Source organism: Parasteatoda tepidariorum, chromosome 3 (assembly GCF_982258835.1).
Source record: "Parasteatoda tepidariorum strain Cologne lab strain chromosome 3, Ptep-v5.0, whole genome shotgun sequence".
NCBI lineage: Eukaryota > Metazoa > Arthropoda > Arachnida > Araneae > Theridiidae > Parasteatoda > Parasteatoda tepidariorum.
In genome coordinates this window covers 105230498-105374676 of record NC_141757.1, presented here as the reverse complement: position 1 = coordinate 105374676, position 144179 = coordinate 105230498, and the positions used below count along the sequence as shown (strand labels likewise).

At 28.3% G+C, this 144179-nt stretch overlaps 2 protein-coding genes across 7 annotated transcripts; one reads left to right on the top strand and one right to left on the bottom strand.

Annotated features, from left to right (window-relative positions):
- Window positions 1-48621: 48621 nt before the first annotated feature.
- On the bottom strand, window positions 48622-72421 carry LOC107441626 (serine/arginine-rich splicing factor 4). 2 transcript variants are annotated; one of them, XM_016054960.5, is made up of 8 exons: window positions 72284-72421; window positions 67315-67457; window positions 65472-65542; window positions 60832-60918; window positions 57655-57724; window positions 53403-53476; window positions 51328-51444; window positions 48622-49048 (listed from the first exon to the last, which is right to left on the bottom strand). In XM_016054960.5, the coding sequence occupies exons 2-8, from the start codon at window positions 67435-67437 to the stop codon at window positions 48817-48819; spliced, it is 774 nt and encodes a 257-aa protein (XP_015910446.1). In that variant the 5' UTR covers window positions 67438-67457; window positions 72284-72421; the 3' UTR covers window positions 48622-48816. The 2 variants fall into 2 exon arrangements, with proteins under 2 accessions (XP_015910446.1, XP_015910445.1); XM_016054959.4 differs by having other exon boundaries at window positions 72172-72310.
- Window positions 72421-129016, top strand: Ino80 (chromatin-remodeling ATPase INO80). 5 transcript variants are annotated; one of them, XM_087159871.1, is made up of 38 exons: window positions 72421-72714; window positions 76253-76400; window positions 76490-76578; window positions 79202-79269; window positions 79345-79476; window positions 83242-83362; window positions 84272-84321; window positions 85677-85853; window positions 86447-86500; window positions 86679-86882; window positions 86975-87164; window positions 89171-89238; window positions 89724-89787; window positions 91542-91642; window positions 91732-91845; window positions 92313-92408; window positions 93104-93306; window positions 94986-95070; window positions 95153-95270; window positions 95737-95822; window positions 95937-96104; window positions 99394-99493; window positions 99585-99695; window positions 101647-101743; window positions 102454-102534; window positions 102635-102830; window positions 103940-104029; window positions 105886-106114; window positions 107228-107355; window positions 113756-113850; window positions 113947-114019; window positions 118142-118300; window positions 118386-118488; window positions 121056-121141; window positions 124343-124471; window positions 125650-125764; window positions 126555-126767; window positions 128580-129016. In XM_087159871.1, the coding sequence occupies exons 2-38, from the start codon at window positions 76255-76257 to the stop codon at window positions 128750-128752; spliced, it is 4512 nt and encodes a 1503-aa protein (XP_087015997.1). In that variant the 5' UTR covers window positions 72421-72714; window positions 76253-76254; the 3' UTR covers window positions 128753-129016. The 5 variants fall into 5 exon arrangements, with proteins under 5 accessions (XP_087015997.1, XP_087015994.1, XP_087015999.1 ...); XM_087159868.1 differs by having other exon boundaries at window positions 128574-129016; XM_087159873.1 differs by having other exon boundaries at window positions 72535-72714; window positions 76493-76578.
- Window positions 129017-144179: the final 15163 nt, after the last annotated feature.

Below are 144179 nucleotides of genomic sequence, written 5' to 3'. Positions count from 1 at the left end.
AGGAGAGCGAAATCAAGCAAAGCTTTAAAAAAGTGCGTGCATTTCTATGAAGCTATTATGAGAAAAATCAAAAATATTTTATGAAAAAAAAATGCTTTTGAAAATAAAAACAGAAAACTGTTAAAAAGTGTTCTCAGATCTAACAAAGAAGCGTCGTCAAGATTAAAAGAAACCTACTCCTACTATAACATACAAACAAAAACTCATTTTTTAAAATGATAAATAAAACTAAATGTGTCACAACAGTTTTATTTTATGATAAAAAAAATATATTTATTTATATATACAATCAAATGCGATTGTTGTTTAGAAAAAACTGGATAACTCGCATCTTGTATTTGAAAAAATTTATTATTCTTTTTTAAAAAAATATATAACTGGATAATGTTTTTTCTTTAATTTGAATTAAACGTTTTTAAACAAATAAGATGACGGAAGAAAATAGATTTTTTTTTTAAGAAAAAGAATAACAATTGTGAAATCGTTCTCGTTTCTAAGATTATTTTGCTAGAGGGTGCAATTGCATTGATAAAAACATTTAATAGAATTGTAAACTTTAACAGGAAATGAAACGACAAACGTACAAAGTGTAAAAAGTACAAACTTGCAACTGAAGAAGTTTCAGTGACAATTCTTCAAATTGAGCAAAAAGTTTTCACATCATTAACAATAAAGGATAAGAAAAGCAATTACAAATTTTATTGCTCATAAAAATAATGAGCAAAGAAACTTTAAAAAAAAAAGACAGAGTTGCATTAGATGAAGCATAATATTAAAGTGAAAGAAGAATTCTGTTTTAAAAAGAAAACTGCACTAGAGAGATACTAAAAACAAAATTTTGTAATATTTTTTGTACCAATAAGACAAGGTGGGAAAAAGAAAATCTAATATATAAATATATAATAGAGTTGATTCTTTAAAAGGATTATTTAATATAAACTTCAAAATACTTGAAATTTAGGACAGTCTATATGCTGTAAAACTTCTGTGGATTAATGAGATTGAAGTAAAAACCTTTATCTTTGCAGAAATTAACAAAGTATGTTTATAGGTTTATAAATCCAGTATATAAGTTAGAAGAAACGGGTTTCGGCTATTGCATTTTAATATTTCTTTACAATAAATCTCAACAAAGGCTTTATAACAAACATTACAGTGATTTATTCTTGATATAGCGAGTGAATTAAGAAAAGAATTACTAGTGAAGAAATTATGCGAATCTGTCTATAAAAAATGCATGTAATAATATAAATTATAAATTTAAAACTTATGGCACAGCAATAAGCAACTACATATTTTTTTTAAAAAAATTCATTAAATTTTTTTCTTTAATTTATTTTAAAAACAAATTTCGACAAATCCCAGTAAAAATTTAAATATCAGCATAAAACTTACTAAAATAATTCATTTGCTTAAAATGAATGAATAAAACAATAAAGAAAAATATTCTAAGTCAATATTAAATTTAAAACTATAAATAAATGATGTTTAAACATCATAAATCATTTAATCAAACAAGTACACACTTTTCAAGTGAAACACTTCAATCACTATTGCAAACATTTAGAAAGAAGTTCTAAGTTAGTAACAGTCATAAATAATTGCTATGTTAGTTAAGTTATTAAACATTTATAAACTTAAAGTAATTACTAAAGCGAATCTCTTCAGAATTACATGTAATATTTTTTGGGGAGTTTACATCGTGTTGTTTGTGAAATTTACTCACATTTTCTTTAAAAGTAATAATTAAATTGGATCTCAAATTTACAAGCAATTACAATAAATAATAAATTCTTCAAAAAGGACTGTTATTACTGTTGTATTCTGGTGGTTTATTTTATTTCCTAGATACTAAAATTTTAAAGAAAAAATTATAAATTGTTGAGGGATGAATAGGAAATATTTGAAATTATTTTCTTACTTGCAATACTGCAACTATTGTTTCATCATAATAAAAAAATTAAACTTTCAAACGATACTTCAATCAGAGTCATGATTATTTAATAAACTACTCACTCAAAGGTGTTTTCTTCTTCAATAAAAAAAATTCACTGCCATTTCGATCAATCAATCATTGTAATGTTCTTCCAATAAACGATTCTCGAGGACCTCATGGTACCTACAGATCATTTTAGATCGATTACCGATCATTGTACCACGCAGAAAAAAGAATAATGGTAAAATTACCAAACCGTACGACAATGACATTTCTAATAAAAACAAAAAACAATAAATCTGATATTGAAAGCCAAAATATACGATATCCAAACAATTCATTTGTTCATATTTCAGTTTACATGATAACGCTTTACCAGGATTTCTGATTTTCAAAATCACAGTTCTTATTACTGCACATACAAAACTGAAAAGCAAATGTAACCGAACAAATGGCTTTTATGCCACGATCTAAGATATGAAGATAAAATTACCAAATTTTATCACATAGTATAAAACTATATTTTTATTTTTATCAAATTCATTACCAAAGTGATTCTGCAAAAAGCACCAAGCTTTTTGGCCCTCTCATAGATAAAGAAAAAAACACAGTAAATTTTACCAAATTCTAGAAGTTTTGACCACACACCCGTTGCCTGAGGAGTAGCGCTTTGTGCTCTCGTGTCACATGTTCTTGGTTCGATCCTCAGATCGGGCAAGGTTGGCTTAGCCCTTCATCCCTCCAGTAGGTTAATAAATAAAGTACCAAGCATGCTTCGGAACTAAATATTAGGGGTTCCGAGTTCGGCTGACCACCCAACCCGAACATCTGCTCTTGCACCCCAGAGCCCAAGGTCAAGAAAACTGAGATGGGCACAGTAGGTCTTAGTCCTCTATGGGCTGTCGCGCCGCTGAGTTTAGTTTAGTCTAATTTTGATTATACTTTTCTTCCCAGTGTAAAACTAAAAAAAAATATTTTAGTTTTGCATAAAATGCTATATAAAAGTATTTTTCAACTACCTAAAAGTATAAATTCACATTGAAAGAAAATAAAGAAACCCGCTTGCTAATCCGTATTCTATAAAGTGCTATAAAGTGACGAACTCTTCAATGCAATTTAAATCTATTTTACAGAAGTCGAAACTAAGCTATATTTTTTTTTTAATTTCCTTAAATTAAATTTCTAAAGTGTTCATTTTGAAGTTAAACATAATTTTGTGAAGGGTCCTTATTTACGATTAAAAAAATTTGTGAGAGGTCTGCTCAAGCTTCTCCTAAAGGTTTCATTGCCATACGTTTTACAAGCAGAATAGTATTTTTACACCAAACACTATTACTTCAAGTTTAATCTTAAATGTATTTAATTGAACAAATAAAATTATTCCGTTATATCGAATCATTATAGTGTTATGTGCAGAAAATGTGAAGAATAAATAGAAAGATAAAATTTGATCTAAAATCATCCAAAACAAATTAAATTCTGTTTTTTTATCTTGAAATATATTTTATAGTTTACAGAAATACCTTTTTACTACACGATACACTTGAACAAACTTGAAAGAGTAGCTTTTCGGACATAGAAAGTTAAAGAAATACTCAGACTTACGTCTATTATCAGAACTGATATTTAGACTTGAAGGAATCAGAAGAAATATATAAAAGGAATTTCAGTCGGATTTTGAAGTTTGCAGAGAAAAAAGTATCTCGTAATGGATTTCACATTTTGTTCGCATGATTGATGTAAGATTTGGGAAAAAGAAAAACATATATTTTTAAACTCCTAAATGTATTTTGAAAATTTTTTTCGAAACAAGATTATTTGCGAAAATGGACTCTTTCGAATATTTTAGAAACGTTGTTAGAAAAGTATGAAATACACACTTAAAAACAGAAACTAAAGTACTAAACTATAACCTGGCCTGTATAATACAAAAAAATGTGAAAAGCGTTATATTTTTATTCGTAGTTTGTTCAAAAGAAACATAGAGTCTTTATTTTTAACTTATTATTCATTCATGAATCTTCACAAAAAAACAATTTCTTTTTTTTTTTTTCACTTAGACAAATATGCCAATTTTTTTCTTAAATGAAATAACAAATTCAAAGTTATAAAATTTAAAAATAATAAAGAAAATTAAATTTCTTTGAAGAAATAATTAAAACTAAGCAATAAGTTTTTTCTCCTAATTTTTTCTCTTTAAACTATCTAAGCAAAAATCAACGAGATTTCAAATTCTAATGTTTTTTATTTTACTTTAATAAAATTTGTAAAAAGTTACTGTTAGTATAAATATTTTTATTATAATGCTTTTTGTTCAAAGTTGAAAATTTTAAATGTATAAAAAAGTATAAGTCTTGCTTAAAATTACAGTTTTGTGTAGAAATAATAATTTTTAAATCAGACTTATTTTCTTCCAAAATAATGATTATTTTGCTGGAACACTTTTCTTCCACGCTTTTTTTCCATTTAGTTTTGTGAAAGAAGGTCTTTTTTTTTTCAATGCCTACCCAATTGACACTCGTCAGATTTGTTGGCTACTTTTTCAAGCGCACTATATTAGGTATGCCAACGCTGCTCCCACAGTAAGATAAGATAGTACAGAGAATGAAAGAACATCCATGCTTTATCCGGGATACGAACCCAAGACCTTTCTGATGTGAAGTCAGCTCCCTGGCCTACACATTGGCCTGAACGAAAATCTACGATTTCTACTTCAATGAAATTTGCATGAAGTCACAGTATATATTTTTCATTTTAAATTAAAAATGAAGCTCTACGTTGACCGAACAAAAAATCCTAAATGGGAAGAACATCAAAAGCTTAGAGAAAAAATCTTTACCATCTATCTTCACTCGCCTAAATCTTTCTCCAGTGGAAAAAAATGAGATCCGCATGTGACCAGAAGTACAAGAAATAACACGACTGTATAAAATCTACAGAATAATCCTCTCCCGATGTAGATATTTAAACAGAAATAAAGAAGTATTTTCAAATCCTTTTTGGAATGTATGAAGTTTTTCACACTCTGAATCTATTCTATTTGAAAGAAAGGTATTAATGGTTTTGCAGTTCTTCAATTCCCTATTTAACCAAAATTATTATAATAGAATTTTAAAAAAATATTATTTATGAATGTGAATATATGATTTGCTTTAAACAAAAAGCTTATCGTACAACGTACCTTACTAAAATAATCATATAACTGCAACTGCAAAACAATTTTAGTTGCATAATCAGTAATTTTTTTTTTGACAAATTATATTGATTTAAATAATCAGATAATTAAAAAAGCATTAGTTTTCACGATATAATGATCAAATGGAGGAAACAATTCTAGCAAAATTACTTTTACTTGTATAGACATTTCTGGTGAAAAAAACCATAATTGTGGTAATTAAACCAAAATATACTTTATTTAAACCATTCATTTGGTAATTTTACCGTTCGTTGGTGTAATTGTTTATCGAAAAATCTGGCTTTCAAAATTATAGTTGTCATTATCATACATTCAGTAACAAATACGAAACAAAAAGTGAATTTAACCAAATAAATTATTTTAATGCCATGCTCACAATAAAGTTACCAAAATTTTCTACAAAGCTGTTACTCATTTTACTATTTATTAGGTAATTTTAACCTTTTTATGTCTATGCCTGTTACCAAATATAATAGTAATAATCTGTTTACACTTCTGTGGTTTATTTAAAATGACGATTTACTTAAATGGATGATGGAAGTTAGATGACTATTAATTATTTCTTACTTTAATATAATTTCTCAATTATAACAAGGGATAAAGGGACAATAATGATGACTTCATATGTTGGATTAAAGTGTTTTAAAGATACTAACCTCTAAAATATCAAACTATGATAACTGTTTTATTCATACTTTATGGGGATTGGGGATAGAGGGATTTATATGTTTGTTTACATATATATGTGGGTTTCAATGTTAATTCAAATAATGGCTTAAACTCCTTACAGTTTGTAATAAAGATAGCAAAATTTTGAGAAAGACAGCAAGAATATAACGGGATTTGAACCCAAGGCATTTGCGTTTTGGAGCGTTTAGACAAATAGCAATACTGCGCGGTGAGGAGTAAGTAAAACAATAGATCATTAGGGTTTTCATTGTCATGGGGTGTTGTCTTTCCGACAAATGCTCTTGAGAGTGGAGGTGACAGGTTCAATATCTTTATGCTGGTTTTCCTCCTTTTTTTTCTTTTTTTTTTTGAGCTATCTGTTCTGCAATTTGGCAAGAGACAAGCCATTCTCTATATTAAGCACCAGTTTGCATATGCATCTATACCAAATTTATTTATTTACCGTTAAACAGCATTGATTATACTTCGATTCAAACCCGATACCTCACTTTTAAATAGCGCTTGAAAGAAAGGCGAGACTGCGGTAAAAGAATAATTAAAAAGAAAACATTATTCCAAGTATTTATTTATTATTACACACACATAACGGGCTTGTATGATCATTACAAAGCATAATTTTTAATAAGACCTATTTAAGTTGAAGAAAATATTTCTCAAATTAGAGAAAGACATTTCAAAGATGGAGGTGGTAGATTTGATTTCCACCGTATCACAGGATATATGTTCGTGATGCCTTTCTCTATCTTGTGCTAGCTGTATTTTGACTTGAAAAAGGCATAAATGCAGAGATTTGTAATGAGCACACATCCATATACATAAATGGAAGCAATCCAGGGTTGCGGTGGGATCCGAGCCCGATACCTATCCGCTTCCATTTTAAGATGTTGGAACAGACCTGATGCGTAACAGTAGATATTGATTTATTTTGGTCTTATCCAAGCATTTGTTGTATATTTACAACTGCACGTTTTCTTATAATTTTAAAGGTTGACCGATGTTAGATTATAGCCTATATAAGGAAAAAACAGTTAAACTATGATCTACAAAGTTTTAAAAAAAGTAGATGAAAATAGTAGTTGTAGTTGTAGTTCATTTACATTACACTAGAGCTGCACAATTGGCTATTGGCGACAGTCTGGGAAACATCCCTGAGGATGATCAGAAGACATACCATCACAGACATACCCTCTGCAGAGGGAATGGCACCTCCGCTTCGGTAGCCCGACGTGAAGCCAAGCACTTTACGGTAGAACAGTTTAACAATGACCAATACTGCACACCCTCGGTCCCTACGCAGACTGATCCAAGTTGTCACCCACCTGCACACTAATTGCAGCCAGTGATGCTTGACTTCGGTGATCTGCTGGGAGCCATGTCTTAACAATCAGTCCACTGCGGGACATGAAAAGAATAAAAGATATCAAACTGAACATTTTTAACAAACTGAACATCTCAATCTATATCAATATTGCTGAAATTACGGACCCTGGTTGAAATTACCGAATTCAACCACATTTACTACCAAACAACATGGTAATAAAAACCATATTTAACTGCCGATTTTACTAAAAGTTCATTACCAAAGAGCTTCGGTAAAAATTACTTTTTGGTGTTCTCATAGAACCAAAAACATGGTAAAATTTCACCTAATTCTGGTAGTTTTGATCTTACTTTTTTTTAACAGGGCAGAGTTATAAATAAGTAATCTGAAGAACTGTAAATAAAAATTCTAGATAAATAGTACTGAATTTTGTAAAGTTTTATCAATAAAATGTGTTACTTATTAAGATTTTTATTTAAAAAAATTCTTAATTGTTACTATTTCATAAGTATTTACATTCAGGAAAAAATATTTTCTACAACTTAAACCATACTTGGGTATTCTGATACATTAATACTTCTATGCTACAATTCATGAAATAATTTAAATTTCAAATTTCATGAGGAAAAATAAGATGTAAAATATGACTCAACTTTAGAGTGAGCAAGAAAACTAGCCGTGAGCCTGAAAATTGACTTTGACATTTCTGTTATCAATATTTTTCTTTTGAGACTAGCAGAATGATTGAAATAACATGTCAATATTCAATGAATCCCGCATTATTCATCGACAGATAATCAAGACCGAACATGGATGAGAAATATCATCTAAAACTACTTACATAATTTCACAAAAGCGATACTGAAATTGCAAAACATTTTCTAAGGTTGATGTGCCCAACGTGTAGCGATTATGCAAATTAATGACTTTTCGAAATTTATTTCAGTCTTTATGGTTAATAAATTCAAACCCCTCCTAAAAAGGAATGTTTAATTAAAAATGTTCCTCATATTGATAAATAAGATAATAAAACTCCCTCTTACTCGTATCATATGTATTCTTTTTCTTACGAAACAAAATACTAAAAAAGAACAAATCAACAATGCAAAAGATAAAAATGCAATACAAAAAGCAAAGCAATAATATAATAAAAGATTTATTTTCGAAAATAATGATCGAAATATAATTACCCTTTATATTTTTCGGAATCGTTCTTTAACATTCATAAATGACAAATTAAACTAGTAGTGTTTTAAACTTTAAAAACTATGAAAAGTAGAAAAGTGTATTAGTGTTTTGGTTTCTTTCAATCACATATTTCTGCAGCTAATCGAAACGTATAACTTTTTTAAAAGTTATATGTTCTTTTAAGAAAATTTAAAAATATATTTGTTTTATTGTTATATATATATACGTTAAATAAGATTTTTTTTCAACATAAAACATTTTTTTTCACTTTTGTTATTTAACCTCTTAGCCAGTGTAATCAATAAGAACTGCATCGCTCTGTTCTTTATTTGAAGAAGGACTCAAAAACGACAAGAAGATTTTTGGAATCTTTTAACTGCAAATTTACGAAATCAAATATCAAAATACTTATTTCAAGTCATAGTAAACAGGATTCGAGCATATAATATTCAGTTTTAAAACAATATTTGCAAAAATTAAACAATTAAAATTGCGATTTCTAAAATTGCCTTTTTTATTATTTGAATACAAATAAATTAACAAATCTTTTATAATCATAAAAATAAATCTTTCTTTGCTCCTAAAAAATAAAAAAATAATAATAATAAAATTTTAAAGAATGCTGATGTAATGCAAAAAAAATATCTAATTCTTTAAGAATCATAAAATGTAATCTCATTTTTATCTCGACTTTAAAAAAAATGTTTGCATTTTTGAAGGTAAAGAGGGATTATACGTATAAGGTTTATTAGGAAGGTAGGAAGGAAGGTAGGAATTATATAAGGAAAGATTATTCAGAAGGTTTGCACACTAAACAAAATTTATAAAATCACATAAAAACTAAATTAAATATTTATGAAAAAATTTGTCTCATAGTATTAGTAATTTATTCATTTTACTAATGAGTAACATACTTTAATAAATTGTGCAAAATATTGTATACTGATTAACATATTTAAACTAATTTACGATAATTACAATTGATTTCAGTTTTAATTTAAACTAACATTTACTTAAATTTTGAAATTATCTTTGGCTTTTATTTTATTTAAAGAATTTCTAAAAATATGCTCAAATTTTTAAATGATTTCTCCACTTGTTTTTTATCACCTTCTATACTTTAAAAGTTGCCCAGGAAACGCCATACGAGGAGGCGAGGTTATATTATTTTGACTGCTAAAGCACTAAAAACAACAATAACAGGAAAAACATAAATTAGAATAAAGAAACAAATATTGCCATGAATTAAAAGGTGGCACTAAAAAACTATTCTGCGAAAAAATAGCTATCCTTTTAGGAATATTGAAATATTATCTACGAGCAAGAAGTATTTTTCACTATTGGATTTTATTTAAAATAAATTCTAGTATTTTATTTTAATAAAATGTAATCTAAGAAAAAGATAATACACCTTTAAAGTGTATCTACTTTATCTCGCGCATAAGAAATCCGTTTTCTTATAATCTCAATATAATTACAAACAAAAATTTCATATCAATGAAAATGAAATTCACTAAGACAAACTTTAAAGGTACCATAAACTATTGGACAATAGTATGGCCAGAATAAACGAAATAAACTTTATTTACACTTATAAATTCTAAGCATCGTTAATATTTGTATGGATTTAAATAATAACAATAATGTGTTCACTTTTAGTGTGTTAGCTGTCATAGTTCCCCAAAGGAGCTGCCACACTTTTCTTTTTCATTCCAGGTGTTGACTTTGTGGCGACCCCCCTAAGAGTAGATAGATAAAAATCGTTGAAATCATGTATCCCACTCAAACATCAGTTTCGAAGCAGATCTGAGAAATCTCCCAAAAAGAAAAATATTTAGAGTTTAGAGGAAGATATAAGAATAGAAAAAGAGATAGCAGAAATATACACATGATGTGTACCAACACACAAAATTTAGACACCCAAATAATCAAATAAATCTTAGATATTCTAATGCAATATATAACGGCTAAAAAGCCTACACACCTTAAAAACTAATAAGCCAAAATGCAAAGAATATAAATTTCGTTTAATGCTGAAATAATAAGAAGGAAAAGAAGAATAAGAATAAATAGATAAATAAGTAACTTAACTACAATATTTTGATTTTAAGACATAATTTTGAAGTCAAAGAAACCAAACGATATTTTTCTATTAGGAGAATCTCAACCCTAACTCTGAAGAGAGATGATCACGTAAGAAGAACGAAAGCAACAACTTCAACTTCTACTCCTCTGCCCTATCAAACCAGAGTGGAATTATTAGTGTTCTTTTTTTATCGAAATAGTATTGCTCAATTCTACATTATAAATAGCAAAGCTTTTTAAATTTATGATATTTTATCAAATTAAAATTTAAAGGCTTCTCATTCAGTGACCCGGCTAGTAAGTTCATGCACATCAGTAACTAATATGAAACAAAGAACTGTCATTAATAAATAGAATACTGTTTGTCCTAATTTATAATTTACAAAAGACTTTAAAATTTAGAAAATTTTCAGACTAGTTTATTTATATTTTTGGTATATTTATTTATATTTTACATATTATTTTATTGGTATTTTATATATATCGATCTCCTATTTTTGATTACGAGACAACAATTTTCTGGTTTGTCGGAAATATATGTCGACCGACGAAAACAAAAAATATAAAAATTTCCAAAATTAAAAAAACATAAAAAAATATATTGCTAAGTCTACAAAAGTTTCTGAAGTTAAAAATATTTTACATTTTTCCGTGTGAACAATATGATCCTCAAATGTCCTCAAATGATAGTAAGCTCTTGGCAAAAATAGGGATTCAAATGTTATTGTAAAATATTTAAAGTGTGGAATTTCAAATTCTTTGGATGGGAGTAAATTTTTGTAAGACTCGGCAAATAAGGGTCCATTTGCTAAGCGATTTTTATATAGGTACTGTTATTGATATCGACATTCTGGAATCTTTATTATTTGTAGCTTTAGGATAAGTTTTAAATATGTTATACTTTTTAAAATACTCTAAAAAATATTTAAACTGTTCTTATTTTGTGTCTGAACGTAATTTAAAGTATTGTTTCTGAAGAAAACATTATAAGTGAAGAAGAGAGAAAATGCAAAATTGCTTATGTAAAACTTGTTAAAAAAGCATTTAAAAGCAATAAGTTGATACAGAGTTATTTATATCCATCTCATTGATTATAATGCTTCGAAATTTCATGATCAACGACTTTATTGCCAGAGTTTAAGTCGACCCCATGGTTTTCGTAAAATTTTTGGAAATTTAAAAAAGCTTACTTTTATATCAATTGCTAAATTCTAATGTTTGCATGATGTGATAAAATTGTGTTATTGTCAATATATAATTATTTGTTAATATATAATTATTTGTTAAAATATAATTACTTGTTAATATATAATTATTTGTTAAAATATAATTACTTGTTAATATATAATTATTTGTTAAAATATAATTACTTGTTAATATATAATTATTTGTTAAAATATAATTACTTGTTAATATATAATTATTTATTCATTTATACTTTTTCTTAATAATTTATTGTTTTTGGTTTATTTATTGGTTTTACATTTTTATTTATATTTATTAATTTTTATTTGTTTCATCTTGATTGCAAATATTTTATTTGATCTAAGGAGCAAATTTTATTTATTTTTAATTTAATCATTTTAAAATTGAGATATTTATTAATAAATAAAACCAGTTGTTTCCCAAAAGTATTGCTTACTAAACATTTCTGCTGAGATAGAATCAATAGTCGATAGAATTTTGTGTCGATTTTTGCACTTGTTCTCGGATCTTCGATATATTTGATAAAATCTTAAAGGCATCTTCCTGTATCTTGAACTTTACTGATATATTTTCATTTATTTTTCGCTAATAATTTATTATTCTTATTAATTTATTATTTTTACTTTTTTAGTTTAATGTGCTTCTTTAATTTATTTATTTACATTAATATAGTTTCATTTATAAAATTTTTAATATTTACTTTTGAGTAACTAATTGTTTTTATTAATTTTTAAGAGTTTAAAAATTAAAATATAGCATAATTTCTGGTAGCTGCCCTGTTACGGTTGGGTATAGAATAAAAAAAAGGAATGAAAAGTTGCTAACAATCAAGTGATAACAATTTTTAAAAATACAAAAATTAATGGCCGGGTGAAAAAAAATATAGTGGTACATTTTTGAAGGTGTGTTGCAAATTTTACAACCCAGAGGGAATATTAATTTTTAAAGTCCCAGAAAATAACAAATATATTCTACAAAAAGACATACCTCCTCTCCATAGAAGCTATCCATACCTAGTGGGAAAACAACCACAAAAACCAGTCAAAAATGAAGTAGTCCAGTTCTTTTTACTAAATTTGTTGTTTTATTGGAGAAAACATCTTAAAATTATCACAGTGAGGCACAACATCTAAAACAATAATCATCAATGGCACAACATCTAAAACAATAATCATCAATGGCACAACATCTAAAATGTGGTTACTAGTGGTAGCTGGAGTAGAAGGCCGAACTATTTTCAAAAAGGAACAGCTGCCGATATTTTTGAGATTTTTTTTTGAAAAGTTAAAACAGCATTACAATAAAGCTAGAACTGGCTGTGAAGGAGCCCATCAATGGCGGTGTCTGGGTAGCGGATCATATTAAAAGCAGGAGATATCCCAAGCATAAAGCTAGAAATGACTGTGAAGGAGTCCATCAACGGCGGTGTCTGGGCAGCGGATCATATTAAAAGCAGGAGATTCACCATCAGGAAATTACTTAGTAGACATTAATCAGAGAAAAAGAAAAGCACAGCAGATTGACTTGCCAACATGGCGGTAGACGTGACGCCATACCAAGAGATGTTCTCTTCCTCTATAAAAAAAGGAAGGGGGAAAAAAACGTCTTGCCAGGGAGCAGCGTGACGTTGGGGGGATGAAAGATTTTCGAATGCACCGGTCATCTTTCGCGCGCTCTTTTTATAAGAGACAGAAACTTAAAAGTTGAAGTTGTAGTACATGTTGTGCAAGTTAAAGTTAAATTATCTAAAAATTACGAGTTGAGACGAAAAAATTGATTATACGTTAAAAGTTACGGTTGAGAAACACAACATACACGCAGAGATGAAAGATGCCGACAACCAGTGCGAATTCTCAGAAACGAAAAGGGTGGAATGTTCTAGAAAAAAAAGGGGTTTTGCAAGGAGCTGGTAAGGAATTTTAGGGGGAGAATGTCCAAATTGCACCTACAGCTTAAAGGGCTAAAGAAAGATGATGAAATAAAAAAATGTATTATAAAATTATAAATTAAGCCGAAACAATTAGTATTTTGATTAACAAAACATGATATTTAGAAATTAGGCTGTGACTTAATGTCACATTATACAAACACAAAACAATCTTAATTGTTTGCTAAATGAGAACAAACATTTTGACACAGAATCGTCAACACATGTAATATAAAATTAAACAACCTATGCCTTGATGCATGTGAATGTCTATAAGCGCAATGACACCCGTATAAAAAAATTCAGGCTACATGAAGTAGACTGAGAAAATCTTCTCCAAAGAAAATAACATTAAGAAGGTAAAATGGATAATTGGTTATTCAAAAAAATCTCACTTAGTAATAGTGGAAAAACAATTTTTGAGGTAAAGGACATTAACTCAAACTATTCCTTGTAAGAAGGAATTGAAAAAAATTGATTTGTTTGCTGGAATTTATTATGAAAAAAAAATTGAAAAATTGCCAACAAACGAAAAATCAGGCTACCATTGTAGACTGACAATACTCCGAGCTTAAACGAGAAAAAAAAACTTTGTACAACAACATTTTGTACACCAATCCATTAAGTGAATTTTGAGAAAAAAATTGAAACCAATCGAACAAGATTGATAAGTAGTAATCCGAGTTAAAACGACAAAAAAATTTAGTACACATCAAAATGTATACCTGAAACAAATCAAAGTCATTAGTGAGAGCAATAAGTGCACAAAAATTATTAATTTAAGATTTGAAGTTAAAAAAATTGCAAATAAACTTACTAGTTGTAACAGGAAAAGCCTAGGCAAAACATTAAACTTAACAAAAACTGCAAGGAATTTTCACACTTAAAAAAACAACAAATTGACTCACAGAACTTTGACCAAAAAAAACTGCTAAAACAAAACAAAAACAAGGCCTTGACACATTGCTTACAAAAAGCATTACCTAAAAAAATTGCTGAACAATATACACTTAACAAATTCAGCATCAACAAATTTCTACAAACAATATAACACAAAACAATAACATAAAAATCATAACAAACGTTGTGACACCTTGAGATGTACAATGAGGTGTACTTTTATACCTTACAAATGCAAAGAGAATTCACACTCTGCGAAAATCCAAAAAAATTTTGTATGTAATAATACTGACTTATGACATACTAGAAAAGGAAAAAAAAATTATACTGTACAGAACTACAGGGTCGAAAAACAAAAAAGTTGGCATTCGAATTCAGACATCATTAATTAATTACAATTATGTGTTTAAGTAATTTAAAAAAAATACAAATATTAACATGAAATATTTGTTAAAAAAATTGCAATCAGTTAGACATGAACAACCAAAATCAAACACGAACCCATAGTTATAAGTTTGTAGAGTCGCAAAAAGGAGGGCACTGCTCATCATCCACCATAAGAAACCATATCACTATTTGAATACCTCATTCAATTAAAAAATAGTTAGAACTATTGACAAAATTAGCTACAAGAACTGTATATCACAAAAAAATTAACCAAAAAAAATCACTGGTATTGCCTGACAAGTACTACAGGATCCCGATGTTCCGCGGATATGACGGCCAGCATCATATACACCGATACCCAAATAACACCCATCACACATATCAATGTTACATTCAAGCAAATTTTATTAGAAAAAAATTATTTACTTCTTAAATTGTAAGGACAAGCCTTAGGGAGAGTGATATCACTATCAATTACACTAGGGGAGGTATCCAAAGAGGGATGGAAAAGCAAATTTTGCCTCCTATGAGGACATAGACGTAAACGGTCTATATGAACAGTTAGTTTATGTGCATTTGTATTGTCCAAAAGTTGGATTACATAATCCACATCATTAAATTTTGACAAAATAGTAAACGGACCATCAAATTTAGGTTTAAACACATTAGTATGTTTTAAGTAAACAATATCACCAATATTCAGTGATCTTAATTTTGCTTTCGCACCTTGTCTCGAATTTTGTTTGACTTGAGCTCGTTCAGAATTATGGTAAGCATTTTCATATGCAATATTGAGCTCATTTAAGGTCTCCAATAAATAGTGAGATTTATCCAAATGTATTGGTTCAACACTAGTTTCAAAACAATCAAAAATTAAGGCCAAATTACGACCAAAATGAAGTAAGTTAGGGGTGAATTTGGTTGAAGAGTGAATTGAACCATTGTATATATTTTGATGAATTAATAAGCTGGTTGCAAATGACACACCTTTCTCATGTAAAGTTAAAACAGAAGACTTAATAGCTTGATTAATGCGTTCACTCATTCCATTACTTTGAGGATGAGCTGCACTGCTATGGGCTAATTTTATGCCTAACTTTTTATTGATTAATTCAAAAACCTCAGCTTTAAAGTGCCTAGATCTGTTAATAGGTATAACATTCTACCATAATGAGCAATATAATTCATTAAATGTTTAGAAACAGTCTCAGTGGTTAAGTTGACTAGTTGGTTTAAAATTAAATGTCTAGAGAAATGATCTATGAACGTTAAAATATATCCACAATTTTTAATGGGTCCTACAATGTCCATTGAGACAAATTGTCCAGGCCTCTGAGGTAGCCACATTGATTTTAAAGGAGCAGGCTTGCTCGCAGACTGTTTATGTTTAATACATAATTCACAAGACTTAACAAAATTACAGGTATCACTGTAACAACTTTTCCAAAAATATCTTTTAGACACAAGCTCATACGTCTTTTGAATACCAGAATGGGAAACATGACAAATATTTAACACTTTAGATTTTAATGAATTTGGAACTACAATTCTGTGTTTATGAGGAAAAACCTCAGTGGCATACATTAATATACCATCATTTAAAAAGAAATGTTCAGTCTTAGATTGATTAATTAACGTGGGATTGTTTAAAAGAGAAATAATTTCCTGAATATTTTGATCTTTACATTGTTCCGATTTAAATGTGTCTAAAGAAATTTCAAGAGGGGAGTCATTATTAGTTAAAGCATGAATTGCATGGTCTTCGTTTATATCAGTGAAAGGTAAAATTAGTTCAGAATCATTTCCATTTAAAGCAGGTTGACAAAAATTAGGATCAGGAGAACGACTAAACCAGTCGGCTAACACATTCTCATGACCAGGTATATGTACAAACTCAAAAGTATATTCACTTAAAGCAAGCAACCAACGTGTGATAATATCAGCAGGTGATGTAATCTTGCGATAGTGTTTTAGAGGTTTACTATCACTGAGGATTGTAAAATTTCTATTATAGAGGTAAGATTTAAATGCTGTAATACCCTTAAAAATTGCATATAGCTCCAATTTGATGGCGGGATAGTTTTTCTCAGACTTGGACAAAGCCTTACTAATAAAAGAGACAGGGCGAAGAGATCCTTCATGCTCCTGCATCAAAACTGCTGAAATGCCTAATTTGCTCGCATCAGTATTTAGGAAAAACGGTTTACTGAAGTCTGGTAACTGAACAAAAGGTTTCGAAAAAAATGCATTCTGTAATGCATCAAATGCCCGCTGTTGTTCGTCAGTCCATTTAAATTTAGATTGCTTAGTAGCAACTTTAGTCAAAACAGCAATTAATTGGGCGAAATTTGGAATTAAATGGCGATAAAAGCCACACACACCTATAAACTTCTTAACCTGTTTGGCATTACGAGGGGTAGCAAATGAAGTAATTTTGGCTATATTGGATGAAGTAGGGGTTATACACTTATGGGAAATTACAAAACCGAGATATTCAACAGAATCTTTAAAGAAAGAATATTTATTAGGAGCTAAAGTTAAGTTGTATTTAGTTAAAATTTTAAGTAACGCTGATATTCTATTAGTCATTTCCTCAAAGGAATTTGCTCCGATTAGAAAATCATCTTGATAAGCATGGATACCTTTAATACCCTCAGTATTTAATTCCTCAATAATTAGGTCTACTAAAGCCTGGAAAGTACTCGCTGCCGTTTTGAGGCCAAAAACGAGTCGTCTATTAGCGAAGGATCCAAAAGGAGTAGTAAAAGTTAGTATGTCCTGTAGGTGTTCAGGAAGCATAACCTGCCTATAGGCTTCTCGAATATCACACTTTGTGAAAAATTTATAAGAAGAAATTTCATTAATTATAGTGCTTATTTTAGGCAAAGGGTAAGTGGAGCTTTCTACCACTGCATTAAGTAATCTTAAGTCCAACGCTAAACGATACTTAGGTTTTCCTTGACTATTTTCTGAGTTTTTCTTTTTGACTAAGACTAGTGGAGCAGCCCAATGGCTAACATGCCTATGAATAATACCGGCTTCCACTAATTCATCTAATTCTTGTTTAATGTCATCCCTTAAAGCATATGGAATTTCAAATGGTAAGGTTTTTATTGCATTGTCATTTTTCAATGTTAAAGAGGGAACCACCCGATCAGTACATCCTAAAGTTTTTATGGTTTTAGAAAATGCAGCAAAATTTTCCAATAAAATGTTTTGAAGAATTAATTTTTGATCAGTGTCTAAATGTGCTAAATCAAAATCAGTAGATTTTAGTTCATCTTTTCTTAAATTTAAAATATCCTGAGAAGCAGTAATTAAATTACACTGTTCTAGATGAGTACAATCATTTAAATCTACATTATTACCATCATTACTATTTTGGACAACAAAATTACAAATAATATTACCTATATTCAAGCCTTTATTTAAATGAACAGTGTTATCAGAATTATTTTGGATTATTGTATCAAAAGACCTATTGTCAACAACATTAATAGAAGGATGAATTATAATATTTGAATTATAAGTAGGTGTGAAATACACTTCTTGATTTGTTTGTTTAACAAAAGAATTAATTCTTAAATGGGCAATGGCAGTCTCGCCTGGCTCAATTGTGAGTTTATTTTTTAAAACTACATCAATCTGTTCATTATTGGTATGATTAGAAGCTAACTTATCAAAATTATTTAAAGGAATACAAAAATTACTAAATTGCGCCGACTCATCTTTGAAGTTTATAAGAACATTATGTGTTCTTAGAAAATCAAAACCTAGAATTCCCTGAAAGGTATCACTCTTAATATCTGCAATAAAAAATTGATGACGAAAAAAATTATTATGGATTTTAAAGGAAATTTCAGCACAAGCCGAGAATTGTAGATGAGAATTAACTGTTCTTATTTGGACTTTTCTTGATAAGAATTTTACTTTATTATGAGCCCTGATTGCATTGAAAGTATCTAATGTCAATAATGAGACTGACGACCCACTATCCAGTAGAAAATTTACATTAACATTTTTAAAGTTAGATGCAATTGTAGGAAGATTAATTTCATGTGAAACAATATTTATGTGCTCAGTATTCTCTTTATAGTCACAGTTAGTCAAAAACTCCCTAATTGTTACATTTGAATTATACATAGATTTTGACATGAACTCATTTATATCAAAAATTTTGGATGGCTTGGTGGATGAGAAGACAGGGCCATCCCTTACTGCCTCCTGCGAGAGTTTAAAGGATTGTTACCTCTATAATTAGTACTATTAACCCTCGGTCTAAATTGTTCATTTTGACTAGGAATCGGTGGCGGTGGATACTGCGGTGCAGTGAACCTGGGAGAAACCGTGGGGAACTGTGGCGGAAAAGAATGCATCGCCAATGGCCCCATTGAATTTTGTCTTAAATGTCTGAGATACGTTCGACACACACTCATGATATGCCCAGACCTATTACAGAAAGCACAGTTAAGGTTTGGAGTTGGGCGAGGTTGTTCATGTCCAACCCGATCCTGGTTCTGTACAGGGTGAACTAAAAGGGGACATAATTTAGTGCTGTGGGGTTTCTGACATATATTACAATTAGACTGCATAGTCTCAATTCTTGTTGTCAGCATTTCGAGTTGTTTTGAAATTACGGTGAGCTGATCAGGTGCAGCAGAAGCACACTGAGTCACCGCACGAGCTGCGACTAAAGGAGTAGCCGAGCCAGCTAAAGATTGCTGTATTGTCACGATATGATTGGCCCTTTTGACCATCTCGCGGTAGTCTTGTATTCCCTCAATGAGAATAGTCTCCTTAAGGTGCAAAGGGATTGCAGATAAGAACTGCATGGCTTTTATCCGAGACAAAGCTGATTGGTCATTTATAAAGTTATATGCCTTATGGGCAAGAGAATCTATCCTATATTCTAGATTTTTGATAGTTTCAGAGGGCAAAAGGCTGATTGCCTGAAATTTTGCCAAGTCAGCCGAGGAAGAATCTTCTTGTTTGAAAAAATTTTGAAGCAGCTGACATGCATCCTCGAACTTTGTGACCACCCTACATTCAGGTGAATTCTGAAAAAAAGTGAGAGCAGCCCCAGACAATTTTGATTTTAACAAGTATAATGCAGCATCATTATCAAACTGATTTAATTTTACAAGATCTTTAATTTGGTTCAGAAACCACTCTACGTTCTGAGAATTTCCAGAAAATTCTGGACTATTGAAATTGAATTTAGGGGTTTGCCTATTGGCCTCTATGTTATTTACGTTGTCAGGCATAATTATTGAATTAGAATAAGTTCTATTACGGGTTTGAATTGGGGTCATCTAATGAAAATATTAAGTAATGATAGTATCAATTACACAAGTATTATTACTAATCGTAACCTTTTGATAACCTCATGAAAATGATGTAAACATTGAAACATAATAAACTTAAGTATCAAGAAAAACACAATTAAAAATTATTTTACCCTTCAAATTACTCTGAATCATATAACGATATACTTGCTTAAACAAGAAATATCAACCATTAGAAAAAAAACAATATTGCCATTAATTATTTCAAAGTGCAAATAAACACCCAAAAATTTTCAAAAACAAACGAATCAGAAATATGTAATTGTAGTATAATAGATTAGAACACTAATAATTTATCAATATAGGAGAGTAAGACATTGGCAATTCATATTAAAAAATTCAATAACCCCTCAAAAAAATTTATCATTTAAATTAACAAGCATGACCTATTTCAAAAGCATAAGAAGCAAAATTTTAGTTCACAGAAAATTTACCAAATATTAAATAATAATTATTATTTTAACCAATTGCTGTGAAAATTTGTATGCAAGCAATTTATGTAAACATCAATTTTATAGAATAAAAGGAATCTTATTTTTTTGAATTGTTATATGAAAAATTATTTACCAAATCTTATCCAATTAATATATATGATTTAATCAAAAACAGAAATATTTATCATTTTAATCACAATATCAGTAGTTATGATTAATCAGTCTCATCATTACAAAACAAGTGTAAACAATTACAGAAAATTAATACCTCACTTATTATTTACTCAACTTAAAGTATCAATTTGGTTATTATATAAAAATTTAGTAAATAACCACAACAATAAAGGATTATCCAATTAAATTTAACTTAGTAAAATTGAATACATTGTATAATCTATTATGTTTATTTGATTACTATTGAAAATTATCGAGATAAACTGTCTAATACACAATTAAAAATTATTAAAATTTTATTGTACTTAACATTACGTATCCATTAATAACTTGAATCATATTAAACATTTAGATTGAAAATAAAAAATTCGCTGGTCAAAATAAATATAATTAAAAACTATATACACCAACCGAAAAGCGGAACGGCACCACATGCCCTGTTACGGTTGGGTATAGAATAAAAAAAAGGAATGAAAAGTTGCTAACAATCAAGTGATAACAATTTTTAAAAATACAAAAATTAATGACCGGGTGAAAAAAATATAGTGGTACATTTTTGTAGGTGTGTTGCAAATTTTACAACCCAGAGGGAATATTAATTTTTAAAGTCACAGAAAATAACAAATATATTCTACAAAAAGACATACCTCCTCTCCATAGAAGCTATCCATACCTAGTGAGAAAACAACCACAAAAACCAGTCAAAAATGAAGTAGTCCAGTTCTTTTTACTAAATTTGTTGTTTTATTGGAGAAAACATCTTAAAATTATCACAGTGAGGCACAACATCTAAAACAATAATCATCAATGGCACAACATCTAAAACAATAATCATCAATGGCACAACATCTAAAATGTGGTTACTAGTGGTAGCTGGAGTAGAAGGCCGAACTATTTTCAAAAAGGAACAGCTGCCGATATTTTTGAGATTTTTTTTTGAAAAGTTAAAACAGCATTACAATAAAGCTAGAACTGGCTGTGAAGGAGCCCATCAATGGCGGTGTCTGGGTAGCGGATCATATTAAAAGCAGGAGATATCCCAAGCATAAAGCTAGAAATGACTGTGAAGGAGTCCATCAACGGCGGTGTCTGGGCAGCGGATCATATTAAAAGCAGGAGATTCACCATCAGGAAATTACTTAGTAGACATTAATCAGAGAAAAAGAAAAGCACAGCAGATTGACTTGCCAACATGGCGGTAGACGTGACGCCATACCAAGAGATGTTCTCTTCCTCTATAAAAAAAAGGAAGGGGGAAAAAAACGTCTTGCCAGGGAGCAGCGTGACGTTGGGGGGATGAAAGATTTTCGAATGCACCGGTCATCTTTCGCGCGCTCTTTTTATAAGAGACAGAAACTTAAAAGTTGAAGTTGTAGTACATGTTGTGCAAGTTAAAGTTAAATTATCTAAAAATTACGAGTTGAGACGAAAAAATTGATTATACGTTAAAAGTTACGGTTGAGAAACACAACATACACGCGGAGATGAAAGATGCCGACAACCAGTGCGAATTCTCAGAAACGAAAAGGGTGGAATGTTCTAGAAAAAAAAGGGGTTTTGCAAGGAGCTGGTAAAGAATTTTAAGGGGAGAATGTCCAAATTGCACCTACAGCTTAAAGGGCTAAAGAAAGATGATGAAATAAAAAAATGTATTATAAAATTATAAATTAAGCCGAAACAATTAGTATTTTGATTAACAAAACAGGATATTTAGAAATTAGGCTGTGACTTAATGTCACAGTAGCAATCCCTGATAAATATCACCAGAGATTCCCGTTAAATTAAGTAACATCTTTTGTAAAAGTTCCTTCATAGAGCATTGTTCTTGGAACATAGAAATGCATACAAAATTTTAAAAAACAACTGCCTGTAGCTCGATCTTTGTTCATGTATTTTTATTTATTTATTATTATTCATTATTATTTTTTATTTATTATTATTCATTATTATTATTTATTTATTATTATTCATTATTATTATTTATTTATTATTATTCATTATTTTACTTTCAAGTGTTTCTTTAATTTTTTGTTTTAGTTAGTTACCTTAATTTATTGTTATTCATATCATTGCTTTTATCTACTTTAGACTAAGTAGTTGTTTTAATTTATTATGTCATAATTATTAGTTGATATATAGAAATACGTGATGATAACTATTACCAGTGATTCCCATAAAAGTAACTAATATATATAGCAAAGGTTTCATAACACAGAAAATTTAAAAAAATTATATTGATTTAGCTTTTTAAAAATAAGAAATAAGTAAGAAGTTGTTATTTGCAGCTTAAAAAATTTGCATGTGTTTACAATCATGTTAAGGGAAAAAAAACTATTTCATTGCTCCGAAAATTAGTTTTTCTGTATATGTTTCCAAGGAAACTTTTTTTTTATTAAGTTAGAAATTATTTAATTTTATTTGATGTTTTAGAAAATGAATTAAGAGTTAATAGATTTGTTTATAGTTATAGAATTGCTTTGTATTTCAATATGTAAATAATTACTACTATTAAATATTTTTCAATATTTGTTGCAAGATGCAAAAAATATGGTGGTTCCTTTATTTCTCCTCAGGCAAACTTTCTGAATATTATTTTTTAGAAATACAAATCATAATGAGATTATTAAATCATTTGCTTGCTTAAAGTTATTAAATGTTTCTTAAATCGCCAAATAGATAATTTAATTATTTAATTTCCAAAATTGAAGAGATGAAATGTTATGTTTGAATAATACTACATCATACCCGTAACAACATGAGTGATTTTTACAAAACAAAATATGTTGAGGATAACAGTAAAAATAACCGTGTTACAACGCATGAGAAATTGTAAGCATTCCATTCACCGCTCACCAACAAGTACAGCTGTTGCAGTGCACAACAGTGGCATTATATTTTCCCGCATAATTAGGCGGAATACGTTTCGTCGCCAAGGGAACGGTGAAACTTCTCTCGATGTCGTACTATAAATATAGATATTTTAAGTTAACAAACTAGATGCATTATAGTTTACCAAATATATATATATATATATATATATATATATATATATATATATATATATATATATATATATATATATATATATATATATATATATATATATATATTGTTAATTTTTATGATTTTCCCATGTGCAAATCCATTTCAGGCCAAAATTCATTGCCAAAATTATTTACTAAATAATTTCTTTGTTAATTTATATAATTTTTCCATGTGCTAATCCATTTCGGGCAAATCCGTGGTTAGAATTATTTACTAAAAATTCCTTTACTAAATAATTTCCTTTGTTAATCTATACAGTTTTTCCATGTGCAAATCCATTTCGGGCAAATCCGTGGATAAAATTGTTTGCTAAAAATTTCTTTATTAATTTATACAATTTTCCAAGTGCTAATCCATTTCGGGCAAATCCGTGGCTAAAATTATCGACTAAAATTTTTACTTTGTTAATTTTTCCATGTGCAAATCCATTTCGGGCAAATCCGTGGTTAGAATTATTTACTAAAAATTCCTTTACTAAATAATTTCCTTTGTTAATCTATACAGTTTTTCCATGTGCGAATCCATTTCGGGCAAATCCGTGGATAAAATTGTTTGCTAAAAATTTCTTTATTAATTTATACAGTTTTTCCATGTGCGAATCCATTTCGGGCAAATCCGTGGATAAAATTGTTTGCTAAAAATTTCTTTATTAATTTATACAATTTTTCATGTGCAAATCCATTTCGGGCAAATCCGTGGTTAAAATTGTCTGCTAAAATTTTTTCTTTGTTAATTTTTCCATTTGCAAATCCATTTCGGGCAAATCCGTGTTAAAATTATCTATTAAAATTTTTTCTTTGATAATTTAAATAATTTTTCTATGTGCTAATCCATATCGTGCAAATCCGCGGCTAAAATTATTCGCAAAGCAGGCAATTTATGTTTCTCTTTTCTATTTTATATTTTTTCTTAAATAAACATCTATCTTCTAAAACTATTTATGATCAATTTTTAAAATTATCCAGTATAATATTACCTTGCGCACATCCATTTCGGGCCCATCCTTGGTAACTAACAAATCAAAACTCAGAATAACAAATCACTTCAGCAGTGCAGTAAGAACGACACTTTAAAACCCTCTTGTTACACTCAATTTGCGCTTTTGTTTTCATATTTTGTAATCTGGCAATCTTTCTGCGAAAACATTTTTAAATCATTCTTGAAAAATATCCGTCCATGTAAGTTGTTATGATTTTGCTACTCGCTTTATAGTACCCCCTTTTTAATGTTTTTTTCTTTTTATTTTATTTTATTATCTGTTTTTACATGTTATTTTTACTTTTTATGATCTATTTTATTTGTAGTTATCTTATTAAAAAAAATTTTGAGTGCTCCTCACACTATTGTATTAATATATTTTGCTTTGGCTTTATTGATACAATATCAGAAAGCACTCTGTTTTGCGGATATAATCGTGTGGGCTGAAGAAAAGATTATATCTTTTTTTTCTTTTTCGGCTTTTTTTTCCGGTTTTTTAATTAACATTTCATTTTTTTTTCTTTTTTTTTTTAATAAAATGTTGTTTGTTATTTTTTTTTTACTTATTATTTCCCACCCCCCTTTTTTCATATGTCTATAATTTTTCTTTGTTTCATTCTTCATTTTGAACATTAGAAACAGCTGGTTTATATTATCCCGATTTATAATAAATATAAGAAAGAACCATTGGAGGTGAATGATAGCGGAGATTTTATATCTTAAAATCGGTGCAAATTTTTTTCTTGAGACATGATAAACCATGAGGAAATCGGGATTACTCTTTTCCTACTAACTATCAAATAGCGTCAAAACGAAATGACAAGTATGTGACATGGCACGAAATACAGACTCCAGTTAATGAGAAAAATGCTCTTTTACCAGTTCTAAAGGAAATGGAATTATGGATAAGAAAACTTCGTGATTGCAAATTTTTTTGGAGAAAATACTTTTCAACCCATCTTCAACCACCCTCAACATCATAACACAGCAGCTTTAATATTTAATTATTCAAGACATTTCTTTGATAAATATTTAAATACCACACGAAGAAAAAAATTCAAGGAAAATCACCGTACTGTATGATAATGACATTTCTGGCAATAACAAAAGAAAATAATAATTACTTTGGTGATGAAAATCATAATATACGGTTTTTAAACCATTCAATAGTAATTTTCCCTTTCTTTTGGTAACGACATTACGGAAAATTATGGTTTTCAAACTTATACATCTTATACACATATTTAGAAAAAAATACAAAACCAAAAAGTAAGTTTAATCGAATAATAAGTATTTATACCATGATTTAAGGTATCATGATCACTTATTTCTTCACAGATTCACATTTTTGGACTTACCTCTGGTACATATTTTTTATTAATACAGAGAGTATACCTAAAATGTGTAATTAAGGTATTTTAAAATGTACAAATATGTTGTTGTTTTTTATATTCATTAGATTAGATAAGAATTTTTGTGCATAAAAGCAATATCAATGTCATTATATCTATCAATGTAAAATTTTATAATGCACGCAAAGACACTTTTTTATATGAGAAAGTTCAGAGCTATTGTAAATCATACATTTATCAAAAAAGCGATAGAGGCTCAATTATGTTTACTATTCTATCACATGTTTAATATTATCCAAGTGATAAAGCTGAATTATAGAAACACAAAAAATGCAAACCAACAAAAAGATCGGTACAACTACAAGTGGAAGTAATTTTTAATGCACTGTAGAACGTGTTGAGATTTAGTACAGTTTATTATCAGACATATTTTTTGAAAAATTCAGACACTTTTTTTGAAACAAAATCATTTTTCAAAAAATGGTCAGAATATCGTCTATACCAGGGATGGCGAACCAATGGCACCAGTGCCATTTATGGCACGTGACACAATATTTTGGGCACTCCACCGATCACTATTGTTGTTACACTATGAAGCATATGTAACATTTAAATTAAAATTCACAAAAAACAAACAAAATAGCAAACAATTATTAATAAAAAATTAAAAATTAATACTAAAAAACAATTAATAACCGTAAAAAACAAGCTAACAATAAATAACTATCAAAAAAAATTAACAGTCCTGCCTAAAGTAACATCTTACAACCTAATATAAATTATTGGTCATCTAATCTGCAACAACAGAAGTCACACTGATGTTACTTTAAGTTGAATCACGTGTATAACTGAGACATTGCAAAATGTATTTTTTTTTTCAATGTAAATAAAGAGTTTTGAGTTGATAGTATTTAGTATTATTTTCCCAATAATCACGAAGTCAAAATTATTTGACGGCACGTCTATGACCTCATTATGCAATTTTTTAGAGAAAATGGCACGTTGGTGTATAAAGGTTCGCCACCCCTGGTCTATACTGATTAATTTACATATTTTTGAGGTCACCAATTCAAACTTTTAAGATTGAGTCGAAGAACATGAAGATCCAATCATTCGATCAAAAGTTATTCAAGGTGGTCCTTTTTTTGCGTATGTGTACGTGTACTATACGTTATATTTATTGTAGAAATGCTATGTAATTTGCGTCTTAAGCCTTTCAGGGACGGTGAGGCGCAAACTATCCCTCTTATTTTCGACAATAATATAATTCACTAGTATTTTAATAGTTTTCATCTCTTAAACTACATTGTTTTTCATCAACCTCTTTTTATTTTGGAAAGTATAAAGATAAAAAAATCGAAGTGAATGCGCTTAATCTGATTACAATTCGCTTAGCTTTTCTGGCCTATATATTTTTTTATTTAAAACTTTTTGTCGCTTAAAGAGTTATATTTTTTTGTAATTTGTCTATAAAGATGCAAAAAAAAAAACAATTAAAAGATGCATACAAATCAAAAAAAGATGTAGCACACAACATCACTTAAGAACATATAAATGGAGTAAATCAAAAACACAATTTAACAGCGCTTTCTCTTGACATTATTCTTAAGTGTTTCTTTATCATACCGCTTAATTAACAAGGGGGTTCCACCTCCTGCTTGCTCCAGTCACAAAACTTCACAATGATTTCGCAAACATTTTTTTTTTCTTGATGATAAACATATTGTTAGATTGAAACTGAAAATTATTCAGTTAAAAGAATTTTTTTTTTTGTAAAATGACATAAGGTTCCAAAAATTTAGTTCAATATTCGATTTGTACAAAATTTAAACCTAATCATTTTACTCATTTACCATCACAACTTCATAAACAAACTTTTTTTAAAAATCATTATTTAATTTTTGTTTGGTATAAAAAGCCTTTCAGTATGATCAAAGAAGAGATTATTTGGCAAAAGGGCAAAAACTTAACTTTTAATATAGCTTTAAAGTTTCTGATAATTATCTTTTATTCATCATTATTGCATATGATAACTAAACATAGTTTTACATACAATAAATATGTAATAAAAGTAAATATAATTTTTCCGTTTAAAAATTTTGAAACTTTAACTAAATATATCGATTAAAAATGCTGTCTGATATAATAATACTGCATAAAAATGTTCCATAATGCAGTAAAACGTAAAAATATTGGAGAATACATTAAAAAGGGATGATAAATAAACATTGCTGGTAAATATTGTTAAGTGAGGAATTAGAAATAAGGATAATAAGCTGTTATTCTTTAAAAGAAATTAGTATGCTTGTCAAATTTGCCTGAATCTATTAATTACTTTAATTTACATGTAGGAGATTTTTACTGTAATTTTTGATCCATTAAATCAACTTCTCGAGTAAGAAACACATTTCAGTTTCCTGAAATATGTGTATAAAAATATTTTTTAAACAATTTAAAATAATATTTGTATTAACTCTTAGTCTCATGAAAATTACTTTCAGATCGCTGAATACAGAATTATCACGTATCGAAACAGTGTTAAAATTAGAATTATCACTTATTAGAAGAGCGCTATAAATAGAATTGTCACTTATTGATGCAGCGTTATAAATAGAATTATCACTTATTGAAGCAGAGCTTTCATTAGAATTATCACTTATTGAAGCAGCTCTATACATAGAATTGTCATTATTCAAAAAGCATTATAAATAGAATTATCCCTTACGAAAATGGTGCTGTAAATAGAATTATCACTTCTTGAACAGCGCTATAAACAGAGTTATTACCCATCATAAAAAAAGGCTAAAAACTAAATCATCATCTACAGAAATTTCGACCACTTTTTAGCACAAGTATATTAAAGCACAAAATTCAAATGAATAAAACAACCAAATAAGTCAATGTTTTTAAAAAACATGAGTATTAAAAGAGAAATATTAAATTTCTGCCTCGTTTTAAACAAAAAATTTTCTAAGGGCTCATCACTTTCACAATATGTCTCTTTCATTATCGAAACTACCTCCAAATTTTGAAACGTTGCGTCTCATGTGATTTATGTAAGGCTAGACGAAATTTTAAATTTATTTACTCATTTTTAAGCCATTTGCAAAATGGGGTTTTTTTTAACTGTTTTTCATTTTTAATTAAATATGATGTTTTTTAGAACTAGAAAGTTTGAATGCATTTCAAAACAATGTAAAAGCACTTAATATGTTTGAGTAAAATATGATTCCTTACTCAATGGAATGGCATTCATTATTAGTAGTAGGAGAAATATATATTATCTCAAATGCTAATGCCCTGAATTACGATCTTCGGAAATACATTATAAGCTGTACTTTGAATTACGACCTCTGACTTAAAACCCTCTTTCAATGTACTTTGATGAATATGATGCATTTTATAGATAATACCGAGTTATCATTGTGCAGGAAACTTATCAGAGAATAAATTTGATCTCTAGAGAAGCATAACCACTGTTATTAACACTGGTGGAAATAGAAAAAGCTGGTTTTAAAAGTAATTTTCATTCGGTCCAACTAATTAGAAAAGTGCATATGCTACCGTGAATGACTGAAAACAAGAGAATGTCGACTTTTATCGGTGAATGTCAAGAATCACATAGTCGCTTTAATGACATAGTTCTTAAATCTTTGTTATATCCGATTTGATATTAGTTTATTCGTTGATGTCATTGTATTTATTCAATATTTTAATATTTGCTGAGGATATACTAGAAAAAATATCAGTGTGGTTAAATACATACTGAGCAATGGCACTTGACCTTAAAAAATCATGGAATGTAAGGCACACCGGGCAAATGTATACATGACAGTGGCACTTAACTAGATCTAGTATATATTTCGGACATTTACCAAAGTGGCTACGTGATTTTACTAGCCGTCGTTGAACAACCGATCCAATTTTTGGGTTTACTACTACTAATGTTCAACTCCACAGCCTTGTAGTTTTTAACCCAATCCAGAAGACAAGGAAACTCCTAGATCCAGTATTGGGGGAAATTTGCCTTCGTGAAAGACATTTTGAATGCAACCCGCATTAGCGTTACATGGAGAGAAAACCCACGGAAGCATTCCGCGTTTAGCCTAACAGCTAAGGGACTCTAACCCCTGATCCGTCTACCACTGAGGATATTTTTACGTCAGTACTGTGATCGGTGCGAGCCGGGTGCGGAATTCGTGTCGACCAGCAATCGCTGGGATTCGAACCCGGTTCAAAGTCAACAACCACCAATTCCGGCCATACACATAAATACAACATAATATACTTATACCCATTTCTAAGTATTTGCAGTACATAACATTGTTTTTTATAGTTTAAATTTAATCGATGTTTAATCATTGTGCTTTCTATTACTCTACAATATTTTTTCACAATACTGCAACTTCATTTGCCTATTTTCCCTTTTCTCAGATAGAAAAAAAAACATTTCTTATTAAATTGGTCATAAAATATAGAAAACAGAACAATTTGCTTTTAAAACAAGTTGAACATTAATGCAAATATATTGGACTAGTAGTTTTTCCTTTCTTTTCTTTTTTTTTAAAAAAAAGCAAAACGAAAAAAATATGACTAGTGTCATGGGCTTTCTGAAAGTTGAAACGAATATATCTAGTGGAATACCGGGATGTGATACAAATATGTCTGGTTACATACAAATTACGTACAATAGCCATACATACATAGTTACATACAATAGCCATACAAATTTCTATGGTTGCCATAGGCGTATGGTATCCTGCCATACAAATTTCTATGGTAACCATAGGTTGCCATAGATTACCATAGGTTTCTCTATGGCAAATTTTCCTAAGGGATAGTATAATAAGTGATTATGAATGAGTAAAGAGCAATGTTTTAGAATGTTCTCTTTTTTTAACAAATTAGGAGCAAACTAACAAACAAATCCAACTCCAGGAACTGGAATCATTTAAATGGATGAAAATGTCTTTAAATAAAGTGTATCATAACTTCTGGTCATTGAGGAACAATCCCAAACAATAGGGTGACATTTGTGTAAAAAGGTTTCTTTTCATTTATAGGAATGTTCCTTGCCTTGAAACAAAGCTTGAAATAACCATAAGAATTAGATATAAAATCAATTATTACTAATAAATTTTAAATTATATTTTTTTTTAATATTTACCGCAAAATAATTAATTAAGAAAGAAACCAATAAATCTAAAATTAAACTTTTTTTTTACTTTTATTTAAGAAGAAAAACGAAGAAAACTTAAGACTTAGAGACACAGAGTACTAAAGAAACAAATTAAAATTTAAATTATGCAAGATTTCAAAAATTTACTTTCGAATCAAACTTGAAAAGAAGAAAAAAAGATAACAATATCACCTTAACGCTTCAGAAGATAAATTTTCAAATACCTAATATACATTTAAATAGGTTATGTGATATTTTCTTTCAAATAAGGGATTAATAATCACATTAAAACGATAAATGTAACTCTTAAACTGATCAAAATTCGGTGGGGGGGGGTCAATTACTTTTTTTATCTTTTAATTGTGATAGGTGTTATTTAAGTTTAATGGACATTCGCAGAACTTAGTTCGGCAGTCAAATAAATATTTATATTTACGAAATAATTTTATATCGCTCTATAAATGTAATTAAAGCTAAGACATTTTTCCAATTTTATAATCTTAATAATGTTATTTTTTTAAAAAAAATTGGTAGCTTCTTTGGCTTTATTTTTAAAATAAAATTTTTGAGATTAGTTTTCATGGTTTATATAAAGTAAACAGGTTGTTTAATCATTGAACTTATTATGATCATGAAAATTTTTAGCATCGCAAAACAGATTATTTATTTTCGTAATTAAAGAGATGAATGTTATGTGTATGAATGTATTTAATAATGCTACACAAAACTTATTTAAAAAAAAGGTTCCTTTCGAGGCTAAATCCTTTGAGGAATATACCTAAAATTAAGCACTCCATTTATCTGTCATCATGGTTATAGTAACCAGCTTAATCTACTATTGTTACAGTTACTGATCTCAATAACCACGAAACAGAAGAAATTGCGTCATGCTTTCCCGGGAATTCATCAAGCTTTTCTAAATATAAATGTGAAATTTTCTACAAAGGTATTAATGTCAATTATCGTCGTATTTACAAATGGTAAGTATATGTTAGTCTACCTAATAACACTAATAGCATTGTTGTATGGAATTTATGATCAAATGATAATGTCCTGATACTATCTCAAATCTAGCTTTCCCTTTTATTTTTTTAATTTCCTCAAAGGTTCTCTTATTCAAATTTCTATGAGCACTATGCCTTCATAACATTCCAATATCCTATTTTAACTCATTATAATTAGAGGCAATATATTTACAAATATTCTCAAAAATTAGAGACAATATATTCATAAAGGTTATAATTTGTGGAATGAGTACATGAATTCGGAATCTGATTTACACTAAGAATCAGGGGTAGACAATAAGGCTTTTTTTTTCGAACCAGAAACGATTTTTGAAAACTGTAATATCTGTTTCCAACCAATAATACACAATTCATTCTAAATATTTCGGTTATTTTTAAGAAGTTACTTATGTAAAATACCAATAAAAATATAGCAAAACTTGAAATATATTTTTCAATAACCCTGGTGTAAGAAATTAGGAAAATTTGTAGACTTGATCGATTATCTCTAGAGCTAATGGACCGATTTTAATGAAATTTGATATGTACATACATTGGTACAATACAAACCAAATAACCAACACTCAACAATTGTAATATATACGCATGATCGTGTGTAACACTAGTTGGAGTCGGAAGGTATGAAATTGCCGCAGGACAATTCAGGCGAATTGCCACGGGAAATGATGAACTGCCTTATTTCAAGTATGAAATCATGCTGCAAGGCTTATATATCTGTAAGAGGGGACCATACCCCCTATTAACCCATTTTTTTTTTTTTTTTTTATTCTTCAACCGCTGTTTCAATGTATGTACAGATCAAATTTCATTAAAATCGGTCCAGTAGTTTTAGAGATAATCGACCAAGTCTGCAAATTCTCTTAAATTCTTACACCAGGGTATATGACGGAAAGATATACGTTTACGAATAATGAAAAAGTATTTCACTTCAAACTTTTCCATTTAACCCCTTAACGATCAGTTAATTTTCAAGGAAACGATCATAAAAGTGCCCTTTTTTTATCCCTAAAAATTATGTAAAAATATGTGTATGAATAATATGTATATTCATTTTTGATTTGTTTTTAGCTTGAAATTTTAAAAAATTAAGTTTTTAGTAAAAGCCAACATGACTTAATGTTTGTTTTCCAGCAAGCAAGGAAAATTTAAAAAATATGTGTTTTGAACATTAAAAAAGAATTTTAATAAACTTACGTATAATATAAATAAAGATTAGTAATTTTTTCTTGCGTGATAAATTTCCGAGCATGAGATATAGAGGCCAACGTCACAATCTGGACAGTAGAACCGAGTTTCCTTCCTACATTCTGTCTTAAATAAACTATCTACAATTACCTTAAAAATATCCTGGTACTGCCATCTGGTGTGTAAAATGAGAAATAAAATTTTTTAGAAAGAAATTAATTAGTTTTATTTATTTATTTATTTATTTATTAGTTTTATTTATTTATTTATTTAATTCAGCAAAAGAAATTAATTAGTTTTATTATTATTGATACGTTACTACTGAACACTTCAGCCCGGAAATATCACGGGAGCGAAACCTCACGCCGTCATTTTCTCGGGAGCGAGAAAGAAGGGGTTAAATAACTAATTTCAGGAATAAAGAAATATGTTTCTCTGATAACCGTTCTTGCAGTTTATAACAATGTAAGCCTCAATTCAGTAAAACATAATTCAGCTCAATTTACTCAATTTCAACTTACACACACGCCAAAAACAGTTTCAGAAACTAGAAACCGTGTCCTGACATTTAACCTCATTCTAAGACAGTTATTCATAAAACATTAAAAAAATTTATTCTTCACATAAAAAAATTGTCTAATTAATTTCCAGTTTTTTTCGGTTAGCTAAGACAATCCAATTTCCAACTTTTTTCCTTTAAAAAAATATTAATTATTAGAAATCTATTTTAAATGTGGTAATTGATTTGTGAATTTTATGTCTGGTAAACTGCAATGCATGCAGATTGATTACTTAAAATGTTTAGTTCCCCATCAACTGGATACGCGTTTTTTGTACTAGTTAAGACAAAAAATTAGCAATCAATCAGTCCTAAGGAAACGACACTACGCAGTCACGCATAAAACTGGAAAGTATATAACGTTCAAATTGAAAAATTTTAAATAATTCTAAGTTAATAAAAAAATTTTGCTGCTCCCAGCAACTTTACGTTATTTAAGTAAGTTTTTTTTTTTCGAAAATGGAGTTTTAGACCAACTTTTGACGTGGAAAACTTTAAACTAATAAAACATTTTTTCCCCTTAATTTGTTTTTTGGAAGATAATTTTTGTTTTACTTTTTTAGATTTATAGAAATACTTTACAAAAGTAAGCTTGAAAGAAAAATAAACATAAACACGTTGTTCAGATAGCTCTAAAATTTAATTTTTGTGTTTGATATTTTGCTTTTGTATTTTGTATATTTCATATCTTTCTGCATTTGTATTTTTCTTTTCTTTTGATCTCTGTACGGAGTTAGGATAATGTCTATATCGCCTGCTGCATTGGAAATAAAAAAAATGAAAAAAGATAGCTTTAAAAGCACCCAATCGCCTTGTTTTACGTAAGGCTGCCTAACATAATGAACCAAAATTAAACATGCCATAAACTCCCAGTTAAAACTAGTTGCTATTATCCTAATATGCAACATATCCATGTAATTTGCATTCATTTTTTTTTTTTTTTTTGTATAGTTGAGTTTGTTTTTCTGTTTTTTTTTTACTTTAAGATTAACTACCTTAGCCCAGTATATATTTGCCCGGTATACTCCACATTCAGTTTTTTATTATGGTTCTGTGCCACTGCCCGGTTTACGTTTGCCTGGTGTTCCCTACACTGAAGTTTTTTAAGGTTTATAGTAATATTCCTTGGAGTAGTTTTAATTGAACACCCTGTGTATTTTGAAAATGAATTTAACTACAGAACTGATGTGGTATTTATGGAACACCTGCATATTTTTATAATGAATTTAACTACGGAACTATTGTGGTTTTTATGGAACAACCTGAACATTTTAAAAATAAGTTTAACTACATAACTGATGTGGTCTTTACGGAACAACCTGTAAATTTTGATAATGGATTTAACTACGAAACTGTTTTTTCTTTCCTTTTTTACAGAAACACCCTGCATATTTAGAAAATAGGTTTAGCAGAAAAACCGTTTTTATTTTATTTTATTTTATTTTATTTTATTTTATTTTATTTTATTTTATTTTATTTTATTTTATTTTATTTTATTTTATTTTATTTTATTTTATTTTATTTTATTTTATTTTATTTTATTTTATTTTATTTTTAAATAAAAATGATCGAATAAAAAACATTTCCTGACAACTTGCATGCGAATCCTTTGAAACTCAATTATATTTTAACCAGACAGTCTAAGAAAATGTAAAGACACAATAAGAATTAAATCCAACTGCTAGATTTTCCCTCTGTTCAAACAACTTAGAAATAACCATTAAGGAAAAGAGAGAGACTGTGACGAGAGATTAGTAAATAGAGTAACTTAAAATTTCTTAGAAAACTAAATACAAAAGATTTGTTTATTTTGATCTCAAAATCCGTTTTGACATCTTGTACAAGTGCAATTTCTTTTTAAGGCAAAAATGAATCCCTTGAATTAAAAAAATATGTAGTGTAATATACTGTCATACTGCTCCCGGAATAGTCTAATTGTTTCCTTAAACTTTTTCATTCCGACGCAAGCTTAGGGGAATGGGATGTTAGATTTACATTCAACGTGGGAAACGTCAATAGTGTTAACTCACATTTTAGTTTCTTTTTTAACATTTACCCATTTGCTTATATTTTTAATTTCTTTCTTGAAAGGAATAGATAAAGAATTTATTTATATTTTATATCTGTTCTTCATAGGTAGAAAGAAAAAGGTAAATCGGTATCCGTTTATTCTAGACATTCATGCATAAAGCTAAAAGTCATTTACAGGCAGAATTAAACAAATTAGCGCAAATTATTTTATTAGTTTTTCTTACTGGTGACTTTACATTGTTGGATTAAGAGAAACACATTTTTTAAAATTAAATTCGGTCACGAGTGAGATTATCTAAATTCGAACTAACTTAAAAGAATAACTTAAACGAATACCAAATACGAAGTAATTCATCACGGTTAACACTGAAAAGTCAAGATTTCACCCAATCAAGAAATTTTCGAGATGAATTGGCACTGTTTCTCTACATTATTTAGGTTTATAGTAAGACGTTTGAAAATGAAAGCTGCAAACAGAAAAAAAATATTTCTGTTCTAAATAGCTTTAAAAATAATAATTCTGTGACATTATATGTCACTCCCATGCCATTCACATTGATTTTACGTGCAAGCCAATGATTTTGCTCCCAGTGAAACTCGTTTTTCAATTAATAGCTTGTAAATGCAACTGATATTATCTTTTAAATAATAATTAGATATGTTTAAATACATCGTTAACTCTTAACAAAATAACTTGAAATTCTGGCGCAACAATTTCAAAGAAATATATTTTCAATTTATAGTATGAAATAAAAAATTATTTCAAGTTTGCAGGTAGGTATTCCCCTTAGAACGGATAGCTTGTCTTGACATTTTTCGAAAGTGGTTTGTTATGCGTTCTTCAAAATTTTATGTAAAAATTTCTAACCTTTTAACAATTTACCGTTGTTAGAATTCATCGAAGTATTTTTGCTGTCATTAACACGCTAAGTATTTTTGCTTTGCTTGACTTTAACATCATCATCATCATCATCATTGGCCAAACAGCCCAATATGAGCCAATGCCTTCCTCTGAAGATTTCTCCATGACGACTTCCGATTTATCTTAGATCTCCGATTCTTTTCATTAATTGCGAGAAAATAAAACTCCGCTGAGTCAATCCATCTCAACCGCTGCCTTCCCCGCTTTCTCTTTCCAGTGGGTCTAAAAAGCAGTATCTTTTTTATTGTGTTGTCATCACTCATTCGAATTACGTGGGCGATCCAATTCATTCTATTTATTTTTATGTATTTAATTATATCAAGTTGTTTATAAATCTTGTACAGTTCAAAGTTAAATATCCTTCTCCTGTTATTGTTTTCATTTACACCACCAAGTATACTCCACAAAATCTTTCTCTCAAATATTTGTGATACAATTTTCCTCCAGTTCTGTCATACTTGTCTTTAACAAGCAAGCTTAATTTATTACACCAGTAATCCTGTTCTTTTTTTTCTAAATTTTATATTTGAGAAATTTTAAACAAATCACATAAAAAGAATTAACATCCTGATTCAAAGATTATTTAAATGATTCTCTAAATCGCAGCTTAAATCAAAGGCAAACGCCTGGAGACTGGAGGCAGTTAAAGTACGATTCGTGAAACTTCACTAATTACTGGCAATTATCGGAAATGACGAACAATCAATGTAGAACATTTTCTGTATTTGTTTTGCAAATTATTCCTCTTCCTAGACATCATTGGTGTTCCTTTTGACAAAACAGTCGATATTGACAACGGGAAATGGAAACTAAAAGTAAAATATTTATCATCACCACTTTCTCAAAGGATAACTGGACGTTAATGGCTTGTTTTTATTATAGAAACCTCATTAAAGACCGAAACATAATAGCTTTCGTATCGTTTTAATGAAACCATTTGAAAGCTCATGTGGCTTATAGATAGGAGTTTTAAATTAATGTCTTCGTAATTATTCAGGGTAAAATCTGGATTGCAATATCTTTATGGTTATTTTTAGGAGCATTTTTCGTTTGACAGCTGAAATTTGGGGTAAAATCCATTTGATGGAGAAAGTCATAATTAGTTTTCAATCTAAAAATATAACTTATTAAACGATACAATGTTTGCTATATGATTATGGTACTATATTTCAGGGAGCATTTTTCGGGTAACAGCTGAACATTTAATACAGAAAGTCATATTTAGTTTTCGATCTGAAAATATAGATTATTAAACGATACAATATCTTTAAGACTCAATATTTCGTTTTTTTATTTTCCCTCAAATGGTAAAACCCGCTTAATACTGAATGTCATATTAAAAAGTTCTTATTTTAAAGATGTAGATTATCAAACGGTACAATATTGGCAATATCTTTATCGTTTAATATTTTAGGGATAGTTTATTGTGAAACAGTTGAAATTCAGGATAAAATGTCTTAAATTTTGTATATCAATTTAAGTGTTCATGTAAATACGTGGTTTATTAAACATTATAACGTTTGCTCTATCTTTATTATTCTATATTTTGGGGGACTTTCTTGTTTAAGAGCTGAAAAACGAATATTCTTAGTGAATTTTGTTTTTTACAACAGAAACCAAGAAAAATATTTTTTTTTTCAATAAAAATTATGCAAATAGTAAATTTTTGTGAGTGTGCAAGTAAAAGAATAAAATTACCCTCTCATAAAAATCCAAAATCACACTAACTTTTTAGTAATTAATCTATTAATCAATCTTTACCCAGCTGGAGACAAATGTAGTTACAAAAAAAAGAAGTTTTATGTGCGAAAAGTGAACTTATGTTAAATATTATTTTCTATTTGAAAAATGTTTTCCGTCTTTTGTTGAAGAAAACCAAATCTTTCTTTTACAAGGATTCGAAATCAAAGAATTTGAATTTTTTGATAGTTTAGAACAGTGAAAATTGTCTTTTGATATTTTATTTTTAAGATTGATTGCAAAGAAAGCAAAAACATGAAATATTATCTAAAGAATTCGTATCGTTTTTCCTCTTAGCTTTTCCCTTATCCAAATACAGCTCTGAAAGTTTTCTTACTTTGTATTTTATTCTATTCGCTACGAAGAAAAAAATATTATTCATAATACAAGACCCAATTTTCTTCTCTTTTCTTGGGATTTAGAAAAAAATAATATTTTAGATATCTTAAGACTGTACTCTTAAATTTTATATTTTACTTGTTAATTTTTTTAGACTGTCCACGAATGCAATCTCAAAAATAACATTTTAATTCATTCAGTGTTGATAACATTACTTATTACAATATTCTCTTTTGATAACATTATTTAACATTAACTCTCTTTTGATAAGTGTTGATAACATTACTTATTACAATATTCTCTTTTAAATGATACTTAAACTTACGAATATTTTTTTTATGTTTGCTCTGAAATAGTAAAAATCTTTATCGAAAAATTAAAGTTTTAAAACTATTCAAAATACATACATTTTTGTTCCTTTAGACGTATGCTTAAATAGTTATCTTTATCAAATACCGGTCCACCTTTTTAAATAAGTAGAATTTAAAATATTTCGAGATTAGAATTCGTACTGTCAGAAATCAAGACAACGTATGAATATACTAAACTAATATTGCTCAAGTGAAAGGGGATTTAATTTTTGTTTCTTACGCGTTCGTTTGATATCGTGAGAATAGATGTCACTTAGTTGTTAAAATGTATAGCACAAAATATGATAACATTAAAAAAATGCTAAGTATCTCAATGGTACCTTTGATGGATAATAAACCAAATTAGCAACTTTACCAAAATCAAACTGTGCACTCATGTACTGCTATTAATAATGCGAGTCAATGAATTTCAAGTCAATGAATGAAAGAGCCAATGAATGAACGAAATTTAACTGTTATGAAATTTTTTAAGTTAAAAGAATAAACAGATCTAAAACTGTAAACAATACATTTTACAGCAAAAATTAAACTTTAAAAAAAAGCTGCATAAGCTGCAAATAAACATTATTTATGGATAACTTCTTTAAATTAGCCAGTATAGTATTACCTTGCGCACATCTATTTCGGGCCCATCCTTGGCACTCAAACGCACTTCAGCAATGCAGTAAAAACGGCACTTTAAAACAAAACTCCTCTAGCTACGCTCAATTTACGCTTTTGTTTTCATATTTTGCAATCTGGCAATCTTCGTACGAAAATATTTTTTAAAGCATTCTTGAAAAATTTCCCGTTTATGTAAATACATTTGAATTTGCTACTCGCTTTACAGATTATGCTTTATTCTGTTTTTTCTTTTTATTTTGTTTTATTTTTCTGTTTTTACGTGTTATTTTTACTTATTGTGTTCTATTTTATTTATTGTAATTTTTGTAAAAAAAATTTTTTAAGTGCTCCTCACACTATTGTATTAATATATTTGGCTCTGACTATATTGATACAGAAAGCACTCTTTTTTGCGGATCTAATCGTGTGGGCTGATAAAAAGATTATATCTTTTATTTTCCGGATTTTTTAAAAAAATTTTATCCTTTTTTTTTACAGTTGTTTTTTTTTTATTATTATTTTTTTCTTTTCTTCCCCCCCCCCTTTTTTTTCATTTGTCTGTAATTTTCCTTTGTTTCATCTTAATTTTGAACTTATCTAATGAGTTCTGTTTATTTGCAGCTTATGCGCAAATAAATTGATTTCATGACATAAAACATTGTTTGCGCAAACCGTTAAGATTGACTTCTAGTGAAGGAATCATTAGATCAAAAAATACTTACAGTATAGTAGTATACAAAAAATACTATTAATTAAGAATAGAGTTCCTGATGTCTAAAATTAGTTAGAGAACTACGGCAGTGGCATTAATTGTCCAAATGTTACCAGTATATTGTAACTCTCTATCGAAATTAGATAGCAAGACCTCTACTGAAGAGTAACATTATAATTAAGATATTACATTTTGTGCTATGACCTTTAATTTATTGTAGCAGAATATTTGATGACCCATGAAACGCTTTTATAAATCTTGTTTTAATCGAAAAAATGGGATAAAAAAACAAATAAAAGGATGTAATTTTTTCATAATACAGAATCAAAAAAATTTTGCATACAACAAATAACTCCTTTCTACCACTTTAATTAGAATTACTTTTATTAATTTGATCATTTTAATTAGAATTACTTTTAAACCGACTTTTCTCACGTGTTAATACCAGAGGTCGTGTTTCTCTAGGGATTAAATTTATCCTCTGATTGATTTCCTGCAGAATGATAACTCGGTATTATGTGATATCTATAAAATATATCATAGCACATTAAAAGAGGGTTTTAAGTCTGAGGTAATAATTCAAAGTACTATTTATTAATGTATTCACGACGATCGTAATTTAATGCATTAACATCAGAGATTATTAAGATCTACTCTACTACTAATAATGAGGGCCATTCATTTTATAGAGAAGTCATAATTTACTTAAACTTTTTTAATGCTTTTTCATCGTTTTGAAATGCATTTAAATATACAATTAAACGAATAATTTTAAATTCAAATAGCAAACCTAAACATAAACCAAAAATAAACAACAATAAAAATAATTTTTTGTTGTGAATGAGAAATTTGTTTTATTTGGTTATTCAATTCATTTTAGTTTACTGTCTGAACTTGCTTGCGTCGAGAAAAGTTTTGAAATTTTGATAGGTGGCATTTCAGTTTGTAGCGATCAGAAAGTAATTGCAATGAAATCAAAAGTCATCAAAATCGAATGATACTGTTTTAAGCTATTCAAAAAATATTTCTAAACACACTTATTTTTGATAACTCTTAGCGGTTTCTTCTTTCATATGAAGTTAGTTAACCAACTCGGAACTTAACTAAGAAAGAGCATACTTACTTTGAATATATATATATATATATATATATATATATATATATATATATATATATATATATATATATATATATATATATATATATATATATATATATATATATATATATATATATATATATATATATATATATATAAAGCCCTCTCTGACCCCCTTGGTTCCACGGTTTTGGTATAATAAATGTTGAATAATACTCCAAATTAGAAGTTCAAAATGAAGATGAAACAAAGGAAAATTATAGGCTTATGAAAAGCGGGGGATAATAATTAAAAAAATTACAAATAGCTGATTAAAAAAAAAACATTTTAAAAAAGGATGACATTTTATTTAAAAAAAACCCGGAAAAAACAGGTTTTCATGGTTTCTCGTCCAAGAACAAAGTTTTCATGGGGCACATTAGGACCCATAATCCTCATAGAACAATCCCTGACGTTTATAAGCTACTTGAACATATTTGCAGACCAGGTTCACCCATTCATGGCAACAGTTTTTCCTGCGGGGGGATGGTGTTTACCAACAGGATAATGCGCCATGTCATAAGGGTCGAATCGTCATGGATTGATTCGAGGAACATTCCAGTGACTTTCAAGTCATGTCTTGGCCCCCAAATTCACCTGACCTTAATCCAATACAGCATTTAAAACAATTTTTTTTAAATTTTGTTTTCGAGAAACGGATAAAAGGTCATGTGTTTTACATCTAATAAATACATATTTTTAGTTAAATTTTGAAATTATAAATAGTCTTTTTACTATCGAGCTACTTTTGAGAATACCTGCCAAAATTAAATAGCTTCTATAATAATAACAAAAACTTCAAAAAAATAAAAATGCAGAAAAACCAGGCCCAATTAATGAACCTAAAATGGAATTTTTAATCTATTTTTTGAAAAGAAAGTTCTCCTATAAATAAATTTCTTCTCATAAGAATTCGTTTTTAACGTACATATTGCTTTAAATCACTTTCAAGTACTTATTTATTTCGGAAAAAAAAACTTAACCATTCAAAATTTCAATCTTTTTATTTTTTTTCATTCTAATCCAAAAGTAATGTTTAAACTTCTCAAATAATATAAATTTTTACTAGTTTTTTTTTCTTTTTTTCATGTCCTCAAGCTTTAAAGTTTCTTTAACTTTTTCCAATAAATTGAAAATCTTAAGTTAGGATTTTTTTTTTATCTTTCGTTATTTTCTATTTCATTTCCCGATATTGATTAGTATCATTTATTAGTTTTATTATACAACCGTCGTTGAACAGCCGACCCAATTTTTGGGTATAAGACTACTAATATATTGTAATGTAATATTTTGGGTATAAGACTACTCCGTAGAATTGTAATTTTGACCCCAATTCAGAAGACAAGGGAACTCCTGAACCAAGTATTAGGAGAAATTTGCCTTCGTGGAGGACTTTTTAATGGGGCTAACCCGCATTTGCGTTACATGGAGAGGAAACCCCCGAAAACCACCCACGGTCAGCCTGACGGCAAGGGGACTCATACACATAATCCATTTACACTGAGGATATTTGACGTCAGCACTGCGGTCGGTGATAGCCGGGTGCGGAATTCATATACAACAGCTATGCTGGGATTCGAACCCGGTTCATTTCATTGGAAAGCGGACGCTCTATCCCCTGAGTCATCACGGCTGTGATTAATATTATTCTTTTTTTTATTTTATAACTGTCGTTGAACAGCAGACTCAATTTTATGTGTTTACGACTACTAATGTTCAACTCCGTAGCCTTGTAATTTTGAACCCAATTCAGATGACAGGGGAACTCTTGGATCGAGTATTGGGATAAATTTGCCTTCGTTGAGGACTTAATGATGGAGAGCATTTACGTTGCATGGAGAGGAAGACCTCCCACGGTTAGCCTGACGTCAAGGGGACTCTAACCCATGATCAGTCAACCACTGAGGATACTTCACGTCAGCACTGTGGTCGGTACAAGCGGGATGCGGAATTCGTATCGACTGGAATTCGAACCCGGTTCGCCTCATTGGAAGGCGAACGCTCTATCCCCTGAGTCATCGCGGCTCAGGAGATAGAATATTATTGAAAAATTGCGTTTGGAATGCAATCCAGTGGTTCTCGTATTTTTGAAATTCAATAAAAATATTATTACAAGCATTTTATCCAAAAGCACAGTGCAATGAAAATTATCAAATCTAATTATTTTAATCGTTTTTAAATTAATTTAGACTAAATTTGTAAAAAAAAATATTGAAAAACACACGAAATTCTTTAAAAAAAATTGATTACCTTAATCAATTGAAATGCTGACAATCAATAAGACTCCCATTAGAGGAGTGATAAAAATATTTTCAATTATTTTTATAAAACTAACCAAGAATTATTAATTTATAAAATTTTATTACTCAACTTTCAAATTAATACTTTACGGAATTCCCATGGTCGAGGGGGGGGGGTCGAAAGTTGTAACAAAATTAATGGCAGATATAGATATTTTAACATAATTACTCTTTCAGAAATATCTTCTTTAAATCATAATTTCTCTTAAACCTATAATATTTTGAAAACTCGTTACCACCTTAAAACTTAAACGCCTTACCGTATTTGTTCATTCAAGTTGAGCCACTGTTACCAGTAATTAAGTTTGAGAAGAAATTAGTTGAACAATAATATTGTATTGGCATTCAGATTAAGGCTGCAACAATTTTTTACAGTACCCAAATCGGGGGAATCCAGCTTTTCTGTTTTTGTTACAGATACCAGAAAAGTCTCTTACCTTAGAATGTTGTTGTTGTAGTTCATTTACGTCGCACTTGAGCTGCACAATGGGCTATTGGCGACGGTCTGGGAAACATCCCTGAGGATGATCCGAAGACATGCCATCACAATTTTGATCCTCTGCAGAGGGGATGGCACCCCCGCTTCGGTAGCCCGACGACCTGCGCGCGAAGTCGAGCACTTTACGGTAGCACAGTTTAACGAGGACCAATACCGCACACCCTCGGTCCCTACGCAGACTGATCCAAGTGGTCACCCACCCGCACACTGACCGCAGCCAGTGATGCTTGACTTCGGTGATCTGCTGGGAACCGTGTCTTAACGATCAGTCCACTGCGGGACAACCTTAGAATGCAAATCCACTTGATACAGTTGCTGCAAATTCTTTTGTCAAGTTTTATCTTTTTTATACTTTTATGATTTACCATCGTTAAATATTGTAGTGAATAGATTTAATAAGCACAAGACTTTTTTTCTATCTGATTTTTTTTTAAAAAAAACGCAATTCATTTATATCAACGTCCTTTTATAATGCAAATTTTTGTGATTTTCAGCCTTTATCACCAAATTAATGAGAAAAATTTATTTTCTGGTCGAGACCAAGAAAAATTTCGTTAATCACACATATTTGAGTTTCATTGGAAAATTCACCAGGTTTTCCATCAAGTTATAAACACTATTACATCAGACGTTGTTATGGGGTTTTATCTTTTTCGAAAACTTAATCTATAAACTAGATATTAACTGTTAATAAACTTACGATTTGGCTTCGAATAATTTTTTTTTTCTTTTGATAGGGAAAAAAGAAGTGTCATTTGTAATGATAAAATTTAAAAACTTTCTTTGAGACTTTCAAACTAATACTTTTTAACGGGTTTTCAACTCTATAAAAAAAATCACAGATTGTGGAAAAGAAAATAAGGGAGGTATCCATTTTTTAATTTAATTTTAATTTCACAATCAGAAAAATGAGCACGATATTGGCCTCTTGTAGCACATCTTTAAAAGTTGCCGTTTTTGTTCTTGTGGAACCATAGTAAAACAAACGTAACAAGTTTAAAACCGATAAAAGTGCCCCCACAATATATGATACCCGCAACTTTACTGAGTTCGTAAAATATTTGCACTAAAATATAATTCAATGTGCTCAAAAAATTTCATCGCCAAATTAGAAAAATAATATTTCAAATGAAAAATAGTTCAGTCAAAATGTTTGTAACACATTGTAAAGCTATGCATGGAAAATAAATCTAAAAATTTGATTTTTTTTGATTTTTTCTCCGGTCATAGAAACCATATTTTATTTACAGGTCCTATGAAGCAGTAAATACAAATCCAAACTAGTTACAGTCACTGCAGCAGGCACTGAAGAATGGAAATGTAAATTAAAAACTGAAGAATGATTTCATGTAAATTAAAAAAGAAACAACCAATATATTAATATCCTATTTATTTTATAAGGAAAAGTTTTATGGTTTCTTTAGCCTCTGTGCTGTTAGATTTCATTGTTCGATATATCCCTAGTCTCTAGAATAATAAAACCTATAACCATGGTTAATATGTACTATATCAAATTTGTTCAATGCATGCTTAAAGAATGTTTATTCGTTTTGAGTTTTTCACACTTAAAAGTTTGCTTGCTTATATATCTTGAGTGACCTTACCTCTTTAACCTAAATCATGTCTCTGGGGCAAAACAGAGAAATAACCTATTGATTTATGTGCTGAAACATTATTTTTTTTTTTCAAAAACTAGAATTCTAACTATATGCTAACTAGAAAAACACACTAACAAAGACTTACTAGAAGAAGCAAATAGACTATAATAATTTAGTTTTCATAAATTAAAATTTTTTCTTCTGCATTTTATATGTTTGAGTACAATTATTTGTCTTTACCACCCTGTTGGGTTACATGTTTTAATTAGGACACGGCCATGAAAATATTAGTGATTTCTCTTTTAAGTATTATTTGTTTTCTTAAATTTTCGTTGCATTTTATGAATATTACATTAAAATTAGTTTGTAGAAACATTTAATATTTTTAAAACAGATTTTATGCCAGGTATTCCGTTTTGGTATACTAAAGCCTTAACGATAATCAACCATAATTTCTGGTGCATCTTTTTTTTTAAAAAAAAAATAATAATTTAAAACATTAACAAAAATCGCACAATATAAAAATGCTTTGTATTCAATTACTTTTTACAGTTTTAGATGTTTTTAAGATATTTCCCATTTAAAGCGTATCATTAACAACTTACGATATAATATAAAACAAAACAAAAAATTACAAAATTTAAATTACATACAAATTTTTAAATATCAGACTATTTTTCAGAGCGTATTATTTTTTTGCCCATTTACTTTGCAATTTTAAGATTTTATGTCAATGTTTTTTAACTGAATAGTGGTAGACCTCAAAATCTGTTTACCATGCTTTGTTGCATGGTTTATGTAAAATGACCATGTTGATAGGAATTAAACAACATAATTTCAATTATGTCAAATAACTTGTCGTGTTTTAAAATTGCAAAAAATATTGTCGCAACAATATTTTTTAAAAAAATTATTGCTATGCAAATTTACTGAAAAACTTAAAAATAGACAGGTCGGCCATACGCAAGAGGGACACATTTCCTCTGACGATAAATGTTTTCCAGTGTTTCATAAAAAAAATACAGAGACATTTTGATCAGGTAGATGACATATCCCACTTTTTTTTCTCAGAACTAATTTTTCACAACTTATCTTGCTACAGATCATTAATGTAAGCTAATACTTCGGAACAAAAGGACACCCAATTCATATAATCAAGATGCTTGGTATGGCGCCATAATAGGAAGAAAAAAAAAAGAGAATAAGCCAATAAATACTAAGCTTTCAGCAAAAATATGCATTAACAAAGCAATTTGAAGTCATAAATTAAGTATGTCCATGAAAGTCAATTTCCAAGAATCAAAAGCAAATCAATGCTTTTTATTTTTAAAAAATAAAGACTTTATAAATAAAAATTACTCAGAAAAAAACAAATATTACACTTTTTGTATTTTAAGGAATTAGCCTACAATAAATTTCTACCAAAGTTTACTGGCAACCGAAATGTGAGAAGACCAAACACCAGATAGATTGATGCTGTGGAAAAAGATCACATAACCAACAGATGGAAAAACCTAGTGTTTGATAGAGCCAGATGGAAACGACTTGGAAAATGGTTCCGGCCTACACTATGCTGGCACGCTATTTGCTCTAAAAAATTTTATCAAAAACAAGGTTGCCACTCAAATCTGGCTAACTATACTAGTTTTAATTGCTAGAAAAACGTGGAGGAAAAAAGGAACAGCCGAGCATACTTCTGTAATGCTATAGTAAATGAAACAGTTTAGTATAGCTGAAATCCTTAAATAGCTTAGTTTAACCTTAAATATCACACAGCTTTGAGTGGTCACCATTTTTTAAAAGACGAAAATAAGAAATAAAATTCTCTTTTTTTTCTCAGTTTGTAAAGATAAACTCACAATTTCCTGCATTTTCTCTGCTATTTTAAGTGATCATTAAATTCTCTGTATTTTCTAGGTTTTCCCTATAGAGTGGCAAACCCTGAAGAATGATCACTACAAAATATTCACATGTTGACAGAAGATACCAAAAATTTTAGATTTAGATAAGGAAAAATAATAATTAAATGATATTGAAAAATAAAAACTTATTTTGTATTTAAACAAATAAATATCAACATATATTTAATTTTCAAGTATAGCAAATTATTTCCCAGGTTACCCCTTCCCTTGTACTGAGAAGAATTACTTAGTTCAAATTTACAAGCCTGTTTTGTGTCAATCCTTTTTATAATCTACTTTTATAAGTTTTTAAAAACTTTCAGATTTGCTTTCTCCTTTATGTAATAACACAGCATTATTTGACAAATATGATAGTCTTTATTTATGCCTTCCATGATCAAATACATTACACTGACTTAAGAAAATTCATCATCACTAAGAAAAGAAATTTTGGCTGTAGATTTAAAATACTAGTGAAAGAAATGCTTATACAGTAATATACTCAGGCACAACATGAAATATTTACACATGCATTGTAAATAACATCAACTCATTCATTGCTGTAATCTCGAGGAGGAGATCTGGAGCGTGACCTCTGCCTGCTGTGACTTCTGCTTCTTGACCTTTCCTTTTCTCTGGAAGGAGACCTTGATGCAGATCTGTCACGAGACACAGATCGATATTCAGAACGGGACCTGGAGCGAGATCGACTTCCACTTCTGGTGCGACTCCTGCGACTTCGAGAGCGAGAACGTGATCTTGACCGTGAACGAGACCTGGATCTAAAATATTTCAAAATAGATTAAACTGATGTAAATGTAATTCACAACCTAAAATTTTTTCAATGATGTAGTAATAAAAAATAATGAGTTTTTTAGATCAATGTATTCATAACAAGCAATTAAGCTAAAAATGACACTTAGCATTATTAATTTTGACATAATAAGCAAGATTATTATTTTTTTCTTTTTTTGTAAATACCCAGAACAGATTTGCTATATGTACAAATGGAATATATATTGCAAAAAGTATATAGAAACAAGATTTTGTTGACATATGAATGGATATATATAAGATTTTTTTTTTACAAATTCCGGACACTCCGAGGAAATCTCTTTCGTAATATGAACGACTTGACTCTTTGGTTCCGATCTAAAGCACAAAAATATATCACTGAGATTATTAAACGTACCCTGGTAGATATAATGACACCAGACGATCTCATGGACCCTCTTCATATGAATCAAATTTAGATCTTTGCACCTAATTAACATCTCTCGGGGTTGCATAGCGACCACCTGCCCTGCCACAAACAGCTAATTGCTCTTAATGCTTTCTTTTAATTCTACTCATTTCACTTCATTGCTATTTATTTGTTTTTAACTTTGGAACCCTTTTGGTTCAATGATATTTTATATGTTATATTCTGGAAGCCTGTTGGTTCAATTTCAATGTTTTCAATGTTTTATTACGTTCAAATTGCTTTTGCTTGTCTAATTTACCTTTTGATCCAATGTTTTTAATGTTTACAATCTTTCACTTACCTGTTTACCCTCTTGGATCCAATGTTATATACTGTATTCTTTTTCAGATTGTTGTTGTTAGTAATATTCAAAGATACTTAAGAAATCATGTAATGCTATATCAAATTTGTCTCTATTCAAATCTAAGGCATACAAGTCATTGTCAACTAAAATTATAGGATGTCAACTAAAATTTAGGATAAGCATTAAATATTATTATATTTATTTATTATTCATTTATTTTGTTTTATTATTCATGTTTATCATTGTAAATTTTCATCTTCGTTTGTTTTCAAACTGGAAATTGTATTGTATCCTTTTGTTGATCAATAAATTTTCACTCCGGATGCCCCCGCTAGGGGTCGGGACGGGGCTGAGCTTTGAATATATAAGATTTCTATTTTTAAATAAATTTTTAACATTTTCATTTTTTGTTTAAATCGTCATTGAGGATTCGTCATGTCAACTCAGTATTTCTATTATAGCTGCAAACACATGCTACAGTTCACTCTATCTAACTCTCTACAAAAATCTTAATTTCGACCGCACCTACTCCCTCTAAACCTACCTAGAAAAATTCATTCTTAGTCTACACCTGCTTTCACCCTCCTTACCTTCAAGTAGAAAAATGCACACTCCTATGATGAGGAACTGGTCAAACTAGATCAATCAATAATCAGTTTTGTGGGCAGGTGTAGCTTACTTGTATTTGATGTACAGAAGAGATTTTTTCTTTAGTTATTCTTGTATGATAAATTTATTATGTATCTTTAAGGTTTTGAATTAAAGATTTTTTTAAAAAAATGCCAAGTATAAGAGACTTTATTTGGAACAAATTAATTAATTTGGATTTGTTCAATTCAAGAGGGACAGAAAAGCTAACTTATATGTTCAAATATTTTAACAAAAAATAATAATTTGAGTAGTTCTAAAATTTTAGAAAAATAAAAATATCTAGAAACTTCAGGTAGAATCTTTAACTTCGGTGACTGTAAAAAAATTAATTATTGAGAACTTTTATTTTTGTATGCTAATATTTCATTTGATAAAAACTTTGCTAAACTTTAATTTTGAACAAAAATATAGATGAACAAAAGTAAAATTGATTTTTTATTTTCTTTTTTCAAATTTGTATATAATGACTGAAATTATTTTTTCAACAGTAAGGTTAACCTTCTTACTGAAAATATATTTATACAATCCCTGCGTAGAAAGTCTTCCATTTGGATGTTTGCTTTACAGGAGCATCTAGTCAACAGAAAGTAATCAGTAATTTTTTTCTTCAATATCACAACAAGTTTCGTTTTCGTTATGTTAAGCTTAACATAGTGTATAATTTTATTTTCAAATTTTTTTAGGCATAAGGTTACATAATGGCAAAGCAGACGTAAGTTCAATGTAATTTCAATGAAATACTCAGCTGCAGCTTCATATACCTCCAATTTTTTTATTATCAAAAAAAGATTTCAATATTATTTTCTTAAGGTGCTTATATTATTTATAGTCTAGCACAGAAACAAACATAGACAAAAACCCACCTTCTACCGCTATCTTTACAATCTTCAACCAGATGAATTTTTCTTCCACTTAGTTCAGTATCTTGCAACTTGCTATATGCATTCTTCATATCGGAATAAGATGAAAATTCAACAACACTGAAAAGAAAAAAAACATACTTTATTAAAAGATATTACGACAAATTTTATTGCAGAATTACTATCCTAATTATATTTTTTACAAAGTTTTTTTAAAAAATAAGTAATAACATTTGCAAAGAAACAGTTTTGCTAAAATTTTTTAGATCTTAAATTCCCTGACTTTTTTGCATTTTTCAGGAAAGAATCAAAAGTTCTTTACAACATTTTCAATCAGAATTTTTTTTTTCATTTATTTAATATGAGCATAGTTGTTTGGAAGAAAATATGTCAAATATTACATTTTGTGATGATATGACATGATATTTGATCAACATGATTTTGTGATAAAGGTTTAACTTGTAAATAAATAACTGCATATGTAGATAAGTAGACATGTTACAAGATGAAGGTTTACTTGCCATGTAAATTACAAATAAAAGCAATATATTGAATATTAGATTTTATGAGCAAAACCATACAATAAAATGAGAACAGAAACATAGAACAATTTCACTAAAAAGTGAAATTTCATAAAATAATTGCAATAGATGTTAGAACTATTAAACTCTCTCAATAACTGATTACTATTACTGACAATCTTAAAACTGTTTATTTTCCAGGTATAATATAGAAATTTTACAGGTTTTTTGTAAAACATTGTAATTTTTCCTGACTATCCCCTGCCTTTTAGAGTTAAAATAAAATTCCCTGACAATTCCATGTTTTCCCTGACTCATGGGAGTCCTGAAAGTATTTTTTTATAAGTAAATATTCCAAACTTAATAAATTCAAAAAAATTTTAACATTAAAAAAAAAATTTAATGTGAAACAATAATAGGCATTAAACTTGTTTACTTGGAATATCATTGGCCACCTATTATAGCCAATGACTTTTATCTAAAAATTGCCCGATTTCCTGACTTTTTTACTCAATATAACATTTAGTAACAATTTCAGGTTTCACTAGTCCTATTTACCCTAAACTATCTTATAAAATGACCATCAACTAGGCACACACAAAAAAGGTCAGAAAACCCATGAAAAGTTTTTCCATACCATTCACTATGATTTTTTTTAACTGAAGCAAGTTTGTCAGTCAAAACATGCAATACCCTATATCTGACCCCTTCAACTTGTGACCCTGGTTTCAGTTTGGGTTATGACCTGAATTATTTTATGCATAGAGAACTAGTATATGACAGGATAAATACATTAACAGTTCAAGTAAAACACTTTTCGCTTGTTTCAAGTTTTTTTTTTTTCAAAAATGACAAGGCAAGAAGTGATTAAAAATATCCTATCTATTGACACCATACATGCGCTTAGCACTAACTTTTTAAAAAAAGTAAAAAGATTTTAAGAGAAATAATGCATAATATGTGCTAACACTTATATAAATGTTACGTCACTCAACCTACTGAAAAAATGAGTTAGAAAAATTTATATAAGTAAAAAAAAAAATCCCACCCAGTGATAGGTTTCCAAAAGAATTTCAACATTATTCCGAAACATATTTCTGCTTAACATGGCTAGTTATCATTAAAAGACATTGTTATTTTATTCAATTAGTAAACATAATAAACAATTTTAAGCAAAAGATTGTTTGAAAAAATCTGTAAAAACTTTGACACATAGTAATTTTAGTCACATAACAGTTAAATTCTTAAAAGAAAAGATAGTCACAAACATTAAACTTATTTAAAATTAATGTTTCAAAGTCACTTGTCTACTTACAGTTACGACCATTTCTGAGACAGTCTTTTTCAACATGATTTTTCCAGTTTTTGGTTTTAAAAAAAATACTCCAGGCTCTTTCCAATTAAAACTGAGACAAAAAAATGAAACTAATGTTATGAAGTAGGGGGGAAAAACAGGACTCAACTGTCTACCTATTAAGTGTCTACTTATTAATTTATATTTCCTTCCTGGCATTGCAAGAGGTTAAAAGAGTTACCAGCAATATGAAACAAGCATACCCTTCATTTCTTCGTTGTTTATGAGCATCAGCATAGGTAACTTCTCCTGCTTGACGCATGTAATCTTTCAGATCCTGTTCATTGTAGGAATAAAAATCAGTAAAAAAGAAGTACATAAAAACATGTAATATACAAATAGTAAAGTATCTGTATAATGTAGGGAAAATACCAAAACCCTTATAAGTTTATTAAATGCTATTTAATTAGTTTATTAAATACTAATTATTTTTATTCTTTGTTCTTAACAAATGTAAAAAAAAAATTTAATCTAAAACGCCGATACTTTTATAATTAAATACAATATTTAACGATGGTTTAACAAATACTTCAAAATTAAAATATTTATATTTTAATTTAGAGAAATCAAAATATTTGTAGCAAGCAGAATACTAGATACAAATTTATTGTATCTAGCATTTGTATCTAGTAGATTGATTATAAGACACAAATAGAGTATATGAAAGGAATGTAGAATAAAACAAAGAGAATAACTCCACATTTACTAATCATGTTAATAAAAAGCACCCAAGCACCAATTGGAATATGTTATTAGTGCATTTCAGAACAAGATTTCAGGAAATATGATTTGAAATCTAAGCTGTCAATAATGCACTTTTCAAGAACAAAAACAATTATGAATTAAATCAAACAAATGATTATCAAAATACTACGGAAAAGTTTTCAATTCTTAATCTTTAATTTCTTGCATAAAAATAGTAACAATTAGATAAAAACTACCATTATTATGTTTGTGTACTAAAATAAGACAAAGGATAATTGTTAAAAGATAAAGTTATGTGACACTACAAGAACAACATTTTGTCCAATAGAAGCAGCCAATGAAACTAATGTATGCACTCTTGGTACATTTTACACTTGAAAAATTTTAAATATATATACATTAAGAAAATTGATCCTTCCAGTTCAAAGGTTGCATAAAAAAAAGTATCCTTTCACATGTTTGATTTATTCCATTGCCTAGCCGAAAAACATTTTCAATATATGCTTTTAAAATATTATTTCAAAATATGCAACTTTTCAAAATTCAGGAGATGAAATGTGAAAAGAATTTAATACAATTTTACTTTTTTTTAAATTTTTAATCAAATTAAATTAACTTTTAATTCTGTTCAGCAACTTACTTAGAACATAACAGCTTTAGGCAAGTATGACAGAAGAATTTTAAAAAATGATTTTTTATTGTTGATTTCCCCACTGTGCTGTATAAAACCTTGCCAACTCTTTCGTATGCATCAAAACCTCAGAGTTCGTACTTTAAAGAAAAACAACATCTCTTTTACAACATCAGATAATTTTTTGGAAAAGTTGAAAGATTCTGAATTTTAAAAAAAATAGAATCTAAGAACCTGAAAGTTTCTAAGACAAAAAATCCAAAAAAATAAACATTTTTCAAAAGTAAGTCCTCAGAGATGTACCAAGGTGCAAAATTTCCATGAGCTGCTGCCACAGGAGGAAATGATGTTTACATAGCAAACATATTGATTCCTTTAACTATAGATCTGCTTTGTCAAATGTTACCAACTAGAATGAGCCTTGTTGACATAATAATAAATTAATTTACCTTCTCTCTTTTTATAACATCAGTTTGACATCTTAATCATCAGAAAATATGGAACAACCAGACTTCACTACACTTATACATCAAGGGTCTTCAGCCCTGGTGCACAAGAGCATGCGTCTGAGTTCAAATACCATCACATCAGTTTTCATTAGCAACATCATCAACCCGCCTAAAACATCCAGGCATCATTGGCCACAACCAGCGTCAAACATAGGCCCATCAAATGCTCTTGCCCAGGTGCATTTGCCCTTAATGGGTAAATGGGTAAATAATATGTTTAGTCTCTAAGTTTAATTTTTTTGATTTCAAGAGATAGAACAAATTAAAGAGATTAAAATTAAGACGAAATATTTAACATAATGTAGAAATATTTGTCAATAATTTTAAGGATTAAAAAAAATATTATTTAAGAAATAATTTCAATTTTTAGATAGTTGGAGACTTATTAATGAAACAATTTATCAAGCTTAGTTTTAATTTGAAAGAGGATTTAGAGGAGAAAAAAAGAACGCTTAAAAAATTGCAAAATTATAATATGATTGTCCATTGAATAAAAATTACAATCTACCCAAGAATTTTACATTTAGAGAGTTAGGATGAAAATTGTGAAAACTATCATTCCATGAATTATTTTTACCTAGTCCATGGTAACAAAAAGTGTTTTAGGAGCTTGAAATATTCAAATATAATTATGTTTTATTACCAACGAAAATTTTTTAAACTTATTTACATGTAAAAGAAAAAATCATTAATTTATAGCACAAATTCAAACAGTCAATACTACAGAAAAAATTAAAATTTTCAAAATTAAATTTTTAGTTTAAGCATCGCAAATAGATTATCTTAGTGCCAATATTAGGAACTAAAAAGAAGTTTTTGAGCTTCGAATTACATAGCAAATAATTTGTTTTAATACTTGCATACAAGCAAGAAAAATTAACAGTGCACATCATAAATCCTGACTACAAAAAATACTGTTAAAAAAATTTATTAACTAAATTTAATTAAAGTAAGTAGATTACTTATAGAACCAAAAAAAATTTAAAACTGACTGACATAATAATTACAATTTTCGTATTCTTATATACTTTAACACGCAAAAGAGGTTATTAATACTTCACCAATTAATTTTACTTTTAAATCAATTAAGTATTTTCTTTGTTAAAAATTACCTAACACTAGTTTGATTCCATTTGTTGAAAGAAACTCTTTAGCAGAATTTATTTTCCCAAAAAGCAAAGAAATAAGTAAAATAAAGTATTACACTTAGAGTACATGGATTGGGGAAGAGTCAAGACAAAACTGACAAAATCTGTTAAAATATTTCTTAAAAGGTTTAATATTGTGGGACGTGTGCAACATGATGCAAAAACATTTTTTTTTTCAGTTAGAAGCAGAAAAACGTTTAAGCATCTTCCTTAAAATAAAAATAAAATTTATTTTGAATCCTATATAAAAATGTATAGTAATTTTGATAGTTCTAACATTGAATACATAGAAAAGAAAATTGACTTTAGCTACTATTTCCCCCTCAGGAATATCACTTTACACTATTTTTAAAAAAATTTCATCAGGTGGTTAATCCAGAATTTTTAACTTAATACCCATTTTCATGAAAAAATTTTTGCAACATTTTATTTGGTGAAACATTTTAGCATATCAAATTTATCAGCCAGAAAGTATCTTTAAAATAAGAAAAATTATAAAACATTATTTTCAAAGCAACTGCTTTCTTTAATAATACAAACTGCCTATGATACTTAAATTAAAGTCTTTAGGACACTTTTTTAACATGACACTTTACACAATTAATTCAAATTTACATTACTTTACAATACTTATCTGAATTACACATATTTACAATTAAAAATATTAATTATTTAATTGAATCATTTTTCTGCAAAAGGGTTTGCTAAGACAATTTTAGCATAAAATTTGTGTGAAAGTACAGATTTTACTGGGACAATTTTGTGAAGGTATACCGTTTTTGTTGAGTCAACTTTTGGCAAAATACCGATAAACGGTAGTAAATCATCTGCCCACGGACGATATTCATTCTCAAACAACAATATTTATAAAAACAATATTTATTTTCAAAATGTCACTGTTTACTTATAAATTTGTAATATTTTGAAAGAAAAGCATGTTTTTTAAAAAAAAATTTAACATAATAAATTCTTTTTTATTTTAATTAAATTGCTTTTTTAAAAAAAAATTTAGTTCCCCATTATTTAAAACTCCCTGTTATTTTTACATTTCTTCTCTTGCAAAGTTGCAAGGCTCTAAAATATGAAAAGAACTGTTTTATTTTGCAAAAATTATGTTGAAATCAAAAGGTCCTTGATAAAATGGCTATTTTAAAATAATACAAATATTGTGTTCTTTAAGGAGTTTTTATCTCTTATTTTGATCTCTATACATGCATAAATTGGCAACATTTGAAAATCAACTGCAATGTACAAGAAATTTTTTGGCGATCATGTAATTACCAACCCTTTGATAATTAAAGCAAGATTTTAGAATAGATTTATACTAGCAGAATGTAGTGAAATAAGATGTGTAGAGCTGCATTGTTTATTTTAATGTCAAAAATATGGAACTAAAACTGAAAAAAGCATAAATAAAATCCTGCAATTAATTATCAAACACATAAATTTAAAATATATTCACCTGCCAACTAACTCTACTACTTAAATTTTCAACAATCAAGCGATAATCAGTGCGAGTTGGTGGACCATACCTGAAAATATTAATAAAAAATAAATAGAAATAAATTAGGAACATAAAATAAAAAGAGATTTCTAAAAAAAATTAAAATCTGTAAAAATCAAGATTTTAAACAAAAAAAATAAATAAATGTCCATTGTTTTTAATTATTTTTAAAGTCCCACAGTAGACTGATCATAACACATGGCTCCCAGAAAATAAGCGAAGTTAAGCATTACTGGCTGTAGTCAGCATTTGGGTGAGGGATAACTTGTTTAACCTGAAAAGGGATAGGCGGTATGTGGTAACAATCCTCGATAAACCGTTTAACTGCATAGTACTCAACTTATGCCCTGGTAGTCAGGATGTCAAAGCCGGAGAGCCATCTTCTCTTTACTGATGGCAAGTCTTTGAATCTCCCTCAAGGATGTTGCCAATTGTTCATAGTGTAGTTTTAATGTGGCATAAATAAATTACTATTACTTCCTTTTTGCCAATCAAACCTTTTGCCAAAACTTATTTAACAATATTAAAACTAAAATTGTTAATATTTCTGACTAAAATTGTCAACATTATACTGTATTATACAAGATGATTGCTGAATAAATATCATCATTTTAAAACTGTAAGAAATTGTAAAGCTAGGGAACTAATTTGTCATTTAGATATCAAATGAAGAGTGAATTGGTTTAGATCAACAACAAAAAAACATACATTTAAAAAGCAATTTTTTTAAAATTAGTTTTGAATAAATCATAAAACTAATCAAATCAAACAAAAATTTATCAAAACAAAACCAATCAAATCAAAAATTTATCAAAACAAAATTGGTGTAATTAAAATATTTACACTTATACTAAATATTACATAAATAAATCTTTGTCGTATGCAGTGAAAACATTGTCAAAAAGTTTCTACATTTGACAGAGTTATGTTTGAAATGCTTTGTTTAATAACGCTCAGCTACATTTATCCTTTCCATTTTATTAAATAAAATAGTATCTAAAAAATTAATAATTACTATCATTTTTTAACAACTTGGTTGACTTTAGTATAATACAATTAGTTCCTTAGAAACACATAAGAGAAAATAAAACATTTGTCCCTTTCCTGCCTTCTCTGGATCTAAAGGTCTTCCAAGGTCACGGAAGAAATATTTAAGTTTACTCTCAGGGATGAGAGTAGTCAGAAAGTAAAAAAGAGGAAATCCAAGAAAAAAAAAATTATATATAAGCAAAAAATTTGACAAAAAAGGTGCGATTTTTAAACTTGTCAACCATGTGATAATAAATCCCGATATGAGGCTTTTAAATCACGTGAATTTGAAACTCTACATCGAATTTAAAAAATGCGCAAAATACAGTACAGAACCCGTTATCCGGAAATCAGAAAACCGGAAAACCAAATAACCGGAAAACCAAATAACCGGAACGAAATTCGATAAATTTTCCCGCCATTTTTGAAAAAACAAATGTTTTTCTCCTCATAAGATTTCAAGATTTCTCCTTTCTTTTTTGAAAGATGTTAGCCTTACCATCATTTTGGAAACAATCATTAGTGTATTACTTCATCGTTTTTTTCTTCTTTTCAAGATTATTTCCAAATATATTTTTTTAGTTGAATTTGACAATAAAAAAAACGGCTTTTTGTAGCGATTCAGAAAACCGGAAAAATCAGTTATCCGGAATAGCGATGGTCCCGATCGTTCCGGATAATCGGTTCCCTACTGTACAAATCATGATGCGTATTTTTTAGATCACGATGCATAATTTTTAAATCGCGCGATATTACAACCGCAAAAACGAATCACGACATTGGATTTTAATTTCGCGTAGCTACATAGGGTTTTAAAAGCTCGTAAATACAAATCGCGATATTGGTTTTTTTAATCTCGTAAATAAGAATCGCAATGTACAATATTTAAATAGCCTGAATAAGAATCGCAACGTTAATCGCAACTTTTAAATCAGGTAAATACGAAAATCGATGTTTGATAATAAAATCGCAATTTTAAAAATACATAAATACAAAACACGATATTGGATTTTTAAATCTCGTAAATAAGAATCATAATGTACGATATTTAAATAGCGCAAATAAGAATCGCAATGCGCAACTTTTAAATCAGGTAAATACGAAAATCGATGATTGATATTAAAATCGCGTGAATAAAAATCGAGTTATTTGCAGAGTCTGGACTTGAAATTTCTAAAAGGCTTGTTTGTATTGCTTTTGTTTAGACATAATAAATAAAAATTTGCAAGATTAATTGAATGAGCAAATAAATATTTTCACCGCAAATCCACCTATATATTTTTTTCTATTTTTTTGTTTGTCTTCACGCCAGAATACAAGAAGCAGCGACGTCTGAATTACGAAAATACGAGCTATCCCGCCGACGGATAAAAAATACGGAAAATCTTATTTTCTGTGCGTGAAATCGGAGAAAACAGCAAATGTAAGTAAAAATGCGGAAGGGTTAGCAGCTAGGACGTAGTTTGAATTTTCAGTTTATCTTTGAAAATCGTAAATAAATATAATTATTTTACTTCAATGACTGAATTTTTAAAAAAAAGCGAGATATTTATTAAAAAAACGAAACTTTTAGAGAATCGGAGTTTTTGATAAAAAGGTTGAAATTCGAGAGACAAAAAGAATCTCATACCTGTATAAAGATCAACCAGTTTTATCCCAAGGAAATGATTTTTAGAGAAACTTCAGAGGGTGGAACAAAGACTTCAGTAATTTCGCTCCGTGGAAAATTAAATTCCTCATAAAATATTTTAACTTGTGCAAAAAAAAAAAATTTCAGCGGAAATCAGCGGGAAAAATGGAAAAATCTGAAAAAAAGCGGAAATCCGCGAATCCGCGGAAGAATCTCATCCCTGTACTCTGGACAAACTGGGGAGGGAATACCCCCTCCCCCCCCACATTCTCCTTCATTCAACCTCAAGGATGAGTCAAATTTCTGCTTTTTTCCTCAAACGTATTAGTGCAAAATGAAGGGAAAATCGAGCAAAATTTCTTCTGGATACCAGTTAAATGGTTCTGTACCATACTAATTTTAAATTTCAAAAAAAAAAAATTTCATTTCCTCATTAATGCATAATATAATAATTCAGAACAGATGATTTAACTTACTTATCAATCCAGCTACCTCGCCTTCTGAAGCCAAATCTCCCACCAGTTTGCTTTCTAACTGGACCTCGAGCAATCTCCAAGATAACTCTATCAAAATCAAAAAGTATTACTTAAAATTACATTAAAAGTATTACTTCAAAAAGTATCAAAATCAAAAGTAAAATTCACACAAATCTATTAAAAATAAACAAATAATAATCAGTATGAAAGCTGTGATTAAAAGTCATTGATTCTGCATATATCTAAATTAGTTATTTGGTTTCAATAATTAGATAGCAAAGATTATACCAATCAAAATTCAATGTCATGTTCTGCGTATCATGTACAGTAATCTAAAATAGAGGTAACGACAGTTTTAGAAAAAGAGCTGCAGGAAAAAACAACCTTAGAAGAACAGCAATGCAGGATTTAAAAAATAAAAAATCGGTGCTTTAACTACTTAAAACTTGCTCTGTTGCATCGCAACCATTTTTTGATTGCTACGCTATTATTTTTACAGGGCTCAGCACAGGCCATTGTAGAAAAAGTAGTGAAAAAAGTGACTAAATTTTTTTTTAAAGTTATAAATAGTGACTTAATTAAAAACAATGTTAATATTCAGGCAACACCCTAATAACCTTAAAAATATACAAGTTAAAGAAAGAAAATTTGTCTAGAAACATTTATTGCTGTAGAAATCAAATATAACCTTAAATAACATTAAATTTAAAGAAATACTTTTGTTGTGTATTTTTTAAGCTTCTTTTATTACAGTTGAACCTGTTTATCTTGAACCACTTTATCTCCAAAACCTCCATATCCCAAAATTTCTAAAATTCTCCTACATTTACTGTCTAAAATCAATGTATTTTTCTTGTTTATGTCCAATTTTTTTTCAAAACCTCCGTTTCTTGAATTTCCAATAATAGAGCACAAATGTCAAAACTTTATTTATCAGTACAAAGATGAATGCAGACAAAGATGAATTTCGTGAAACCACAGGAAGTAGGGATGAACTGGTTGAGGGCATTTTTTGGAATTACTATCACAATCCCTGCACTTCCTTAACAAGAAAGGAATACAATGTGACCACCAGGGGTTAGCTTTTCAACATAGAAAAGAAAGCTAAGAACAGAAATTCACTTTCACCTCAAAATCCAGAATTTTAAAGTGAACCATAGAAAACCGTTGTTACGCAAACTTGTATATGCCATTGATGAAAAAAGTTATCTTCCAAAAATATAGATGTTAGATGCTATTAGAATTACTGTTTTGCCTGGAAAAATGTGTCTCTAAAAACTATCCAAAATGGTTTTAAAAAGCTGATTTCAAGAAAAGCTGTGAAGGTGATGAACAAGAGGTTGAAGGCATCAATTATAAAGAAGAAACTGTTGTCGCTGAAAATGCGGTGCCAGATCTTTCAGAATGAAATGCAATAAAATCTGGATTTAATGCTGACATTAATTTTGAAGATTTTCACAAGTGGACAACTGCCTGGCAACATGCGGAACATTGACAGATGCGGAAATCATAGATAATGTCAAAGGAATATCAGATGAAGAGGAAGAAGCTGAAGATCATATTGGTGAACCAATAGTGAATGCAAAGGAGGAAGAAAAAGTTGTAGAATTCATATAAACTATACTTGAATCCAAGGAAAATGTTGCTATGAGGGATTTGCGCTCTTTCTAACCATAAAAGAATAATCGAAACAATTAAGGTTATATGCCAAAAATCTCTGAAAAATTATTTTCTGTGTTAAATGTGTGTAAAAAAAATTTCAATAGATATAAGTAGTATAATTAATTTAAAGAAATGCCTATTTTTTCAACAAAAAAAATAATTAAAGCACTTTTAATAGAATTTTTTAATTAAATTTAATTTTTTTTAAAGTACCTGTCTAACTTGAAACCTCTTTACCTCAAATTTTTCGCCTTTCTTGCGAGATTCGAGATAAACAGGTTTGACTGTATTTGTGCAATTTCTGTCTTTTGCACCATTTACGTAGTAAATTTTCTTTTATGTTGAGAATCTGCGTAATTTTCAAAATTACCCGATTATTTTTGGTCCTTTTTCCCGGGACAAACTTGCAGCCCTAGTCATAGTTAAGCAAAATATAAGATGAAAAATTTTCACCCTTTCAACACTAATTATTTTAATATACCCTTATAAATGAATAATTTAATAAATCAAAAAGAAGAAGGAAATTATTCGAGCCTCATCTAATATTTAGTAAGATGGGCTTGCAACTGAATATTTAGTGCATCTTCAACAATAAAATGTAAAAACTTGCTTTTCTAACAAAATTTTCAATGTTTTTTCCCTCAAACTTCTTTATTCACATTTTTATTTTAATATAAAAAAATAAAGTGTGAATTTAAATTTCTGTATTTAACTTTACCAACTGAGAAACAATTCAAATCTTAATTCAGTTTAAATTCAATACTAAAAAACTGCTCACTAATTAGTTTCATAGACACTATAAAATCAGTTTTTTATGTTCTATAATAACATATAAACTAAACTCAATGTTTAGTTCCCAAGAATGCTCGGTACTCATTTTATCGACCCACTGAAGGGATGAAAGGCTGAGTGAACCTTGCACGAGGACAGACAAGGTTAATAGTATATAAATTTTAATAGGTAATAATATATAAATTTAATTTAAATTATATCTTAGAGTTTGCTTATGAAAATTCAATAAATAATTTTATTTCATAAAAACTGAAAATTATTCATAACTGTAGTGAATTGATTTAATAATTTAAATCACAGTAATTACTTTTAAATAAATCTTTGAACTATATTTGTCTTAAACATGATTTAGTGAAAAGAGAATTTTCCCCAAAAAAATCTTTATGAGAAAGATTTAAATACTTTGACATCTTAAATTGAACTTCTCCAAGTAGGAATAATTTTGTATTGCTATTAAATTGTAATACAATTTATTATTGTTTTCACATTTTGCAATGTTACAATTTTAGTTTTATTTTAATTTTGCTGAAATTGAAAAATATTACAAAATTCTTTTATTATGGTTCTAATAATGTAGACTCGTTTCATTCAGTTTTGGTTACAAGATAAAGACCAAACATTGAACTTTCAAGGGTTGTGTTTAGTCCCTAGACTACAAAACCCCCGTGGCAAAATCGCAGCGACATGTAGACATTATTACAGAATGTTACAAATTTCTACAGAAAGATTCTTCTTTTGAAAAGTTAAACATTTTGGTTTTCTTTTCTACAGAAATTTACACATTTTATTTGAACCAAACATATAGATAATCACTTTTTGACACACTTAATTTACACCGATATCATCATAAATCAATATAATGCTTCGATTGTATTTTTGGCAGTTATTGGTATTGATTTTCATGTGGTTTTTAAATATCTCAATATATTTCAAACAATATGGAAAATTCAAATCTAACATTTGAGTATTAAATTAATTTTTAAGGCAATGATTCTATTGAAGTTCTGGTATTGATTTCTCAAAAGTTTTTATATCCGATATTTCTTATACGATATTACAATTATTTATTATGCATTTGAGTAACCCCTATTTGAGGAGTCCAATTCGCATGATTTCGCCACCAATCTTTTTTTTCAACAATGGATTTCATGATTTTTAATTATTTTTTTATTATGATGATTATTTACAAAATGTGAAGGAAATAATTTGACTACCCAAACAACATGCGAGAATATCACCCATAAAATTAGAATAAAAATTATTACATGTTCAATTTAAATTTTTTTTTGTAAATACAGCTCTTATGCTATTTTAAATTATTAACATATATGTTTATTACTATTAAAAGTATCTTTCAGAAAAATATTAGTGCTAGACAGTTGTCTCAGAAAACCCGAAAAAATTCTGCCGCAAGGGTGCAAACCTTGTCTAAGGTGAAACAAATCAATATGAAATATCTTATAACAATTATATTTACAGGAATGTCACCTACTTCCAGAATTTTCTTCTTTCTTAAATTTATAAAATTGCAAACAGTTATAAGTTCTGAATTTCTTTCAAATTTCTTGTGTTCAGCTTTAAAAATTGGGGGTTTAAAAAAGTTATAGACATCAAAATGCCAATTTTGTTAATAGCAACTTATTTTCTAAAAATATTTTGTTGACAAAAACTAAACAATATATGTGCAGTTTATTACTATTTGCAAATACTATTTAACTAAAAGTTTATAAGTTTTGATATCACTAATACTAATACATATAACACAATAAAGACAAAAATGAATAAAAGAGACTGTGAATGAAAAAAAGAGATTAACGAAGAAAATTAAAAAAATAATTATGCTATATTAATACAATATTAGAAAGTAATCTTTTTGCGGATATAATCGTGTGAGCTCATGAAAAAATTATATCTTTTCCTTATTTTCTTTTCCTGCTTTTCAATTTCTGATAATTTCTTAAAATTTTTGAATATCTTTTAAAAATATTTTAATCGTTAATGATTTTTCTTCTTCTCTTTAAAAAATTTATATATTTTTTTCCATGTCTTTATATTCTTAACCTATCAATATCTATCTATCTATATATATATATAGATGGATGACAAGCAAGTAACCGGTAACCATACACTACATGCACAAAAATTGCATACATTTTCCTCAAGTAAAAAAAATCTGCAAGAATTACCTTTCACCAAGTAAGGTTTTTCCGTTTAACTCATAAACAGCATCATCAGCATCTCTACCATCTTCAAATTCCTATGAAGTAATAATTACATTGATAAAAATAATTATAAAATATTTATTTAATAAGATATATTCTATAATATTCGTGTATATTTGATAAAGTGTTATGAACTAAAAACATCAAAATTAATTAATTAACCTATGTGTTAAAAAAGTAACTATAATTATCAAACTTTCATAACCATTATGATTTACACATTCAATAATAATTTCTAATCCTGCAGTTGAATATGTAGTTATATGTAGCTGATTAATAATACCTAGAATTTTTTGACACATAAATAACAAGATAGTGAAGTATATCAAAATAATTTGCATTTTTTAATAGTCTTTATTAGAAAGTAAATATTGACTTACTAGAAATTTTTTAGTAGTTTTTATTAATAGACAAAATAGTAACTTCTCGTAATGTTATCTGTTGCTGACAAGAAAGTAAAATATAAAAATGCTTTAATAATGTTTTATCAGAGCTCATTCTAGGCAGGGTAAACAGGGCGCAGCACCCTGCTGCCCTTTTAGCCAAAAGAATCCACCTTGTTGCCCCTCCCTGAAGTAAATCAGTGCTCTGATATAATAGACTTCATAACCTTTTCGCCCTTTCTTTCCTCAACCCTTCTTTGTTTTTTCTCCAAACTCTACTAGGGATATCTTAAACTTTTGTTACTTTCAACTCTTTTTATTTAGTTTGTCATTGCTGTCAATACATAGGAATACATTTATATGGGAAAGGAAAAATAGCTATCACACCTCTTGTTGCACTTGTCATTGAAAGTTTGTAGTAACTTCCACTACCATTAAATCATAATTATTAATCATTTTAATTATTAAATCATAACTACAGAAACTTAAAAACAAACATTTATTTTGTTAATATATGCATGCATTTTAAATAAATTACTAAGCTACTAAATAAATTACTACCCATTAACTCAATATATATGTTAATTTATTAATAAAAATTAGTAACTAATATGATTGCTTTGCTACTTTTAGTAAAGTAAAGAAAAAAAATTCTTTTACTAATTGACAATGTTTTTTAATAGAACGTGTAAAGCCCATAGAAAGAAATTATTGCCTTTTTAGAATAATAATGCAGTTTTTTCTGCCTAGAATGAGCTCTGGTTTTATTAAAAAAGAAATTTAAAAAAGAAAAGAAATTTTACATACGAAGTAAAACCTGTAAAATTCTAAACTTAAAAAATGCTGCTACTCAATATTTCACTAGTTTTTAAAAAGATTTTTAAAGATATTAAAATAAACATGTTAAAAAATTTTAGGGAACCAGTTGCTATTTAGGTCAAAATATGTTTAGAAAATACAGAGCACATAACAGTTATCTAATTTACTAACTTTGGTGTACTATATAAAATAATTTTAGTTAAACTAAGTTATATTTTTTATTTATTAGTTTGAAATTTAAGCCTCTGCATACCATTGCTCCTATAATTTCATGGATGCTAAAGTATCCAGTTATTAATTATATTGGATTTCTTTTCACTCAATTAAATGCATTTTCCTTTTCATTAAAGATTTTAACTTTCATTATAGAATAATTTAAAAATCTCCTTGAGAAATGCAAAGAAAAAATAATTTCAAAAATATCAAATGCTTTACTAAAACCTGTATAAGCAACAGAATTTGTTTATTTTATCTACTTGAAACACTGTAATTATTATTTATTAAACTTAAAAATATAACTTTTATTTGTCCTGTAAATTAAGAGATTATATAAAATAGCAAATGAATTATATAAAAATTATAGATTTTATAATACATCAACTTACAACAAATCCAAATCCATTTTTCAGTAAAATCTCTCTTATTCTTCCATATCCTTTGAAAAATTTCTCCAAATCTCTTTCAGTACAGTCATAACTCAATCTTCCAACATATACTCTGGTGCTCATCGTGTATACTTCAGCTTAACCTAGAATTATATAAACAGTTTAATATAGATAAAGCAAAATATTTAAAAATTTTGATAAAAAAATTGTTACATAATACTCTTACACATAAAATTTTAACAAATTATAGGCATAATTTATAACATAACTTCATATAATGAAATTTAAAACATTACAACTTACATAAATAATTAAGTGCATAAATAGAAGTAGTTTAATGATTAATTATAAACCAATTTCAACAAACTTATAAGTCGACCTAATGAGAAAAAAAAACTAATTCAAAACATTAAAATTTGATTTGTAATCTGATATTTTAATAAGCATTAAGAAAACATTTGAATAATCAAATTTAAACAACTGCATCGTCTCACTAAAAGATCCTTAAGAAATAAATTTTTAACTGAAATGTATAAAATATTATAGAATTATCCTAAGATGCTTTAAAAATTTTCAGAATGCTTATTAAGATTATTTATAAAACTAGTATAGTTTTTTAGGAGCTTTGAAATCTAATAACACTAAATTATTTGTTTAACTGACTACCTGTAACTTTTCATAGAAGACAAAATGAAAGAAAATTATACAAATTTGAAAGCTCGTGGAAAAAAATTATAATTAGAGATTGTGATATAAAGAAAAAAAACTTATAAAGTTGAAGAGTTACAGTACTAGTAAATTGCATTGTGTGAAAACCATACATTATTTAAAATTCTGTAGTTAAAAAATAAAAATATATTATGTACCAACTTTTATTCATAAATTAAAAGAATTTATATAGAATTTTGCACACACTAGCCCAACCATGTAAAAAAATCCATGAGAAAAGACTGAAGTTTTTCCATTTTGACATCGGCTTGCATCAATGAAAATTCTTGTTGTACAATAAATAAATTACCAGTTTCCTTGCTTTGGAGACAGCCATGAACTCCATACTTCAAGTTAGCAGCAATAGTTTTTTTTTTTTTTTTCAGTATTTTCAGGGTATCTGCTACATTTTAGATTTTCAAATTCATGACTTTTCATGACTTTCCATGACTATTTCCAAGAGTTTTTCATGACTTAACAAAGTTACTATTTTCTCGGACAAAAATGCAACAATAAATTAAAAAAAGCATCATAATAACATTAATTGAAATTATAGGTATAACCAAAACTGCTATACTCTGCATCTTCATATTTAGATTTTAAATTTAAAAAACAGAGTAAAGAAAGAGTTGAAACAATAAAATAGCTGAAAAAAATACAAAAGCAAATAATTTTATTTTTCTGTAGAATAATATTCTAAAGAAACTTTTCTTGCTCATCTGAAAGTAAAGAAATACTCCCGATTTTTCTGTTCTCATTTCGGAATAAAAAAAATTCGCCAATGACTGGTTTGCTTCAACTACAATTTTAAATTAATAAAGTTTTTAAAAAAATAAATAATAAAAATTCTTCAATCACAGAAGAGTTTAAAAGATATCCCTCTAGAAATGATGTTTTTTTTTTTTCTCATTTTCTGAAAGAACACCATATAATTTTTAAAGAACATGATAAAATAACTTTATATTCTAATAAAATATGCCTGAGTGGTGATTTTGTTAGGAATTCAGATATTTGGAACAGGATGAAATTAGATTAATTGGAGCAAGAAAAAGAAAAAAAAATTTGGAGCAGCAAAACAAAATTTGAAGCATATTTAATAAAAAAAATTAAAACAAGAATTTAATAACAAGAGTTTTTTGTTCATTAATAACAAATCTTATTTTTTACAATTTTTTGAAGGTCCTTGCATAAACAAATTAAGTTTCTTTTTGGTATCTTCCAATACTGTTAAATATTCTATCCTCGACTTAGCCTCAGATAAGAGGAATAGAATTATTAGGACATAGAATTTTTTTTTTTTTTTTTTTTTGCAGAAGAAGATAAGGATGTCTTTGCATTTGTGGTATCTGGTGCAACATCTATTAAATTTGAATTTTGCCAAATTTCTGCATTTTCTACCTACAAAGATTTTAAGTACTTTCCTGTCAAACTAAGAAAAGCAGAACACTTTAAAAACGCCCTAACAATGTTTAAACTAGAGACACCAATTTCATCATACAGCAAGTGAATCAATGGTGTCTCAGTTTGGAAAAGACCTAAAAATTTATAATATAGCCGAAATATTTTTTAAAAATGAGCTTTTGGCAAAAGCAATTTAAATAAATTCAATATTGAGTGGCTCATACTATTTTTTAAATTAATAATTACTTTATTTAATTCTGTAAAAAGTAATTTAAAATTCTAATTAATTTAACTATTAAAGATTATTGAGTATATTTTTCTTAAAATTTAAATAAATGTTATTTATAGTAGTATATTCAACAAAACATTAACAAGATTAATATTGATCATACCGAAATTATAAAAATATGTAAAGTATGTATAAAAATATGTATATGTATTCCATAATTGAAATAATTAAAAAAATTAAATAATTTTAAAATGCAAATACAATGAGTATTGAAGCTAAAAAATTTTTGTCAGAAGTAAATTATTATATTGTCCCCACACTCATAATATTTAACAAATCTATAATAATCAAAAAATTTTATATCAATTGTTTTAAATCAAATCTTTATGAGATGAATTAAAGTATTTTTGAATGACAAATCTGAGAAACTTAAGATTTATTTGCTGCTTCAAAAATTCAGAAAGCCCTTCTCTTCATACTTATTTAAAATCTTGCCTCTAAATATTATTAAGTTTTTCCTAAAACAAAATAAGAGACTGAAAATTTTGAAAGTAATATAATAACACAATAATAAAATGCAATAAGTAAAAAAAAATATTAGTAAAAGAAAAGTAATAAAGTATAAAAAAATGTTTACAAACAATTTGCAATTAGTGGATGGTCCCTGAGATAAAAATTTACGTTTAAGAAACTCAATTAATTCTATCTTTATTAATTAAATGAATAAAAGGGAGATGGAAATTTTGAGTTTTGAAGCTTTGTGATTCTTGACTGCTCTGAGGAACAACATGAAAACATGTACTTAGTGAATGGTCCCCAAGTTAATTCCAAGATCATGGGTACTATTCTATAAATAGAATAGAGCAAGAAGGCCATTAGCTTGCCATTGACGAAGACGATAGCACTTCAATAACGATGAAATTAACAAGAGAAGTAAAATTTTCTTTTGCTATTAAAATTTGGCAATGTTTAGCTGGTCCCCGAAAACTCGTGGAAAGTCTCAATTCCAATTCAGAGAGTGAAAAATGAAATCTGAAATTGAGAATATCTTGAAAAATAAAGCAGAGTTGCACATGAGAGTGCAAGAATTCTTCCCACTAAATCCAGAGCAACCCCCCACATGGCAGTAGCTGGGTTGCCGCAAAATTGTGACTTGGCGATACCCAGGGGAAAATATCCCTTTCGGCACAGAACGGCGCAATTTAAGCCTACAACTTCAATTTGGAGCATGTAGGCGCAGGTTTTCACAATTGGCACGGATCGGCGCGATTGGAACAGAACTTGCAACACTGGGAGACCTAAATCCATGACTTTCCATGATTTTTTCAAAAAAATAGCAAAAATCATGACATTTCATGACAAATTTTGCTCAATACTGAAATTCACGACTTTCCATGATTTTTCATGACTTTCCAGGTGCGCGGATACCCTGTATTTTGCATGCCATTATATAGTTGTCACCATAACTTGGCCACCATATCAGTGTTGATACTGATATAGATATCTATCCAAACAGGATTAGGTGTTTGGCGTCTTAAACTGTTTTTTGTCAGTAAAAATTGAAACAAAAAAAGCTTTTTCCTCATTATATGATACAACGAGCAGTCAATTTTTTTTCATGATTTTCTTTACATGTAACTTATAAATTTGTATTATGATGGACCCCTGAAATGGTAAATGGGTGTTTCATGGTAAAGAGTGGAGAAAAAAAATTAACAAAGTTCACTTCTATTGTTTTGAAAGGCTTAGTGTTAATATTTGCGTTATGAAAACAAACACATGATTTTCTTAGCTGTTTTATGTGGACGTTAAATTTACATCTATAATTAATGTTTTAGGTATTTTTTTGTTAAACATAAAATGTTTTAATGTGTCTCGGTTGTTTTGCAAATGAAATGTTTGTGATAAGCATAACAAAAATCTATTACTTTGTGGCGCAACTACCACTACAAATATTAAATACCAAATCACTAGTAAATAAGACATGTTAACTTGAATCCATCTTGGGGTACCTTTTGATAGACGAAGGTTGATGTAGTCAATAATTAAATCCCTTCAATTTTCTAGCACCGACCTTGGCGTTACAAAATCAAATAAGAAGGGCTCAACTATTAATATTATTGCAAACTATTAACACAAATTATAAATCTCATCTTCTAGTTTCTCACATATTGTCTTAAATTCATTAAAATGCTACTAATCAACACGATCTTCCTTTAAATTCAACCGAAGCAAATTTTAGCAAAAGAGGGAAAAATAGAAAGCTCTTCAACAAGAAAACGAACAATAAAGCGTATGGGTAATTTCAACTTATATATAAAAGTAAATATATCAGTTTTCATACAAAATCGTTCATACAATAATTCTACCGACAACTAAAAACATGTCTAATTAACATTTTATAACATACATAATTATCTACTATTAAAACAAACATAACAAATTTCAATGAAAGCAGCTAAAAAGCAATAAGCACATTATCACTAATGGTAATTGTAATATTTAAAAATGCAATTTACCAATTAACTGAATATCAAACTGTCAAAATTATAAATAAAACAAACTTTCAATCATTAATTAAAATAACTTTTAATTAATCAAGAATTATAGTAAACATGTATAAACACCTACCTATCATACAAACAACCGCATTAGAGCAAGTGAAGTTGAGTTGAAAACAGCAGAAGTGAGCTTGCGCATTGCGTAACTAGCAAACTCGAGATTATAAAACTCAATTTTTTTTGTTTTTTTCAACATATTTTGTAATTTCACTCATAATTTCGATTTAAAAATAATGAATAAATTATCTTTTATGCATAAAACTAAATTTTATTGACAAATTCTGTCTATTTATTTTATTTGATAAGTCTGATATCGAGAGTATATTGGATATGGCGAATATTTGCCCCCTGCGACATGAAAATAAAGTCATGAGAAACGATTTACCAAAGAAATGTGAATGGAAAGAGAATGACTCCTGCAATCGCCATTTTGCTACTCCCAAATCTCAAGACAAATTTATTGATGGAATATTCTTCTTGCATATTTTTGTTAAATATAAGGTAAGATAATGGAGATAGTCTGAAATTGCATAAACAAAGTTTGTTTTGGTTTAAATCTTCTCTTTACTTGACTGATTCGTCTGCTCTGTAGGTTTCGAAATATTAATAGGCCTAAAACTATTTCGCATGCAAAAGAATCGATTTTATCGCTCTGTTTTCTCAAACAATGTATGTTTATAAAAAATAATCACTTTGAACTCTAAAATTTAAGTATAATAAGTCTTCTGACAGATTCATATTTAATTTTATGCTTATGTATTTTGCATAGTTTATCGAAAGTAAATATTAGAGATTTGTAAACATTGTAGCTACAAGTGATAATAAACAATTTATTTAAGAATGAATTTTATCTTGTGCAGTTCGACCTAAAATATAAAATATTTGTTAAACCCTCAAACCCAATGATTACAAAATGTCATTAGCTATAAATATTAAATGGATTATTATAAGAATGCGGCGATTGAATTTGGTGACATTCACAGAGAAACTACTATAATTCTAAATTTAGATACACATCAAATAATTTTGAACTTATTCTTTACAGTTGAATTCGTTACAATAAAAGAAAAAATTATATTAGTTACATATTACGATTTTTTTATTAACGTTTATTTTAAGTTATTTATCTAAACTTCTTGGGTTTTTAAAATAAAAAATTAAATATGTATGTTCATATTTAAAAGGAAAGCAAATAATAGTTTTATGATAATTAAAATTAAAGTAGGCAATTTTTTTTTAATTGACTGGTGATATTAATTATTTAAAACAGGAGCTCATATTGAAGTGAGACTAACAGAATATGTGTCCTAAACTATTATGTAAATGCTGCTTGACAATTTTAGGAAACTAACTAGGCAGATAAATCCGTAATAATTTATCATTTCAAAGATATTTATAGTTAGTACATATTTTCTGTATGCTGTAATATGTTAATGTGTTTAAATTAAGGATAGTATCAGTATCTATGCCAAGATTTGTAACTTGCAGGGGGAGATTTCCGTATCGCGATCTGTGGCAGAATAATCACCAAGTCTTTGAAACTTCCGGGCAGTGGCCAATGAGAAACTTAAAAAAACATCACAGAAAGGGACCAACGCTACAGGTATAACTCATAGCCACCCCCGGCAAACATCTACATGTTTTTTTTTTTTAAATTTGCAAGTTTAAAATCTATTTGGCATCTTGGCGATTGTAGTTGGCTGGACAGATCACGATACGGAAATATCCCCGCTTTGATTAACTTTTATAATTAGTTTCAATTCTTTTGTCCCAAACTCCTTTTGGTAAAATTTGTTTAAAAATCACTGATTTTTTTTTAAATTCATTTTAATAGAACTCTATCTTGATTTATAGTATAGGCATAAGTTAGGTAAAAAACTGAAAATAGAAATCGAAAAATATGTTCAAAGACACTTTTTAAATAATTAGAAGAAAGAATGTTATTAATGTTTTGTAAAAATATTGAACGATTTTTAAATCATGTAAATATGAATATAGACATTTAATTTAAAAACTGTGTCAACTCAAATCTCAATGTTTCATTTTATTTTAAAATCATTATAAAAGAGTGTGTGTTTTCATTACAGAAAAAAAATGGAAGAGAATTTCTCACCCTTTCTCAAAAACAGGGGGAGATTTCTAAAAATTAAAAAAACACAAATAGACTTGAAAAAAAATATTTCTTTAATTATAATTTCATTTTTAGCATCTTTGAATAGCTTTTTTAAAATATTGAATATTTTTGCTGCATCATCATGTGGAAAATGTTCCATATCTACTTTTTCATCAGCTATTCACATTAGGTTGCTCAAATGCTTATCAGTCAATCTGTTACGAAATTTTGTCCTAAATCGGTTTTGGGTGCTAAATGACCTTGCAACAGATGCTGACTTATCCTCTACATCTGCCAGCTTAGGCTTTTCAATTATTTCTGTTATAGAATAGAGAAGTTCGTTGGAAGTTATTTCGATGTTCATACTTCATGCTATGTCTTCCAGCATAGCATAGTTTTCACAGCCTTTAATTTTTACAAATTGCTGTAAATTGTCGATGAGAGAGTTTGGTAATTCATTAAGAGCTGAAAAATAAAAATAGTGCTGACTTTAAATAACTTATAATAAAGGACTCATTTTTTTTTCTCAACTGATTTTTTATTTAGCTGAAAAATATCCGTATTTGTTTCGTTTTGATTGTTTCTACCGACATTTGTTTAATTTTCATTTGTCCGTTATGGAGTAGAAGATGTTTCCTTAACAAGGTATTTGTCCATCTTACATTCATGCACAAAAAATGTTAGCGTCTTACATGAATAAACTTTACCGACAGTAAACACGTGGTTGCAGAGAAATGTGTTCTGAAAGGGGTTCTCTGGTTAGGGGTGGATGGTGTTCTGCTGTTTGCACCTGTTCTGAACAATGCTGGTAAATAGGGAAGCTAGATAACAAGGACCAATGTTGAAAATGATGAAAGATCAAGGAAGAAAAGTGAAACGGATTTTATTTAAAATGGTGAAAGACGAAATTTTTTCCAAAATTCGCGAGATTCGTCATTTTGAAATTGATTGATAGAGTGCGCTTACTTCTCGCGTTAATCATTTTTTAATGTGAGAAAAGAAGAAAATATGCTAGATTCTCGTGCTGTAGTGAAAATACTGTAATATAATGTTTAAGTTAATAATTGCTATATGTAAGAGACATATGAAGTTATGATTGGTTAATTTTTTAATAATATGTTAAAGAAATATAATATGACTCTCGATATTTGGTTTTAAAAGCAGGGGAATATGAATTTCCTTGTTTAATTTATAACTGTGTGAATACAAATCTCAATGTTTGATTTTAAAATTGCATGATTATGAATCTCTCTTCTTTCGCTAATCTATCCACTACCTCAGTACCTGGGATATTCATTTGTGGTAGGATCCATTGGAGGGGAATTGGAGAGAGTCCTTAGTTAGTGTAGAATAGAAATACTGGTTTTGTCTCTCGCAGAAGACCAGCCACTTAGATGTTCGATAAAATCCATAATTTAAAAAAATCACTTTCGTAGGACAAGATTAAGCCCTACATTAATTGCAGTTGACTGACTACTAAAGACAGAATCAAGGTTGCATTGCTTAAGTGTAGTCTCAAGGAAAGGGGTTATAATGTAAATATCGCTGTTCCTGCAATCTTCTGTACTATTACTGTCACTATAGACTCACTCACAATCTTTAGTAATAAAATTCAATGATTCCTCATTTTTAAGCTGGTTAACATCTGAAACTATACATGAGCCAATCTAGTCTAAGATGTTCATCATGGTAGGTTTGCTTGTTTGCAGAGAAATTCAAATCAAAGTGGAAGAAAACTCTTGAGTCCCCCCAAAGAATCAATACAAGATTTCAAAGAGTTTAATTATGTCAATAAATTGCCTGAAATATAGTAAGTTATGTAAGGCCAATTTGACTTGTGATCTTTATCATGATGATAAAAATTTGTGTAAAGTATTACCAAGTTTATTACTAAATTTCAATGGTAATGAACCTCTGACTTTTTAGGTATGGCTAGTAGGGCTGAAACAGAGGCCTCCATAAATAATGATCATGGCTTACTTGCAAAACCATTGCATCTTCAAAGATTAGAAAATGCTGTTCGGTTGGAACCCTTTCTAGATTACATTCAAAATGTCTTCAGTGAGTCTGCTAGGTAATTATAGTTTCGAACTACTTATAGTAATTGTTAATATTCATCACTTATTTTGCATTGTTGTATGTATATATATTTAAATCTTTTAGTAGTGATGCTGACAATGCGGATGACTTTAGTCGCTCTGATTTTGAGTTGGATGAAGACATTTTTAAGGAGAAGTTTAATTATAGACAGGGTAAATTTTGACTTTATCATTATTTTGTTGATGTCTAGTTAGAAAACTTTAGTTCTTTTTTAGATAGAAATTGAAGAATCTACTATAATCGTAAATTTATCTTCACTGTGATTTTATAAATAAATTTTCAGATTTTGTTTGCTTTTTTTTTCATGTATGTCATTCAGTGTTTAATTTTCAATAAATTTGATTGTGTACCGCATTAATGTATTAAACATTCTTGCTGAATTTATCATTGTCCTCATATCTTTGATTTTTCTTAAGAATTTTTTTTTTTTTCCTGATCTTTAGCTTTTTATTCTTGATTTTTGTGTGTCTATAGAACATCCTATTTTCTACAAATAGCTTAAACTTAGGACATGGTTTAGACCAATAACCTTACCCGCAGGATTCATTATTTCAAACTCTTTGACAATTCAGCCATTTTACAAAAAAAGAACTCAATTGTGTATTTATTCTATGTTGATAAATTCAAGGGTCGTACCCAGTTGGGCAAAATAACAAAAATGTAACAACTAGACAGTAGCAAAATTTCCTATTTCCTAGGCTTATTTATTATTTTCAGCATATTCAGTCACAAATTGTAAAAGGAGGAGTTTTTGGTTTCACGTTTATTAATTCAGCTAAATATAAAAATTATTAATTTTTGAGAAAATGGCCACTGTTAAAAATGCAATAACAGTAGCAAAATTTCCAATTTCATAGGCTTATTCATTATTTTCAACATATTCAGTCACAATTCCTTGAGTGGAGATTTTAATTTCACAATTATTGATTCAGCTAAATATAAAAATTATCGATTTCAACCAACAATATTGTAATCTTATAGAATTTTTAAATGTTGATTTGAGGGTTCATTCACTTATGTTCAAAATGACTTATGTACAAAAAAAAAATTAAGCATTATATTTGCTGTTTTTGTTTCAAGATAATTGAAACCCTTCTTTAAAATTGTTTGACTCGTTTTTAAACTTGATGGAAACTCAACAAATTTTAGTTAAATATTAGTCTGAGAGAATGTTAACTATTTGATGCTGGTTATTTTCTTTAATACAACAGTACTATGAATATTTTCTACTGTTCAATTTCATGAAGTGATCAATCTATCAAAATAGAGATCTGACTATTCCATCAACTTCCAAGAGTTAAGATTTTAAGGGAGACAAATCCGATCAAACTGTTGCCTCACGACTCATTAGCGGACATTTGAAGTGTTTGACCTTTGGGTCTGGTAGTAGGGTCTTCCCAACCAAGTGCATGATCAATCCTCCTTCTCCCAATTTTTTTTTAAAAAATACCCATATTATGACATAAGTTTGAATCTCTTGTACATTCGATATGGTGTTTTAATCGTTAATTCGACAGTTATTGAAATGAATTTTCTCATCTTATCAACAACAAAAAAAATATTTTTCAATTTAAAAAAAAAAAAAAAAAAACAATTTTAATTCTATGCAAAAGTCAAATCACTTATTTGATTATTTATTTTTAATGTGACGATTTCATTCTTTTTTCTGCGTCAATTTTTCAACTTTTTATTGCTAGTGCTACCAATTTCCAAGTGATTTTAATTCTGGTAATTTCTCAGTTGTTATTATTTCTACACGTAAAATTTGAGTCACGCATTTAAATAATCTCTTATTGACAAGCTTCATTTTTGCCGGTAGTATTGTAATTTCGTGTGTTGTTTCAATCGTATTTTTGGCAATTGTTGATGAGTTGCACATACTTTTTTAATATCCCGAAATATTTCTGACAATATGGTAAATTCAATATCCCGACATATTTCTGACAATTTGGTAAATTCAAATTGCGCATTTGAATATTTAATTTTTAATGCAATGATCCTATCAATTTTTTTTTGTCAATTTTTGCTATTAATTTTCTTGTAAATATATAGTCCAATATTTTTAATACAATATTAATTATTGCAACAATGGAATTTAGAAAGGAAATATGTATTTAGTACCTCCTTTTTGAAAACCCTGATTCATATGATTTAGCCCTCAGTTTTTTCCTCCCAGTTGTTACTACTACGAATTTCACGATTTTTAATTAATTTTTTTTAACGTTATGATGACTTTAAAAGTGCAAAAAAAGAAATAATTTGGTGTGTTTTCCTCCTACAAAATACAAGCATATTGCCCATAGTATTATAATAAAAAATATTATATAATCGATTTAAAAAGTTATAAAGGATTTTATTTTATCTGAATAAATTTTTTTAAACCCTGCACTACTCTTACTTTAAATTGGTAAATTCCCTATTTGTTACTATGAAATTATCTTGCAGAAAGATATGTGTGCTAGAGAGTTTAGTCGCAGAAAACCCAAAAAATGTATGCCCCTGCATTCGTTTGAAAAGTTATATGAAATTAGTCTTATTGTAGCTGATATAATTATTATAGTGTAATTTTAATCTGTGTTATCTTTTTTTCTTTTGTTCCTCTGTTTGTCAGGTTTTTTTTTTTTTTTTTTTTTTTTACCAATCTCTCTGTTTGGATAAAACTTCAAATATTTTTATTATGAAAGATTCACATCTATAATAAAATATCTGTTTGTGGACATTTACATGTTGAAATACTCTTTAATATTATGTATATTTTCTTTTTGTTTTTCTTAGAGAGGAGATGTGATAGACTCAGATTGTATAATTTCAGCAAAGTTAAGAAAAATAGAATGTGGCTAAAGGTTTGTAGTATTAACATATATGCATGGTAATATTTTAATAATTGCTATTTCTTAATAATATTTTTTCTTTATTAGGACATTTTGCTTAGTGATTCATCTGATAGTGATGACAGTAGTGGCTCAATCACTGAAGAAGATCTTAGGGATATGTTGAAACTTCATAAGCTTCAAAAATCAGCTCAAGATACGTTTCACAAAAATACAGATGTAAGTTTCATTGGTGGAAATGTGATCAAACCTTCAGCTCATCATAATGCACATTAGTTTTAAAACTAAGTTTTAAATTATTGCAATATTTCCGTTTGTTTAGAAATAGTATATGTTTAGAAACATAGTTTGGTGTTTGAATTATTGACAAAAATGTAACAAGTTTAATAAAATCCGGACAAATTTTACTGCACTTACCACAGATCCAGGATTGTCAACTACAAAACTTTTTTCAAAATATTTTATAGAGGGGTAATCAATAATTACTGAAGTTTTCAGAATTTATGGTAATTTGATTGCAGTATGCCATTTTATAGTTACTAAATTAAGAAATTAAAAGAAATATAATAATGGGTAGTTTGAAAAGTAAAAAATTTTCTGTGTGTCATTATTTTAGATCAAATGACTAAAACCAGATTGCTATTAAAAAGATGCCTTTCTCATGGCTCTAAAGGGAAAGAAATACTTGTAATTTTTCTATTCTCATTTGAAAATAATGAAAAATAAAGAATATTGAAGTAAGAAATGTTGGGTTTTTTTTCTGCAGAAATAATTTTTTTTCCTGCAGAATTAGTTTCAAAAGATGCCTTTCTCACACATTAAAAGTTCGGGAAATGCTCATGACTTTTCTATTCTTATTTGAATATTTACTTTCTTTGCAGTATGCTATTTTGTAGTTACTAAATTAAGAAATTAAAAGAAATATAATGGGTAGTTTGATAAGTAAAATTCTTTTGTGTGTCATTATTTTAATCAATGACTTGCTATTAAATTCATTTTAAAAAATATAGAAAATTTGTCTTACTTTTTAATACATTTGGCGTAGTGAAAGCAAAAAATATAGCCTTTCGAAAGTAAATAATTCAAAGTTTTTCGAAACAGTCTCATTTTTTAAACATATTTAGAGGTACTGATGATAAAACTAAAAGTGCACATTTTTCTTTAAATCAATTAAAAGATAAGTGGTAAAAATTTGCTAATAAAAAGTCTTAGATGCGTTTCATACATTGTACAGTATATTATTCAAAATTCATAATCTGACAATATTCTGGATTTAAGGCATAAACTTAAAATAGCAAAAATATAATGTGCAATGAAAGAATTTTGATTAAACAATAGTATAGAATAAGTGTAAAATTTATTTCTAAATTACTATTTTTCCTTTATTGCAAAACTAAACTATTTTTTAATACCAAATAGTTTTAGTTGTTCAATTTTGTTAAAATATTTCTGTTTTTCTTTTAGATTTCTTTTATTTTGGATTGGGGACACTATCTTTTTATTTGTATTTACTATCAAAATACATTTGTGTAATAAAAAAATGATTTTTCTCTCTCATTGAAATATATAAAATGGGCATTACTTATATCTTTAAAGCAGGGTTCGTTGATTTAAATCACGATTTAAATCATGATTTAAATCAAATGATTTTTTTTTAAAAAATCATTGATTTAAATCAAATGATTTTTTTAAAAAAATCATTGATTTAAATCAACTAATTTTTTTTATCTATATGTATTGATTTTAAAAGTTTAAAAACAATGTTTTAAATTTTTGATACTTTTATTGTTTTCTTTTCTTAGCATTAAAATTTAATTTAAATAAATTGCTGCATTAATTAATTTTAGTTAACGAAATTACTTTCTTGGTGTGTGTTAAATTCCAACACATTTGTAATTACATTTTTAAAAATATTTTGATTCTTGAGATTGAAAGTACAGATTAAAGTAAACATTTAATACTGTCTTAATATAGACTTGCATAGCTGTAGAAAGTAATTAATAAACATGAATTTTTTTCAAAAAATAATACAATAATGTTAATTAAAATTCTACCTTTTGAATGAAAAAGCGTGAATTAAAATCTACATCATATTTTATTGGTGGAAAATGTATATTTCTGAAGCTTGAGGTTATATTAAAAAGAAATTACCCTAATACGCCAAAAACAGAAAAAGAAAAAAAAAAGGGGCTGATGAATTCAGATGTTTTTTTTCCTTATATAGGGTCATTCTTCCCTTTCAAACTCTTTCGAAGTCTATTTGATGCAGTAGGGTTATTAATTGGTATTTTTTTGTCATAATATGTTTACAGTATCTTTGACATTATCTGATTTTCTATAAAGAAATTTTGCGAAAAAAAATTCCAATGAATACATAGAATTTCTAATTTTTTTTTTTTTTTTTTTTAGCTTAACTTATCTATTTTGATATAGAATTAAAAATGAATATTTTAATATAAAAATATATAGATTAAATATTTATTTTTTGATGAATGACTACATTTATAAACACAGTCTGCTATATTTATTTTGTCATTTTAAAAATCAAGAGGAAAAAAAAAAGAAATCACAATTTTAAATTAAAGTTATGGTTTGCTAACTGAAACTTTGTTTTAATAGTTTAATAGTCCAAGCCGGTACCTTTACAAATTCAACTTTAGGAAAAATGATAGAATAATCACACAAAATACTTTTTCTTAAAATTTTATTTTTGTGTCTCGTAAGAAACAATAAATCCATATTTTTGCTATATTTGTGTGGACTTTTTAATATAATTTTTAATTTTCACAAGAAAGGTACCTCTCAGAAAAACCCAGACAGACCCCTGAAGCATTCTTTAAATTCTCTATTTCATCTAGTCTTTAAATTTTAATCATGCATTTGTTTCAAAATGGTTGCTATGCATTCAAAGCCATGCATTATAATGAAAAATTATTTTAGTTAGAGCTTCTAAAATATTGTTACAATATAGTTTTAATATTAAGTTAATTTGATTTAACATTTATAATTTTTTTTAATCATAAATTAAAGTTCTTACAGCGTATTTGAATAAAAATCTGATTTAAATAAAAAAAATCCGATTTAAATCAAAAAAATCTGATTCTTTTGATTTTTTTTAAAAAAATCAAAAAAATCGCGAACCCTGCTTTAAAGTAGCTAATGTTAGGAATTAAGTGGGATGTTTTTTAATGAATACTAATTAATGTTTCTTTGCGTGTGCTTAATATTACCTTTAACTGAATTAATTGAAAAGACATATTAGAACTATGTATCCATTTTTTCTGCTGCATCTGAGAAAATTGTGTGTGTTTTCTTTAGAAAAAATATTGAGAAATTTTTTAAAAATTAACAAAACAAAAATGGCGATGAATGTGATATATCTGCAAATATTAGTTCTTAAAAGTATTTGTATTAGGTGGTTCCATCTTAAGCTGTACTTCATAATCTGTGTTTGCAGTGTCTGTTATGTTGCTCATCAAAAAGCATATTCTCTCTCCTTTATGTAGTTGAAAGAAATCAAAAAAAGAAGAAAAAAAATAGTATTAATGGCAATGAATGACATATTTAACATAAGCGATATATAATAATAAATGAAATTTCACTAATCCCTAAATTGAAAAATTTTTAAACTGAGCATAAAATTTGGAAATAATAAATCTATAATTTGACTAATCAGTTGATTTTACTTTAGCTTTTTTTTTTTTTTTTGTTACAGAATAAAAAAAATTTCTGTGTCCAATCCTAAAAACACATAAATATAAAAATGAACAAAAGCAATTGCTAGAGTTAGCTAGAAAAAATATTCCCATTTATATTAATTTAAAAAAAAAAAAAAAAAACTTTTACATTATAATCTTCTAAAGCTAATCTCATTGTATTGTTATACTTAAGCCAGTTCCCATTGCGTAGACAATAATTTTTTGCATTAAAGTATAATAAGTGATTGCTTAAAATAATTTAAAATGGGTTTTTTTTTCCTCCTAGCTTCGACAATATCAATACTATGGATCTGGTCTTTTATCAAATTGTGATAAGTTTTATGAACATCAAAAACTTGTTCTAGGTTCCAAAAAACTGAAGGAAAAGAAAAATGAAAAACGAAAAGGTAAAAAATTGTGTTTAATTAGCAATGGTACTTATAAATTATTTACTTGGATGTCCATATTTGCCAAATTAACAAAATTCCCTTTTATGTTCCACTCTTTATTGAATGTTTGAAAATGTGTCTTTCTCTGAAATAGAGTCAGGTGGTATATGTTTAAAAAAAAAAAACATATATTTTCTCCTTTTTAATTGAGATAATATGTTTAATATTTTTCGAGACGTTTACTGGGATTACTCAAACATTTTTATTTCAGTTTTAGAAACTGATAAAAAAAATTTAATGTCTATGAACTATTTGTTTATGATAAATTTATACAGTATGTCAGTTTAAGCTGTTGATGAACTTTCTTTTAATATCATTAATTACTGACAAAAAATATTAATTTTAGTTTGAAATGATAGAGGGACATCTAAAGATCTACATGTAAATTTAAGAATAAATTTCAAAATTCTATTTATTATTAATTATATTCTGGGATGGAGTAAAGTGGATCTATGGTTAGGCTTAGCTAAGTGTTATATGATGTGGATATTTTTTTTACTTCTCTATTCTCTTTAGTAAGTATCTAATTCTCGATATTTTATAATGAAATAACTAAAAATTTACTTGTTCGATTATAACCTTGCATAGTATGTAAGACTGAAAACAAAATATCTTTTAAATTTTATTTTTTAGAAAGAAGAATGATATAGCAATATAACTGACATATTATAAAAAATGTACTAAAATAGCATGATGGTAGAACTTAGTGAGCATATTTAAAGATATAGATGAATTTTCACTCATGTTTCTACCTTCATAAAACAGTTTATCATCCAAAAAAGAAAAAACTTTTTTAAAATGACTAAATTGAAAAAAAATACATGTGCGTAGAATTTAATGCCTATCTACAATTTTTATTTTCTTTAGCAAAATTAAAGAAAAAGACTGAAGGGAGCAAGTCTGTAAAAGAAGAATCAGTAAGTCTTTAACTTAATAGTACCTGATCTAAAAAATTTTAGTAACAAAAGTATAAATTATTATTTAATTCATTCATATAGATCATAAAAAATGACTGGGAATCTTAAAAATTATTGAATATTTCTGACTACTCTCATTTTCAATAGATCTTGAAACAAGTTTTGGATTTATGTCATGATCAAAATTTTTAAGAAGTCTTAAATTTCAGTGAAAAGTACTCAAAGATATTACTTATTTATCTTTTTCTCAAAGATCTTTGACTCATTTGGTATCATACGTTGTAAAATAAGCTTTAGTTTTCTTCTAGTTCTTTTTTATTCTGGGTATCATGGGAGAGCGACACAATTCCATCATAGTTAATGTTATTTGGTGATCATATTACCGCCTTTTGCGTGTCGTTTTTTAAACTCTGATATTTTTAATACATTATTACGACATATGAATTTCGAAGTAATCACTTTGTGACACATTTGATTCACGACAAATCCATCATAAATTCACGTCATTTCCACTTGTTATTTTCTTATTCTGATAATTTTTATACAATGCTATTACGACAATCGAGTTGCTCAATTTATGGTGTCACTTTTTGACTTGTTTAATTTAGATAGATCTATCATTTTATTTTATTTTTTTGGCAACTATTTGTCTTTTATTGTCTGTTTCTTCGTGATTTTTTCAATTCCAATGTAATCTGATGTTATGGCAACCTAATAATTACTTATCGTTTTTTCATTCAGTTCAGTATTGTTTTTAAAATCCCAATATTTTTCTAAAGTTATTATTACGATACACAACATTTTTGAAATTTGAGAATTATGCTCATTTTAAAACCTATTTATAGAATGTGTGAATTAACTGAGGAGTTATTTTTTATTTACACTTTTTATCTTTTAAAAAAAAAAAATTTTTTTCATGATAAAATTACGAACTTAGTATAATTTTGGTCTCTTTAAAAGCTATGCAAATATTTGTGAATTTTTTGATAGAAGCCCTTTACAGTTCCTAGCACCCTTTCCTTTTTAAGATCTAGAATGAATTCTGTGAGTTGATAAATTCTAAATGTTAGAAATTCTCTGAAACCTTATTTTAATCATATGCCTTGTTATGATTAAATTTTAAATATTTAAATTGTACTTTCTAATTGTATGAATCCTACTTTCCAATTGTCTGAATCATATTTACATTTATTATAGTAGTCTAATAAAATAATTTTTTGAAATTCTAAATTTTTTGTATATAGATACCATTTTTTTTTATTCTTATTTTCTAACAAGTGGTAGTTTATTGCTTTTAATTCCTTTATTGTTGTATATTATACTTTCTTTATTTTAAATATAATGTTAATCACTAGGATGTCATAACAAACAATAAAAAAGCAGAAGCAAAGGGGCGTAAAAGTGAAGATACTGGTGATACTCCTGTTCAAAAACAGCACTCAAAGAAAAAAAATTCTGTTTCTCATGAAGCTGTCATGAATATGAAAAGAAAAAGGCTATATGTTTCTATAGGAAAGAAAGAAATTGCTAGGGTATGTTTGTTTTTGTTTTTTTAATTATCTTAATTTCAAAAAGAAAAATGAATTTTTTCCTTAAGTTGAGCTATTTACTCTGATAGTGTCATAAATTCTACACTTGTTTTATTATTTGCCTATATCCCAATGCACGTTCAAGTATATTTCTCTTAAGCTAAGTTTTTTTTATAAAAGTAAGCAGTTTTTAATATTAGTTTATGCATCAAATCATTTGCTATAGAGTATCATTACTTAAGTTTTGTTATCTAAGCGTTATATTTTATTGAAAGTAAGTGTGCGAAAACATTGCATGATAATAAAATATATATATATATATATATTATTTATCTTTTATATTCAGTATTTAAAATTATTTTAAATGCAATACGCATAATTTTTATCATTTGTTTTATACTATATTAGTTGACACCCTGCTTTTAGCAGACAAAATCAATGGTGTTTATACAAATTAGTATGAAAAAACTAATTCACATAAAATCTAAATTCTTACTTCTATAAACAAGCTTAAACTGTTTTTCACCAATTAACTTTGATTATCCAAAGTAATCAAATCTACTAACTTAGTTTTTACTGTTTTTTTTTCCTTTTAGGCCCAGAAACAGATGTTTACTACACATAAAGAAACACTATCTACCGCAAAAAAGGTTTGTGTTTAAATTTATTACTATTTAATTCTTATTCTATAAAAGATCATTGTCTATGAAACTTCTTAGTATTATTATAAACATTAAAATCTAAGTATCATTTATTTCCATAACTATTATTCATTTTTAAAAAAAAGCAAGTTCTTATAAACATCTTTTTTATTATTCATATTTTTAGCTAGCCCAAGCTTGCCAAAGGGAAGTAAGAAAATCAGTCTTAGTTTCCCAAAAACTTGTTAAAGATGTCCCGGCCCGTGCTCGCCGCCTCACTAAAGAAATGATGCTGTATTGGAAACGCTATGATAAAGTGGAAAAAGAACATCGCAAAAGAGCTGAAAAAGAAGCTCAAGAGCAGTTACGTCTTGATATCGAACTCAGAGAGGTATACTCTTGTTTTGTAGTCCTTTCCAATTTCTGTTGATATAAAAATTATTATCGTTGTAAAAAAATTTTAATTCTCAAATTTGTTGTTAGGCTAAGAGGCAGCAGAGGAAGCTCAATTTTTTAATCACCCAAACCGAATTATATGCTCATTTTATGAGCCGAAAAATGTCTTCCTCTTTGAAAGATGCCCAAGAGGAGCAGATTCTTATGCAACTAGATGAACCAAAAGTTGATTCTGATGTACCTTCAACTTCGATTTTGAAAAGTGATGATGAATATAGTAAGTAATCAAAATTTTAAACATATTTGCAAAAGCATCCTATTGGTATAGTTATAAATCTGCATAATTCTGTTAAATTTCTGCTTATCTACTTTGTTTATTTATTGATTAGTTGTTATTCTTTTCTTATTATTTTAACAACAAAACAGGATACAGTAGAAGATCTATATAACGCAATTCTCCATAAACAATATTAACTTTCCAATTTCTTCCTCCGAACTTGATAAAATTTTTGGTTTTTAGTTTTAATGTTAAATATTGATAATTTTACTTTTATTCTGTAAATAATAAATACATAAGTGTATATCTTTGTGTTCTAAACTATTTGCAATTATATATTATTTTAAATCATTTATATTAATCTGTTCCAGATAAATTGACATGTTTAGTAGCTTAGTTTTATGATTTGTGAAATGATCTATCTAACACAAAATTCTTAAGTAATGCAAAGCGTCAGGTTTCAGAGTTTGTGTTATACAGATCTTCTACTGTATTATTGTAAAGTTTCTTTTGTTTCGTATAAATATGATTTTTAATTCTATTAGAAATTGTTTGTTGCAAGCCTTTTATTGTTTTATTTACTTGTGCAAGACAGAAGTCAATGGAATCATCACCCTGAGCATCTTTATAATTGTGATTGTAGTTAGTCTAATTTTATATTGGAAGTAACATCACTGTAGTATTTAAGCATATTTTGGCCACAACAGTTACGCTTGCCTTTCTTACGACTGAGTTATATTTTATAGGAGATAATTGAACTAAATCATTTTTAAAAAAATCATCACTTTATTATTTTGTAAATTTTATTAGAAACAATATGGCCGTATATAGTTATTAAAATAAAATGCTCCTGAAATGTGAAGATTTTCCTCTCATCAAGAATTTCGTAATGGTCAGGCTGAGTGGCAAAGCCCCCCACCCTAGTCCTAACGTAAAGCATTAAAAAGTGAGTGAATTGTTACCAACAAACAGTTAGGAGCATGGAAAGAGATACACGGTTAGCGATTTATCGAAAGATACAATAGCCAAAAACAAAGCCAACTCCTTTAAATTAATATTACATTTTAAATAGTTTGGCTAAGGCTAATCGCCTAAAAGACCGTGAGAATTAATATAACCCTGCCACTGAAGCATTTTTGTAGTGAGAAAAATAAAGTGTTATAAATATATTTTGATGTTTGATTTAGTCGCGAAAGTGAATCAATTAGTTTTACATTTGTATTGAATTAAAAAGTTAACTGTTACATTGATTGTTAAAAAGAGAAGAAAAAAATATTTATATTTGCTTTTTATGAAATGTAATGGAAATTAGACAGTTGGTTTAATTGAATTAAAATTAGATTATGAATGATTAAAAAAAAATTAAATTTATGAAATGAAGGAAAATTTTAAAAGCTAGGAAATATGTAATGCCTATTATGGCATCACAATAATCAAACTCTTTACTTTTCATTGATTGTTAATATTAGTTGAACAATTTTCCGTGTGCCATTTAGGCTAAAATAAGCAGCCACTATTAAACTTGGTCAAAGATGACGACATGCTTATTCGTGAAAATATAAGAATTTGTCATTAGAAGTTAGTATTCTGCTCATAAATGTTAGCACAAAATGTAGAAATGGTTTTGATCTTTCAACCAAAACTGTTTTTAAATTTTATGTTGACAACTTGATTCTTTTTCTGAAGAGGAAATTTATATAAATTTGGTATTTTATACACATGAGGGATGAAAATTTATATTTAAGTAAACATGTTCTATTAACAATGCCCAGGCCTGTGGAATTATGGCTCCAATGTTTCTGGCTTATGTGAATAATCAGTTGTTTTTATGGGACCTGTGATTTTAACTGTGTTTAACTAATTTTTGTTGAGAAAAAATTTTGCTTTTAACAAAAAGCTTAAATTTGTGTTAATCAATTTTGTTAATTTTTACAAAGACTGGCAAAATCTCATTATTATTTCAGAAAATGTTATTCTAATTCAGTCATTTGTCTGTTTTTTGTTAGATTCTGAAGAAATGAAATCTCTTGCTTTAAGAAATGCAAGTGCTGCATATAAATCACATGTGGACAAGGTATTTTTTTATTATTATTATTTGTTTAATTATTTTGAGCATTATGTAAATTTAAATGTTTTTCAAGCAAATTAATGACTGATCAATCAAACCATTTCTTTAAGTTGTAAAATTTGTTTTGAACTTATTTAAAATCTATTGTTTCTCAAAAGAATTTTTTTAACTATAAAATTAATTAGAAAAAAACTACAACTAAAATCTTCAAAATTACTCATTCTAGAAAATGTATTTATGAATTAAAATTAAAAATTTTCTATTTAAAACCTGATACTAAGAAGAAATATATGTTTTTCTTTCACACTGTTTTACCATTACATTGTACCTATTTTTTTTCTTTTTTTAAATTCTCAGATTTTTACTTGCAACCTAAAATTTTGACAATTGTATGCTAAATTTTTTTTAACCCCAAAAAATTACTTTCTTGCAAATTGTTTATAAAAAAATTTATATCCATTTTTATTATTATATATGTTAATTTCTTCTAGACTACTGCATTTGATTCTGTTATGCCTCCAACAAAAAAAGAGAATGTTGATATACTTAATGAATGTATGTATTCTACTTTTGACTTTTTTGCCCCTTTCACATGAGTGATTACTGGCTATGTATTTTTATTTAGTTTAAAACTAGATTTTTGTACAAAAATTACACTTTTAGTTTTTGCCCCAGTTACTTTTGCTTTAGTATTAAAACATTATATTTTTATTATATTCGGTTTATGATAGAAAAAAATTTAAATTATTATATGATCATATTTCAATTAAAGGAAATCTTCCCTTTTTCCAATAATAATTTTCTTTCTAATTTTTTTGTTTTCGCTTTTATTTTTAGTATATATAGTGCGTTGAAAAAAAACGGACCACCCTAAATAACTTTCAATTTAATGATCAGATCTTCGCATTCTAAGACTCAATCTTAATGGTTCAAGGTAACCTCAAATATGCTAATTAATTAGGGCAGACGATATTTTAAGTTACTAAAGCAGAGGCACTTTCTCTGATAAAGCATACTTTTTTTCAGATTTCTGAGCTCTAAAATTGGGTCCCCATAGTTTGGTCAGGAGAGCATTCCAAAGTTTGGACCAATTAATGTTGCTTTTATTGTTTGTGTATTTCACCTTATTATGAGAACATTTTAAGCGAATTGAAATATTTTTGCACACAATTTTAAATCTTAATGAATTTAAGATATATCATTTTAAAGGATGTAGTTTTGATTGAGAAAGTACAAAATTTGATTGAAATCTGTTGAATAATTCCTGAGAAATAGAATTTTAAAAATACAACTTTTTTGTTGGATAGTTGATTACTCAGAAACTATTCGTCCGATTTCCTTCAATTTTTGTGCTTTGTCATATAAATTACATCTTTTAAGATGATGTAAAAAATTGTATACCTTATAATTCAAAATTTATTTTTTACATGGAATTGTCTTTGGCCAAATGAATTTTATAATAGTGTGCAAACATGTTTTAGTTTGCTTAAAAAGTTCTCGAGATATGGCGAAATACGCAGAAAGTAAAATTAACATTAAGGGGTTCAATCTTTGGATCGCTCTCCTGACCAAATTATGGGGACCCTATTTCCCGATTACGCCCTTTATTTTGGGGGTCAGAAATCTGAAACACTCGGGGGGGGGGGTGTTTATTCAGAGAAAGTGGGTTTTTGTGTCTGATTTCCTAACTTAAAATATTGTTTGCACTAATTAATTAACATATTTAAGTCCCTCCTTCTAATCATTAAGATTGGATTAATGTCAGCAGTTTTTTTTCAATCATTTGAAATTTTCTATCATAGGAGAAGTAGCCACTGTTAAAATGCTTCAACGGGCCATTAGCGAAAGTTCCTAAATTTTCCCCTGTACCACCTGGTTTTCTTTCACAAAAAAAACACTTCTTCACTTTGTTATTCAATGAAAAAACTTAATAATATTACATTACTTATGTCAGACAAATTTCGTACAGAGTTGTCCAAGTTCAGGTGTCTGTCTACCTTCAAAAATTCAACATTAGGGAAAACGGTAGTTTCACAAAATACTTTTCCTTAAAGTTTTATTTTTGTATGCCGTAAGAAGCTATAGTTTCATATTTTTACCATTTTGATTTTTTAATATAAATTTTAATTTTCACAAATTACGTCTAAATTTTCACAAAATAGATACCTTTCAGGCAAACTAAGACAGACCCCTGAATTTACAAATCAATTAAAAGGTTACTCCCTCTTTATACATATATTTATGTGCTGTGGTTATGAAACCAAAATACTACTTTTATATATATGTTAAAATCTCTTGTTTCCTTTCAGTGGAAGAAAATTTTAATCTTACTAACCCTGCTTTTGACAATGAGGTAGATCATCCTCAGCCTCCCATGCTTGTTGGAAAACTGAAAACTTATCAGCTAAAAGTAAGTTTTGAAAGATAAATTTAAAACCAAATCATTAACAATCCTGGAAAATTCTTGCAGTTAATGAAATTTTATGTTTTCTAATTTAGGGAATGAATTGGCTCTACAGTTTGTATGATAAGGGTATCAATGGTATCTTAGCTGATGAAATGGGACTTGGGAAAACTGTGCAGACAATAGCTTTTCTAGCAACATTAATTAAAGTAAGTTAAGGTCAGGTTTTGTGTAATAATCATATTTCATTTTTGTGCAGTGCTTAGTTTAAAAAGTGATCTATAATTCTAAAAATTTGTGTTTAAAAATTAATTATTATCTGGGTCACATAATTTTTTTTTTGCTTAGTGTAAATTTTGAATGTGATTAGTAGTATATCCGTCATCTTATGATTGAGATTTATGTCCCTTTAGAAATTTAATTATTAATAAAAATAATGGTTTGATAGTAAAATGTTGTATGTGATATTACATGCGATTTTAAAAAATTCCGTCTGATTGAATAAATAAAGTAATATATAATTTAAAAAAAAAGAAATTTTTTCAATTCAAAAAATTTATATGTATATCCTAAATCTATCAATGAAATGTTAGAAACCAAATAATATTATCTGATTCAAATATATCTACAGCTTTTGCTTCTATTGATTACTTTTTGATGCTCTTTCTTTTTATAGGCTCAAGGGATATGGGGTCCATTTCTGGTAATAGCTCCAGCTTCTACATTGCATAATTGGCAACAGGAATTTGCAAAATTCGTTCCTAAATTTAAGGTAGGGAATGGTTTTTATCCTTTACCTTCTCTTCCTTGAATTTGAAGATTTAAATTTTATGATTGTAGTAGACTAATCAATGTGAGTGATCAAATTTATTTTATATTTAAAAATTTTGACATTTTATTTTTCAATTTTAAAATTAGTTGTTTCGAGTTAATATACATTTGTTTTGATTGCAGATATCAAAAGATATAACTGTTGCTATTGTACTGCAATTTTATGATAATATTAAAATACTGTAAAATCATTTTTAAAACAGTTTCTACATTCATAATAAATTATTATAATTTTAGTTTCATATTAAATTCTGGTTTATTTAGTTTCAAGATAATAGATGTAAATTAATGTTATTAAAATTAATTAATCAAGGTTGATATTATCAGTGTTTTATTATTAATTAAAAAGTAAATACTTTACATTAACAATGTTATTACGAATTGTTTTATTGAGACATGTCTTAAATCTGTTTTTGAGAACATTTTAAAAAAGCTAAAAGGAAAAATTTATCTTCAAGGATAATTTTTACAGCTGTATTTTTTTTTTTTTTTTTTTTTTTTTTTTGTGCAATTTTCTTAAAAAATACTGCTTTTTATATTTAATAAAACTTTTGAATCTGCATGTTTTAAAAAAAATTTAACCATAAGATTCAAATTAAAACTCTTAATAAGCCTTAACTATTTTCTTTATAAAAGGTTCTGCCCTATTGGGGTAACACCAATGATCGTAAAATTTTAAGAAAATTCTGGAGTCAAAAAGATCTGCACACAGAAAATGCCTCATTCCATGTCTTAATTACAAGTTACCAGCTAGTAGTGCAAGATGTGAAGTATTTCCAACGTATCAAGTGGCAATACATGGTCTTGGATGAGGCTCAAGCTATCAAAAGTACATCTAGGTAAACTTATGTTTTTGATATAGTTTCTTAGTAATTCAGGGTGGCACCCACCTGGAATTATCAGGGAATTTTTTTTTTTTTTTTATACTGGAAAAGTCAGGGAAATTTGATTAAAAACATGAAAAAATTAGGGAATTTTAAAGAAAAGCTGGAATTTTTCTTAATTTGAATTATTTTACCATCCGTTATACCCACTTTATTTAGACTGAAATTTATCTTCAAACAGTTGAAATATCATCAACTTAGTTATACTTTGCTTGCATTAAAATTATTTCCATTATTACCCTGCCAAACTAGAATTTAGCAGAATTACTAGAAAATTATTAAATTTAAGAAAATATTGCTGAAATATGAGTTTTATTTACATTGTTGTTAATATATCTTGCATAGTTAAAATTAGTTGTGATTTTTTAACTAACTTTTACAAGATGGAAAATTGTATAAACACATAGATCTATCCATTCCAACCGGAAAAACGCAATTTTAAAAAAATTTGGATCACTGTATTTGCTATTTGGTACATTTTGTGCAATAACTACAAAACTATCACTTTAAAATATTTTTTATTCATTAAAAGTACAAGCTAATTTTGCAAGCTAAACATATTATTTTCTTCACATCTATTCAAGATGATACATTTAAAAAATAACATTTTAAATAAAATACTTTATAATATTGACACTTTTCTTGTACCCACCTGCACTTAATGAGAGAGAAAAAACACGCTGACCTGGAAATTTTAAGATTATTACTGGAAAAATCAGGGAAATTTGAAACCTGATTTGAGTGGCCACCCTGTAGTTGTATGAAAAAAATCATTTATCTGCTAATCTGTATTAATTTGACTGTGAATTTTACATTTCTTGCTTACTGTAGAATCTCATTAATATGTAAATCTTTATTATACGATATATCATAAATTCTACTCATGCGTATTTGAAGGTAGGAGGGATCTAGTTTTTGCCAAGATTAAACTAGTTTTTAGTACTACGCAATCAAAATTTATATCACGTTAGGGTACCTAATGCAATATATTCTTGAAATATAATTGGCTAATCCTTTGAATAACTAATGATGTGTTATGATCCTACATATTTATATAAATACCTACATATATATATACCTTATATAAGTGTAAGTCTTAACTCCATTTATTAAAAAAGTAAAGTTAGTCTTATTTTAAAATTTATCCTGCTTATTTCTGCTACGTTCATTAGATTATCAAAATACTACATGTAATAGGTTCTAGAGCTCTGACTTTTATGGAATAAATCAAAATTTTTATGTATAAAACTTAACAGTTTGTTTGAATATCAATAAACATACTGAAGAAAAAAATAACCCTATAAATGATTTGTTTATTTTTTCATGATTTGAGTTGATAAGTATTGTCAGACTTTTTGTTTTTCTCCCACACTTGTGCCTGAAATAAACAGAAGTAAAATTTCCCCACTATTCAATTAGGCCTTTTATGTACTAAATTGTATTAATTCATTTAAATATACAATATTACTTATTGCAACCTGCAAACTCTATCTAGGGAATTATGATTATATAGAATTTAAAACACCAAATTACCAAACATAAATGTGACCTTTAAGTAATTTTTCCATCGTTTTAAATTTTAAGTATTATATTTTTTTGGTTTAAATGTTTATTTCCCAACTCTTACCTTTCAGTGTTCGCTGGAAAATTCTTTTAGGATTTAACTGTCGAAATAGACTGCTTTTAACCGGTACTCCTATTCAAAATAGCATGGCTGAAGTAAGTAAAAAAAAAACTTTTTTCGGCTAATTGATATAATGATGTAAAATTTTTTCCTTAGTTCATTTATTAATTTTAACAGCTTTGGGCATTGTTGCATTTTATAATGCCTACACTGTTTGATTCACATGAAGAATTCAATGAATGGTTTTCTAAAGACATAGAAAGTCATGCTGAGAATAAGTCTATGATAGATGAAAGTAAGTTTTACTAATCAATACTTTCTTTTGTTTATTTAAAATGTGAATAAATGTTGTTGTTTTTCTGTAATACCACAGTTTGATTTAAATCAAATTATATTACTATTTAATATATGTATATATTTTTAATTGAATGAATTAAACCTCTTTGGTATGTTAAAAAACAATTGTTAAAAACACAAAGTCTGTTTTTTTTTGTTTTTTTTACATATATGACTTTCAAAAGCAGCTATTGAATTTTATGGAGTTCTTCTACAAAAATATTTGATGGCAATACTTACTGATAATCTGACTGACTCCTTACTGTAAACCAATCTTTTAAACTACATATTGTTTTAATGCTGAAAATATATTTTGAATCTTAAAATGAACATAAAATCGAAAAGAAATTATCCTAAGGTAATCTTAACTATTGTCGCATTTTTTGTACTAATGTTTCAGCATTTCTTTTATTGTTAAATTTCAGAACATCTTTCAAGACTGCATAAAATATTGAAACCCTTTATGCTGCGAAGAGTGAAAAAAGATGTGGAAAATGAACTCTCTGATAAGGTACGATTTCAAATCATAAGGTTTTTCTACTCTTAATTTTCTGATCAAAATAAGTTAAAAATTTGGAATAATAGATTTTTATTATTAAATTTTTGTTATATTTTTATTTCTTAGATTGAAATACTTGTATACTGCCCTTTAACACAAAGACAGAAACAATTGTATCAGAATTTAAGAAAGAAGATAACTATAGATGATTTAATGCAGTCATCATCTACTTTGTCATCTAGTTCTCAATCTGCCACATCTCATCTGATGAATTTGGTGATGCAGTTCAGGAAAGTGAGTATTTCCCTTTTTCATATTATGATTTTATATCTTTATATTAAAGTTTAAAAAAAATAACTATTCATAACTTCCAAGCAGCAAATTTAAACACATTGTCTGTGGTATATTACATGTATGCTAAGGAGTATATACATATACTACTTTAGTCTTTAAAAAATCTTTAGTCTCCCTACCTTCTTTGAGTTATTCAGATAAGAATTTTAACTGAATAATTGGTTAAAAATAAATAGATAATTTAAGATTTTTTAAAGTAATAAACCTTCACTTAAATTAGGCAGATGCCAATTGCAGACGTGCCAACTCTCCCGCATTTTGCGGGAGTCTCCTGAATTTTGAGTTATTCTCCCGCCCTCCGGAATTGATTTGAAAAACTCCCGAATTTTACTGCGATCGACGGCCAAACTCAAAATTACCTAATTTTTCCGCGAGTGCGAAGGTAAGTTTTTCTTTCAGCTTGAATTCCATCCCCTCTTATCAAACTACCATCTGCCTGAAGCGTAGCTGAACATGCTTTATTTTCCTCCCTCTTCAACGTTACCTCTTAACACTCCTATTCCACCCGCCCCCTTACACTGGGGGCGGGTGAAATCTTCCTCTTCTTTCGTGTGGAGTTGAATGCAATGACGTCACATGTCGTTATCGAGTGACATCCGTTCAGGAGTGGGGAAACTCGTACTCTCGATAGTTGGAATTGATATTGTATCTTGCTGTTTTTAATGAGTATTTTTCCACGGTTGGCAACAAGCTCGTAAACTAGCAACGTGATATCAATTATTCGTTTAGTCTTCGTATATTTTTAAAAAAAAATTTCAAGGATGTCTTAAGTCGAAACGGAAGTATGGATCAATTTCAACAAATCATGTACCAATGACTTTAACAAGACTTAATTGCGGAGAGCTAAGTCAGCAACTCTTTTTTTCATGCATACAGTAGAGAACCATTTATCTGGTATCCAGATAATCCGGAAAAAAAATTTGCTCGGTTCTCCCGCCATTTTGAACTAAAACGATATGAGAAAAAAAAGCGGAAACTGGACTAATCCTTGAAGTTGAGTAGAGGAAAATGTGAGGAAGGGAAGAATTTTTTTCCCCGTTTACCCAGAGAAACGTCATTTCTTCCGCGACCTTGAAGATTTGAGATCTTTATTCTCTTTTAGGTCGTTAAACTCAAAGGAGTGGCATGATGATTTCGTTTGCTAATTTGATTTACGAGGGGGTGGGGAAAATGCATTGCACATGCATATCAGTGAACAGAAGATGAAAGAGAAAAATATATTTATCTATTTGACATCGATTAATAAAAATAAAATGTTTTTCTTTTGAATAAATTCTGATTCTTTGGAAGTGCGGTATCATTCGCAAGTTTTTCTTGATGTGGAATCACACCTGCTTTAATTAAAAATTGCGTTTTTATAAAAAAAAAAAAAAAAAAAAAAAGAATTGTTTATTAATTTAAGCATACAATTATTTTATGAGGCAGATTGCAGTTTCGTTTTTCTGATTCCACTACGTTTTTTTTTTTCTTTTTCATGATAAATTTTGCACTCAATAAAATTATTTGTATTACCAAATTTTTTCATTAGTTTTTTTTTTTTTTTTTTAAGTCCGTCGATCTTGCCTTGTTCTAGGTTTTAATATTTATGCTAGTGCCGTTTTTTAACTATCGTTTCGGTTCGATAATTTTCAAGTGTTGTTTTTATTTAGATTAATAGGTTTACCTTTTATTTTCGCCCCCCCCCCCCCCATGAAATATATTGCGTTATTTAATCATTGGGTTTGTTTATTAGTTGATTTAGGAATCGTAATTATTTTTTAAACTTGTTTTTCTTGTCTAAACTTGCACATTTTTTTATTCTTTTAAATTTTATTTTTCTACAATTTTTTTCCTTTTTAGATTTAGGAGTGCTTTTCTTTTTTCTCTTACTTTAAAATGTGTTTACATTTTTTCCTTGTAATTTGGGTTTGATAAAACATCGATTAACGACACTTTTTTGTCGATCCAGGAAACCGGGAAATTAAGACATCCGGGATAGCGATGGTCCCGAGCATCCCGGATAATTGGTTTTTTATTGTACAGACATTAGTATTGAATTGGTTTTTTAAAATAAAATACTTATTCAATTTGTTTATTTTTTAAAAGTTTTTGTGTATTTTTATTACAGTGTCAAGGGTTTTTGAATAATGTTTTATTAAGGAAATGGTATTTATTTAAAGAGTATCTACCTAATATAGTTTTGTGTTGCTAAATCTGTGTTTAATTATTTTATTTCCATTTAATATTTTTAAACAATTATTGCTCTATTAGTGTGTAAAATTTCTTGCATTCTTATATTTAATAAATTTTTTACTTAAAATTCCTTAGAAGTGCCAAATGTTGCATACCATGCACCTTTTTTTACCCCTCCTGAAATCTCCTGAATTCTTGTTAGGGAAACTCCTGAATGTTAATTTTGCTAGGTTGGCACGTCTGCAATTGACTCCCTTCCTACACCAATTAAGAAATATTGATGGGTATTATACCAAACAAAAAGTATATTAAAAAGAAAATCTGATTTACAGGGACATAATTATCTAGTTATGTGATAGAAAGAAATAAAATTTTCAAGCATTTTATGCAAATTTCAAAGATTCTAGAGATATTCAGGTTTAAGTCTATGACATGTTCAGTGTGCTTGCCTTCAATGGTTCATTGTGGTGAGGAGTTCAATGGTTCATTGTGGTGAGGAAGTTTAAAATATAGCAAAAATTGTGGAAAACTCACTGAAGTGTCTTGAACCTTTAATGCTATTAATACATTTTTGAGTACTCTGATGATTTTGGAGTTATTTGCATTAACATAGGTTGAGAATAAGTTTACTTTCAAAATCAAATATACACTTGGTAGCACTACCTTTCAACATTTTTACCATAAATTGAACAACAAAGATGCAAGCACTCAAAAATATCCCAACATGCTCTGATTTCAACTGACTAGCTTTAATTGAATCTGGCAAACAATTCAGAAGCACTAATGGCTTTTTTTTTTTTTTTTTTTTTTTTTGTTACTAATGTCTAAAAATACAAAACACATAAAAGATATTGCATAAAATCATTTGCTCTTCCAGAATATGCAATGTTTGTCATTATTTTTACATTATTTGAAAATCTTTTGTGATGTCTTCAACTGCAAACAAAAGTTTGCCCGTGTAGTTGAAAACATTTACGACAAATTTTCTTTAGAGTTGCTCATTTTTGTTCTCTTAAACGATGTAAAAAATATTTTTAATTTGATATCTTATTTTTAGGTGTGTAATCATCCTGATTTGTTTGAGAAACGAGAAGTAAAATCTCCGTTCGCCATGAAATCATTTTCATATCATATTCCTAAACTACTTTTTAGAGAAGGTGATTATACAGTAGTAATTCTGTATAATATTATAATTCACTTAAGTTATCTACTAGTTTTGACTAAATTAATCTCTGTTTATTTTTTCAGGTCTTCTGTTCTTAAATAACTTAGAAAAGCAAAAACTAGCATTAAATACTCTTGGAATCTTCAGTGCATTTTATCTTCATAGTTCTTTATTCCCCACAGATTCTACTGAATGTAAGTAATTTTTCCTCTCCTTTTTGAGTTTCGGGTCATAAAAATTAAAAAATATGAAATTGTAGGACCCATATACATAACACAAAGCTGTACCTGTTAAAATTAGGGATGAATTAAGGTCTTATTAAAATGCAATATGGATGTCTAACTTCTATATTCAAGTACTGATAATTATTAGCTATTATTATAGCACATTTAAAACTATTTTTTAAAAAAAGCAGAATATTCTAATTTTTGTTAACGTAACATAGCTGCCATTTAGACTGGATTTTCCAGTAGACTATTGGATTTTGCCAGTTTCTCCTGGTCTACTGGTTTTTGTACATTTTAGAAAATTCCCTCAAATTGAGTAAGTTTCCAAAAAAAATCCCTATTAAAATAGAATTTTTGTACAAATTATTGTTTGCTTACTAGAATATTTAAATAAGTATTACTAATAATGAAGCAAACCTCATTTATAGAAATCACTTCAAAACTTTTATTGTCCTAAAATGTACCGTGTTTATTTTTATTCAAAACAAAACTCTTAAATTAATTTTAAAAAATCTTAACTATCTTTGCTAAATTAAATGCATAACATTTCAAGTAATACTTGTACATTAAACATACTGTATGTTTAATATCAATCGTAACTGGAAAATACTGCAATTTTTCTATTTTGATGACTATAAAAATCTCTAGAATTCCCTATGTGTAAAATATTTAGTACATTATTCAACAATTACCATGAAATTTATAATATTTCGTAAAATTTACTGGATTTTTTCTATTTGTTGGCAGCTATGAAGTAAGCATTAGAAGACAAATTTTATTACTAATGTAGTCATATTAGCAATAAAGGTTATAATTGTTATGCTTATTGCAATTTATTATTATTATAGGGTGCATATCATTTTCAAAAGGTGCTTATTTTTGATTTACTTTTTTTAAAAGCTCTTAAAAGTATTTTTTTTTTAACTCGGGTTTGTAAAAAGTGCATAATTTTCTCTGCAATATTTATCAGAAACTAGTTATTTTATCATGATTATGTAAAGTTTTTTAAAATGTATTTGAATTTGGTTTATAAATTAGGAACTTTAAATGGCAGCAAAATAATTATAAAATAAATTATAAAATTACTTGTTAAACGAAAGTTTCTTTGCAAGATTAGTCTCTTTTTTTACGTCAATTTGTTTACTAGCGACAAAACAACTCAAAATTCTAATTCAGCATAAATTATTGTTACTGCACCAGAAAAATCATACCAAATAATTTTCAAACATGAAATGAAAATATTTTTTGTACTAATAGATATTTAAAAGTCTTGTGTGTTTAGTTCAACAATAAAAAAAAAGAGTAAAATTAAATTGAGCACACATGATAGGGAAAAAAGATTAAAAAATAAATAAATAAATAAGAAGAGATAAGAATTAAGTACTAGAAAAAAATAAGAATTAAATGCATGAAAAATAAAAGTTAAATAATAATTAACTTTTTGTGATTGCAATTCAAGTAACTCTATGTAACTTAAAAGAGGACTGCATAATCGTATTTGAATTTAATCATAATCAGGGGAAAAGAGCAATATGCAACAAGAAATAATGCGATTGGTTTAGGAAAATAGGCATGGGATCTGTGATTGGATGTTGCTTATTGCTTGAGTTGCTTATAGCCAACACAACGAGAAAAACCGGTATATTTCGACGTGGATGCTTTTACAAACGTGACGTTATTAAGCTTCCCATTTTTTTTTTTTTTCTTTTCGAGAGTTTTTTTCTTCATTCTTTTATTATTGTCATTATTTTTTTGCAAAAATAAGAAATTAGGACCTTAATTTCAGTCATTTGAGGACCCCCCTAGAATTTTAAGGGGAAGCGCTTGCTTCCTGTGCCTTTTCGGTAATCAGGCCCTGCCTAAAATCTCTGGTTTGATATAACTCAGTTTCTTTTTCTTTCTTTTTTTTTACACATAGGTTATGAGCTAAAAGATTGTTCCTTCTCCTTTATGCGTTTCATTGGTTTGTCTACTGCTGAAATTTCGCAGATGTTTCTCTCTGGTCTTTTATCAAGGTAAATAACTTTTCTAAATTTGAATAACATTAAATATTTTTTATGATGTCACAAATTAATTTTTTAATAATAAAACAAAACCAATTAAATGTCACTGTCTGAGTTGGTCCTAATAAAGTTTCGAATGTTAATTTTCCTCAACTTGCACTTTTCATACATAGTAACTTGGTCTAGGAATTAGGAAGAACTTGCTAAATTTTACCAACCTCAATTTACAGCATATATTTAAAAAAATCAAAGCCTGTTTCAAATTCTTTAAAGATAACATTGCATTAACCTTTTATTTTTTTAAAAAAAAAAATTATAAATTTGAAACTTGTTAATTTTATTTACGTGTGGAGTAAAGTCTAATCAATCTAAATTGCATTTTTAAACTATTTTTTTTCATTGTAACTGTCTAAATATTTTTTGTTGTTCCTTACTAAACAAAATTTTTGTCTTCAATTTGTGTTGTTCAAGTCCAGTAATTACATAGTGCATTATATGTGTGTAATTATAATACACCCTTCGAATTTTCTTGAGTGTTTCCATCTAGATTTTTGTCTTCAATTTGTGTTGTTCAAGTCCAGTAATTACATAGTGCATTATATGTGTGTAATTATAATATACCCTTCGAATTTTCTTGAGTGTTTCCATCTAGAAAAATATTTATTCGATGGAAAGAAAAAATTTTAAAAAGTCTATTAATATTTAAGTTTTTTCTGTTTTAGGTGTGTTTTGGCTTATTTAATGTGGAAATCAGCATATAGGATACACCATAACAAAATCTGGAATCACTGTTCAAATTCTAAGTAAGCATTAATTTATAATTCAAAATATTTTTGAAAAAGAGTCTGTAATGTGCTCATGTAAACGTAAGAAAAAATAAATAAATAAACTTTCTTTATCTAGATTTTTACGAAGGGAGGATTTAGTTCTATACCCAAATTTTCCTGACTATTCATTTAGACTTTCTGACAGTGCCTCAACACCACTTGTATTTACCAGTAATGTAAATAACGTGTATGGATTTAAAAATCACTATATAACACCTGTGAAAACTGTATATAGAGAAAAAGCTAACTGTGATCTAGCTCCACTGGAACAGGTATTCCTGAAATATAATTCTGTACTTTGTAAAAATAAAAAATATGCAATTTATTTTAAAAAAAATTTAATAGAACTAGAGAAAATGTTTATTAAACATGCATGCTGCACTGTGTTTTTAATATTAACTTTTAAGTATGTAAAACGAAATGTTTGTTTTTTTTAGTCCTTAAGTTTATTTGTATAATATAATGTTAGCATATTTAAAATCAAAGTTATTTAATATTTTTTTCTACAAAGTCTAGAAAAACTTTGTGATAAACCTGTAGAATTGTTAGTAGCATTAAATGGCTAATGAAATTCAAAATGATTAATTCTAACATTGTTATTATTGTTTATTGTAAAACTTTCACTACACAAAAATGAAGTCTTATAATATCTTCAAAGTTTCCTAGATTTATGTAGATGCAAGACGTAAAATAGAAAAGAATGGCATTATCTAATTTTTAAGAAAATAATATTATTGAAATGTTTGGAAAACTTAAAAACTGTTTTTCCTACCTTAAGTTATAGAAAAAAATCATAGCAGACTGTTCTCACTTGATGCAAAAAAAATAAAAAAATTATAAGAGTGAGAGCCTGATCGGAGAAATATTTTTACATGCTAAAACTTCCATCCTCTCATTTGCATATTACAAGAAAATCTCGGGCAACAAAAATGATCTAACACACATTTTTCCACCTTATATGATGTGTTACTTTTAAAAAAATGTAATGCAGTAGTATAATCTGTATTTGTGTTTTAAGTTTTGAAAAATCTTCTCTTAAGGGCAAATTTTAAAATAATCAAGATTACTTACATTGGGAAGAGGTATCATTTCTAGATAAAAGCAATTTTAAAGTTAATGTAATATTTGTTGTAATTCTTACTCTAATATCATCAATATTCAAGTTTCAATTAATGGGATTGATTAATATTACCACTTTATTCCTAAATTCTTGTTTGGTTGTATCATTTTAACTAAAATCTCTTAACAGAAGCTAAATATCTCAAATTATTCTCTTGCCTGCATTATACTCTTCCTTGGTTTTTGAACTTGTATAACTGTACTTAGTAATGTTTCTATTTGTTGATTGTCTCAAAATAAATCTCACAAACTTTATTTTCAGCAAAATACAGATCAGACGTCTTCTGGTTGCTGTGTTAGAGAGCTTCAAATGTCTAGTCCTCCTGCATTTTTGACTAATTTATCTTCTAAGGTAATTCCTTTAATTCAATTTAATATTTTTTTTCCAAATGAAGATAGGGTATACTTTGTACTAAGTATAAATAGGGCACAAAAACAGACCGACTATAATTCTGGCTCTACAAAATAGTTGATGTGAGGAGGGAAGCAGCTCAAATATTGCATAAGCACCTAACGGGCAAAGGGGTGTAAAGGAAGAATTTTAGAAGGGGTTTTTTTTTTTTTTTTTTTTTTGTTAAAGCTGTTATTGCTATGTTTTTATGCATAACTTTGAAGATTTGGATATTTTAATTATGATATTATTATGACACACGAGTTTCCAATCACTGCATTCAAATAATCACTTTTGATACGATTTATTTGTGCAGATATCACTATAAATCTTCTCCCTTTTTTTGCAGTTATTATTTACCACATTATTATAACATGTGAAATTCAAAAACTTTAGGGAACTCAAGTTTTAAACAGCTCTTTGTTTGTAATTTTCAGCTTAAGTAGTCTTTTTTTTTTTTTTTTTTTTTTAAAGAGAATTAAGCAAAAAAAACATTTTAAACGTTTACTATTTAACATTTATGAAATCTTTAATGATTCAGTTAATATAAATATCCTAGATTAAGTACACTAGCATGCAAAAGTTTTTGGTCAACACGTAAAAAGCATTGTAACCTTTTCTATGCAGGTTTTTTTTTTTTTTAAGAGATGATTTCAGTTTTATTTTGTGAAACCAACATATATATTACACTTGATTTCAGAATTTTTACTTTTCTTGCAATTTAATGGAAAATAATGTAATCTTCTTTGGATTAAATTTAAATCTTTGCACTCAGTTCAGTTGAATATTTCTTTTTTATATAATTAGTCTTGAAAGAACTAGTTCTTCAAAAATAAATATGCAAAACTTATGCTTATTTGTTAAAATTGTATCTTTCAATTGTATTTTCATCCAATTTTTAGATGTAAGAAAAACAAATACCCGACTAATATGAAAATTGCATTTGATTTAAAGTTAATTTGAAAGCGCTAACTTTGCATTCTGGTTGATAATCATATTAAGAATGTTCAGGAATAAAATTATACATTATTTATCACATTTCCACTCAACCATCTATAATATTGAGTTAGACCAAAGACTTTTGCATGCTAGTGTATGTTCCCAACTAAATATTAAATCTTATTTTGTAGATTACACTATGATAGTTTTACTTTAAGTTTAAATATTTTAAGCCTTATGAATTTTCCGTAATTGATTTTTTTTTCTTTCGTTTGGTGACCATTGCAGTTCTTGTGTTTGAATTAGTTTTGATATGAACTCTTATATTGTGTGATGTGATAAAGAAGAACCATTACTTTTCTCCAATGTTTGTTTTGATTTTAAAAAAAAATATTATAATTTTTATATAAAAGGTATGTTTTTAAAATGTATACATTTTCTTTCCTTTTTTTTAAAGAATTCCTTTAATAAAAAATATTTAATTTTCTGCAAGTTTTTTAATAAGTAAATGCATGAATGAACAATTTTTTTTTTTTTTTCCTTTGCTAAGTTTCAAGGAAAAAAATATTTTTGAAGCATGTTACGTTATAAATAAATTTAAAAATTTCAGATGGAAAAAACTTGAATGTTGTGACTCTGCAAAAGAAACCTAACTGCAAACCTACACGTGTGCTTAGGGAAATTAAAAATCTGAAACAATTAGTTCAGGCTATAAAAAATACTAGTGATTAAATATTTAATCATCAAATGTCTTACGACAAAAGTGAAATGCAAAATTTTAAACTAAAATTTCAATGGTAGATTAATACATTTTCAAATACTAAACAAAAATTATTTTGAAGCAATTCGTATAAGTTTTCTTTTTTGTTATGTTACAGGTTATAGCTGAAGCAGTTACTGTCTACTCGTCAGATCGTAGTGCAGAGTGGTGGTTTAGCAGAAATAAATTGTGTGGATCTGTACAGGCTTTAAGGACAATTTTATATGGATCTCCTGATTTAACAGCTGTAAAAGTAAAAATGCAATCTGTGATGTTTCACCCTCCACCCCTTGGAGGTATTAATGCAATCAGATTACAGAATGGCTGGTCTAAAATAATCATTGCTGGTAAATATTTTCCACATTTTACTGAACTTTTCTATTTGAAAACTTGTACAGTTTTATCATTCATTTTAATTCATATCAGGGTTTATTGTATTCCAGATGTACCCTGAAATTCTGGGTTTTGCGTATCATTCTTCTGGGTGGTCTAAAAGCAGGGCATGAGATTTGTTCGCAAAAATCACGAGTATTGCATTGTATCTTCAGCGGTATGCGGACTTCCGCGAATCATAAACTTATAATCCGTCAAAGTTTTGCTATATTCTGTTACAAGATGTTTCCATACACAGGATTCTTCCGCTAATTCGATTAATTTTGTATGGCAGGTTATTGCCATTTTGAATCTTTGGAACTGGGTCGGAATCTGTATATGTCACATCTGTATATAAATGTTGCTATTAACACGTGATTATATTTCTTGTTAAAATATTTATTCCTAATTTCTACTTTGAATAATGTAGTTTGAAATAGAATTTAAGAATTCAGACATTTGAATTTGTAGATTTGCGAATTAACTAATAAGTATCACAAAATATATGTTAAGTGATTAAGTAAATGTATTATTAAATATATTAATCCATAAGGAATATAGTTAGTGCTTAACTAAAGAAAGTAATTTTATTGAATTGTTCTTATACTACGATTTCAGAAGAACTGCTATGAAAAATAAAAGAATTTGTAGAAATTTGATGTATAAAAATCTGTGTTCAATTATTTATTTAGTTTAAAGTCCAATTATCTATCAAAGTATTACCCGCCAGTTTGCATAGAAGTTTTTTATTTTGTTAACATATTTCACTACTGTTACTATACAGAAAACAGTATGGCACTAATTCTCTTAATTGTTTTTAAAACTTAATTTTTTGAAATTTCAGCAAAAAAGTTGCACTATTTTTTTTTTTTTTTTTTTAGCAATTGGGAATAGTTGTCTTCTTAATGTCAAAAAATAGCCTTAAAAGGCATAATTTCTATAATTTAAGTTCTAAATTTAAGCTGTGGGTATATGTTATATTAGAATATAATTTATTTTATATTTGAGATTTGTGGAGCAGTAATATTTCGTATGTTGAATGATTCAGTAACACTAATAAAATATACTTTTTCCCTCTACATTTTTAGATAAAGAGACTCTTGTAACAGATTCTGGTAAACTTCAAGTTCTTGACAATTTGCTGACTCGTCTGAAAGCTGACAGTCATAGAGTTCTGATTTATTCGCAGATGACTCGAATGATTGATATTCTTGAGGTAATTTTTTTTTATTATATGGAATTGTTTTTTTATTTGTTAAGTTTTAGTTTAGTTTGAGGCAAAAAAGTTTATAAAAGTTTTATATAAAAAAAAATTAAATTACGTAAAAGCTCTGTATTATAACTGCATGTTCATTTGCTGAAATGTTTGTTTTCGAGAATATGAAAAAAAATCTACTAAAGCTTTTAATACATAAATCATACTTTTTGATAAATGTTTGCTTTAATAACATAACTACCTGTTTCTTAATTCCTAAAATTGATTTCAAAGTTTTAAAAAAAGGAGTTTATTAATGTGTGTTTTTATCAAACGTAGAATAATTCAAAAAAATTAAAATTGCAAAATTATTTTACTAGAAGGTTAAAATTACTATAAGCACAATGATGAACCTGCATGTATAGGGTAATTGCATAATCTTGGTTATTTTTAATAGTTTATAACTCTTAAAATCAACTCAGCATTTTCAAGATTGACCTGATTTTTTTTAAATTAGCTTGAAACGAAACTAACTTCACATGATTAAAAAAGAGGCGAGGGGTTGCTTATGATGTCAGAATCCACATCCTGGGTGAACGAAATTAGTAAAACCACATTTTGTTCTAGAGTGAAGTAATGCTGTTTACAAAAGTGTTTTATTTTTGACAAAATTGTGTTAACTTTTTGATATAATGCAGACAGCAGTGTTTTCATCATAGAAAAAAAATGGGTGAGAATTTCTCACCCTTTCTCAAAAACAGGGTGAGATTTCAAAAACTTAAGTGAGATTTCTAAAAACTAAAAAAACACAAAAACTCTAGGAAATTTTTTTTTTAATTATAATACATTTCTAACGTCTTCTATTTTTTAAAGCATTGAATATTTTTGGTGCATCATCATAGAAGATTTTGCCTTTACAAGGTATTTGTCCATCTTACATTAGTGCATAAAAAATTTGAACATCTTACATGAAGAAACCTTAACTACCTATGGTAAACACGTGGTTGCAGAGAAATGTGTTCTGAAAGGGGTTCCGTGGTTGTGTTCTGTTGTTTGAAAAGGTTTTTAACAATACTGGTAAATAGGGAAGCTAGATAACGGGGCAGATGTTGAAAATAATGAAAGATACAGGCAGAAAAGTGAAACGGATTTTATTCTAAATGGCGTAATTCTAAGCTTTGTTCGAAAATGCGAGAAATTCGCGATTTTTGAAATTGATTTATAGAATGCGCAAATTTCTTGCGGTAATAATTTTTTAATGCGAGAAAAGAAAAAAATATGCGAGATTCTCGCGTTCTCGCGCTGTAGTGAAAACACTGGACAGATAATAATTTTAGGTTTGAAAATTAATTTTTTTTTTTTTTTTTTTTTTTTTTTTTTTTTTTTTTTTAAATTTAAAAATACCAATTTTGTCATTTTGAAGTGTTATAAGTAAAATGGTCTATACATAGAAATAAGAACTGTTTTGAAATTTTTATGTTTGATTCCAGACAGGAAATGAAAATATTTAAGATTTAGAATTTTATTATTTTTTTACTAGAGATGCAAATAATTCTTAACCCTCTATTTATATATATATATATATTTCGACTGTTCGTGTGTATGTCACTGAACTCCTCCTAAACGGCTGGACTGATTTAAATGAAATTTTCTGTGTATCTTCAGAAGGATTCGAGAATGGTTTAGATTCACAATAGAACATTCTGCCACAAACCGTTCCAGCGGTATCAGCGAAAATCGAAATGGAATTTTCTGATTGGTTAAAAGTTAGCCATTGTTTTAAATTTTGCTGTACACGAATCAGTTTTCAAATATCTTGAAGATAACAACAGTGATATTTTCTATCTTATAGCTCTATTCTTTTAGAAAAGTAAATTACATATACTTTAATATTTAATCATAATTCGGTTCTTTATTTCAGGTGAGCACAAGCACGTAAAATCAACGAGAATAAGTTTCGTAATTATTGGTCGTATCACGGATTTAGTATTGTGAAAACTGTTTAATAAAAATCAAGTCAAAAGCAAATTTTATTCATCTTGCACGCTTTTAATAATTATTTATATTTAGTATGCAATTTTAGCTCAATTCAGTATGCAATTTTTCATTGCTGACAGTTGTCATTTGAAAACTATTAGATTGTTTATTATTACAAAGTTTGCGAATTCACATTCATTTTAATTATTTCATTTAAAAAATAGGAGTAGACTATATTTGAGGGTGCCCCTTGATTCTCACCAAGTTGTGATAGCGGTTGATCTCCAAGCTGGCCGATGTTGAATCCCAATCGTGATTCTGATTCGTTTAAATTTCAGCGTTATTTTTAAATGTTCGACGGTATATGTAATTTCAGAAGTCCGTTAGTTCTATGTTGGATACCGGCTGGTTAGGTTACTTTTGCTTCTGATCAATAGGATCGAAGGTATGTGGGCAGTCATAAAAAAAAAGGACTTTAGAAAAAAATGTCACCGCCATTCCGATACCACAGACGCCATTTTCAATTCGTATTTCGCCGAATTTATGTGGCGATGGAGGAACACAGATTCTATTCGCGATAAATTTAGACAGTATCTAACTGCTATTAGAGAATTCTGTGCACCTAAAACTGAGGAAATTCAAGCTTAATGAATAAGTGAGATGTTTTTTTTTTTTCCTTTTCTTTCTGTGCTTACTCCATTAATTTTTATTTCGATTCAAAATGCATTTTATTGGGTTTATTAATTTTGCTTACATTGGGTTCATTGCAATTTTATAAAGTTTTGGCCGATGTCTTACTGAAATTTTCCAATGTATTATTAAAATATCATTATGTTTTGGCAGCCATTCCTGTTACCGCGGTGTTCCGCGCAAACAGGAATGGTGATAAACATAAGTTACCAATTTCGTCAAGGGGCACCCACAAGTATATTTTTACCAAAAATAGATTTTTGTTTTAAATTTTATCATTATTATATTTCTTATTTAATTTATTTCATTTTTATTGCTTTTTTATTATTTAAAATAAATACGTGAATTTTCGAATTAGCAAATTTGCGACCACTGTCAACTTCTACATTTCTTTTTGTTTGAAAGAGAATATTTGCAAAAATATGCCGCCTAAGCGAATCGCTCTTAGTCGATCAACATCTCAAGCACGCAAGAAGAGAACTACCCGTGTTTCAGAAAAATCGGAGCAACGGGAAGAAAGACTTGAAACTAATCGAGAACACAATGCTTTAGCCCGTTCCTTAGAAGCGTCTGAGAAACAGGAAAGAAGACTGTTAACAAATCAACTACGCACTTATCAAGCCCGTTCGTCGGAAACATCAGAGCAACGGGATGCAAGAATAAAAATCAATCAAGAACGCACTTCGCTATTCAGACGCTGCCAATACTCTGATTTGAATCTTAGTGCATTTCACTATGATCCGACAACCAACTATAGTCTTTCACCCAAGCGTCATCATCGGAAAAATGGATCAATTATGTATGTTTTGTAGTGCTCTCAAATTTAAGAATGAAACAGCTGGAATTTGCTGTTCTGGAGGCAAAGTGTAACTACCAGATTTAACGTCGCCAGCCGAGCCATTATCAACGTTGTTATCGGGTCAAGCAAATCAATAGAAACTTTTCTTGGCGAATATAGGTCAGTACATTCGTGTTTCCAAATGACTTCATTCGGTGCTGCTACAAGCATCGGTGCGCATATGGACAGTTAAAGTTATTTATTACATTCACATGCAATCCTGCTTGAGCTAAAATTAAAGAGCTTTAGTAACTTAGGCAAACATCATCGGATCTTCATGATACATTATCACAAGTGAGTTTAAACAAATATTAAGCTCTAAACTTGGTTTTATTGCGAAAAGTCATGTTTTTAGAGAGACACAGTGTTTGATGCATTTTATTGAACGGCAGAAAAAGAGAATTGCCACATGATTTGGCTTATTAAAAAACTCACACCAGGACAAATTGGTTAGCTCATATCAGCAGAAATATTCATGACGCCATTGATCCAGAATTATTTCAGATCATCATCCAAAATATGTTTCATGGTCGGTGTGCATCACCATACATGTCTGTTTGAAAATGCACTAATGATATCCTGGAGAATTAACTGTTGAGACTATCACTGGTTTTTTCACCATTAAATAAAATTCTCTATTCAAATCATAATCACAAATCCACAAATCTCATTTACACACTTAAATACAAAATTTAAATTCAAACTGAAAGCGTTGCAACGCACGCAGGGTACAGCTAGTATATATATATATATTTTAATTTTTCCCCTCAAAAACTACAAAAAAAATAATATTCATTCATAATAATTTTTCTTTTGTATAATATTGAATTTATTCAAAGTAATAAACTGGACATGAAAATTGTACTTTAAAATTTTGTGCAATTATTAGCTAAAATATGTTTGCAAGTAAATTTTGGAAAATAAAATTCGTACAAAATTTATAACAAAAAAAAAAATAGCAATTTTTTTTCAAGTGTTTGCATAATTTTTAGTGTGATGTAAATAGAGTACTACTTTTTCTTAAAAAATTAGAATGAAGTATGATTTTTAACTTTTTTTTTTTTTTTAAAATTTAAATATTATTAAAATTGCAAGTTTTGTTTTGAAATTTGCTGGTTTAGTGACATAGAACAATTTACAGAAACGAGATTGAAACAGTATTTTTGAAATATTTTGAGGAATATTTTTTTCCAGTTTGAATTCCCTTGACAAAATAAAATAAATTAATATATGAAATGAAGAAAAATTTAAACTACTTTCTTAACCCTTTCGAGCCGACTGTCACATATATGTGACAGCAAGAAACGCGCTCACTTCCCGGCCGACACACCCGCGTGTCAGAGAGTTTTCTCGTTCACCCCCGACCGTCACTTATTTGTGCCAGCGTTTTGGAACGTTTTAAAAAATGAAATTTCTTCCAAAAGATGGCATTGTATGTCCATATGGTTTCAGATACATGTAGATTTGACCTTCTACTCAAGATGAAAGTACATTCACGTGGTTTTTAGGGGAAGGAGTGGAGGGGGGGAATGTTTTATGAGGGCTCTTTAAATTAGCACGTGATATTTATTTACAGTAAGTAAGGGAGTATTTTTTATCTCTCGCTACTTCTGATTTTCGGATTAGTTTTTAGTGGATAATTAGATCTTGTAGGCTTGAATTTTTTTTCTTTTTACCGTTAGAATGTCGAAACGTCGAAAATTTTTAACTGAGCTGTAAATAGAGGAAATTATGCAAAATATTTAAACTTATTAATATTTATATTACATTTAAACAAGAAATAACTTAAGTAAATAAAGTATCCATAGAAATATATATAAAGCATATGTCACTTAAATACTCTACAGAACAATATTAAACAACGCGCTGATATATCGGTAATTTCATGGAATTAGGCTTAACATCAAAAAACCCTCCGGCCCTGGGGAGACACACGCTAGAGAGACTGCCGGCCTCAGCGGTAAGCGCGCTTTGCGTCGCGAAAGGGTTAATTTGTACTTTTTTTTAATACTTGTTTATTTTTAATAATACCATATGAACTGTTTTAAAAATTCCATGCTGGTTTGATCACAGACAAAGTGGAAATTTATGAGATTTAAAATGAAAAGTTTTTTGGGAAATATTTTTCTCAAAAAAAAGTTTATCTTATTTATTTATCCTTCACTTCTAAAATATTTTATTTATAAGAGCAGGTTCTGAAAATTTTAAGCTTTTGTTTTTTGTTTTAGTTCTCTTCCCAACTAAACAAAAATAAAATGAATTATTTTTGACTCTAAAATGACTTCAATAAAGAAAAAGACAAAAGCACTTATGTTTTTAAATAGATAATTTAAAATAGAGCAATACAAAAGAACCTGTACGCGATTACTCACAAGAGTAAAATCCTTTCATTTCAAAGAATATAAAAAGAAAAAGAAAGTAATCTAAAAGGAACATTTCATTTGGTTTTGCACCAATTCTGTCATTTTTTAGTTTTTTGTTACTCTAAAAATATTTTATATGGTGTGTTAAATATTAAGTTATTGCAATGTGGTATAAAAAGATACTTGCTGTTGTATTTTTGAGAAGCTATAGGTGAGGCACAAGCTTTCACTGTATTGAATTGGTCGTATATTCTGACATCATCAGCCGAGACTGGAAAACTAACTGTGCTTTGAGGGGTGTGTCTAATCAAGCAATTTTAAATACCAATTACAAAATAACTATTAAACGCACTGAACTGAAATTGGTGCCTCGTCATTAAATGGCATGAAATTTTGTTTTAAAAATACCACGTAGGTTCCTCACTAAAGTTATGCCCCAAGTGTGTTAATATTCGAAAGTAAAACTTCTATATAGAATAGCATGTTTTTTTTTGTTTTTTTTTTCGAAAATTATAATTAAGAATTCATAAGAATTTTTTATTTTGATTCTTAGGACTACATGTGCTATAGAAAACATACTTACATGAGGCTCGATGGTTCTTCGAAAATTGCTGATAGACGAGATATGGTTGCTGATTTCCAGACAAGGTTAGTATTAATATACATTTTTGGGAATTGATTTCTACTAACTTGCTTATTAAATAAGTTTATGAATATTATATACCTAAAACATGTGCTTTTCAGATCAGATATTTTTGTGTTCCTGTTGAGTACAAGAGCAGGTGGTTTGGGCATCAACCTGACTGCTGCTGATACTGTAAGTTGGTTTGTTTTTTTGTCATGAACATGTAATGTTGTTTGATATATTATATTAAGGATAACATTCTGTTTTTGTTTTTTTCCATCCTTAATAATTAACTGTGATTTAAAACAACTAAAAGTTAACATAAAATATATAGCTCTGAGCATTTTTTTTGTTCGGATCACCAATTAATTTTTTTATTATTTATATATTTCTTTGATGCTAAAAGTGTAGTTTTCTTTACTTAAAATTAAATAAAGTCTGAGGGGTTTGATTTACAATTATGAAAATCAACCTGAAGGTGTAAACTTTGCCGAAGGTGTTTGTGCTTTAGTGCTTTTTTTTTACTTGTTTTAGTGCTTTTTTTCTCCTGTTATTCTTACTTTAATATGTAATAATTTTTGTTTATTCGTTTAATCTCTTTTTCAAAATTGGCATGCTTAGCAATCATGGTGGACATCAAGTTGTTTACAGGGTTCCCGCGGCCTTGAAAAAGCCTTGAAAAGTACTTGAATTTCATTTTGATTTTCAAGGGCCCCTAGAAGTACTTGAAAATGATATTAAATCCTTGAAAAATTCGAAATGACCTTGAAAAGTATCGAAAACTCAGGAAAACAGCCCTATTTCCAGTATTTCTATGTTTAACTTTTGACGCGCGTAAGTGTTAGAGAATGACTTCCCCGTCTTTCAGATGATGACACGTACTGTTTGATTTTAGGATTTTATGTATGTTTGGCTGATTTTAGGAATTTTAAATATTGGGAACTGCGCCAAATTCTGACAAAATCTCGATACTTATTCAGGCGATTTTAATATCAATCATCGATCTTCGTATTAGACTTATTTAAAAATTATGTGTTGCAGGGATGAAAGACTTCCGCGAAAAAGCGGAAATCCGCTTTTTTTCCCCAATTTTGAAAATTTCCGACCGTGTTCCAAAAACTAAAATTTTTGGGAAGTCCTATTGGAGAAACCCAAGCCGCCCGAACGATAGTCGGATTACCGCGACTTCTGCTATAGAGTGGAAAAGAGTCTAAGCGTTTCGTTTCGAGCGCCGATGTTTTTTTTTTTTTTTTTTTTTGCTGATTTTTGGAATTTTAAATATTAGGAACTGCACCGGAATTTGCCAAAATCGCGATTTTTAATCAAACGATTTTAATATCAATCATCGATTTTTGTATTTAACTGATTTAAAACTTACGTGTTGCAATTTTTTTACGCGATTTAAAAATCGTACTAGCAATTCCTATTCACTCAATTTCAAAATCCAATATCGCGATTTGTATTTAAGCGTTTTTAAAACCCAATATCGCGATTTGTATTCTTGTGAGTTTAAAATCCAACATCGCTATTCGTATTCACGCATTTTTAAATCCAATTTTGCGATTCGTTATCACGCAGTTGTAATATCAGATATCGTATTTGTACGCTATTTAAAAATTACTGCGATTCGTATTCACGTGATCTAAAAATTATGTATCGATATTGATTTAAAAATTCAATATCGCAATTTGTATTTTCGTGTTTTTAAAATCCAAAATCGCGATTCATATTCACGCGATTTTAAAATCCAATATCGTTATTGGTATTCACACGATTTTAAAATCCAATATCGTGATTTGTATTTTCGTGTTTTTAAAATCCAAAATCGCGATTCATAATCACGCGATTTTAAAATCCAATATCGTGATTCATATTCACGCATTTTTAAAATCCAAAATCGCGATTCATATTCACGCGATTTTAAAATCCAATATCGTGATTCATATTCACGCGATTTTAAAATCCAATATCGTGATTCATATTCACGCATTTTTAAAATCCAAAATCGCGATTCATATTCACGCGATTTTAAAATCCAATATCGTGATTCATATTCACACGATTTTAAAATCTAATATCGTGATTTGTATTTTCGGGTTTTTAAAATCCAACTGCACGATTCATATTCACGCGGTTTTAAAATCCAATAGCATGATTCACATTCACGAAATTTTAAAATCCAAAATCGAGATTCATATTCACGCGATTTTAATATCCAACAGCACGATTCATATTCACGCGATTTTAAAGTCCAGAATCGCGATTCATATTCACGCGATTTTAAAATCCAATTTCGTGATTCATATTCACGCGATTTTAAAATCCAAAATCGCGATTCATATTCATGCGATTTTAAAATCGAATATCAAGATTCATATTCACACGATTTTAAAACCCAATATCGCGATTCTTGAAAGAAGTAGAAGTAAGCTTTCTCTTGAATTAGTTACTGTAAAGATGTGATATATTTTTCATTAGTAAGTAATTTAATAGTTGCGCCTTCCTATAATTGCTTAATTTTTTTAAATATATTAGTGGTCGAAATTTTAAAATTATATTTAAGAAAAATTTTAAGTTAACTGTCTAAATGCTTCTGCCACTTTAAATATTGAATAAAAATCTCCCAGCATAATTAAAAGTTGCTTTTATAAATCTCAGTATCATATAGAGCACCCCCCCCCTCCTCCTAGTGACCTGCGTTGTAAAGGTTCAGCTTTTTTTATTTTTGTCCACTTTAATGCCTGCTGTTGCAATTCGTTTTCGCGTGATTCAAAAATCGCACTCGCAATTCCCATTAAAGCAATTCAAAAATCTAATATCGCGATTTGTACTTAAGCGGTTTTTTAGCGCAATTAGTTTTTCCGCGAGTTTAAAATCCAATGTCGCTATTCGTATTCGCTCATTTTGCAATATCAAACATCGATGTTGTAATATCAAACATCGATTTTCGTATTTATACTCAATTTGAAAACTACTCGTTGCAGTTCATATTCACGTGACCATGTCAAGTGCGTATGATCGATGCTACTGAAAAAAAGTTAATTCAAGTATGAGTGGTTAATTAAAAAAGTCAAACTGACCAAAATTGTTACTAAGAATCTATCAGAAGGTATTGAGGTGAAAGTTGGCAACTGTTTCAATTTAAAATGGTTGACTGGTAATAAATTTAAAATGATAATTAAGCCGCAACATCCAATAATTGATTAATTTTCTTAAATAGAAACGTGGTCGAAATTTCAAAATTATATTTAAGAACAATTTAAATTTCACTGTCTAAATGCTTCTGCCACTTTAAATATTAAATAAAAGTCTCCCGGCAGAGTTGTTTTTAAATATCTAATTGATATCACAGTATTATATAGAACATTCCCCCCTACCCCGTCTTCTGCCCGAATCTTTGCTTATTCAGAGGTTGTATACCTAGCTTAAAATAAGCCTTAATGCAAAATTCAAACCTGACGTTTTTATGCATCATGAATTTTATTCTCAACTTGATGCCAATCACCCTTGTTTTTTTTTGTTTTTTTTACTTAGATCACTTTCCAAAATCAAGAGAGAGCAATGGAAGTCTTATTTTTCAGTACTGCTATTATCGACTAACATTTATCGTCAAAACATTTTAGTTTAAAATGTTTAATTTTAGTCTATCTTTAACTAAAATTTAAGTCCTTGAGAATTTTATAATAAGTCTTAAAAAGTCCTTGAAAAGTACTTGAATTTTATTTTTATAGTAGAGCATGAACCCTGTGTTTACCATAAGTAAATAGTACAGCATAAAGAAGAGTATTGAGGGGGGGGGAATTTAAGATTTAACACAAAATTATCAGTTAAACATTTTAATAAATAAATATGTCACTTGTTTAATGACAGTTCATCATTCCAAAAAAAATTAACATGTATGCTTCATTAAACTAGAAGCTTAACAAAGGTTTCAAAGTCCTCAAAAATTTGCTTTACATTGTTTGATTTAATTATATCATGCTTACGCTTGTGTCACTTTTCGACCATTCTGATCCACTTGAAGTACCACTTTTTTTTCCAAACTTTAAAATCCAGAGGTTTTAAAAAGCAGTTTTTCCTCCTGCTATTCATTTGGAAAATATGTGTGGTAAAGAAATTACAAAACAAATTAAAGGCTCCAGGCTTATGAGTAAAAATCTTTATTTCTCTTTGATACATAGATAAATAGATTTATTTAAAAAGTTATTTTAGGCTTAAGCAGCAAAAATTTCTTGTTTGGGGAAATTTGATATCCATGCTTACTAAAAGTCATCTTATTGAATATAAAAAATATTTTTTTTTTTCTGTCTATAGGTAATATTTTATGATAGTGATTGGAACCCCACTGTTGATCAGCAAGCTATGGATCGTGCTCATCGTTTGGGTCAAACTAAGCAGGTTACGGTTTATCGTTTAGTTTGCCAAGGTTCAATTGAAGAAAGGATATTGCAAAGAGCGAGGGAGAAATCTGAGGTTTGTAAAATAAGACAAAATTGAGTTAGTACCATAGTTAACAATCCTTTGCCAAAAGACACTTTTTTAACTTGTTGTATTTCAGATTCAAAGAATGGTTATAAGTGGTGGAAATTTTAAACCTGATACACTGAAACCTAAAGAAGTTGTTTCGCTTCTTTTAGATGATGATGAATTAGAAAAGAAATGTAAGTAATTTTATTTGTTTAATGTTGATCCTGTCTTGTTTTTAAACATATGAAAGTTAATTTTTAAATTCTGAACAATTTATTATTTCATTACAAAAAATTAAACATGTTGAAGTCTATCCAAATATCATCTACTTGTACATGGTATGTAGCATTTTTAAAAGTGCTTATTTTATTCCTTTTTCGAAAATTATATTTTCCCCCCCTTACCATATCGATTTTCACCACGTATTATGCAAAAATGTGCTTTTCACATTGCTTTATTCAACGTTTTCACAATTCATTCAACCACAATCTCTTTTGCCGTCCCGTCGGTCCATAGCGTATGAAAGCGCCAATCATTTTGCATGTTTGATGAAATACTTGTGAGTCCACATATGCATCTACTGAACTGGGTTCGGAGAGATTCTTGCACTCTCATATGCAACTCTGCTGCATTTTGCAAGATATTCTCAATTTCAAGCTCCAATTCCACTCTCTGACTTCAAACTGAAAAACCTCTTGATCTTTTTATGATGACTAACATAATCAAGAAAAGAGTTCTTTGTCAGAAACTGGTTATTTTATCATTATCATGTAAAGTTTTTGAAAATTTTTTTGCATTTTGTCATGTATATAGTGCTTAAAAAGTGCTTATTTTTGTTTAAAGAGTTTTGCTATGCACCCTGTTGTAGGAATGCATTCTGAAAAATTTGTGCTATTTTTTAACAATTTAAGTTTAACTAAGGAAGAGATACTTTGTGTGTTTTACATGAATAATTTCTAAAACATGATAAAATATATTCATCTCTTTTTCTTTATTTTTTTATTTATTTTACAAGGATGATTGTATTCTGGGTGTACCCCAGAGTTCCGGGTTTTTCGTATCATTCTTCCGGGGACAAGCAGGGTATGTGATTTTTCTGTGAATGTCACAGAATTCCGCATATCTCAAGACAGTTTGTTTGCGGACTTCTGTAAATCAAAAACTTATAATTCGACAAAATTTTAAAACTTTTGTTTAATCCGGATAATGAGAAGTTTGTATTCATCCGCCTCATTATTCTCCGATATTATTCAATTTGGTTTGGCAGATTTTCGCCATTCGAAACTGCGATGGAATCTAGTAATATCTGCGATTCTTAATCATATGATTTTAATATCAATCTTCTATTTACTCAATTTAAAAATTTACATGTGATTTGTATTTATGCGTTTTTAAAGTCCAATGTTTTGATTTGTATTCATACATTTTTAAAATCTAACATTGCGACACGTATTCATAGGAATGTAATATCAAAAATAGATTTTCATATTTGTGCGTGATTTAAAAACTAAGAATTATGATTCGTAATTCTATCTGAAAATTATGCATCGTGATTCGTATTCAAGCAGTTTAAAATTCAGTATAGCAATTTTATTTCAGCAGTTATAAAATCCAATGTCGTTATTCATATTTACACGATTTTAAATCACAGATTCTTGTAAATAGTAAGTTTTTTCTTTAATCAGTTTGTCTAAAGGTGTGTTATTCTTTATCTGTAGGTAATTTAATTATAAGTGCTAATTATTCATCGTGATTCGTATTCAAGCAGTTTAAAATTCAGTATAGCAATTTTATTTCAGCGGCTATAAAATCCAATGTTGTTATTCATATTTACACGATTTTAAATCACAGATTCTTGTAAATAGTAAGTTTTTTCTTTAATCAGTTTGTCTAAAGGTGTGTTATTCTTTATCAGTAGGTAATTTAATTATAAGTGCTCGTTCAAAAAAATAAATATGAAACATGCTTGATATATAAATTGATACCAGTTTTTTTTTTTTTTTTTTTTTTTTTTCAAATTCAGGAAATTTTCCGGAATTTTGACTTGGACTCACAATCACCCCACCCCTGCTTTGTGTCACAATTACCCCAGATTTTATTTATTCTAAATGTATTTCTAAATAAATTTATCGTTAGATTGAAGGGGGGAATTTTTGTTGTTAGATTGAAGATTTGCTTACACGAAATCAATTTCAGGGTTGCTACAAATTACTATAAGACAGCTATTTTTGACATAAGGCGACTATGGCAACTTCTTTTGCTTGAAAAGGCTAAAAAATAAAATAAAAAACGACAATTTTCAGGAAAAGGATATTTTTCTGTACTCCTAGAGATGTTTTATTTTAGCATATTTTGGGTTGAAAACCTGAGGCCTGCAGGAGCTGCTGAACACACTGAATTTTTTTTTCTTAAAAAATAAAAAATTTTGAATAGCAAATTTGAATCATTATTTCTTAATGCATTCAATTCGCACAGATTCCATTTTAACTCTATTTTGTTTCTCGATTTTCTTTTCTATGTTATTTTTCAATCTTCTGGTTGCATTATATTTTAGCTTTAACAAAGGAAAGTAGTGTATCTGAATAGTCAAACTATGCCTAACGGATATGCATTACGCACCACTTAATATTAAGCTGTTGTAAAGTTTGTATTGTTTGTTTCACATGCATTAATTTTTGTGATTCATTCATAATAAAATTGTTTTTATCTAAAAGTATGCTTTTTTCCTGACATATTTTTTTATTTTATCTCTATCTTGTAGTTAGATTAAGACAAGAGGAAAGGAAGCAATTAGAAAAAATTAATCTGGAAAAGAAACGCAAGCCAGATTCATTTGGTGAAAGTAAAGTGAGTTTCTTAAAATTATTTTTGTGTGATTTTTATTGTTCTCAAAACCTGTAAAATTTTAGAGAGAACAAAAAAAAAAGCTACATGACAACTAGAAAGTTTTTAAACTGAAGTGAATTTCTATTTTCAAGCTGTAGAAAAACAAAGTTTCATTGCTTCTGAAATATGTGTGCTTGTATTGTCCATATTATAACACTAACTGGAGTCTTTTATGCCAAGTCAAATTATAAATAAACCAATTCAAGCATATTTATCTAATATACAGTACTTCAAATAAAGTACTATATGGTATAACAATTAGTAAATTTTCATTTCCAACAATAACATTGATCTTATTAAAAGAACCCTATTAAAGTAGGATTTTTCATTAAAATCTTTGTTATAAGCTGAAAGAATAACTTTCTGCAAGTGTGCATTGAAAAAAATCTGTATGTTATTTAAAATATTTTCCTGTCTGGTTATTTTCTTGATATGTAATTAGCAAACTCGTGATTTCTGATTTTTTTTTTATAATACCTAAAATATTTCGGTTTATAATAAGTTAAATTTTTATAAATGTAGATAACTAAAATTCAAAAATTATTACAAATAAATTGTAACTATACTTTTCAAACTGCAATAAATTTTCACTTTGTTTCTTATTTGTATTCTGAAAAGTCCACAAAAATTACGTATGATATTTTAAATGTCATTTCAAAAAAGCTATAATTTGTCTTTCCCTAAATTACTAATGTAAATTTGCTAATTAAATTATAATTAGAACTTATAGCAGCAATATATCTGCTAATATATATTCTAAAACAATAAAAATCAATAAAAAAAATGTTAACAATCTTTTTTTTTCTTAGATGTTTTTGAAATTTTCATATTGCCTGTTTGATATAGTGAATTAATTTTTTCTCATTTTATTTTTCTACACTGCCCTGTGGCAGACTTTTTTTGAGCTATCTGCGACAAAACTCTCTACCACTAATATCTTTCTGCAAGATACTTTTCATAATAACGAACATATATGTTACTAATTTGAAATGCTAAAGCGCTATTTACAAAAAGAAAAATATATGATTTTTTTTTTTTTAATTGAACGCATAATTTTTTATTCTAATATTATGAGTGATATTCTCTCATTTTGGGAGGGGGTATAAATTATTTCCTTCTGCGTCACAAATTATCATCACATTGAAAAAATAATTAAAAATCATGAAATCCGTAGCAGTAATTGCCGGAAAAAAAATTGGTGACGAAATCGCAGGAATCAGACTTCTCAAATATGTGGTTAAAAAAACTAAGAGCATGGGCATATGATTTTTCTGGGAATGTCGCTGAATTTCGTGTTTCTTGAGACCGTTGGTTCTGGGACTTTCTCTAATCAAAAACTTCTAATCCGACGAAATATTTTCGGAATTCCTCAATCTAAAATCCAAATTTGGAAACTTTCACTAATTTGCAATAACGAAACTCTTGCATACATGTGATTATTCTTCCAATGGGCAGAAATCCGCCAAATGATTCTTTTGGTTTGGCTGATTTTCGCCATTTTGAATATTTAAAACTGCGTCGGAATCCGCTAATATCATGATTCATATTCACACGGTTTGAATATCAAACATCGAATTTCATATTTACCTCATTTGAAAGTTGCATGTTGCGATTCGTATTCGCTTGATTTAAAAAATCTTACATCGCGATTTGTATTAATGCAATTTTAAAATAATATAGTCACACGATTTTAAAATCCAATTTCTCGATTCATATTCACGAAGAAATCCAACATCGCGATTCCTGTATGAACTAACAGGGCTGATTGTGCTCCGGAAAAAATCCGGATTTCCGGATTTTTCGCTAACAGTGATCCGGAAGTTTCCGGAGATTGAAGGTCCAGATGTTTAAAAAAATCATTGATCACAGAAGTTTCCGGAAATCAAATTTTCAAAGGTGGAACTTAAAAACACAATTTATTTTATTTGTTTGTAAGGGAGAGCCAGAGAGATACTTTATAAGCTTATAATCATGATTAATATTAATTTTTTATCAGTTGTCTACATTACACATTTGTCTACCAGTTATCTACATTACAGACACATTATGCCATTTTTTCTTGAGTTGTTATAATCATAAACTCAAGAAAAAAAGACATTTGTAAATTTTAATTACTTCTCCAGGTATGTGTAAATGGTATAGGTATGTGTAAAATTGTAAATATATTTTAAGTAAACTAAGAAATATTGAGAAAAAGGAAAAATAAACTTGCTTAACTTTTTTTTCAATTTAGACTTTTTTTTTAACTCAAGAAATTTTCCAGAATTTTGACTTGGGCTCACAATCACCCCTGAACTAAGATTAATTACTATAAAGATGTAATATTCATCATTAGTAGGTAATTTAATTAAATCTTATTGAAAAAAATTATGTTAAGTATAAAACATGTATGATATCGATTTTTTGCACATAAAATTTTCAGGGTTTTTCACTCTGTGACACAATCACCCCTGGCTTTTAATCCTCTTCTTTTTTCTTTTCTTTTTTTTAATTTTCACTAATAAACTGATGAGTGAATATTTACTCTATTTCATAATGTCTTTTGATATATGTTGTCAACCAATCACAATTTGAATATCAAGTGTGTGATATTTCATATTCTCTTTTTTTTTTCTGACAGAATTATAACAATACAAAGCTGCAATTTTGAAAGGTAGTTAAATAGTCTAAATAGTATACATTTGTCTGTTTTTTAAAAAATATATTCTTTTAGTGCAATTTACAATATAAGAATTTTTTAGCAACATCCAAATTAATTTTCATCAGTTTGAACTGTAATAAATTTTAAGAAATCTAAAAACTGGCAAATATTTAGTTATAAATTGCTGACTCAAAACCACAAATTGCATGTTTTTATTGCTTAATAGTTGTGAAGAAAATTCTATAAAAGATGTAAAACGTATCTAGTTCTCTTTCTCCTAATCTAATAAAAGCCCCCTTTTTTTTCCACTTTTTTTTTTAAAGGTAGTGTGCTATCGAATAATAGTTTTGTCTTTAAAAATTTTACCTGAAATCCAAGATAGCAAGAGTATAGGCCTCTTGAGAATTCTAGTAACCATTTTAAAAAGCAAATAGTCAAACAATATTTATTATTTACTGAAATGCTAGATAATTATAAAGATTAAGATTTTCAGAATTTTGAATGTGTTTCTGCATTTTTAGAGAGGGCGAAAGAAGAAAAGGGATGAAGGGCTACATACACCGACAAATGCATTTATAAAGTCAGAACCTATTCAAGATGGAGATTCACTGCAAAGTATGGATTCGATTCCTCCTAGTCCTTACAGTGAGGTATGTATTAATTCAATCTACTCCTCCCTTAAGGGGGAATAAAATCTTTTTCAATATTTTTTGTTTATTAAGTTTTGTTTATTTATTAAGTAATTGTTTTATTAAGTATATTAGTAAATTTGTTGATTTTAATAAATCTTTAGTTTAATATAATTTGGTTTTGTTTAGTTCATTATAATTTCGCTTAGTTTTTTTTTTTTTTTTTTTTAAGTTTTTTTTATTAATTTCACTTTTTACCATCATACTTAAGATTTTTCTATCTATTTATCCATCTTATTTATGATTAATTTTTTTAATATGATTTAATCTCAATTAAATACACATTATTTGTGTAATATTTTTATTATTTGTTTAATTTTTTTTTTTTTTTAGTTGCTAAAAAAATTGGACTTTTTGTTCTTCTAAAAGTTGTTCCTTTATTTTATTGATTAAGTTCTCCCTTTATTTTTTAATATTCTTATATTGAATGAAGGCAATTTTTCTTCATTTTTAAACAGTTAGCATATCTTTATAATTTTTTTTACAACTTTGTGCCTATCAAAAATTTGATTTATATACATATATTATCCACCCAGTAATTTTCCTTTGAGTTATTATGCTTTTCAATCATGTTTATCGTTGTTAATAATTTATTATTTTTAATCAGAGTTGGTATAATTAAAAATCACTTGATTTTTTTTTTTTTAAATAAAAATAATTAACACTTGTTTAGAGTTGTTCTGATTCTAATTTACTTTTTAAAAAATTCTGAAATTTTTCACGTATCTACCTGGAAAAGTGAGGGGGGAATTTCTTTTTTAGTATGCGCCCTGGTGAACTATGTATGTAATTACTGTTGTACGTAATCAGAATGGATGACAGCATTCAAAAGAGTTGTAATCCATTTTTCTATTAATTTTAAATTCTATACTGAATTTCATTGCTTTTGGAATAATGAAATTCATAAAACTTGAAAAGCTTATAATAATAAGAGGTCTAAACCCTTTATTCCATCTCTAACAATACTTGATAAGTTTTTTTGCATGTCCACTCATTAATGCAACATTGGCAATTGGCTACGCAGGAAGTTAGATGTATTCCAATATTAAGAGTTATTATTACTGTTTATAACCATTGAGAAGAAATTGCTAAAATGATTCACTTTCACTTTGGAGGTTACATAGATGTTTTCTTTTTAGCATTCTATTAGTGGTAATCCTCCAGCCTATGAAGACACTAGCAGTGAAGGTACTTTGGTAGTTGATGACAGTAGTCCCTCTAGTACTCCTGTAGCTTTTTCCATGCAGTTATTTGGTAAGCATCTATTAGGTAACTTTTTTTTTATTTATATCTTGAATTACGGAAGTGATTATTATTAATAAAGCTTATTCACTGTTTTCATTTGAATAAGTCTTGAACTCTATTACGAATTTGATATCGGTCCTCGTTAAAGTCTTCTATCTTAAAGTGCTCAACTTCGCAAGCAGGTCGTCGAGCTACCAAAGCAAGGGAGCCCATCGTCTGTGCAGAGGATCAAATTTGCGATGGTTTGTCTTCGGATCATCCTCAGGGATGTTTCCCAGACCTTTGTCGATAGCCCATTTTGCAGCTCTAGTGCGACGTAAACAAAGTACCTACCTGCTTTATACTGTATTATAAGTTTGAATTGAATATTAGTATGAGGGAATACTAATCAATTAATACTGTTTTTTTTTTTTTTTTTAATCTAATAATGTGTTGACTTAAACTATAATGGGTTGTTGAGTACTTCATTAATAAAATTTTGCTGGAAACTGTTAATACCTTCCATTCCAAATAAGGTAATTCTAAAAATAAGAATTACTTTATTATTCTTTTGTGATAACATTTGCCTTTGGGGTAGAGCAAGTCATTTTCATCTACCCTTTTTAAGAGTCCGAAAAATGTCCCGATTTTTCCTTTTATTCATTACAAGGCTTGATTTAAATTTGAGAGGTTAATACTAGATAGTTTTAAGTAACCTCTAAAAATGTTGGGTGTATAAAAGGCGAATATTTTGAACTTGTGAGATTCTGTAAAAGACTGGATTGATTAATCATTTATCCCTTTTTTTTCCCTTTCATAGGTAATGGCAATTATGATGAAAATACTGGTTCTCTGAAAAAGAGGGGAAGTGGTCGAGGTAGGGGTAGGCCTAGAGGCTCTGGTCGTGGTAGGGGGAATGGTAGAGGAAGAGGTGGAGTTCTTTCAGCTGCAGCTGCTGAATTAGCTGGTGCTCAAGCAGGAAAATCTGCAGCGTTAGCAGCCTTCTCATACACAGCTTCTAATTCAAAACCAAGTAAGAATCAGATTTCAAATTGTGTCTGCTGTATAGTTGTTTGGATTCATTTATTTTATTTAAAATAAGTCTAAATTGCTATGAAAAATGTGCTGCTTTGTCATTTGGGCATTACTGTGTGCTGTCTTGTTATGCAAAAAAAAAAATTACTCTAAATCTCTTAATCAATTTTTTTAATGTGTTATTCTTGAATCTGAAATGCTTGGTGCAGAAGAAATGCTTGGTGCAGAAGAAATGCTTGGTGCAGAAAGACGTAATATTATTAAATCGTATAATAGTTTTGTAATTTAGACCATTGCCATAACTGATTTAATTCAATTCCAGACTTTTGTATATTCTAGAAAATGTCCTAAATTTTAAAAGTTTCTGAAAAAAATCCCTATCAAAAGTGATATTTTACTTGCTTGAGCATTAAGTATTACTTCTTAGTAGTGAAATAAGCCTCATTTATCTTAATTGATTTTTAAATTAGTTAGAAATTATATTGTAACTGGATAAATTCAATATCTATTTTTATTCAAAATTATGAATTCAAGAATACAATAAACATAAGAAAAATATTTTATTTTAAAGGTCATATAGTGTCATTCATAGTGCGATGGAAATATTGCAGTTACAATAGGTTTATAGCAGTTAGCATAATATATTTCATACTTAATGGACTCTTAAAATTTCCTGTGTCTGAAATATTATAGATATTACACAACTTAGTTACTTCCATATTTGCAAATTCTTTCCTATTTTGTGGCAGCTTTTAGCATTTTCACCCTATTTTCTACATCAGAACTAAAATCTACCACATTTTGGAAATTCGTACATAAAATTTTTCTTTCCTGCTTTGTGATTACTCAAATGAGTGTTATCATACTAGAAAAATATCAATTTTAAAGCCAGTGTACAAATAACAAATCCAAAACACTGTCTTGTCGACTAGACTTTGTGGATTTGCAAGAGAATATGCACAGAGTTAGTGTGTGAATTTAAGATAAAGTTGTCGGCACTCTGAAATCATTAAAAATTACTGGATTTTAAAACCTGCATAGAAATTGCTAAAAATAACTAAAGGAAAAGCGTGATTCATTCGTGCTTAAAAAAATACTAGAAATAAAAGAAAGATATTAAAATACACTGTTTGAAAATTGCGTGTCTTAATTAAATCTGATACAAAAAGAGATTTTGAAAACGCTGTACAAATAAGTAGTGACAGTTACCGAAAGAAAGGTAGGCAAGACAGCATGGAACAGGAATAGGTGTAAATTGAGCACATCAAAAAGTAATTGCCCAATTAAAAATTCATACATGGGTAGGAATAACTTACTATTTAAAATGTGCAATTTTGAAAATTGGGGTTGATTTTTTAAGCTTCACATATTCAATCTCATTACTCTCTGGATGCACGAAACTATCATCAGTGCTATTTTAAAAAAAATAATTCTAATTAATAATTTTGTTATTTTTTCTTTCTATTAAACAATCATAATTTAAGAATCAATTGATATTTATCTTAGACTTTTAATAAAATATTCACAAGGAATTTATTAAACTGAAAATATAATTTTGCTAAATCGTAAACATTTGATATCACATGTTTTTCGTAAACATTTTAGTTACGTACAAGTTCAGTTTAAAGAAGTCAATTATTATACACTAAATTACTTATTTTTCATTTCTTTAATTTTGTTCAATATTGTAAACATTATCAGTAACTAATAGTGTAAATTTGTGTATTTATCTAACTTATGTTTGAATGTTATGTCCAAATGTTTGAAATTTTATATCTCTTAAATTAATGATGTACTATCTAAGTTACAGCTGAAAAGAGTCCAGTTTTTAGAGGACAAAGAACTGGAGCAAGAGCATTTTCATCTAAATATCTAGCAGCACCAAGAGGCAGGGGAACTCTGAAAGTGAACTCCTCACCTTTACCCACTCAGTCTATATCATTAGGATTTTACATGCCTGGACCTCAATTACAAGGACCGTAGCAGCAATCATATCTAGTGTTTTCAAACCAAATTTTTTTAAGTTATTGTTATTGCTCATCAAATCATCTATCACCATTGTTATCCCATAATACCATGCATACAGTATATGAAATTATCTTGTTGTAAAAAGCTGTTTTTATTGTAGATACTTGTACAGAGAAAAAAAAAATTATTTATAAAAACTAAAATGTATGGATTAAATTGTTGTTTTTCCCCTCGTGAAATTCTGCATTTCAATAAACCAAAACTATTTTGTTTCTCTTATTATTATTTTTTTTATTAATAACTAGCCGCCTCAGGCGGCCAGCTGTCCGCCACGCTATGTTTCTTGGACCTTAGCACTGCTAGTAGAGACATGATCCTCTTCCAATCTTCTTTGACGCTTCTCAGGTGTTTCTCAGACCCTAGCACTGCTAATTGAGACACGAACCTCTTCTAATATTCTTTGACGTTCCTCAGGTGTTTCTCGGGCCCTAGCACTGCTAGTTGAGACACGATCCTCTTCCAATCTTCATTGACATTTTTCTGATGCTTCTTGGGCTCTAGAATTGCTTGTCGAAATTCGGTCATGTTCCATCCTTCTTTGACGTTCCACAGACGTTTCTTGGGCCCTTCTTCTTTGAGAATCTCTTAATATCTTTTTTTAATACTTTAGAACAACAATTACTATGAAAGCAAATCATGAAACTTCAATATTAAAATCTAGGTGCTTACCTGCAAACTGAAACTTTCTGAAAATAACTAATTACATTTAGTAAAAACTGTTAAAATAAAGAATAGAAAAACCAAAGAGGTCCAAGGTAAGTGTGATCGTTCCTTCAAAAACAATTAAATTCCTATTTTATATATTATATAGCTACAACGCTTAAGAAAAAAAAAACTAAAATGCTAAATACATGAAAAGAACACGAAAACGAATTAATTTTTATGGTATTAATTTCTATTTCTATATCGCTACAAAAATTATCGTCTTCGCTTAAGAAAAAAAAAATAGAGCGTGGAAAGAAGAAGAAAAACTTATTATAACAATTATGAACAGCGACAAATATATCAAAGCGAAGCATTCTATTTACGTATCGAATATGTTGCCACATTTTTAATACAAAAGTTAAACTTTTCACCACTTTGATGAATGTAAACTAATGCGAACCTTACAATTAAATTATTAATTCCTTCGTATATTTTTGGTTTAAGTTGTCGAAAATTAATGTTTCATTTGTAAGGTTCGCATTAGCATACATTTATAAGCATTTTTTAATAGTTTTTTGAATATGGCTCTTTGAAGACGAAAAAGCATAGATTTTCTTACAAAATGACTGATAACTAAAAAACTAATCCAAATTTTTGAAAAAGAAAAAAAATACTTCTTCATTATGTCAAAACACAATTATGTTTCGAGGCTTCTGGGGCAATATATTGTGATTACAGACACACACACAGCCGCTTTTATTATTATGTATAGATGGGCCAAAAAACCATCAAGAAGAATGCAAACTGATAATTCATTGCAAAAAGTACTAACAGTGAGCTTAAACCACATCATGCAGCGTGATAGTATGCAGTTTATAGCTAACATTAATTAAATTTGACATGCATTATTTTTTTTTTCAGTTCCATATTGGCCACTATGTGCTCCGTCATTGTTTAAACTAAAGCTAGAAACTGCATATAATAAGTATTTTTGTAATAAGTCTAAAACAGGGTTGCCACTCTACAGGGAAAACCTAGAAAATACAGGGAATTTAAAAATCACCTAAAATAACAGGGAAAATGCAGGGAATTTTGAATTTTTCTTTACAAACTGGGAAAATACAGGGAATTTTGTTTTTTTTATTTTGATCTTTTAAAAAATGTTGACCACTCAAAGCGTAATCTATGAGATATTTAACCATGATATTTCAGCTATTCTAAACTATTTCATTTACTGTAGTATTATTTAAGTATGTTCAGCTGTTTTTCCAGCAATTGAAACTGATAAGTATAGTTAGTCCGATATAGCTCACACAAGAGCACAGTAATTATTGTTTCCTCTTAATACATTGCGTATAACATGTACAGGGAAAACACAGGGATTTTTTTTTCCAGATTTGAGTGGCAACCCTGTAAAAATATATTTGTCAGCAGCCTAAAATATATAAATATGCATTGTTATGTAACAAATGGAAGTATATTTTTAGTTTCTTCTAAAATAAATGTTAGATTTACTTATAATATATGCAAAGGTATTTCAGTTTTAAAAAGAAATTTAAACTTCTGAAGAAACTTTATTTCGAATTTTATAGAATTATATTAAATTTGTGAAAAAGAATAGTTTAATGTTTTTTAAATAAATAGAAAGTTACTTTTAAACTGAAAATTATATGCTGATTTTTATCGGAAGCAGACTCACTATACCTAAAACCATATTGTTATTCAGTAAAAGAACGAAAATTTTGAATAGTTATGATTTATTTATTTACAACAAACATTCAAATTCAATTATGTTTAACATAAGAGAAAGAGAACCACGTGTTCTGTGTAGAATTATAAATATTTTATTATTAATTACTTCAAAAATTTTAGTGCTAAATTATTTTTACATATTCTTGAAATATATGGTAACATTAAAGGTATAAATTAAGATTTCAATATTGGAATGTTTTACTTACATAAAAATTTTAATTAATTAATTTTTTACTATGAAGGAAACTGGGGAATTCTTAATAAAAAAATATTTGTGAATGACTGAAAACCATATCGCATGATACAAAACTTTCTTTTATACATCAATAAATTTTTATGGTTATATTCAGTTTTGTAAACCTCTTACTTGAAATATTGCACCTATTTGAGAAACCTTCCTAAATTATAGCTAAGTAATAATGTATTCATCAGTTAAGTAACCCAGATGCAAAATCTCCAACCTGTTCTCTTCAAAAAAAAATGTCGAAACAAAGTGTGTAACTTACATCTTTTTTGAAGTTAAAACATACTGAAAATCAAAAACTTGGATTAAAAATTGAATGTTGAAGAAAAGAATTTCTGAATAGTTTTTATTTGAATATTTTATTTCTGTAATTAAAATTTAGTTTAGTTGATTTCAAGAAGTCCTGAACATTCAAAATAGAAAATTATAAATTTTTGATCAATAAGTCAGCCTTACCTAAAAAATACTTTGGGCAGGAATGTATATATTTTGATAGCATTTAGATACTGTTGAATTGTTACAATACAGCAGTATTTCTAGTAAGTTAGTGGCATAAAATTGAATGAGAAATTGTGATAAGTAAATTTGCAATGAAACTGGGCTAAAGGTATATACAAATTAGTAAAATTTAATATATTTATTGTAAATTGATTTCACCATTAAATTTGTTTGCCAAAATTCTGCAAAATACTTATACAATCAAAAATTAATTCAAAACTGCCGTTGTAAGTGTAAGCCCCACGTTCCTTGCTAATATTTGAAAAAGTTTCCTAATTTTAAAAAAAAATTATTTTATCTCAGTTAAAATTAAAAACAAAAAAGCTGTCTCGACATTCCTTAGGAGATCCTGCACAATGAGGGGGGGGGATTAAGAAACCTTACATATCAGTTGAAACTAGAAATAAGATTTATTTAATCATTTTTAGATAAGTATTTTAGCGGGATCCTTAAATACAAATTTCCTTACTTTTCAGATTTACTAATGATTTATAAAAATTAAAGGATTGGTGATCGAAATAGGTTATTATAGCTGGTTCTTAGCAGTACGGCAACAACGAGATATGCTTTCACTATTTGCGTGTGGATAGTCATAGGAGAGAAAATATCTTAGTTTCTGCTTTCTTTTCAAAGCGATAAAAAATTTTTAAGCTTTCGCACTTTATGGAACTCAGAACTGCCTTAAACATAGTGTTTTATGTAAGCATCATGGAAATTTTAAAATAAATTATTGATAATATAATTGCGAAAAATATTATGGTTTGGGGAAACAGAATACAGTCCCATACATCTGAGGAGAGGGAAGGCTCTAGACATGGAGCCGGACTTATACCCAGATGATGCATTCGAGTGTTGTGAGTGCAAATATTAATTTTTGTATATTGTGAAAAATAGAAAAAAATTTTACACATATGTTGTTCATTTTAAGAAATGAAGTTTGGAAAAAATATTTCTATTTTTTTTATTGGAAAAATATATTAATTTATATTTTTAGTGATTTATTTTTTTTTCGTTTCCAAGAGGCATCTGAAAACGTTCATTAGAGCTCCTAAGTTCGGATTCTTAATTACACCTTTTACCCACTTTTAGATACAACTGGAGTAGGGTGAGGGGTAGAGAGTTTCTCTCAACTCAAACAATTGCTATTGGCGAGGGAAACTCTATGTATGGCAATACTTCTCATGCTTTCACCATTAGCGTGTGGATAATCATAGGAGAGTGAAGTACGTTAGTTTCTGTCTTACTTTTCATATAGATAAAAAATTTGGTAAGGAAGCTGTGTGGAACTTAAAGCTACATTAAACATAGCTCTTAAAGATTTTAAAAAATATTTCTGAGAAATGCAAACAATATAAAAGGGGGAAATATCGTAATACATACCCATACAATTGAGCGGGGAGTTAAAATACATGGAACCAGTCCTTAATGTGCAATCCAGCGGCTTTTAACGACTCGGAACTTTTTTTTTCTTTCTTTTTTTGAGATTTTTTTTCTCTTTGTTGTAGCCGGTCGCAATTATAATGCAAGCTTTTATTACCTGAACTAAGAAAGATTGTCCAGAATCAAGTTTTTTATTTAAGAAAAACATGAGAGCATGTCGTTAAACACTGCTGATTTGGAAAATCGCAAACCGGTCTTCTCCCCCAGATGTATGAGTATTCTGATCGCGAATGTGGAAATGCTTTTGATTTATTAATTTTTTTCCGTCAATTAAAAAAAAAATGAGAAGGAGGTAAGAAAGGAAATCTCAAGAAGATCCCCACCTTTGGATTTTTTCATTTGTTCCAAACCGAATTATAACAAAACGCTCTCTTGTTTCCATGTTTTTTTCCCCCCTCGATATAGGATTTGCTTATCGGGAAGACGATTCAACGAATTTCAGTGTTTTTACCCTCCGGGGGTGAATTTTTAAAGCATTGAAATTCTATTTCATTTTGATTTAAAAAAGGACTCTCGCAATTTTGGTTGGTCACCAGCAGTGTTAATTGACTCGATAAGATCGAATTACAAAAACTTCCTAATGAAGGGATGTAAATCGAATTCATTAGCGGAACATTGTACATTATTACTCCGAAAGAAATTGATGAAATTTTCCCTGATGGGTCAGTTGCATATTTTTTTTTTTTTTTTTATTTCCAATGAGCTGCACAATCAGTCTTGCCGATGAGGAGACTTAGTGCCTTCTCCAGAGGTGCAGGTGGTATCCACTCTTTCAGGACCACCACAATGGGTGAGATACCGTTGGTCATGTTAATTTTGGACGTCTAGCTTCTGCCACACTAGATGACAGCACCGAGACTCTATTTGGATGCTAAAGTGCACTAGGAATTTAATTTTCCGGAAATGCCAAGAGCCAGTAAGGCACTCCAGGGATCTTTTACATGCCGCTTAATCATACGACATGGCCGCTGAGGATTTTCTGCATCCCGAAAACCCGGTGTCTGGCCCGGGGATCGAACCCGCAGACTTGGGCTCAGAAGGCCGACGACAAACCAACTGCACCACCCTGTCAGTTCGATATTGGCAATCAAAATGGGCTCTTGGTTGGCTCCGTAGCCTTGTAATTTTGAACCCCATCCAAAAGACAAGGGGACAAGTATTGGGAGAAATTTGCCTTCGTGGAAAACTTTTTGATGGAACTAACCAGCATTTGCACGGCAAAATGACCATAATATCATGCCCTCAAACGCAGCTGTTAATAATAATTAGAAAGCAAAGGAGAGCAATGCCTGCCTAAGAAATAGACTATTGCATACATTCTATGTAGGCTACGCAGATTGTTTTATAACCTGTCTCATATCAATTTTGCAGCCTCACATCGATTTTAGTGACACATGTACGAACTGTATAGAATAACAAGGACAAAAAAATAAAGAAAAAAATAATTAAATCTAAAATTAGAATAATTAAATTTAAAAAACTGTCTTATAAATATTTTTAAGAATATGTATATGTTTTCAGAAATTTTTAACACCTATCCTTTGACTTGATATTAATATCAAATTTCTATTTCGAACCAAAAAAATTAGAAAAAATAATTAAAATATCCGCCAAGTGACTCCCTGAAACGCATCTATTAATTATAAATAGAAAACAAAGGGGGACAATGCATGTTAAAGAAATAGAAAATGATATACATTAAACGTACGCTACACAGAATTTTTTTTTTAATCCGCCTTATATCATTTTTTTGCAGCAGCATCGATTTTAACGACACCTGTACTAATTGTATATAGTGGAAAAGACTAATAAAAAAATTATTTTTCATATTTTAAAAATGTATTTTAGCATGTCTGTATGTTCTTAGAAATTTCAACACCTATCTTTTGACTTGATATTAATATCAAGTTTCTCTTCTGAACCAAAAAATTATAGACAATCATACGAAATAATACAAATAATAGACGAAATAGACAATAATATTCATTAAATGTAGGTTACCCGTAATTTTTTTACCCGTCTCTTATCATATTTGCATCAGCATTGATTTTAGCAACACCTATGCGTGACAAACATTCCGATCGCATAAAAGGTTTTAAGATATAGCTAAATATGCAGAAAGTGAAATTAAAATTACCGATCTCCTGACTATTTGATCTGAATTTGGGACTATATTTACTAAATTTCAAACCTGCAAACCTTTTTTTAAATCCTGCAGGCAGCCAATGAACATCTGTCTCTCACACTTTTCTCTCGACATCATTTTTAAGACTATAAGCATTTTGCTCAAATATAAGTGAATTTTATTTCAATTTTGATCAATGTTTGTTTCAAATTTGCCAATTATTTGCTTCATTGCTCAGTTTTGAGAAACCATTTATTGCAGTTTATGCCTGAATCAAAATTTGAAAAATAAATTACGATCGGATAAAAATGTAAGGCACAAATTATGCCTAAATAAATTGTTTTTTAAGAAGCGAAAAAGCATTTTATGTCATTTATGATCAAAATGTGTCAATCAAATGTATTGCTCAGCAATAACAAATTTAAAGGAGTTAGTGTTAGAAAATTCATTAATTTTTCATTTTCATTTAATTTTTCTTTTTAATTTGCTTCCGATTCATATATAATTTTTGTTCACTGCTTTGATAGTGTGAATGTAATAATTAATTTATAATCATCCGAAATAATTCATGCCACTTTAACATACAAATGTGATAAAATAATTATTTTTAATAACTCTATGGATGGTGTTTTCGACACTAGGGAGCGCTGCTAGCTGTGGGCCTGCTTATACTTCCGGGTTGCTGTTTCCTGTGTATTTTAAAGCCATTTGGCTCACAACGTGGTTTTATGGCGCACGGGCATTGATTGTAAACAAACAATCAATTGCGGGTCTCTGGGTGGCGAGGGTGTCATAGACTTAACATAGTGAGGTTTAAAATTAAAGTGTTTTTAACTTATATTCTGAATTTATTTAGAATATTACATATATTTTTCGAAAGATAGTGTACTGAACTTTAAATAGTGATGCAGTTTTAATTGAAAATTTCCTTTTAAATGCTGCAATTTGAGGATATATATTTGGTCACTTTATTTCCTGTGATTTGTAATGTTATGGCACAACTTGATTAGAAATAAATGTATAGAATACCTGCATTAAAATTAATATTATTATTTAGGATTTAGTGTTTTATTTATGTGTGTATGTTTTTATTTATTTTAAAACTGATATATATTAAACACAGTTTTGAGTATATCATAGTCAATCAATCTTATTAATTCACGTTATTTTTCTAATGGTATTTTTATTTTGAATAGTTCTTCTAATTCTTATTTTATTAGAAAACTTGTCTTCTAAACTTTGAATTGGGATAGATTTATGAGTCATTTATTCCATTTTTATTCAATAAATTGTGGATTCCACTAGGATCACCATGTTGTTTACTTCTTACATGTTATTTATATTGCTTTTGCTACTCTAATATACTTACTATACATGTATCAAAATACTGTACATACTAAAATTAATATTATTATTAAAGATCTTGTATTTTTTTGTGTTTTTTAAGTCATTAAAGCAGAGTAAATACAAAAAATGTTTTTTGTACATGAGTGTCTCACAAAATAACATTTTAAATGAATAAAAAAGCATGTTCTGATCCTATTTAAGAATATTTACATTAGTGTTTAAAGCTTTTCTTAGTTAAACAATGGCTAATTGTATGAGAATAAGTTTTTATTCACATTAAAATGTGAATCAAATATATAAATTATAGAAAGTATATCCAATGTTCTGTCACACATTTAATTCTAAAAGTTATTTAATCACTTATATTTATTTAGCAAATTTTATCTTAAATATAAAACTGGGGAGTGATCTGCCTCCTCGCCGTGCACACTCGTAACATATTTCTATGGCTAAAAAATCTATTACTACTGACATGTGTTCTTACTCTATAATCAGTTTGAATGGATGATCATCACATTTTCCATTGAAATACTCTTTGTGAGATTATTGTTTCCAAGTGGTACTAAAAAGCAAAGGGACAAATCGTTTATTTTGTGATTTTTTTTGTGTGTGATAAATCATTTGCATTATAAGTTATTTAAAATTTGTTATTCTTTTTACCTCTCATTAAGCAACATAAACAATTTTGATTAAACCTTTCTTGAAACATGAAGGATATTTCTTTGTAAGTAAAACTAAACAGTATTTGAATTATTAAAGTAAAATATAACTAAAACTCTCAAAATAAACTATAAACAAACAACTAAAACTTTCAACTGTTTTTAATTTAAAACACTTGAAACTAAAAAAACAGTACACTTGGAATTAACATACTTATTAGACATATGAATTAAACTAAATATATTTTGCTTTATGTAATGGCAAAATTAAAATGTAAGTCGATTGTTAGCCTGACAGCACTGCAACTCAAAGGTGTTTGAACAAGACATCACCGATTAATATTCACTATGATGGCTATTAAGCTGTATTCATAGAAATTTCTTTTTTTAAATTTTCAATTCTATGAAAGTCTTTAAGCGGTGACTTGATTATTCTTTCATTGTTTATGTATTTCAATGAAACATTAAACTATATATTTTTTTTTAAAGAAAGAGAGAGAAAATTCAGGTAAAGGAGAGTTAATTACTATATAGAATATTTAATACAATAAGTTTTACAATATTTCATTCATATCAATAGGGTGCCCTACAAATGGGGAGCTAAAATTTGTAAGTAAAACAGACACTATATTCTTAGAAGAACAAATAGCAGGTTTACATTTACCATGCGATTCGCACATGCACGAGGCGTGTCTCTCACACATAGTTTTTAAACAGTCACTCATGCGAGTAAAACATTCGAATATAAGTTGGTTAATAAACTCACCGCTAAGCATCATAGTCCTGAGATAGAGTAGCAGATACATAAATTATAGTTTTTAAAGAAATATTTATCACCCAATACAAACTATAAGAAAAACTGCATGAAATATTAGATGTTCACATGCTTATGTCAAAGCGGAGATAAGTTTTTATCCTGATTTTATATTCAATGAAATAAGATAAGTGGTGATGAATTAAAAAAAAATAGTAATAATAACTTAACACATTATTTAAAAACAAGAAGAAAAAAAATTAAAGCATTTACGCAGGATATTTATTATATATTTTTCTCAAACCTCTTCTGAATGTACTTCATGGATATTCAATTAATTATTTAAATAATAACTTTCGAAGAAAATTATTATTTGGACATAATCACATAATTGGGTTATAAAATATTATATAGCTAAAATTCTTAAAGCAAGGATAGAAATTATTTTACAATAAACCTTTAATTATTAATTAAATTTCTTTATATTTTCATTTTTTCCCCTTTATTTTCAATTGATTTGAAAACATACAAATCCTACCCAAAATTCAATGTTGTTTGATAGACAGTTTATAACAAACATGCATAATGACTAATAAATTTTAAAGAAAAAAATCAATACAAACATACGCACCTTCATACTATGCTATCACCGTGTTATGGAGTACCTTATAGTCAGACTTAATTTTGAAAGGTCTTCATGGGTGTCCTTAGGGATTGATGCGGCTTAGAAGGGGCAATAGGCGGAAAGATACTTGATATTAAATAAGAAACAAGTTTCCTCACTAAAGCCCCACTGAGCCATTCTGCATCCTTTAAAGAATCAATTGAATAATATTTTCATTTCATCACAGCTTGCTTTAAATAATTCCATCTGCTTCTCTTCACAATTTATTTTGAATTGTTTTCTCCAACAAAGTTGCATCCTAAATCGAAAGGAAACAAGTGTGAGGAAGAATTATGAAACATGCATTATACGTAATCTAATTAATAATGTCTTAAGTAAAGTATGAACAACTATTTCTTACATGAATCATAACAAACAGTAACTTTAAGTGGAGAGCCTACTCACTTAAAAATAAGTATTTTTGTGATAAATATTATTAAAATCTAACTAAAAATTTTTTATACATACTTAAAATAAATTAATTCTACTCTTAATAGACAAAATAGTTAAATAATAATGTGTATTTGTGAAAATATCAGCAAAATCCTTATATTGGAAGCTCTGCCACCCAAAAGTTAATTAATAAAAACAAATTAATTTTAATGTACATTAACAAAATTTTGTTTATTATTCTGCTCTGTTTATAAAACAATCATTATATTTTATCTACTTACTTAATATCTTAAGTAAAAATTCAAAAACTATTTTTAATAGGAATCAAAACAAATTATCGTTAGAGAGAACACGCTCAACCACATAATACAAGACTTCTTTGTCAAATATTAACAAAGCCTAATTAAAAGATTTTAAAATATTCGGTATATATGTTTAAAATACATTAATTCTATTTTTAATAGACAAAATAATTAAACAATAATGTGTATTTGTGAAAATAACATTGAAATCCTTATATTCGAAGGTCTGCCACCCTGATGCTCAACTACATAACACAAGACTTCTTTCATAAATTTTAGCAAAATCTGATTGAAACATTTTCAAGAAGTTTAGAACATTTAAAAAAATTCATTAAGTCTACGGTTAAAAAACAAAAGAATTAAATAATAATGTCTGTTAGTAAAAATATCAGAAAAATCTATTCACTCAAAGCTGTTACTCGGAAGTTTATTTACAAAAATAAAGCAATTTAAATATTGTAGAACATTTTTTATCCCTATTTATCATACAGGCATTATACTTAATTAATATCTAATGTAAAAAATCAACTATTTCTCATATGAATCACAACAAACATCTTTAAGGAGAGAGCACACTCTCACCCAAGGAACAAAAGATTTTAAACAAATATAATCTAAACCTTACTAAATTATTATAATAGATTTAGGACATTTCAAAAAATAAAAAAAAATCTACTTTTAATAAACAAAAGAATTAAATAATAATGTGTATTAGTTAAAATATCAGGAAAATCCATTCATTCAACGCTCTGCCACCCAGAAGTTTATTTACAAAAACAAAGCAATTTAAACACACTGAAACAATTTTTTTATCATTATTTGTTCCTATATATTATAAAGGCATTATACTTAATTAATATCTTACGTAAAAAACAACAACTATTTCTAATTTGATTCAAAACGAACAATATTTTTACAACTTAGGTGTTATTTCGATTCAACTAATTAATGAATACCACATGCAATAACTGATAAATGTGTCGCAATATAATAAGAAAAAAATGAAAAAACAATACGCCTATATCATTTTATTAATGTTAAAATGATAAAGGGTATATAATTTTAACATTAATTGAGGATTAGTAGTGTTAAGTAGTAGTAACATGTGGCTTAATCAATAATAAATATGAAAACCTAACATATGAAAAAAGACTTTATAAAACACTTACCTTGTCAATAATATATGCCAACTTTCAAATTTAACGGGATGATTATCATAACTACGGCAAGGCCAAGTGCCGCCAATTTTTTGGCGACCTATTTGGATAGGTCGCCAAAGGGTAGGAGGAAAAAGAGAAACCCGATCATGACATCACGACGGAAAGGGGGAAGATGGGGGAAAGAAAAGGCGCTCTCTAAGAGGAGAGGACCAAAAAAGAACGGTGTTACCGTCGTGATATCAGGAACGGGGAGGAAATTGAAATAACAGGTACAGAAGATAGAAAAAAAATCGCATTCAAAATGTAAACATAGTTCAAGAGTGAAAAATCTGGGTTTTAAAGAAACAAGGATAACGAAGTAGAAAATCAAAGATAAACATAAATAAACACTTACTTATGGAAACTCTATTCAAGTAGGCTAATCCATTTTAAAATTGTTAAGTTTTAACTGTTAATTCGAAATGGAAAGTTTGGCAAACGTAATAATTTTTATATTTATTGCATATTAAATACTATGCTTTTAAGGTAACGTTTTCAATGAAACAAAACTATTTTTTTCTTTAAATAACTAATTGAATTAAACTTTCTCGGAGAAATTTCTAATTAAACTTCAATTTATGGTTATCGATTTCTAAACAAAATAATTATTATATTAAAATTGAATACATAATACTTTTTCTTCCAGTATTTAAACATTATAATACTCTATACAATTTAGATCTTATTTAAACAAATTAAGCAAAGTAAATGGTGTTTTTTTTTAACATAAATTTTAAGCAAAATCATACTAACTTTAAATTTACATTTACTTTTTAAAAAAAAACAATAATTAGTAAAAAATAAAGATGCATTACGTCTAAATTATACACTATAAAATTTTTAAAATACAGGGAAAAAAACTTACTTCATTTACGAATAAACATCGAGTCGAAAGAGAAGGGGGAAAATAAACAGTAACTTTTTAATAATCTTAAATTAACAAATCTTAAATTAACAAAAAAAAGGAGTTTGAAATTAAGAAATAAAATTATATTTATTACAAATTAGACAATTTTAATAAATTATTAATTCAAATAAAAACTCTTACAAAAAAAACAGTTTGCAAAACTTTCCACTCAGCCATATTGAAAGACAGAAGTGCGCGCTTTTCTATCGAACCAATCAAAACGTTAGTTTTGGCGTGTTAGGCGGGAAACTTGCCAAAGCATCACATGATCTTTTTCTTAGAAGCCATTCCTCCCACAGCTGCACTGGGGAAAAAATTCATCAAGGTCAAAGTTCATCTTCCAGAAAGGACCGTGAAATTATCACGCCGCCTTCAATGGGACTTTGAGGAAAGGAAATTTATTACCATTGCAATACTGAAGTTATGCTTTCATGACTGAAAAAATATTCCTTATAAACTAAATTTTTTATGACTTAAATTATTTCGTAATAGTAACTTCCATTAATAATTAGGGTGAATAAAATTCAAAATAAATTACATTTTTTTAGAATAAGAGCATTTAATCAAGTAAAAAAGTATGTATTACGACAGCGATTCCCAAATTTTTTTCGATTATGAAACCCTGTATGATCCAACTTTTTTCGACGGAACTCCGATTTTGTAAATGTAATAATTTTACGCATGTAACAATTTAAAACGCCTTATGTAAACATTTAATGCATTGATATCCACGAACTAATTTTCAGAGGCACTAAATAGTTTAAAAATTATTGAACTCCTAATAATTAACATTTCAACATATTTTTTGCTCAAATAATTTCTCGGTATTAACTTCTGTTTCGAATTCTATAAATAACACTTATAGTCTTCAATTAATTATTAAAAAGAAGTTTTATCTAGTGTCAACGGAAAAGGGTTAATGGGTTCAATCATTTAATCTTTTTTTCATGGTTTTTCAGAAATCTAGATTCTGATATTTTATTAATACTTCAGCCAGCCTCGGGGGGGAGTGCCAGGAAGGAACTGCCATGTAATAAATCAATTATATGCATTTGCCTTCAATAAAATTGACCCAACCTAATATTTATTTCTGAGTTCAAAAATTGATCTCAGAAATAAATATTGGGTAGGGTCAATAAGGTTCATATAATAAACTAGTTTTAAAGTCCTGCTTTCACGAATTCGCCTCTCCCCTTCTATGACTTCTCATTTATTAATTCCATATAGCTGATTACGACCTTAAAGGTTTTTAACAAAAAGGATGGAAATAGTGCACTTAATCGTCGTTGAAGATTTATATATTTGCTTACCAATCTGCAGTGAACGTTAACACATCTTAATTACATATTAACTGAAACTGAAAAATAAAATTAAAAAAATTTCTTTTTTATTATTCACTTTCGAATAAGGTTCCTTAGTTTAAGAAATTTTAAATTGTTACTTTTATACATGTAATATAAAAGAAATATGATAAAAAGTCATTAAGAGTGGTGAAATACGATTCCTCTAAATTTTTCTCATCAATCCCACAATTTCAATTGAAAAATTCTGATGTCGGTGAAAATCTTCTTGTTTTTCGCATTTGATAAGTTATTTATTTTCTGGTTGTCTTTCTTTGAATATTGAAGTCTTTCGAATTTTCTATTTTGAAGAATTCAAATAATAAAATCAATAATACAGAAAGTTACATTAAGATTGAGAAGAAGGACACATCCATAAAATATTATTAAAAAAAATTAATTTCTGACATAATAAACTTTTTTCGGGAAATTTTATTATTCGTGCTTACATAAAACTGAAGCATAACGGAATAAAATTATCTATTGGTAGCGATGCAATGTGTTCAATTTCTCTCCGGTTGAGTTCCCTTACCGTCAGGCTAACAATGGACGGTTTTTCTCTTCTCCCACGAATACGCGTTAGTTTTAACTACAAAATTCTTCACGAAATCGAATTTGGTCGACTTGATAAGGTTGCTGGGCTTGACTTAGGAATCCTGTTATCTTTTAGGTGTAGTTGAAAATGACAAGGTTTAACATTAACAGCTGCAAATGCCTTAGGTAGCTCCCATCGTCCATCATAAGTTACGTCTGTAGTTTATACATATATACACCTAGATTTTTTTTTTCTGTTTAGTTTTTAATAACTGGACCCAGCCAAGTTTTAGGACCCGCTACGTATTATTAGCATTTAATTATTATCATATTATTAGCCTAATTATTAGAATTTATTTATGATGTGCTTAAACTTTAGATGTAGCCAATAATTCCAAAACTCTTAGTTTTTCCAAAATGAAAAATACTGAAGCTGAATAGATTTTCCCGAATCGACAAATTGTTTGGTTATTTGCGGAACAGATCAAAATACCGTGTTTTTTATTATTATCAAATCAGTAAATAATTCTTTTCTTAGCAAGTCGACTCCAGAAGTTGATTTTCTTAGATAAAAATATT

Coding starts and splice junctions, on each gene's coding strand:
- LOC107441626 (XM_016054960.5), bottom strand. CDS start 67,437: ATGAGCACCAGAGTATATGTTGGAAGATTGAGTTATGACTGTACTGAA. Junction 65,543..67,314: donor AAAATGGATTTGGATTTGTT/GTAAGTTGATGT, acceptor ATTACTTCATAG/GAATTTGAAGATGGTAGAGA. Junction 49,049..51,327: donor TGTAAAGATAGCGGTAGAAG/GTGGGTTTTTGT, acceptor GAAATATTTTAG/ATCCAGGTCTCGTTCACGGT.
- Ino80 (XM_087159868.1), top strand. CDS start 76,255: ATGGCTAGTAGGGCTGAAACAGAGGCCTCCATAAATAATGATCATGGC. Junction 99,494..99,584: donor TAAACTACTTTTTAGAGAAG/GTGATTATACAG, acceptor TTATTTTTTCAG/GTCTTCTGTTCTTAAATAAC. Junction 99,696..101,646: donor CCCCACAGATTCTACTGAAT/GTAAGTAATTTT, acceptor TTTTACACATAG/GTTATGAGCTAAAAGATTGT.